The sequence below is a fragment of the Stenella coeruleoalba genome, assembly GCF_951394435.1.
Source record: "Stenella coeruleoalba genome assembly, chromosome: 7".
NCBI classification, from domain to species: Eukaryota; Metazoa; Chordata; class Mammalia; order Artiodactyla; family Delphinidae; genus Stenella; species Stenella coeruleoalba.
This window is the reverse complement of record NC_137153.1, coordinates 41,049,389-41,185,412: the sequence shown is the minus strand read 5'-3', so window position 1 is coordinate 41,185,412 and position 136,024 is coordinate 41,049,389. Positions and strand designations below refer to the sequence as shown.

General features: G+C 38.4%; 2 protein-coding genes and 1 pseudogene across 9 annotated transcripts; 1 reads left to right on the top strand and 2 right to left on the bottom strand.

Annotated features, from left to right (window-relative positions):
• Window positions 1–18,093: 18,093 nt before the first annotated feature.
• Window positions 18,094–106,260, bottom strand: KIF27 (kinesin family member 27). Of its 4 annotated transcripts, none has more exons than XM_079926654.1 (18): window positions 106,109–106,260; window positions 101,631–102,015; window positions 95,083–95,310; window positions 91,062–92,005; window positions 86,365–86,508; window positions 79,805–80,011; window positions 72,016–72,185; window positions 71,418–71,521; window positions 69,649–69,804; window positions 66,449–66,654; window positions 59,849–60,046; window positions 52,160–52,273; window positions 49,374–49,550; window positions 44,442–44,657; window positions 35,887–36,093; window positions 34,211–34,409; window positions 32,083–32,247; window positions 18,094–18,782 (listed from the first exon to the last, which is right to left on the bottom strand). In XM_079926654.1, the coding sequence occupies exons 2-18, from the start codon at window positions 101,926–101,928 to the stop codon at window positions 18,298–18,300; spliced, it is 4,218 nt and encodes a 1,405-aa protein (XP_079782780.1). In that variant the 5' UTR covers window positions 101,929–102,015; window positions 106,109–106,260; the 3' UTR covers window positions 18,094–18,297. The 4 variants fall into 4 exon arrangements, with proteins under 4 accessions (XP_079782780.1, XP_079782781.1, XP_079782782.1 ...); XM_079926655.1 differs by having other exon boundaries at window positions 95,083–95,283; XM_079926656.1 differs by lacking the exon at window positions 106,109–106,260 and adding an exon at window positions 98,729–98,870 and having other exon boundaries at window positions 95,083–95,283; window positions 101,631–101,757.
• On the top strand, window positions 61,195–64,582 carry LOC307189551 (heterogeneous nuclear ribonucleoprotein A1-like; annotated as a pseudogene). Its single transcript has 2 exons — window positions 61,195–61,223; window positions 63,632–64,582. The product of its transcript is annotated as a heterogeneous nuclear ribonucleoprotein A1-like (transcript).
• An 11,484-nt stretch (window positions 106,261–117,744) lies between the features above and the next one.
• Window positions 117,745–130,863, bottom strand: QNG1 (Q-nucleotide N-glycosylase 1). Of its 4 annotated transcripts, none has more exons than XM_079926478.1 (4): window positions 130,713–130,863; window positions 129,369–129,628; window positions 123,485–123,680; window positions 117,745–118,621 (listed from the first exon to the last, which is right to left on the bottom strand). In XM_079926478.1, exons 2-4 carry the CDS (start codon window positions 129,540–129,542, stop codon window positions 118,389–118,391), a joined length of 603 nt encoding a protein of 200 aa, XP_079782604.1. In that variant the 5' UTR covers window positions 129,543–129,628; window positions 130,713–130,863; the 3' UTR covers window positions 117,745–118,388. The 4 variants fall into 4 exon arrangements, with proteins under 4 accessions (XP_079782604.1, XP_079782605.1, XP_079782602.1 ...); XM_079926479.1 differs by having other exon boundaries at window positions 130,691–130,728; XM_079926476.1 differs by lacking the exon at window positions 130,713–130,863 and adding an exon at window positions 130,150–130,683.
• Window positions 130,864–136,024: the final 5,161 nt, after the last annotated feature.

The following is a 136,024-nucleotide window of genomic DNA, read 5'->3' as shown; positions in this document are numbered from 1 at the left end:
GTAGGATTCTCATTTTGCAAGCCAAGTTAAGTGACTTACCCAAAGCCTCACATCTAATAAACGGCACAGCCGGAACACAGCTGTCCTGACTTCAAATTCTGTGCTGCTTACCGTTGTGTCACATTATCTTCCTAAATCACTTTGTTTCAACTAATAGTAGACGCCCCCATAGGTAAGACGCTGCAGGGTTACAGAGGGGAGTTAAAGCTGTTATCCTTGCCTTCAAAATAAGAAATAATACAAGGATAAAACAGTTAAAAGACAAACCATGACAGATGCCATGTGAAAAATACAGAGTACTGCAGAATATCAGAGAACTGCTCACACCTGTCTGGGGAATCAGGAAAGAAAGGCAGTAAGGAGGAGAAGGCATTTGGGATTGACCTTGAAGGAGATGGGGATGGTTTTACAGCAAGAAGAGACAGCATGAGAACATATATGAAAGTGAATCAATGGAAGTTGTGTTCAGGAAAAGCAAACGGTAAGGCTCTAGGGCATGTTGAGAAGTGGCAGACACAGAGGAGAATGGGGCCTGGGATGCCAAGTGGAAGAATTTGTATTCAAATCATTACTTAGTTTTTGTGGTTTAAAAGTTTGGGGGTTTAAAAACCTTGCTTTTCTTTGATCTCTCTGTGAATGGATACAGAAATGAGAGGTGGGAAAATGGTCAGATAGACTTGCCATAGGCCAGGTAAAAGGTAATGATAAATCTGAACTAAAGGTAAGGCAGGAGGAATTTAAAAGAACTTGGCTAAAAGATGATGTGGAAGCAGAATCTACAGAATTTGGCATTTGATTAATTGGTTTTCCAGTAAGAGGGGATTGCTTGAGAACATACATGAAGGAGGAAGAGAAAAATTAAAGGTAATGGAGGTTTTGAGTTTGGAGATAATTATAGAAGATAGAAAAAAGACAATTAGAGATAGGAATAGGAACTTCTTGAGAGATCAATTTAGACTTGGACATTTTAAGGGTTTGAAAGATTGTTGAGACAGCCAGATAGAGGTGGACACTGAGAAGTTAGATGTAAAGGTTTTGAAGTAAGGGTAAGAGGGTTGAACTAGAAAATAGATTGGGAAGTTATCAGCCTAGCAGTGATACCACTGTGAGAGAAAAAAAGAAAACAAAGGGCAGAATCTTGGAGAACATCTTCTTTAGAACCTTGCTACTCAAAGCATGGTCAGTGGCCCAGCCACACTGGCCCAGCATCACCAGGGGGTTTGTTGGAAAGGTGGAATCTCAGCCCTCCCCACCCCAGACCTGCTGAATCAGGTCTTCAGTTTAACAAGAACCCCAAGTGATTTGTATCACATTAAAGTTTAAGAAGCTCAGACCTGGATGAGAAAAGCCAACAAATAAAGAAGGGATCTAACCTAGATAGAGAAGCCAGCAAAGAAAGAGAGGAGGAAGTGGGAGGAGAACCAGAGAAACACAGAATCACCAAAGCAAGATACATTGGAGTTTCACAAAGACAGGGGCAGGAAGGAGAGTTGATCACAATATCCAAAACCACAGAGGTCAAAAAGTGCAAGGAAAGAAGGTATGTTTGAACTTTGTGATTAAGTGGTGTGGTCATTATGACCATGTTGTTCTAACTGAAAGCTTGGAAACTGCCCCTTTGTGATTGGGGACAGCCTAGAAATATAATCCCTCCAGTCCCCACATATATGGGACATATTAAAGTAGGCTTGTGGATTTCATAGTGGGACAAAGTAGAAGTTCTTTTCTAGTTGCTTCTATCTTCTCAGTGAAATAAGAAACAAGATCATTTTGGGAGACTGCTAATTGTCCATCACAATGTATTCTCTCTTTCTTCCTGACCACAGAGACTATTTTTCTCAGCCTTTCTTTCAGTTGGGTATGGTCAAATGTGAAGTTATTGCTACTGGAATGTGAGCAGAGATGATGTCGGCCACTGCCAGGCTAGTGTGCCTCCTTCATGCATTTTTCCTTCCTGCCAGCTGGATTATGCAGATGACTACAAGTCCCTGGAGTTGGCAGAACCACAGAAAGAACGTGCAGGGGTGAAGGAGAGCTGCCCATTGACCTGGAACACCCACTCTGGATTATTTTGTGAGCAAGGTATAAATTTCTATTGAGTGGGAGCCATAACATTTTTGTTTGTTATAACAGTTTAGCCTACTGTGGCTCATGTAGTTATTAACTGAAAGTAATGAGGGGGGAGTTAGCAGGGGAGGGAGAGAAGAAGAGAGATGAAATACTAGTCTGTCAGTGTGGGAGAGGGAATTGATGAGGGAAACATGGTAAGGTTTCCAGGCACTAATAACGCCCACCTGAGTGAGTGGCCATGAATTTATAGTGAGGCCAGTCATTATGATTGTGCATTTTTCTCCAGCCAGATTTAGTTGCTCATGCGATGTGCAAGCACTGAGTAGGCAGTTTTGGATTACCCAGGACTGAGATTTGGCTGGGCAAGTAGGATGGGGAGAGATTGGCAAAGGGTAGTTGAGGGTAGATGCAAAGGAGGCATTATAATTTCAGATGTGGTAAGAAATAAGGCTTTGAGAGGGGTGGGGAACTGTGAAAAGATGGGAGGGTGAATGGAATGGTGTTTCTGATCAGGTTGAAGAATTGCTGGAGTTTAGGTACCATAGAGAATGACCTGAAAAGAGAAGAGAGGGGTTGGAGAGTAGTAGGCTTGAAATTAAAATTAGAAGTAATGTCAAGGTGTAGGGAATGACCATAAGAGTGGGTAGATGCGATAGCAGAGGGAAAGATCATTCCAAGAGAGATGGTCAAGGAACTGAGAGGCAGTAAGAATTTGAAAGATATCTATGTCTATATCTATATCTATATCTTGCAAAGAATTATCTGCAGATGTGACACTGGTGTTGGAGTAGTGAGTAGCTTTGAAGAGAGTGATAATGAGCCTGGTCCTAAAATCTTCAAAGAATGAGGGGCTGAATGCTCTGAATTAAGGTGTTCAAGGCCATCAGTGATTTAAGATGTTAAACTCTTGCATGTTTCAGGCACTTTAAAGTTTTGTTGCTAATGTGAGATTTCTAATTGCTTCTCTTTGACCTCTCAGATTACAGATGGTGACTGCTTTCTTTAAGAGGAAATGCCCATCTGTCTGTATTATAAAACAAACACATGCTAGGGTTCCCAGTTTAAATGACTATGCTTTAAAATTGGTCATAAACTACTCCTTCTACCTCCAACATGTATCTTCAAATAGACACATCAAAAGTGATGCTAGCCTTGCCACATCAAATAATGTGCTGTAAATGTTAAAATTCTATGTGAAAAACCTCAGCTATAGCTTAAGCTCACAATAAATAGGAATTGATTAGAGGCCTGACAAGTTGAAAATAACAAGATTACCTGTAGTTTAAAACATGAAGTACCCCATTATATAGCATAGGTGGTCTGGAGTCAGACTGCTAGGTGTTGAATCACAGCATCCATCTCATGGGATTATTGTGAGGATAAAATATTAATATATATAATACATATAAGCATTTAAAAGACTTTTTAGCACATATAAGCACTCAATAAAATTTAGGTATATTATTGTACTAATCTATATCTAATTCTTATAGAATTGCCTATAACTATAGTTGGACTTTTCCCACTTAGAAAACATGTTCGTTACATCTATTCGTGTTCATGGTAAGGAGACTTCTGGTTAAACACGGTGCATTGATCACATGTTTTTCCCTACTCACTCCAGATACCTCATTAAAATGAGAGGGAAGGGATAAAAAAGGTATAAACCCATAAAGACAATGCAAACAGGAAAAAAGATCCCTGCTGATGAAGGATGTCAACAAACTTAGGAACATGGAAGGAGATGGATGAGTGACAACTAACTTACCCAAACTAAAAAATTTAATATCTAAGCTTCTGGGAGGAGGTTGACCCAGCCAGAGTGAACCTTTTCACATCCTAGACCCTGGAAAGGGTCTGAAGCTAGAGCTGCTGCACCTCTGAAAGCAGAAGTAGAGTGGGACTGAGAATGAGAATTTATTATGAAGACTTTATGATGAACAGTGGGATCCTTCCTTCCCCCAGTCCCTAACCCATTCCCTCCTGCCTTAACTCAGCAGACAGGAAGTTTACTTTCTGGACAGTTTGATGCAGAGCTCCTCTGGACCCCAGGCAGAGCTAAGGACAGGGATGACTCACTCCATAGAAAAGCAGAATTAAATGAAGTTATGCATGTTGAGTTATGAGACATATCCCCCCCACCCCAGCTTCATTCCCGAATTCAGATTCTAGAATGCTGGGATCATGTCAGGGAACTAGAAGCTTCCTCTGGGTGGAAAACCAGCTGGTCCAAGAGTAAAGGCCTACAAATATTGACAATTGGGGGTTCTGTAATGGAGAATGTGGCTTGTCACCTATCTCTTTACAATGAAGACCAACAATAGACAAGTCCTGTTCCTACCAACAGAAGCTCTCATCCACTGTTAGTCAATAGTGAATAGTCCAGGATCTCCAGATATTTGAAGAAACCTCCTTACATGAAAGAGCCTGAAATGAACAAACAGGGTAAAGAAAGAAAAAAAGAAAAAGTCAGAGAGAGAGGGAGGGAAAGAAGGAAGGAAGGAAAGAAAGAAGAAGAAGAAGAGAAAAAGAAAAGAGGGGCTTCCCTGGTGGCGCAGTGGTTGAGAGTCCGCCTGCCGATGCAGGGGACACGGGTTCGTGCTCCCGTCTGGGAAGATCCCACATGCCGCGGAGCAGCTAGGCCCGTGAGCCATGGCCGCTGAGCCTGTGCATCCGGAGCCTGCGCTCCGCAATGGGAGAGGCCACAGCAGTGAGAGGCCCGCGTACGGCGAAAAAAAAAAGAAGAAAAGAAACAGAGACAATGGAGGGAGCAGAAAAAGATGTCAAAGTAAAAAATTTTAACTCACATATGCTCAGGAATCTACTAGAGGGAGATGCCTCATCAAAATAAGGGTGTAAACCAAGAAACAGAAACACATAGGACCTACCTGGTAAACAGGAGCTCCAACAAAAGAGAAAATAGGGAGAATTCCTGAGATAAAGGTGAAGGGAAGTTCCAGGATGACGACTGTGTAGCAGGCCTGGAGAGCAGTCTACTCTGACACAGGAGGATGGAGGGCTCCAGAAGGGATGTCTCCAAGGAAAAAACAAAACAACAACTATAAAAGCCACAGAATTGATCGATTACCTACTGTGTTTGAACCTTATGAGAGAAATTTCACAGCTCTGGTGGAACATAAAGAGATGAAATGGTGATAGGATATAGAGAAAACTAAGCAACCCAAGGAAGAGGGGGCTATAAATTCCAGGGAAAACAAAATAATTGTGGTGGACTATATGATTGTTTAGTACTTGATGTTACCTTCCTGGAGGAGAATTATACTTCCCTGCCCCATTGATGTCAGACCCGGCAGGGTGAATTACGGTGGCCAGGGAAATAGAGGCACAGGCAGAAGCTTTAGAGCCATGTCTCTGAGCCTGCCACAAGATGGGCACTTGTTAGAGGCTGCCTCTGGCCATCTGAGTCCTGAATGCAGACACGGTAGAGCGAACTGCAGCTGGCCTGCCGCCAACATGCTGTGTAAATGAGAAATAACCCTTTATTGTTGTAGGCCACTGAGGTTTTTGTGGTAATTTGTTAATGCAGCATAATTAACCTCTCCTGACTGATATAACATGGGATGCTGTGGACAATATATAAAATAGAGATTAAAATATATAAACACTGAACAATGGGATATAAGCATATTGGGAAATTAGTAAATGGCATAAAATGGCTAAAACGGAATAACTAAGCCATGGCAATAGAAATGTGCTCTTTAGGGCTTCCCTGGTGGCACAGTAGTTGAGAATCTGCCTGCTAATGCAGGGGACACGGGTTCGAGCCCTGGTCTGGGAAGACCCCATATGCCGCGGAGCAACTAGGCCCGTGAGCCACAATTACTGAGCCTGCACGTCTGGAGCCTGTGCTCCGCAGCAAGAGAGACCGCGGTAGTGAAGAGGCCCACACACCGCAATGAAGAGTGGGACCCCACTTGCCACAACTAGAGAAAGCCCTCGCACAGAAACAAAGACCCAATACAGCCAAAAATATAAATAAATAAATAAATAAAAGATTACTGTTAATTAAAAAAAAAAGAAAAAAGAAATGTGCTTTTTAGAAACGTGGAGTTAAATAGTAGAACAGCAGTTTTCCTCTGAGAAGCAGGCATCAGAGTGACGACCAATGGAGCAGGGCCTTCTGTTTATTGTTACGAGCCTTGTAATTATTTGACTCAAACCATATATGCTGTCACTTTGAAAAAAATGACAAGAAAAAATGTAAGAAAAAATTTTTTTCTTACACTTAAGAAAAAATTAATGCCAAGTGAGAAGAGGGAAATGTTGTAGTATTATTGTTTTCTTGTTTTTTATAAATTTATTTTATTTATTTATTTATTTATTTGGCTGCGTTGGGTCTTCGTTTCTGTGCGAGGGCTTTCTCTAGTTGCAGCGAGCGGGGGCCACTCTTCATCGCGGTGCGCAGGCCTCTTACTGTTGCGGCCTCTCCTGTTGCAGAGCACAGGCTCCAGACGCGCAGGCTCAGTAGTTGTGGCTCTCGGGCCCCAGTTGCTCCGCGGCATGTGGGATCTTCTCAGACCAGGGCTCAAACCCGTGTCCCCTGCACTGGCAGGCAGATTCTCAACCACTGCGCCACCAGGGAAGCCCAGTATTATTGTTCTCAATTCAGTCAATTTAATAGACTGATCATTAATCATCCCACAGTAATATTAAGATTGTAAGTAAAACTATTCCTGATTAATAATTAATTTTAAAATATCTTTTTCAAGAGAATTGGATGAATCAAATAAGCTAAACTTTTTCATTCTACCTTCACACTGTCCACTACAAAATAGAAATGTCAATATGGCTTTGCTAGTATTTTGACTCAGCTACCTCCTTCCCTTGCCCTTACTATGGTGTTATTTATAGTGTACTATTTATATGAAGTCAAACATCACTAACTTGAATTTGAAAAATGACCTACGTGAATATGGAATTGTTTTATGAAAGGCTACTTTGTACTTTCAAAAATAATTAATTTTTAAAATACCCTCTCACACTAGACCCCCCCCAAAAAAAAAAGGATTTTCCTCAGGAGCCTTGCAGTGATTAAAATCGATGTTATGCATAGATATAGACACAGATATCACCTATAAATTATTTGTAAATAATTAGTTCTACTTAATGGGTTTTAAATTCTCTTCTGGTATTTTGTACATCATTTGTACTATGTCTAAAGAGAAAGGATTTCGGGCAGCAAAAGTAAACCAGTCCAATTGCTGTGTAAACTGTACAGAATAAATGCAGCAGGCTTTCCATAGCCTTTCGATTCTTTAGTGTGGTCCTTTTGTGATCTAAGCTACCTTCCTATCCTCAACTTCAGCCATCCCTTACACCCAGCACTAATTCAGTCACTCAGCAGATCCTTATTTGGAGTCCCCAATGTACTAGGACCATTACTAAACTGCTTGCTGTTCCCTGAGTATATGGTGTTGTCTCCCCTTTCTTAGCCTTTGCAATGGGGTTTCCTGATCTAAAATGCTATTCCTCTTATTCTTATACCTTCTAAAACCCAACTTATCCATTAAGACACAAGGGGCACCTTCCCTTACCCTTGAACGTTAAAAGCCCTTCCTCCATACTCCCATAGTGCCCTCTATATTTTTACCAGAGCCATTATATTCTCCTTTATATTGTGAGTCCCATTAAAACAGAAACCTGGCCTTTTACTCACTTGTATGTCACTAGAGTGCCAGGCTCCTTGTATGCGTTCAAATGGTCAAAATGTTACTGTCTGTCTTTATTCAACAGAGTGTGTGCTTCTTGGTGGATGGGTCTGTGATTTATTAAACTATGTTTTTTTTTTTAGCATAACACCTAGCACATAGAAATTGGTTGAATAAATTAGCTTTCTCTGCATCACCATTAATCTTTAAAATATATAGCATTGAGGAATATGCAGAAAGTATCCTCATGATACAGAGAGACAGGGTGCTGAGGATTGTTCCATTTGTGTTTTACTTAAATAGGAAAAATACATGTGAAAGACCTGAGACTATAGACTACAAAGGCCAAATTACCTAGTGGTGCTCTATGCTCTTACCATCCTTCACCTAGCAATAAGAAAAACAGAAATAATTCTTGAAGGAATAATCTTAAAATAATCAGCTAAAAAGTTATGATCATCATCAACAAAAAAAAGTTGGATTTCTGGGAATTCTTTAGCAGTCCAGTGGTTAGAACTCCGAGCTCCCACTGCAGGGGGGCACAGGTTCAATCTCTGGTTAGGGAACTAAGATCCTGCAAGCCGTGCAGCGCGGCCAATTTAAGAAAAAAAAAAAAAAGGTGGATTTCTGCTCGTTCAGTCAGTTTGTATGGGTAAACATTACCTAAGTTCCTTGATTCATGGTGTGGTGTGTTTCTAACCCAAATTTACTATTCATCACAAATTGTGATCAATATACAAAAATTAGTTGTATTTCTATACACTAGCAATGAACAATCTGAAAATGAAATTAATAGAACAAGTCCATTTACAATAGCATCAAAAGAAAAGAAATATTCAGGAATAAATTTAGCCAAAGAAGCATAAGACTTGTACACTGAAAACTACAAAAGATGGTTAAAAGAAATTAAAGATATAAATAAATAAAAGACAGCCCATGTTTATGGACTGGAAAACTTAATATTATTAAGATGGCAATACTCCCCAAATATAGATATATATTCAATGTAATTCCTATCAAAATTCCAACAGACTTTTTTGCAGAAATGGGTAAGCTGTTCCTAACATTCATAATCAAACTCAAGGGACCCCAAATAGCCAAAACAATATTGAAAAAAGATAAAGCTGGTAAACTGACACTTCCCAACTTGAAAATTTACTACATAGCTACAGTAATCAATTGTGGCACTAGCATAAGATATAAGCCAATGGAGTAGAATCAAGAGTCCATAAACAAACTCAAACATCTATGGTCAATTAGCTTTCAACAAGGGTGCCAAGACACCTCAGTAAGGAAAAGATAGTTTTTTTCAGTAAATGGTGCTGAGACAACTTGATATACACACGCAAAAGAATGAAGTTGAACCTCTACCTCACACCGCATACAAAAATTAATTCAAAATGGACCCTAGACATAAATGAAAGAACTAAAATAATAAAACTCTTTTTATTTATTTATTTAATTTTGGCTGCTTTGGTCTTTGTTGCTATGCACAGGCTTTCTCTAGTTGCGGCAAGTGGGGCCTACTCTTCGTTGTGGTGCGTGGGCTTCTCATTGTGGTGGCTTCTCTTGTTGTGGAGCATGGGCTCTAGGCACATGGGCTTCAGTAGTTGCAGCATGCAGGCCCAGTAGTGTGGCTCACAGGCTCTAGAATGCAGGCTCAGTAGTTCTGGCGCATGGGCTTAGTTGCTCCGCTGCATGTAGGATCTTCCCGGACCAGGGCTCGAACCCATGTTCCCTGCATTGGCAGGTGGATTCTTAACCACTGTGCCACCAGGGAAGTCCCAACAATAAAACTCTTAGAAGGAAAGACAGGTGTAAATCTGTATGATATTGGAGTAGGCAATGGTTTCTTAGATATGACAACTAAAGCAAAAACAACCAAAAGAAAAAAAGATAAACTGGATTTCATCAAAAGCAAAAACTTCTACAATGCAAAGGACACCATCAAAAAAGTAAAAAGACAACACAGAATGGGAGAAAATATTTGCAAATCATATCTGATAAGGGACTTGTATCTAGCAAATATAAAGAACTCTTACAATTCAACATTGAAAACACAAATAGCTCAATTTTAAAGGGGCAAAGGATTTGAACAGACATTTCTCCAGAGAAGATAAACAAGTGGCCAATAAACACATGAAAAAAATATTCAGTATCATTAGTCATTAGGAAAATGTAACTCAAAACACAGTGATATACCACTTCACATCGACTAGGATGGGTATAATAAAAAAGACAGACAATAACAAGCGTTGGCAAGGATGTAAAGTAATTGGAACCCTCATACACTGCTGGTGGGAATGTAAAATGGTGCAGCTGCTATGGAAAACAGTTCAGCAATCTCTCCAAAAGTTAAACGTAGATTTACCATATGAATCAGAAATTCCACTCTTAGGCGTATACCCAAGAGAACTGAAAACATATTCACACAAAAGCTTGTACACAGATGTTTATAGCATTCTATAGCATGGTTATTCATAAGAGCCAAATTATAGAAATAATCCAAATGTCCATCAACTCATGAAAGGATAAACAAAATGTGGTATATCCACATAATGGATTATTATTCAGTCATACAAAGGAATGAAATACTCTTACAGGCTACATGAATGAATCTTGGAAACATTATCCTAAGGAAAAAAGCCATACACTAAAGGATGTATGAAATGTCAAAAACAGGCAATTCCACAGAGACAGAGAGATTAGTGGTTGCCAGGGGATGGGAGAAAATGAAAATTGGGACTGATTACTAATTAAAACAGAGGTTTTTTTGGCATGATGAAAATGTTCTGGAATTAGTGAGATTGCACAACACAGTGAATATACTAAAAACTACTGAACTGTGCACTTTAAGATGGTAAATTTTTTGTTATGTGAATTATATCTCAAAAAATTTTTAAGTGGAATGTGATCCTAAACTTAAAATAAGTTCTAAGCAACTGTATAGATCAAAACAGTAGATCTAGAGCAGTTTCCAATGGCTCAGCAAAATTAGTCAGTGCTCTTCCCCTCCCATAAAAACTGGCTGGATGGGATTTCTGTGTTCAGATGCAATTTATGATAATTGCCCCTTTTAAGCATGCATGCACTGGGTCAATTGAAAAGCAATTTTTAAGTTGGTGAGCTTACATCTGTTTTTTACAGCTTTGTGTGTTTGCCTAACTCAGAAACCATTTCTAACTAAAAAAAAGCATCCTTGATTCTCTATTCCCTTACCCTGCTTTATTTTCTCCATAGTACTCATCACTGCGATCAATGTAAGTTCCTTGAGTGATAGGGCTTTTAGTTCTCAGCTCTAGCCTCAATGATAAAAGGTTAATAGAAAACATAAAGCAGAAAAATGCCTACGAATATCTAAAGAAAATTTCCATCAGTTGTCTATAGATGCCATTTTTGTGATATCTTCAGAATACAGGTAACTTTAATTATCAGCTCACCCTTTGAAAGAGGTACAGATTTTTCCCGTACAAGAACTAAACCCCGGGGTACTGGCCTGGTTCTGAAGGGTGTTTTGGTTTGCTGTAGCCTGGCCAATTAAACTCACATAATCAGGTCCTTACATCTAGTTTCCCTTCTCAGTGATTAGTGAGATAGTGAACTTTGTAATAAACCTTATAAGAGGACCAATGAAAGTAACTCTCCCAGGAAAAGTGTATGTTAGTATTCTTCCTCTCTATTTGTTCACAATCCACTAGAATACTTCTGATTATAGGTTCCATTACACTTAAAGTCTTGGCCTTCTCTTTGATTACTTGGCTGCACAGGTCATGGGTGCTTTGATCTAAATAGAGACAAAGTATTCCTTAACATTGGCAGATACTTGTGAACTAAGGGAAATGAGCTTCCCTCAGAATACTTACAAAGGAGACTGCCATGGTAATGTTAGATTTAATTCTAATATACTTCTTGTATATAGTAGCTAAGAGTATGAAAGGCCAAAGACTGACTTTGCTGTTAATTTGATCACATACCTATACATGTACCAAAAAATTAACTTTTACAGTTTCCCTAAGGGAAAAATTGAGCTTAAAATATTTACCAAATAGAAACTAGACTTTTCAGTTTTAAGGAAAGTTATTTTCTTTCTTTTTTTTTTCTTTTTAATTTTTGGCTGCGTTGGGTTTTTGTTGCTGCACTCAGGCTTTCTCTAGTTGTGGCGAGCGGGGGCCACTCTTCATTGCGGTGCGCAGGCTTCTCATTGCGGTGGCTTCTCTTGTTGCGGAGCACGGGCTCTAGGCGTGCCAGCTTCAGTAGTTGCGGTGCGTGAGCTCAGCAGTTGTGCCGCACGGGATCAGTAGTTGTGGCGCACGGGCTCAGTTGCTCTGTGGCATGTGGGATTTTTCCGGACCAGGGCTTGAACCCGTGTCCCCTGCATTGGCAGGCAGATTCTTAACCACTCCACCACCAGGGAAGTCCCAGAAAAGTTATTTTCTAGCCAGAATTCATCAATAACAAAAAAATGTAATTGTTACTAAAGAAATAAGTAATAAATGGCCAAAAACTGGTGGTTAAAAACCCAGTAAAAACATATTTTTTTGTTTGTAAATCAAAGAAATAGTAATGAAGCACTTCTGAGGCCTATAAAAATAGACTCAGCCAAGTCTTTAAAATATTTTCTTGTGAGAATTGAATTCACATGAAACTTCCCAGAGACTAGTTATTTCTACTGTTGCTAACATATATAATTAAAACTCTGAGAATTTGTTTTAAAATGTTTTTTGATATATATAAAATAAGCAACCACATTTGTGCTAAAAAGTTATCACATTTTGACAACCAACTCCATGGAAAACCTACTTGTAATTCTATCATAAACATGTATGATCCTTTAGTTTTCAAAGTGCTTTTATATATTTATTTGATAAAGCAACAAACTATTTACATGTAGTAAAAACAGTAGTTTCACTACCAAATAATTTATTAAATAATTAGAGTTGCATTTGAAAAATAAGGTTTTGATTTTAAATGCAAGGGAGTGATTCATACATTGCTTTCTTTTAAAAGAAATGGCTGTTTGGTGTTTTAGAAAATATAATTATTTAAGGTACTCCATTAATAAGATTATAACCTGGGTCATTCTGATCATGTTCTGGTTGTCTTACAGCCAGTGACACCTAGGGAAAATGTCCAGTGAAACAGACAGGCTTACTTCCAGGCTTTGAATGGAACAATTTAAATGCTGCCCAACCCCCAGGTGATGGGTATGAATTTCAAAAGAAGACTGGCACCTCAGTATACAAATACCTTGCCCTTTTCCCGATCTAGAAAAAAATAATCACGCTAGAAAGTGACAACAAAACTTTGATAATACTTATAAATTATCAAAATTATAAATTCAGATTCACTCCTTACTCCTTTTCATGGTGGACAATGAAATACCACTGAAGGCCACAAACAAAAATGAATAACATCAGTTCAGCCTCTCAAGGCAGTCTAAGAGCTGCTGGTTTGTAATTATGAATGGAAGTCTTTTAGCCAAAGATTTTTCAGGAGAAAAATTCAGGGATATTTTAGCAGAGAGAAAAATTAAGCAAAATGGTTAAGTATTGTTTTATAAAGATAAATCCTGTCAATTCTGCCTACAGTGTTTGTTTTTGCATATTCTTGATGGTTCTTCAACGGTAAAATCACTTAAGTCCTTCACTTAAATTCTTCAGTTTATGTTACAACTGATGAAATTTATCTAAAACTAATGTTTCTTGTAATTCTCTACTGAATGGCTCCACAATTTCCATTCAAATTCTGTCTAGGGTGGCTTTTTTTCATACAATCCTGAATTAATAGTAATCATAGGAAGAGAGATCAGTATTAAAAACTGGGATGTATATTTTCAAATGGCAAATTCAGTACTAACTAGGAGTATTCTTTAGGGTATAGAGATAGCCAAAGAGTGAAGTTAAATTTATGTTGCTTCAAGAGAAATAAAATATATTCTCTTAAAACATTTTTGAAAATTCCTTGCTGGCCTATGGAATGCTTTAAAATAAACCTCTTTTTCTTCTCTTTTTATCAGAGCTATTTGAATCCTGGAACACTGTGAGGAGTGAGGGGAGCTATAATCTGCCTATAATTTGTTGTTACTTGGGGCAGGGTTCAAGAAGTGGTTCTTTTAAGAGACCCCTCAGATCAAATAAATTCTAACAATATTTACAACTTTGGACTTGAAAAATCATACCTTGCTTTGTATATACTGTAATAAGCTTGAAAACACAATAATACAGTATGCAAATATTGTTTCAAGATGCATTTCTTTTGTTCTACTTTAATTACATAAGTATTTACTAATAAATGGAGTTTTAAATTTCCAAAAATCCTAAGTATACAAGTTTTTAGATGTTTAGTTTTCTACTCTTCTGTTGTGAATGGTTCTGTTCCCTGGGCATATAAGGATCTTGCTCATTATAACAAAGTCTGTGAGATTGTTCTATTTTTCTCTTTGAGTACTGTAGAGATCACTCAGTGGAGTTTTGTGTAATAATTTACCAATAGAACCTAATACCTAAATCTAAGTCAATATATTTGGGTTCAGTTAAATTACAATAGTGACAATTCTGTTGATTCATTGTGGACATTCCTAGGAAAGAAGATATAAAAATGGACAAAAAGAACTATGCAAAATATCAAAAGCCAACATTATAACATCAAGTTTTTCTGAGCTTTCTTTTTATAATTTCTCTTGTTCTAACTACCACCACATTGAGGTATTTTTGGTGTCAACATGAAGGCCATCATAAAAATCAAACACCACTCTAGTATTCGCTGCCACGTATGCACTGCATTCCAAAAGCAAGGAATGGAAGCAGTCACCCCTAATGCAGGCATTAAGGGGTGCATTGTTTGTAGAGAATTTTAAAACAATGAAACTTATGAAAAGTCAGTCTACTTCTTATTATTAGCATCAAGGTAAACAATGACAGTGATAAAATACTCCTCGCCATAAGAAAGATGCTCCTATATCCACCCTTTGAGTATTACTGCCCAGATGAGCTCAAAATACCCAATGCATGAGATATTTATTGTGGCAAGATCTCACTCTCAACTTTATTTTCTATTTTTGAAAATATAAACATAGAAGATATATGTGTTATCAATCTAATCAAGGCAGCCTGCAGCCCGTTATATCTTTAAATGTAAAATATACATAATGAATATTTTAAAAAATTCCAGTGAAGTTGAGAGAGGAATTGTAGACATGAGTGGACACTGAGCTTTCATTATTCATACTCCAGGTGCTTTATAAAATCACAAATATGTCTCTAAGGAAATAAATGAAAGAGCAGAACATGTCACACTTGCTTTTAATGCATGAGAATTTGTGTTGACTATAGAACCGAACTCCCACTAAGGACTTCACTTCTTAGCAATTCATTCTAAAACTTAGTATGACACTTTGTTTTAAAATATAAGACACCCATTCTTAAATAAGCATTTATCACTTTATTGACCTGGACTATTACAAACAAGCCAATGGCAATAAAGTCCACATTACTGAAGATCATATGTATATTTTTGCTGACTCCTTGGACACTGAATTCATGAAGATATGAAGAACTAAGGGGGGGAAAAACATTAGCGAAGGAAAACAAACATTAAAGCACAAAAGCACCTTCACTGATGTTCTTGCCACCCATAGTTCTCAGACTCATAGAATTCTCCAACTCTGTTATCTACAACACTCTGGAGTTAGGGAAAGAACTAGTACTTTATGGAGGCAAATATGTTTCTTTCCAAATGCTCTGTTATAGGTGGAAAAAAAATAATGAACAAAAAAACCCCCACAAACATATTTCATATACACGCAAAAAGGCAAAGACAAAATGTTTAGACTAAGGAGAGCATATGAAACAGAGGGTAAATTTATTACTAGTTAATGTAAAAAAAATTGTACTTGCCTTGGGGGAGATGACAATTTTTCTTTCCTTTGTGACTGCACTGACTAAACAAGAAAGACAAGAGGTTCACTCCCAGAATATATTATCCAGGACATGATTTATATGTTTGTTTATTTATATGAAATCTATCATAGCATATAAAGGATGTATGTTTAACCAAAAGGAAGAAAAAAAAATTGTACCTTTGTTATTTAGATGTCAGTTCACATTTGCATTATCAAATCTACTCGTTGGTTTAATATAAATTTTCTTGCTTTGTTAGTGAGCTGGCTTTTAGAAAATGTGTTTATATTTCCACAGGTAAAGCAAATATGTGTCAATTTCTTGGGCAAGCAGAATTCCAATGTCAAAATACATTCTTATATGAATTATTTCTAAATTATTACTTAATTTTATAAGGAACTTAAAATTAGGGGCTTCATTAATATGTACATATTAATAAATATATGATTGCTGTGCTTTGCTAAGGCACTGGCCTTTTGCCATTGTCTATCTATCTATCTAAAACACACATTATATACAATATATATATTAAATACATATCATACAAACCAAAGGTAAAAAGAGAAAACTAGCTGAAAACAGGAATCTGACTTCAAATAGTCCCTGTTAAAAAAATAAAATCTCTAAGTTGGTTTGTAAATTTGTTGGTTGAAACAGTTTCTCATTGGGCCGAAGTTATAACTTGTGGTTCCGTTTCCAGGTTAAGTCCACAGAAGTCTATTTAACCCATAATTCAAATGAGTTTTAATACCATACTTAAGAGATCTAGAAACTATTCACCAATTTAGAAGTTTGTTTTGGCTTGGTTTTCTTCTCCTATAGGAACTGTTTTTTACCGGTAAGACCAAGGAACCCTACTTCCTAGGGGCTAGAAAATAGAAAAGGAAAACAGTCTTTGAGCACAGGGCAACAGTCTGGGTCTTAGGTAAGATGGTCAGGGTCAATAGCAACAAAGGAAAGAACAAAAAAAACTTAGTATCAGGTAGGAAAAGTTGGAGTCAGTAATAAAGTGGGTTACTCTCATGGAGTAAGCTTCCATAAATCAGGGTGATTTTGCTACTGCCCCCCAAACAAACATTAATTGGTTTAAGAAAAAACTTTATTTTACAAGCAAAAGTTTGGAAAAGTAACAAAAATAACAATATAAGTAACAAAATCATACCTCTGGTCATTATAATGAAATGTTTTCTGTGATTGAAAACTACGATGAAAAATTTGTTGGGCAAAGCAATGTTTAGTTCTTAATTCCAAACTGAGGTTTACATTATATAAGATTTAGACCAAAAATATCTTGAAGAAAAAATTTCATTTACATATTTACAACCCCCGTGCAATCTGGGCGGCCTGTGTACAGGCCTGACTAACCAGGTTGTAGAGGAAAAAAATCTCAGATTAAGCCCATCAACTTATTAGCTAAAGATCCTCTGGCTAGATGTCAAGCTTTATAGGTGTACTCCATATGACTAGATACCTTTTCCTTGATATGTTAGAATACTTCAGTGTTATTCTGTCCTTGTTTCCCTATTCCATGGAACTGTATTCATTTCTCCCAATTTTAGTAGCATAATGAGAGATATGCTGAATAGATAGGGCAAGAGAGAGATGATAAACCTATATTCCAAAATATTAGCAAACCAATAATATAATACTCTAAAAACAATTCCAGAAAAAAGAGCAGAGACCATGTTTAAAAAGTCAAGAATGATCACTCAGCCTCTGAGGAGCATAAATTAACCTTAATCCCTAAACCTAGCCAGTTGCCTTAGCCCATAGAGTGCATTCTGGCACAAATTTTCAGCTGTTTCAGCCAAAACATATGCAGCAGGTGACTCTCTCTCTGATATAAGCAATATTTAATTGTTTCTTTTTTTTTTAAATAAGATGTTGGGGGTAGGAGTTTTAGTAATTTATTTATTTATTTTTGCTGTGTTGGGTCTTCGTTTCTGTGCGAGGGCATTCTCTAGTTGTGGCAAGTGGGGGCCACTCTTCATCGTGGTGCACGGGCCTCTCACTATAGCAGCCTCTCTTGTTGTGGAGCACAGGCTCCAGACGCGCAGGCTCAGTAGTTGTGGCTCACGGGCCTAGTTGCTCCGCGGCATGTGGGATCCTCCCAGACCTGGGCTCAAACCCGTGTCCCCTGCATTAGCAGGCAGATTCCCAACCACTGCTCCACCAGGGAAGCCCCCTGATTTTTAAAAAAATAACAAAATATACTTGTATTTGAGAATAACAATATAAATTTATATTATAATTATTGTATTATAACATACTCTTATAATATTACAATATACTTAATAATATACTTTTATATTATATAATAATATACATTTAATGGATATTTTAGTTTATTATTCTACTCTTAGTTTTGTTCTTCAAATATGCCTGGAAAAAATTTTAAGCAAATTTAGAAGTGGAAACATTTAAATGTTCCATTACTTGATAAAGTATGTGTTTGGTTATTATGGAAATACAAATTAAAACTCCTCAAATATACTATAGAAGATATACATATCCATGGTATACAAAAGGATTAGGGATTACTTCCTCCCCTTCTTCTTTTATCCTGAGGGAACAGCTAGTGAGCTTAAGCTTTAATTTTTAACAGATTAGAAAAAGGAATCTTACCCACCTACTAAATTAAAATTTTTCTTATTAAATGCCTAAGTTTTTAAGTCACTCATTTTCCTAGCTACTTCAATGGAATCAGCAGTCATAGACCCAACCCCAACTCCAAGACTGGAACTTCGTAACAACAGTTCCAAGGCAGAAATCTGACGTAACTCTTTGCGACACAACTTTACACGTGTGACACTATGCAACTGTGCCACATTTCCTACTGGCTGAATTTGGGGTGTTGGTCGACTGTGAGATTTTGTAAACTGATTGCCATCCCTTTCTGTTTTGGCCTCATTGCTTAACAAATGCCCACTAGTGGGTGCTAAAGAGCTATAAATTGGTGGTAATTCTGCGCCTTCTTCCCAGAGCTTCTGAGGATTTGGTTGTGTTCTTGAACTGCTTGCGGAACTGTCCAATTGTCTTTCCCTTCCACTTAATTTTATACTTTCAGTTCTGGATGCCCGTTTTAATTCTTCTGAAACCATGCCTGCTTCTTCTGGGTTCTGTACTCCATTTCCAGCATCATGATCTAAAAATAATCCAAAAAGCAGAAAAAAAAATTAAGAGGTTTCCTCCAAAACAGGTATTTTAATCATGATATCTTAACATAACTACATTATTATCATGCAATATAAATTGTCTTCCAGCTTTTTTTGTTAAGTGACTTCTTTGAGAGGAACAGAAGTGTGAACATTAATTATTCTTATTTCACTTAGAGGCATCTTCCATGTGAATAACTGAGAACTTTCAATTAATAGAACAAAACTGAGAAGTAGTCTTCTAGAGATTTTGGTACCCCTGGAAACACAGAGGTGCTTTAGGCCTCTCTGGTGCCCTTCCACACCTGCCTCTGCTGGGCTTGCCACTGGTGAATCACATTTCAAATCCTGGTCATATCTCCAGGGAATGTTCTGGGACTTGGCATTATATGTGTGAAAAATCTAGTCTTTTTTTAAAAATTTTTTTTTTTTGCGGTACACGGGCCTCTCACTGTTGTGGCCTCTCCTGCCGCGGAGCACAGGCTCCAGACGCGCAGGCTAAGCGGCCATGGCTCACGGGCCCAGCCGCTCCGCGGCATGTGGGATCCTCCTGGACTGGGGCACGAACCTGTGTCCCCTGCATCGGCAGGCGGACTCTCAAGAACTGCGCCACCAGGGAAGCCCAAAAATCTAGTCTTGATTGAACTCCAAGCATGAGAGCAGGGTTCTTCCGTCTGAATGTACTCTGGGGTACATGCCACTGCTTTCACCATCAAAATGGAAATGACAGCATACCCCTCAGTGGGGACTACCTTGCTGGAATGAGTGATAGGAGTGAGTGAAATTATCAAAGCTTGAGGCCCTCAAATCATAGAATAATCTAATATCAAAGACAAAACTTACTTAAGGGAAGTCCATATAGGTACTAGACCTAATGCAAAGAAACAATGCCAACTTTAAAATATGTTGATGATGCAATTAGGACACTTCTGGTCCTGCGAGAACCAAGTTTAAAAACAGAAGTTGCACACTGGCAGCTCCCAAGCCAAATCTGCCCACAGACATGTTTTACTTAGCCTATAAAATAATATGTGATACAAAATTTAAAAAGTGGAAAGTTTCATATAAAAATATAGATTTCCGGATTTTAAAGAAAATGAGAAAAACTGACAATTTCTGCCTGGCAACAGCAGCTGGAGCAGAGCTGCCCCTGCCAATTTAGACAACTGCTGCAGTCCCACCGCTCACTTTGGCTTCCTGGCTCCTGCAGGCATTTTAGTTTGTGACCCTGGTTTAAAACATAATTGATTTTCTATATAACCTTTAAAAATTGTGAATAACTCTTTTGGGGCTTCCCTGGTGGCGCAGCGGTTGAGAGTCTGCCTGCCGATGCAGGGGACACGGGTTCGTGCCCCGGTCCGGGAAGATCCCACATGCCGCGGAGCGGCTGGGCCCGTGAGCCATGGCCGCTGAGCCTGCGCGTCCGGAGCCTGTGCTCCGCAACGGGAGAGGCCACAACAGTAAGAGGCCCGCGTACCGCAAAAAAAAAAAAAAAAAAAAAATTGTGAATAACTCTTTTGTACACCTGAAATTTATATAATATCATACATCAACTCTACTCAATAAAAAAAGAAAAAAAGGATTGATTTTCTAGTTTTTAAAATTCTTCTCACAAACAAAAAACTTGAACTAGCAAATGACATAAATCCTCATGTGGAATTAGCAGGTACAAACTTGATCATAGTGCTCACAGTGGCTTCCCAACTTTGCTGCACATTAGTGTCACCTGGAAGCTTTTAAAAATCCTTTGGCCTAATAACCTATAATGGAAAAGAACCTGAAAAAGAGCGTGTGTGTATATATATATCTGAATCACTTTGCTGTACACCTGAAACTAACAGAATATTGTAAATCAACTATATTTCAATGAAAAAAAAAATCCTGATGCCCAGGTCACAGAGTCTCGGGGAGGGAGCCAGGCATCTTAATTTTTTTTTTTTTTGCGGTACGCCAGCCTCTCGCCGCTGTGGCCTCTCCCGCCGCGGAGCACAGGCTCCGGACGCGCAGGCCCAGCGGCCATGGCTCATGGGCCCAGCTGCTCCGCAGCATGTGGGATCCTCCCAGACCGGGGCACGAACCGTGTCCCCTGCATCGGCAGGCGGACTCCCAACCACTGTCCCACCAGGGAAGCCCCTTAATTTTTAAAGATCATATGAGAAAGAGCAGAGATGGGCTCATTGGAAAGGCTCACTCCCAAGCCCACTTAGATTCCTCACAATATAAAGTTTCCCTCTTCCAGAATTTCAACACCAAAGGAACAAACTAAAGAAAGATTTATTCACCCATAGTCACACAGCCAGTAAAAGAAATTAGGATCCCAACCAGATCTTCTGACTCTAGTATCCTGACATGTAGAGTTTTATAGTGGTTTAAATTGATACAAGAATAGAGTTTTGGGGGAGACCTTCAAGATGGCGGAGGCGTAAGACACGGAGATCACCTTCCTCAGCACAAATACATCTGAAATACATCTACATGTGGAACAACTCCTACAGAAAACCTACTGAACACTGGCAGAAGACCTCAGACCTCCCAAAAGACAAGAAACTCCCCACATACCTGGGTAGGGCAAAAGAAAAAAAAAAACAGAGACAAAAGAATAGGGACAGGACCTGCACCTCGGGGAGGGAGCTGTGAAAGAGGAAAAGTTTCCACACACTAGGAAGCCTCTTCACTGGCGTAGACAGGGGTTGGGCGGGGGGGAAGCTTCAGAGCCACGGAGGAGACTGCAGCAATAGGGGTGCAGAGGGCAAAGCGGAGAGATTCCCGCACAGAGGATCGGTGCCGACCAGCACTCACCAGCCCGAGAGGCTTGTCTGCTCATCCGCTGGGGCGGGCGGGGGCTGGGAGCTGAGGCTCGGGCTTCGGAGGGAGGTCGGATCCCAGGGAGAGGACTGGGGTTGGCTGCATGAACACAGCCTGAAGGGGCTAGTGCTCGAGGAGAGGGGATTCAGAGCACCACCTAAACGAGCTCCTGAGACGGGCAAGAGCCGCGGCTATCAGCACGGACCGCAGAGACGGGCTTGAAACGCTAAGGCTGCTCCTGCAGCCACCAAGAAGCCTGTGTGCAAGCACAGGGCACTGTCCACACCTCCCCTCCAAGGAGCCTGTGCAGCCCACCACTGCCAGGGTCCTGTGATCCAGGGACAACTAGCCCGGGAGAACACACGGCACGCCTCAGGCTGGTGCAACATCATGCTGGCCTCTGCCGCTGCAGGCTCGCCCCACATTCCGTACACCTCCCTCCCCCCGGCCTGTGTGAGCCAGAGCCCCCTAATCAGCTGCTACTTTAACCCCGTCCTGTCTGGGCGAAGAACAGACGCCCTCAGGCGACCTACATGCAGAGGCAGGGCCAAATCCAAAGCTGAACCCCGGGAGCTGTTTGAACAAAGAAGAGAAAGGGAAATCTCTCCCAGCAGCCTCAGGCGCAGCAGATTAAATCTCCACGATCAACTTGATGTACCCTGCATCTCTGGAATACCTGAATAGACAACGAATCATCCCAAATTGAGGAGGTGGACTTTGGGAGCAACTGTTGACTTGGGGTTGCTTTCTGCATCTAATTTGTTCCTGGCTTTATGTTTATCTTAGTTTAGTATTTAGAGTTTATTATCATTGGTAGATTTGTTTATTGATTTAGTTGCTCTCTTCCTTTTTTTTTTATATATATAGATATGTATATATTTTTCCTCTTTCTATTTCTGTGAGTGTGTATGTGTATGCTTCTTTGTGTGATTTTGTCTGTATAGCTTTGCTTTTACCATTTGTCCTAGGGTTCTGTCAGTCTGGCTTTTTTTTTTTTTTAACTATAGTTTTTAGTACTTGTTATCATTGGTGAATTTGTTTTTTGGTTTGGTTGCTCTCTTCTTTGTTTCTTTCTTTTTTCTATTACTTTTTAACTTTTTTATTTTTAATAATTATTTTTTTAAATAACTTTATTTTTCTTTCTTTTTTTCTCTTCTTCTCCCTTTTCTTCTGAGCCTTGTGACTGACAGGGTCTTGGTGCTCCGGCCGGGTGTGAGGCCAGTGCCTCTGAGGTGGGAGAGCTGAGTTCAGGATATTAGTCCACCAGAAACCTCCCAGCTCCATGTAATATCAAACGGCGAAAGCTCTCCCAGAGATCTCCATCTCAACGCTAAGACCCAGCTTCATTCAATGACCAGCAAGCTACAGTGCTGGACACCCTATGCCAAACAACTAGCAAGACAGGAACACAACCCCACCCATTAGCAGAGAGGCTGCCTAAAATCATAATAAGGCCACAGACACTCCAAAACACACCACCAGATGCAGTCCTGCCCACCAGAAAGACAAGATCCAGCCTCATCCAGCAGAACACAGGCACTAGTCCCCTCCACCAGGAAGCCTACACAACCCACTGTACCAACCTTAGACACTGGGGGAAGACACCAAAAACAACAAGAACTACAAACCTGCAACCTGCGGAAAGGAGACCTCAAACACAGTAAGTTAAGCAAAATGAGAAGACAGAGAAACACAGCAGATGAAGGACCAAGGTAAAAACCCACGAGACCAAACAAATGAAGAGGAAATAGGCAGTCAACCTGAAAAAGAATTGAGAGTAATGATAGTAAACATGATCCAAAATCTTGGAAACAGAATGGAGAAAATACAAGAAACGTTTAACAAGGACCTAGAAGAATTAAAGAGCAAACAAACAATGAAGAACAACACAATAAATGAAATTTAAAATTCTCTAGAAGGAATCAATAGCAGAATAACTGAGGCAGAAGAACGGATAAGTGACCAGGAGGATAAAATAGTGGAAGTAACTACTGCACAACAGAATAAAGAAAAAAGAATGAAAAGAATTGAGGACAGTCTTGGAGACCTCTGGGGCAACATCAAACGCACAAACATTTGAATTATAGGGGTCCCAGAAGACGAAGAGAAAAAGAAAGGGACTGAGAAAATATTTGAAGAGATTATAGTTGAAAACTTCATAATATGGGAAAGGAAATAGTCAATCAAGTCCAGGAAGTGCAGAGAGTCCCATACAGGATAAAACCAAGAAGAAGCACGCCAAGACACATATTAACCAAACTATCAAAAATTAAATACAAAGAAAAAACATTAAAAGCAGCAAGGGAAAAACAACAAGTTACACACAAGGGAATCCCCATAAGGTTAACAGCTGATCTTTCAGCAGAAAGTGCAAGCCAGAGGGAGTGGCAGGACATATTGAAAGTGATGAAAGGGAAAAACCTACAACTAAGATTACTCTACCCAGCAAGGATCTTATTCAGATTTGAAAGAGAAATTAAAACCTTTACAGACAAGCAAAAGCTAGAGAATTCAGCACCACCAAACCAGCTTTAAAACAAATGCTAAAGAACTTCTCTAGGCAGGAAACACAAGACAAGGAAAAGACCTACAAAAACAAACCCAAAATAATTAAGAAAATGGTAATAAGAACATACATATCGATAATTACCTTAAATGTAAATGGATTAAATACTCTAACCAAAAGACACAGACTGGATGAATGGATACAAAAACAAGACCCATATATATGCTGTCTACAAGAGACCCACTTCAGACCTAGAGACACATACAGACTGAAAGTGAGGGGATGGATAAAGATATTCCATGTAAATGGAGATCAGAAGAAAGCTGGAGTAGCAATTCTCATATCAGAAAAAATAGATTTTAAAATAAAGGCTATTACAAGAGACAAAGAAGGACACTACATAATGATCAAGGGATCAATCCAAGAAGAAGATATAACAACTATAAATATTTATGCACGCCACATAGGAGCACCTCAATACAAAAGGCAAATGCTAAGAGCCATAAAAGGGAAATCGACAGTAACACAATCATAGTAGGGGACTTTAACACTCCACTTTCACCAATTGACAGATCATCCAAAATGAAAATAAGTAAGAAAACACAAGCTTTAAATGATACATAAAACAAGGTGGACTTAATTGATATTTATAGGACATTCCATCCAAAATCAACAGAATACACTTTCTTCTCAAGTGCTCATGGAACATTCTCCAGGATAGATCATATCTTGGGTCACAAATCAAGCCTTGGTAAATTTAAGAAAATTGAAATCGTATCTAGTATGTTTTCCGACCACAACGCCATGAGACTAGATATCAATTACAGGAAAAAGTCTGTAAAAAACACAAACACATGGAGGCTAAACAATACACTACTTAACAACCAAGAGATCACAGAAGAAATCAACAAGGAAATAAAAAAATACCTAGGAACAAATGACAATGAAAACACGATGACCCAAAACCTACAGGATGCAGCAAAAGCAGTTCTAAGAGGGAAGTTTATAGCAATACAATTCCACCACACGAAACAAGAAACATCTCAAATAAACAGTATAACCTTACACCTAAAGCAATTAGAGAAAGAACAAAAGAAGCCTAAAGTTAGCAGAAGGAAAGAAATCATAAAGATCAGTTTAGAAATAAATGAAAAAGAAATGAAGGAAACAATAGCAAAGATCAATAAAACTAAAACCTAGTTCTTTGAGAAGATAAACAAAATTGATAAACCATTAGCCACATTCATCAAGAAAAAAAGGGAGAAGGTTCAAATCAATAGAATTAGAAATGGAAAAGAAGTAACAACTGACACTGCAGAAATACAAAGGATCATGAGAGATTACTAAAAGCAACTCTATGCCAATAAAATGGACAACCTGGAAGAAATGGACAAATTCTTAGAAAAGCACAAACTTCCCAGACTGAACCAGGAAGAAAAAGAAAATATAAACAGACCAATCACAAGCACTGAAATTGAAACTGTGATTAAAACTCTTCCAACAAACAGAAGTCCAGGACCAGATTCCTTCACAGGCGAATTCTATCAAACATTTACAGAAGAGCTAACACCTATCCTTCTCAAACTCTTCCAAAATATAGCAGAGGGAGGAACACTCCCCAACTCCTTCTAGGAGGCCACCATCACCCTGATACCAAAAGCAGACAAAGATGTCACAAAGAGGGCTTCCCTGGTGGCACAGTGGTTGAGGGTTCACCTGCCAATGCAGGGGACACGGGTTCGTGCCCCAGTCTGGGAGGCTCCCACATGCTGTGGAGTGGCTGGGCCCGTGGGCCGTGGCCGCTGAGCCTGCACGTCCAGAGCCTGTGCTCCGCAACGGGAGAGGCCACAGCAGTGAGAGGCCCGTGTACCACAAAAAAAAGATGTCACAAAGAAAGAAAACTACAGGCCAATACCACTGATGAACATAGATGCAAAAATCCTCAACAAAATACTAGCAAGCAGAATCCAACAGCACATGAAAGGATCATACACTATGACCAACTGTGGTTTATCCCAGGGCTGCAAGGATTCTACAATATACATAAATCAATCAATGTGATAAACCATATTAACAAATTGAAGAAGAAAAACCATATGATCATCTCAATAGATGCAGAAAAAGCTTTCGACACAATTCAACATCCATTTATGATAAAAACCCTCCAGAAAGTAAGTATACAGGGCACTTACCTCAACATAATAAAGACCATATATGACAAACCCACAGCCAACTTCGTTCTCAATGGTGAAAAACTGAAAGCATTTCCGCTAAAATCAGAAACAAGACAAGGATGTCCACTCTCACCACTATTATTCAACATAGTTTTGGAAATTTTAGCCACAGCAATCAGAGAAGAAGAAATAAAAGGAATCCAAATCAGAAAAGAAGAAGTAAAGCTGTCACTGTTTGCAGATGACATGATACTATACATAGAGAATCCTAAAGATGCTACCAGAAAACTACTAGAGCTAATCAACGAATTTGGTAAAGTAGCAGGATACAAAATTAATGCACAGAAATCTCTTGCATTCCTATACACTAATGATGAAAAATCTGAAAGAGAAATTAAGGAAACACTCCCATTTATCACTGCAACAAAAAGAATAAAATATCTAGGAATAAACCTACTTAAGGAGACAAAAGACCTGTATGCAGAAAACTGTAAGACACTGATGAAAGAAATTAAAGATGATACAAAGAGATGGAGAGATAGACCATGTTCTTGGATTGGAAGAATCAACATCGTGAAAATGACTCTACTACCCAAAGCAATCTACAGATTCAATGCAATCCCTATCAAATGACCAATGGCATTTTTCACAGAAATAGATCAAAAACTTTCACGATTTGTATGGAAACACAAAAGACCCCGAATAGCCAAAGCAATCTTGAGAAAGAAAAATGGAGCTGGAGGAATCAGGCTCCTGCACTTCAGACTATAGTACAAAGCTATAGTCATCAAGACAGTATGGTACTGGCACGAAAACAGAAATATAGATCAATGATACAGGATAGAAAGCCCAGAGATAAACGCACGCACATATGGTCACCTTATTTTTGACAAAGGAGGCAAGAAGATACAATGAAGAAAAGACAGCCTCTTCAATAAGTGGTGCTGGGAAAACTGGACACCTACATGTAAAAGAATGAAATTAGAACACTCCCTAACACCATACACAAAAATAAACTCAGACTGGATTAAAGACCTAAATGTAAGGCCAGACACTATAAAACTCTTAAGAGGAAAACATAGGCAGAACACTCTATGACATAAATCACAGCAAGATCCTTTTTGACCCACCTCCTAGAGAAATGAAAATAAAAACAAAAATAAACAAATGGGACCTAATGAAACTTAAAAGCTTTTGCACAGCAAAGGAAAACATAAACAAGATGAAAAGACAACCCTCAGAATCAGAGAAAATATTTGCTAATGGAGCAATTGACAAAGGATCAACCTCCAAAATTTACAAGCAGCTCATGCAACTCAATATCAAGAAAACAAACAACCCAATCCAAAAATGGGCAGAAGACCTAAATAGACATTTCTCCAAAGAAGGTATACAGATTGCCAACAAACACATGAAAGTACCCTCAACATCACTATTCATTAGAGAAAGGCAAATCAAAACTACAATGAGGTATCACCTCACACCAGTCAGAATGGCCATCATCCAAAAATCTACAAACAATAAATGCTGGAGAGGATGTGGAGAAAAGGGAACCCTCTTGCACTCTTGGTTGGAATGTAAATTGATACAGTCACGATGGAGAACAGTATGGAGATGCTTTAAAAAACTAAAAATAGAACTACCATACGACCCAGCAATCCCACTACTGGGCATATACCCTAAGAAAACCATAATTCAAAAAGAGTCATGTACCACAATGTTCACTGCAGCTCTATTTACAATAGCCAGGACATGGAAGCAACCTAAGTGTCCATCGACAGATGAATGGATAAAGAAGATGTGGCACATATATGCAATGGAATATTACTCAGCCATAAAAAGAAACGAAACTGAGTTATTTGTAGTGAGGTGGATGGGCCTAGAGACTGTCATATGGAGTGAAGGAAGTCAGAAAGAGAAAAACAAATACCCTATGCTAACACATATATGTGGAATCCAAAATAAAAAAGGTTCTGAAGAACTTAGGGGCAGGACAGGAATAAAGATGCAGATGTAGAGAATGGACTTGAGGACACGGGGAGGGGGAAGGGTAAGCTGGGACAAAGTGAGATAGTGGCATGGACATATGTGCACTACCACATGTAAAACAGATAGTGCGAAGCAGCTGCATGGCATAGGGGGATCAGCTTGATGCTTTGCGACCACCAGAGGGGTGGGATATAGAGGGTGGATAGAGGGATCTAGGGACCACCTAGAGGGATAGAGAGGGAGACGCCAGAGGGAGGAGACATTGGGATATATGTATATGTATAGCTGATTCACTTTGTATAAAGCAGAAACGAACACACCATTGTAAAGCAATTACACTCCAATAAAGATGTTAAAATAAAAGGTAGAAAAAAAAAAGATGAATGGTTTTACTAATGTAATTGACCACATTGTAAATTATATATTTACAAATGTATGGTATAACACACAAATCTAATTAATGCATTTAGTATCATATACATTCATCAAATTTTTATTGTGTCATAAACTTGTACCTCCAGTGTAACGTCTTCAAAATATTATATATTTTATAATTAAGTTCATAACTTTTGCTAAAAAAGAATTTTCTTTCTCAGTGAAATTCAATGTAATCTCTGAAATGAATGATATGTAAGTATTTTTATATTCAAACAACAATCCTCTCCAAAGAAAAGAAACAATAATTAAATTCTTCTAATTATGGCTAAAGCTGAATTTAAAGAGTTGCTTGGATTTAACGAAATAAGAATTTATGTCTTAAATTGTGTATCTTTCAAGACTTTTATGTTTTGTTTTGGGATAAAATACAATATTATTCAATTAAAAAAAGTATAGAGTTTTAAATACTTAAACAAGTACACAGACTGCATGTCCATATATACTGATTTTATCCTCACAAAATGTTAGAAAATAGATGCACTGTGACAGAAGCATGACCAAGTGCTTTTAGTCTTTTTGGTCACTTTTTAGAAGTGACCAAGATATTTTAGTCAAAAGATTAATTCTTTTGCTATTTGAAAATGCTAAAAATATTCAAAGCAGATAAAGTCTGGTAGGCAGACAATGAAAAGACTACTAACAAAACCCAGTCAACTGAATACCAAGACAGTTATATATTAATTAGGATACTGATTATTAAGCATATAATACAGGTTAGGGAACTCAAAATTTGATATATTTAAACTGCTATATTTTATAATTCAAACAAGTCTTATTTAATGTCATTTTATTGGAGCTGCATTTTGAGGTAGGATACAGTACAAGCTATATCACCAATATGATTCCAAATGAATTTTTTTAAAACATAAGGAAAACAGTGAAAAGAATTATGCTGAAATGTTAATAGTTGTGGGTAGGATTATGGGTGGTCTTTTTCTGATTTTTTTCTATATTTTCAAAGTTTTCTATAATGACTATGTATTACTTTTTATAGCCAAAAAATAAACATATTTAAGATGGTTCTAGGGGATATAGCAAATTAGCTGAGATAACATCTTCAACATTATTTTTAAGACTAGACTTCCAGGAATTCCCTGGCGGTCCAGTGGTTAGGACTCTGAGCTTCCAATGCTGGGGGCCGGGGTTTGATCCCTGGTCGGGGAACTAGGATCCTGCAAGTCATGTGGTGCAGCCGAAAAAAGAAAGAAAAAGACTAGACTTCCCAGGTCAGTTGGTAAAACAGGAGTTATCCTCACTTTACACATCTCCAAGATTATTTAGCTTTTTTAAAGCTTTTTATATTTGTTTCATTCAAGAGCATGATTAGGATCCAGGTTTCTTTCTTTCTTTCTTTTTTAATATTTATTTATTTACTTATTTTATTTTGGCCGTGCCGGGTCTTAGTTGTGGCACATGGGATCTTCGTTGCTGCGTGCAGGATCTTTAGTTGCGGCAGGCTGGATCTAGTTGAACCCTGGCCTTCTGCATTGGGAACGTGGAGTCTTATCCACTGGCCCACCAGGGAAGTCCCAGATCTAGGTTTCTTAAACCTGTTTACCACCGTATACCACACTGTCATTTTAAGAGATGTCTAGTAGACTCAGCAGTATAAACATGGGCCATTTAAACAGTAAACATCTAATTTCAGATATCTCAAATTTGAAAGTGAATTTTTTTAAAGCAAAAATGGTTTTGTGCTAATTGCTCTGTGTCCTACTTAATACCTGTTTACATTTTAATTTTTTGCAGATAGTGTTTCAAGTAAAAGGTTCAGCTACATGTTGCAGGCTGTATTTCAAGTAAATATTTTAATTATATGAGTAAATACCTCTGCATTACTACATTGAAAATCAGAAAGGTTAGTCTCTTTGGCAGAATTCATATGTTTGTATCACATCTCTATCCTAAAATGACTTTTATACTAGAACACAGAACCAGGAATCAGAAGACCAGGGACCTTAGACCATGCTCTAATTACTGGTCAGCTCGTGAGTCACTGGACCGCTCTAAGCTTTAATTTCCTCATCTAAAAATGAGGTTAGCATATACCGGCCTACCCTGAGTTTGAGGGCTAAACTGAACTATTTGGGAAAATGCCTGTAAATGATAAATACAATAAATATAAGGTAGTATTAGAACTACTTTTCTAAAATATTACTAAGTTTTAAGATTTAAAACTATGTTAATTCTGCTTATATTATATATTCAGTATATATCTTTTCATTGTGCATATATATCATTTTCCATTGGTTTCTATATTTTTATGGTTTCATTTTTATAATTATATTTTTAAGTTGAGATATAATTGATATATAACATTATATTAGTTTCAGGTGTACTCTTTATACCTTGTTGTACCCATCTTTAGTTTTCTTTACAGGTACAAAATAGTTGTGTTCCTAAAAAGAGCTGTAAAGTCAACTTTCAAAAGCCATTCTTAACTTATTAGAAGAATACTTTCTCTAAAGGAAGGCTAATTCTTTTATAAAATGAGTATACATTATTTTAGAGATATTGATTCCTCTCTATTGGTGGCTTAAAGACAATATGTTTTTTCTTTTTTCTTTTTATTGGAGTATAATCGCTTTACAATGTTGTGTTAGTTTCTGCTGTAGAACAAAGTGAATCAGCTATACGTATACCTGTATCCCCTCCCTCTTGAGCCTCCCTGCCACCCCACCCCCATACCACCCCTCTAGGTTATCACAGAGTACTGAGCTGAGCTCCCTATTCTATACAGCAGCTTCCCACTAGCTATCTCTTTTACACATGGTAGTAAGACAATATGTTTTAATCATAACAGTGTATCACCTTCATGGCACTTCTTGCTTTTGCAAAGTTCTTTGTCATGTTTTATCATTTCATTGAGGAAGATGGTTATTTCTACATATCTACATATAATTATGCAAGAAAACTTCCTTGTCTCAATGATGGGTTTTATTATATGTTTGAATTTCTAGAGGTCATGATATGAAAAAACATGACTGATCTTAGAAATACATAAATATTATTTTACTTTTATTATTCTCTATTTTACTTTTTTATGATAATTAGAAGGCTTAATTTACTATAAAACAGGAAAACAACAGCTATCCTATATTTAGGGTTATTTTAAGAATTAAGTGAGTTAGAGAACACAAGAGCCCCTGGTACATGGCAGGCAATCGAATAAATGATCATTTCCTTCACACATATACATTTGTTCATTTATTCTTTTCTCCAGTGGTTCTGTGTTACACATAGACTAGACAACTATTTTTGTCTACAGAGACAAAGAGAAGTTAAATATCTAATCCTAAATAATCCAATCAATTGGGAAAGGCTCCACTACAAACCATGCTATGGTGTTGGCGTGACAAGTAACACTAAATCTCTTACTTTCTGATGGTACTAGTTGTCGCCGAATTGCTTCCCCTACCAATTCCTTAAGTTTCTTCTTAAGATCTCTGCTGGTTTTCTTATAGAAATAAAGCTCTCTTTCCAGCTGCTGGATTTTATCTCCATAATTTTTTAAAGTTTCCACAGTGCCTTCTCCATCTTGCTCTATAAAACAGAAATTTACATTTAAAATCAGTTTAAAGTAAATGATTGAAAATTCTAACAGAACTCCCAGACTGTATTGTAGGGTCAGAAGTATGTTACATGTATCTATTACTTGGCTGGATTTGTTTTCAGCTACAATTTGGAGTCTTCTGCCTGTAAAATTTTTCGAAGTAGGATGAGCCCTTCTCCACCCTAATCCCTACCAGCTACCGCATTTTTCATGATTCATAAGCACTTTTTGAATAGCTACTAACTAAATTTATCCTCAGAAGAGCAGAAGTAAGGTTCACATTTGGAACTCTGTCCAGCTGCATCAATGTCTTGAAGTTTATATCAGGAACCACGGATATATGGAAAGTTATAAGCCTAAAGTTTATAGGCCCAAGAAATATAGAACCAAAAAAACGCTCAAAAACTGGAAACCTGTCAAAAGAGGCTAGAAAGATTAAATTACAAAGGAAAACACCACCAAAAAAGGAGAAGGGGGGGGGAAAGTATAAGTAAAGTTCTAGTTTATGACACAATATAATTTTAAAGCTTCTAATTAATATTTAGGAATGTCTAAAACTGTCCCCTTTGGGTTAGGTTCTAGAACCAGTAAAACGCAGTTTACTGACCTTCAGAAATACACACTTTCAGACCTACTCTTTCCTATTGGTAAATCTACAAAATGGTCCTACTGGTTTGTAATTTTCTTTTGTTATAATTGGTTGTTTTGTAAAAATTGATCTAAGTATATCTGTAATTTTATATTAACCCATCATCTTATTTAAAAAACATTTTAAATTAATAACATTACAAATCAGAATCCCCATGAAGGATATCATAAAAATGAACTTAATTTTATGGCCTATATTCAGTTGAAATTAGAAAATTCGTAAGTTGTTAACATTTTCAGTTATAACCTTGCTATGAAAAACTTGTCCCAGCTATAGAAATGAATGATTTTTTAAATGTTCTCATTTGGCTAAAGCATGAACTTTTGCGGTAAAATGCCAACCACTTGAAAAACATATTAAAAATTCTATTAAAATATCACTTTTAGAGACTTAAGACAGAATTAACATAAGGTAAGGAAAGCATGTTTGAATGAAATAACATATGGAATCCAGTCAAGGAAATCCCGTCATCAGGCAACTGGTTGCTAATTAACTTGTTATAGAATTAACTTAGAGGCAAACTGCCTCAACACTCAAATGCATATATTTTCCAATTTTCTGCTTACTCAGGTTGCTTCTTCCAGATCCTTTTTAGCACATTTCCAGCTATAGATTCATAAGAATCAAGACTAAACAGCCAAGCCACCTGGACTGAAGCATTCCAGGTGTTGAAGTTATCGCCAGGCAGTGATTTTGTTGCCATAGGAACTGTGTGTACCAGCCATAAGCCCAGGTATTGAAGACCAATTGCTATGACAACTCCATACCACAGTTGACGGTTGAACTACTGTGCACTGATAACACTATGTGCCCATCAATGGTAGACTAATTTTGACCTAAGCTATAACTTAATGCATAAAATTTATAATTTACTGAAAACTGTAACAAGAAATATAACCAGAAACCTGACAGAACCTATCAGTTTAATTTTATGAAGGGAAAGTGATTTAAATATCAAGGTTCTATATCCTAGAGATGGGGAACTTTTCAACTGTACACCACCAAGCCAGAAGTCATCCCACATTCCTACATAAAAAGTAGACCACAACAAAGTAACAGGATTGCAGCAGTTCTCTGTGTGGCACTGGGGACAGGCAGAGGAGATGGCATTTCAAGCATGAATAGCCCTGCAACAAAGTCAACTATCCCAACATGTGGACCAAAACATGTAAAGCACAAAACACATATAAGTAGTAACTATTTATACATGTTGGACTTTAAGTGATCCAATTCTGTCCTACCTTCCTTTCCCAATCCCCCTCCTACACATCCCCATTACACAACTGATGTGAAGGGGCAGTTACCTTTGAAATGATGTAGCAGAAGCTGCATTTTTTGCTCGTGTTCCTTTTGCTGAAGGGTCAGTCTCCGGTCACACTGCAATTTCAGATGTTCCAGTGTAGATTCCAACTCACGAACCACATTATCCCGTTCCAGAACTTTCATTTTAATTTCTTCATTCTGTAACTGTAGTTTCCGTTCAGCTTCTCGCAGATTAACCACCTAGCAAAGACATTTTTTTGATCTTTTAAGTGTGTTTTAGACAGCCTAATAGACAATTTACTTCTCTTAGACTTCATAAAGATGAACTCCCTTAATCCCCATGGTATAACTAGGCAAATGCTTTGTAATATACCCACAAGATAACCTAACAGCCTTTTTAATTCGTTGAGATTCTGAATTGGTAACAACTTCATTTTAAATACAATGTTGCTCTACTCTAACAATCACCTCTCCATCATTTCTTAGACATGATCTTTGTAGTTTACATTTATAATCCTACAACTCCATTTCTCCAGTCTAAAAAGATATCAAGAATCTAAAGACTTCTGTAACATCTAGATAATTCTCATCTTTAACTCCAAAGTGAATGTTATAAATAAGTGACAGAATTTTTAAGCTATAGAGTTCGGTCTCAGATTGTACATTTAGTCCAGTGGGTTCCTCTCTGCACTGATATAAAGTAAAAACACTTCAGACAATATCTGTGTCACAGAACTTGTTAATAATGTAATGACATTCTCTCCAGAAAAATACTCATTTCTACAAAGAGTTCTTAAGACCAGAAAATCCACTGACCTTCACCTGGGTGCTTTGGGTTAAGAACCCTTGCTCTAAGAACACCACAGAAGAGTTATCTGTATCAAAGCCTCAGACAACATGCACCATATTTCTGCCCTCCACACACCCAGTGATGGGATGCACTTGCATCAATAATAGAAGCTTACTACTGACGGTAATTATCCAAGAGAAGGCCTGTGTATCACATTTCCATTAATTTAGTCATCTTTATTTCAATTGTCTAACAGAATTAGAACTTTATTTTAAAACTTCTGTGTTTCATTTTTCATCAACTGTCTGCTATTCCCTTAAACTGAATATATTTTTCAGAGAAAAGAGTTATCTACTTGTTTAACACTTCATAATATATATCTTAAGAGAAGACATTAGAGAAAAGACAAATACAGTTTTCAATGCTGCGAAACATCTCTATCAGTAAGCTGTCAAATCTGTATAAAATATTTTAATTTATATTAAGCCCATCCACGTTAATGCTAAAATCTATTACTATCTTTGTCACTGATGCACCATTTCACCTCCATTTCAATTCATAGGGTATAATGAGAAGGTACAGGTTACCCCTACCCTACAGCAATGAAGGAAAGGGAACCCAAACCTGGAGGGCCCTTGATTTTTCACGAATGCTGAGTAAGAACAATCAAATCTAGAAAACATACAACCAAGATATAGTGACTGAGGAATATAACTTAAATTCTTTGGTTTTTAAAACTATTCCCAAAAGCCCTCTTTCAAAAGGCCCTTCAACTTTAAGAACCTCACAAAGTTAGGCCTACATACGTGGATAAGTGCAAAGATTTCAGATGACAACATTCAGTGCTGTAAATTCTACATAAATGTGAGCTGTATAAGCATCTCAACCCCTCTTTATAAGAAAATCCTCTGTCCCTGAAGAACAAACCTTATTGAAATATCTGAAAAGAATAGCTCTAATCTCAACAGGACTCAGGCAGATTAGTTTTTCTAAGACATTTTCTTCACTATGAGAGAGATTTTGAAGTGAAGCTCTGAGTGAGTTCTGGCGACTCTGGATATGTTCGTTCTTGTATTCAATTGCAGCTTCCAAAGCTTCAATCCCTTCTTCAAGTTGGAAAAGAACATGTTCTTCCTAGATATAATACAAAAGAAATCACTCATTTTAAATGAAACAGTATAACTTGGACTTTGTCATATACTAAGATCTTATTATGCTATTTGAGTCTAACGGACAGTACCATTCTTCTACTAAATTAAAAAAATGTTTATTGAGTGCTTACTATGCTACACAATGCACTGTGTGTACACACACACACACACAAACACACACACATATATATAACAAATAATCATTGAATCTTTGTAGTAAACCTTGGGTAGCAAAATGGAAGAGGAAGAAGGTTAGGTGAGTTATGAAACATCCCAAGGTCATAAGCAAATGCTGACCACGAAGGAATACACTTGAACAAAGCCTCAGCCCACAGGTTTGACAGTGTCATCATGTTATCTCCCTCCATGGCTCCTAAAGTGCATATTATGTGTCACTGAGATCTGGAGACCTCGGGGGTCCCTTCAAGGATCTATCAAAACAATATATTGCTAGGAAGGAAAGAGGAAATATATTAAAATAAGTTATTAAGAACTAGTAATCAGAGGAGAGTCTCCAGGGAAAAACACTGTGTAACATAAGAAAAAGTAGTGAGGATTTAAGGACATGAAACATTTTATAAGATTCCTAGGAGATGTCATTAGAGGGAAAGTGGAGGCACTAAAAATGGTGGCAGCAAAACCTTTTTTTCATATGCCAAAGAAGATTCTCTCTGTAGGAAAAAAAAAATCTGATGAATTGCTGTCAGAAAACCTAGCCGTTCTCTGAATTATCCAAATAACATCTTATTTGGGGGATCTAAATCTCTGGTAAGAAATTATTTTGGACGTGGTAAGACCTGGATATATATTTTTGTATCCCCATACTTGTGGTGGAGGCCACTTCAACTTTAAGTTCCCTGAGGGCAGATGGTCTTGTCCATACTCACATCCTTATTGCCCAGCACAGTACATATTACATAGTTTAAACTCAGTACGTATCTGCTGAACAACTTAATGAAGAGAGAGGAGCAAAAAACATTTTCATATGTCTTGGGTATATGACCCAAGTATTTCTCTCCTCTCCTCCCCATAGCATTTCAAAGAAAAATAATGTTACTATTTCTGATCTCCCCAACGAACAGTTAGAATGACTTCTGGAACTCCTTTTCTGGAATTCAGGGAAAAGGTAGGTTAATAACCTATTCCAATGGGAGGTTGAATAATACTTATTTTTTTTAAAGCCATTTTATAAAATCTCCTGAAAGAGCCATTTTGGAAAAAAAAAAGTTCAGCAGCCATTTTATTTCTTTGTGCAATTACTGAATTTGAAGATTTGATAATCACTCCATAAGGAAGAAAATAATATTCACCTTTTTAAGAAAAACAAACTTAAATCCTGAAAGGTACTTAGGTGAATAAGAAGAACCAGAAAATAAAAGTGAATAACCCAAAAAAATATTTGACTTTTGAATGCATACTATGATTATATTCTACCAAAAACAAATGTGGATAGTTTTCTGCATACAGGTCTTTTGTCTCCCTAGGTAGGTTTATTCCTAGGTATTTTATTCTTTTTGTTGCAGTGGTAAATGGGAGTGTTTCCTTAACTTCTCTTTCAGATTTTTCATCATTAGTGTATAGGAATGCAAGAAATTTCTGTGCATTAATTTTGTATCCTGCAACTTTACCAAATTCATTGATTAGCTCTAGTAGTTTTCTGGTGGCATCTTTAGGATTCTCTATGTATAGTATCATGTCATCTGCAAACAGTGACAGTTTTACTTCTTCTTTTCCAATTTGTATTCCTTTTATTTCTTTTTCTTCTCTGATTGCCGTGGCTAGGACTTCCAAAACTATGTTGAATAACAGTGGTGAGAGGGGACATCCTTGTCTTGTTCCTGATCTTAGAGGAACGGTTTCAGTTTTTCACCATTGAGAATGATGTTTGCTGTGGGTTTGTCATATATGGCCTTTATTACGTTGAGGTAGGTTCTCTCTATGCCCACTTTCTGGAGGGTTTTTATCATAAATTGGTGTTGAATTTTGTCAAAAGCTTTTTCTGCATCTATTGAGATGATCATATGGTTTTTATTCTTCAATTTGTTGATATGAAGAAAACTATAAGACACTGATGAAAGAAATTAAAGATGATACAAACAGATGGAGAGATATACCATGTTCTTGGATTGGAAGAATCAACATTGTGAGAATGACTATACTACCCAAAGCAATCTACAGATTCAATGCAATCCCTATCAAATTACCAATGGCATTTTTTACAGAACTAGAACAAAAAATCTTAAAATTTGTATGGAGACACAAAAGACCCCGAATAGCCAAAGCAGTCTTGAGGGAAATAAACAGAGCTGGAGGAATCAGACTCCCTGACTTCAGACTATACTACAAAGCTACAGTAATCAAGACAGTATGGTACTGGCACGAAAACAGAAATACAGATCAATGGAACGGGATAGAAAGCCCAGAGATAAACCCATGCACCTATGGTCAACTAATCTCTGACAAAGGAGACAAGGATATACAATGGAGAAAAGACAGTCTCTTCAATAAGTGGTGCTGGGAAAACTGGACACCTACATGTAAAAGAATGAAATTAGAACACTCCCTAACACCATACACAAAAATAAACTCAAAGTGGATTAGACACCTAAATGTAAGACCGGACACTATAAAACTCTTAGAGGAAAATATAGAAAGAACACCCTTTGACATAAATCACAGCAGGATCTTTTTTGATCCACCTCCTAGAGTAATGGAAATAAAAACAAAAATAAACAAATGGGACCTAATGAAACTTAAAAGCTTTTGCAAAGCAAAGGAAACTACAAACAAGACAAAAAGACAACCCTCAGAATGGGAGAAAATATTTGCAAATGAATCAACGGACAAAGGATTAATCTCCAAAATATATAAACAGCTCATGCAGTTCAATATTAAAAAAACAAACAACGCAATCTAAAAATGGGCAGAAGACCTAAATAGACATTTCTCCAAAGAAGACATATAGATGGCCAAGAAGCATACGAAAAGCTACTCAACATCACTATTTATTAGAGAAATGCAAATCAAAACTGCAATGAGGTATCACCTCACACCAGTTAGAATGGGCAGCATCAGAAAATCTACAAACAAATGCTGGAGAGACTGTGGAGAAAAGGGAACTCTCTTGCACTGTTGGTTGGAATGTAAATTGATACAGCCACTATGGAGAACAGTATGGAGGTTCATTAAAAAACTAAAAATAGAATTACCATATGACCCAGTAATCCCACTACTGGGCATATACCCAGAGAAAACCATAATTCAAAAAGACATGTGCACCCCAGTGTTCATTGCAGCACTATTTACAGTAGCCAGGTCATGGAAGCAACCTAAATGTCCATCGACAGACGAATGGATAAAGAAGATGTGGTACGTATATACAATGGAATATTACTCACCCATTAAAAGGAACAAAATTGGGTTATTTGTAGAGATGTGGATGAATCTAGAGCCTGTTATACAGAGTGAAGTAAGTCAGAAAGAGAAAAGCAAATATCGTATATTAATGCATATATGTGGAACCTAGAAAAATGGTACAGATGAACCAGTTTGCAGGGCAGAAATTGAGACACAGATGTAGAGAACAAATGTATGGACACCAATGGGGGGAAGCAGCAGGGGGTGGTGGTGGTGTGATGAATTGGGAGATTGGGATTGATATATATACACTAATATGTATAAAATGGATAACTAATAAGAACCTGCTGCATAAAAAAATAAATAAAATAAAAATTAAAAAAAAAAGAAAGGATTACCTAGTACACCTGAGCACAGTGAGCCCCATTATTTGTGAAAAAGACATAGTTCTGCTGATAACTCTTTCTCCTGCAAAGTAGTAAGTTCATGTTTTCTGCAAGCACAGGAGCTAATATTTATTGCCATAAAACTGACATTTTATAAGGCCTGTAAGTTAAAACAGTTTAGAAAGGTCACAAAAAAAAACAAAAAAAATAAATGTGGAAAGAGTTTGCCTTTATGTAATGGCTGAGAACAATTTGGTACAAATTTAGTTTCTATAGTTTTGGATCTATGTTAGCGAAGCACTGAGATAATGTAAGGCAGCAAATCTATAGAACCCTGAGGATAGCCTGCTCTAGTGAGGCTCCAGCATATAAATATTTGTGTTTCCATCTAACCCAGCAAAAAGTTATAGGTTGAGAAGATGAGGGGCAATGGGAAGCTGTCCCAGGATGAAGAATTTGCCACAACTCAAACCTTAGATTATCAAGAGTTGACTATGCTTTGTCACAGAGCACTGCTTTCCAAACATGCACCAGGGAGCTTGTAAAAATGCAGACTTCTAATTCAGCAGGTCTTGGTGGTGCCTGAGGCTCTGCATTTCTAACAGGCTCCCAGGTGATACTATTGCTGCTGGTACAGAGATCACACTGAGAGTAACAAGGATCTAAAGCAGTGATCTCCAAACATCTTAGATCACAAATTTCCCATTAGTAAAAAACAAACATGACAAACAAAACCTTTTGAGCAAGCACTGCATGTATTTCTCTATAAACTATATGCATTTTCTAATGATAAAACATGAAATTTAAAAAAAACCGAAAAAACATGAAATTGAAAATGTAAAAGATGAAATAAACATAGATATTCATATGTATTCTTCCTATACTCCACTTACTAGGTAACTGCTCTGCATTATTAGAAAAACAGAGTTCAAATATTTTATTTTTTCTAAATTTTAGTTTCTGGATTTTACCCCTCAAAAAAGGAGGTGATTTGTCTATATTAAATTGTTGGGTAATCCTGTACTAGTATAGTGATCTAAAATCTTTCTATCATTTCCCATGAAGTAATACAATTAGAAAAAATATTCTGATTTATTGTGGAAAGAAAAAATAATTCTGAGCAAGTTTAAAGACATCAAAACAGCAAACCATTCCACCTAGATTTTACTGATGTCTTATGTCACAGCAGAATCTCATGTTCCTGATCATCTGCTACTGGAGATCTATTTAGTACTACCAATCTTGGCGTGAAAACAGTGGTGAGAGCAGAGCCCATTTCAGAGCTATGCTAAGAAGAACCAACCATGTGGAAGCAGGGTGCACAGACGCTCACAGGACTAAATGGAACCCCACCGATTGTAGGCGGCTCACCCTTCCCTCAAACAAATCCAGGGTGGCTGCCAAACAAGTACCATGCATTGTGCTGCATTTTCACCACAAAACACTACATAATGTTTTTAGTTACAGAATTCCGCATGAAATAGAAACTTAAATGTTTCTTGAAGATAAGAATTGACCCTCTAGAAATGCAGATGGCCAACAGGCAAATGAGAAGATACTCAACATTGCTAATCATCAGGGAAATGCAAATCAAAACCACAATGTGATACCACCTCACACCTGTCAGAATGGCTATCATCAAAAAGAACACAAATAACAAATGTTGGTGAGGATGTGGAGAAAAGGGAATCCTCATACACTGTTGGTGGGAATGTAAATTGGTGCACAGTGGAAAACAGTATGGAGGTTTCCCAAAAAACTAAAAATAGAACTACTATATGACCCAGCAATTCCACTCCTGGGTACATATCCAGAAAAAAAAAAACACCCACTAATTAGAAAAGACACATGCACCCCATTGTTCACAGCAGCATTATTTACAACTGCCAAGACACAGAAGCAACCTAAGTGTCCATCAACAGACGAATGGATAAAGAAGAATTGGTATATATACACAATGGAATACTACTCAGCCATAAAAAAGAACAAAATTTTGCCATTTGCAGCAACATGGATGGACTTGGAGGGCAATATGCTAAGTGAAATAAGTCAGAGAAAGACAAATGCTATATCAGTTATAGGCAGAATCTAAAAATTACAACAAACTAGTGAATATAACAAAAAAGAAGCAGACTCACAGATATAGAGAACAAAATAGTGGTTACCAGTGTGGGGGGAGGGGCATTATAGGGGTGGGAGTATGGGAGGTACAAACTATTGGGAGTAAGACAGGCTACAAGGATGTATTGTACAACACAGGGAATATAGACAATATTTTGTAATAATTCTAAATGGAGTGTAACCTTAAAAATTGTACAAAAAGGGCTTCCCTGGTGGCGCAGTGGTTGAGAGTCCGCCTGTCAATGCAGGGGACACGGGTTCGTGCCCCGGTCCGGGAAGATCCCACGTGCCACAGAGCGACTGGGCCCGTGAGCCATGGCCGCTGAGCCTGCGCGTCCGGAGCCTGTGCTCCGCAATGGGAGAGGCCACAACAGTGAGAGGCCCGCGTACCGCAAAAAAAAAAAAAAAAAAAAAAAATTGTACAAAAAGATTAAAATTAAAAAAGAATGGCCACTCTACCCCTCTGCAAACATAATTTGCTCATTCCCATCTCTATGCCTTATTTAACAGTGTTCTATCTAAAATGGCCGCCTTTCTTATATCTATCAATATATACCATGTTTTTCATAATCCAGCTCAAGATTCTGATCTAACAAGGCTGCCTTAATTGAATCTTCCCCCAAATGATCACTGCATTGTTTTGTATAAATAATGTAATAAGTATAGCTTTATTACATTATCTATAACTTGCTTTTTTATGTTCTTCAGGGTTTAGAGTTTTCTCATCTTTCTATCTGTCTCCTCAGATGTAGTATGAATTCCTCAAGAGAAGCATAATGTTTTCTCCTTCTTTTTTTTTCTCCCATAGGGCCCAGTAACTGTCCTGGGCAGCCAAGAATTCCTTAAATCCTATGTTTTGCTGAATCTAAGGCTCTCAGACCTTCACATCTGTAGGCTTGGGGCTCTAATTTAACAGCCTCAGGAGGACAACCTCATTCTGTGATCCTTGACAAAGCTACCCCAATTAAGTTATAAAATAGGGCAGTAGAAGCTTATAATGTCACATAGCCCCCAGTCAAGGTTGTCTTCAATTTCTTTCATCAACTCAATGAACAATAATGTCATGAAATCCTTTCCCCTGTTCCTTCTTAACCAGCCCCTTTCACTTCTTGTCACACTTGCTCCAATCTAAAACACCACAAGATACATGATTCCCAGCCACTTACTTTCTCTCAGCAGCTTTCCCTTACTTTGGACATCAACTATAAATATTTGCAGAGAAAATCCAGGCTCAAAAGTTCATCTTTGGGGCTTCCCTGGTGGCGCAGTGGTTAAGAATCCACTTGCCAATGCAGGGGACACGGGTTTGAGCCCTGGTCCAGGAAGATCCCACATGCCGCGGAGCAGCTGAGCCCGTGCACCACAACTACTGAGCCCGCAAACCTAGAGCCCGTGCTCCACAACAAGAGAAGCCACTGCAATGAGAAGCCCAAGCACTGCAATGAAGAGGAGCCCCCGCTTGCTGCAACTAGAGAAAGGCTGCACACAGCAACAAAGACCCAGTGTAGCCAAAAATAAATTAAAAAAAAAAAAGTTCATCTTTGTCTGATAAAGTAATAAGGTATAGATACCACTGCCAACTGAAGTAAAATTTTGAAAAGACAAAGTCTGGGACAGTTTGCTAGCCAACAAATGAAACATCTTTTACATAGTTAAAAAAAATAAAGGTGAGAGAAGTCATATCCTCCCCTAAATGAAAAATCCTAAAAGGTGTTTTTTTTTGTTTTTTGGTTTTTTTTTTTGCGGTACGCGGGCCTCTCACTGTTGTGGCCTCTCCCGTTGCGGAGCACAGGCTCTGGACGCGCAGGCTCAGCGGCCATGGCTCACGGGCCCAGCCGCTCTGCGGCATGTGGGATCCCCCTGGACCGGGGCACGAACCCATGTCCCCTGCATCAGCAGGCGGACTCTCAACCACTGCGCCACTAGGGAAGCCCCTAAAAGGTGTTTTTATTGGGGTATGAGTTTTATGCATCTACTTGGCTAGGACTTAGAGTGGAACATGCTCCCATACTTTCTGAAAGAATTAAGCATTAATGCCCTAGACATCAGTTATATGTGATGAATTACCAAGTATCATTCAAGAAAGGTACATAGAGAGAAGACAGGTGCCCTCTTTGGAAGAAATGAAGAAAAGTGTCCCTCAAATCTTTTTCTGTGTTCTGTGATTTCAGATGAGAAACCCCAGCTAAGAAAGACCATACTCAAAAGAAACGTTAGTCTCCCAGTCCCTGGCAATGCCTGGAAGGGACCACGTTCATGGACCTCTACGAGAGGACATCACAGTTTCTAGTCAAGCATGCCTCATGGCGCCAAACAGGTGACAGGCAGACTCATTACATCTGACAAAAGTCTCAAGGAAACAAAGTTGACCAGATTTGTCATTTTTATGTTTAAGTAACAAAAATGGAGGAAATCATCCAAGTGATCCATCATACAGTACTTCTAGTTTCAAAGCATACCGACTTACTTCAGGTGATAACACACTACCATTTTTAAGTTTCTCATCCACGCTGTTTCTTCGTCTCTGTAGCTGATCCTTTTCTTTCTGGAGGGCTTGAACTTGTTCTGAAATCTTTATTTTCTCCTCAGCTGTGCTGTTCTGGAGCTGCACATTCTTTTCAGACAACTCTTGGTCCAACAAGCTCAGGCGAGTTGATATTTTCAAACTATCTGTGTTTAAAGCCTAAAAAGACAATCAACCAGACACCCCAAGATCAGTTATTAGAAATCCAGACTGTAAATAAATTAGGAAAAACACAGAGAAAATTACTAAGTGAACATATTTTTAGCTTTTACATTATTGTTTTCTCCCATGGAGTTTTTTGGGGGACTGGGGAGCTTCATTTTCTAAAATCTTAAGTTGAATGCCTTTTTTTAAAAAGTGGAGATTTTTCAAACAATGAATTTATTACTAAGTATTGCTTGGCCAAACCAGACTATACAACACAGGTTTGAGAGGCAGTATTTTTCTTTTGTATTATTTTCCAAATTAAACTTTTCTTTCTTGGCCTGTTACATAGTAGAATTAAGTATGCTAACGTTTCCTAGAGGTTGACATTTGGTTTGTTGTTATTTAAACATACAATTTGTTTCTACTCTTATTTCATTCCGGTCAAAATTATGGCCAGTTAGATTTACGGTGATCTTCATTATGACCAATTTAAGATAATCTTAAAAAGAGTTTTTCGTCAAAGTAATTATATGTATATACTGCCATAAGGTTTAATAATGTTTTTAAAAAGAGTCCCCTACCTGACCCTTTCCCCTGAGTCCTGCTCCCTAGAAACAACCATCTTTAACCTTTTAAGCTATTTCTTTTGGTGATTATGTCCATGTTTCTAAATAACATTACCAATTTTAGATACTGTCTGCTGATTATCTATTACGGAAGACAAGGATTTAGCACTCCTATGCCTCCTCTTCTGTACTTCCCCTCCCTCTATTCTCCCAACATAAGTTGTATTATAGTTTTTAGATAAACCAATGGTCAGTTTACATGATTTTGTGAATACATGAACATTTTGCCTGGAGCCTCCATCCTCCTGCTCCAAACTGGACTAGTTGTTCCTGGACTTCCTTTGGTACTATCCTGAAAATTTCCAGTTAGATCACATTTGCAGGATCCTGAGTCTTCCTTTATCATAGCTTGCACCCTCATTTTTAAGGAGCACATCCTCTAGTAGTTTCCTGAGACAGGCTAGGTAGTAGGTAATTTTTTCACCGGAAAATGTCCTTATTCTACCTTCCCATTTGATTGATAGTTAGGCTAAAAAGAGAATCCTTGTTTGGAAACCATTTTCCTTATGAATTTTAAGACTGCTTCAGGTCTTTTAACTTCTAATGAAGAAGGTTGAGAAGTCTAATGCCATTCTGACTCTCAAGATTTTCAAGTGACTAGTCTTCTATCTGGAAGCTTTCAGGATACATTTTTTCCCCTAGTGTACTCAAAACTTCACAATGATATGCTTTTAGTACTCTTTGCTGTGCCTTTGATAAGCTATTTCAACCCAGTCTTATATCTTCAGTGCTGACAAATTTTTTTGTATTATGTCTTTGATAATTTCCTCTTCTCCTGTTTTCTCTGTTGTATCTTTCTGGAATTCCTGTTACTTGGATGATGGACTTTGTGGGTTTACCTGCCAATTAAATTTTATTCCTCCTAATTTCTATTTATCTTTTTATTTATTTTCTGAGATACTTCCTTAACCTTATCCTCCAATCCTTTTAATTTCCGAAAGTTCTTTCATGTTTTTTATAGGCTGCAATTCTTGCTTTATGGATAGAGTATCATCTTTTACCACCTTGAAGATATTAAGGTTTTTTAAGAAGTTTTTTCAGCTCCTTGCTCTATCTCTATAATTTATCTGAGCTTCTTTTTTTTTTTTTCCTTTTGTTTTGGCCTCTGTCTTTAATGTTAGTAGCATTCCTGAAATATACATCATACTTAAGAGTCAGGTATTAAAATCCTGATAAACTGCTGTGGGCAAGATGTGTCACAATAGGATATATCTGGGATCTGGCCACTTAGTTGGGGGCTCCCAAATGTAAATTTTTTAAGGTCTTTTTTTCTGGAACTGTTTGAGAAAGATCCACCAATCTCCTGCTGGGAAGTGTCTAAGTCTGGCTGCCAGCATTTTGGGATCCAAGTAGGGGTTAGGAAATGGATATCTCAGGATTCAGACTTTCATTCATTCCCTGTTTATTTTGACTTAACCCGGCCCTCTGCTGTATCTGGTTCAATCTTCAGAAAATAAATCATCTAGTCCCAGAATCAGAAAAGGATGCTTTCCTGACTATGCCCTGTTTTCATCCTTAGGCCTCACTCCCGCCGTCTAAAAATCAGGGTCCCTTCATTTCTGAGTCTTTTTCATGTTTATGTGAATTATATCTCATAAAGCTGTTATTTAAAAAAAAAAAAAAAAGCTAAAGTTAAAGGCTTGGCTCTCATTGATGTCCCTCTTCTAGACATTTGGATTTCAGCTTCTTCTGTTCTGCTAAGTCAGTAACCACTTATCTATCTGCTTTCCATCTTACATTTTTTGGTAACATTTTGTCCTCTGTTGTCTCCCCTACTGTTTTTTCCCTTTATGGGTTTATAGTTTTTTTGAGTAATAGCTTTACTAAAATATAGCTCACGTACCATACAATTCACCTAAAGTGTATAATTAGATGGTTTTAGTATATTCTCAAAGTTGTGCAACCATCACCAGAATCAATATTAGAACATTTCATCAGCCCCAAAAAAGAAACCCCATGCCCACTAGCAGTCATTCCATTTCCTCACCAAGCCCCCACCCAGTCCTAAGTAACCAGTATTCTACTTTCTGTCTCTATGGAACTGCCTACTGTGACTGGCTTCTTTCACTTAACATAACATTTTCAGGGTTCATCCATGTTGTAGAATGTATCAGTGCTTCATTCCTTTCTATTGCTGAATAATATCCCATTATTTCATTTATATATTATCAGTTGAAGGACATTTGGGTTGTTTTCATATTTTGACTATTATGAATAATGCTGTTATGAACATTCATGTACAAGTTTTTCTGTGCACGTATGTCTTCACTTGTCTTGGATATACACCTAGGAGTGGAATTGCTAGGTCATTTGGTAATTCTATGTTTAACCTTTTGAGGAACTACAAGATAGTTATCCAAAGCAACTGCACCATTTTACAATCCCACCAGCAGTGTATGAGAGTTCCAATTCCTTCATATCCTCACCAACACTTATTATCTATTTTTCTGATTATAGCCATCCTAGTGGGTGTGAAGCAGTATCTCATTTAAATTTTAGTTTGCATTTACCTGACGGCTAATGATGTTGAGCATCTTTTTACGTGCTTATTGGACATTTGTATATCTTCTTTGAAGAAATTTCTATTATATCCTTTGCCCATTTTTTAATTGGGTTGTCTTTTTATTATTGAGTTGTTAGAGTTTTTTATCTATTCTAGATACAAGTCCTTTATCAGACATATGATTTGCAAATATCTTCTCCCATTCTGTTGGTTATCTTTTCACTTTCTGGATAATGTCCTTTGCATCACAAACATTTTTAATTTTGATGAAGTCCAATTTATCTAATGTTTCTTTTGTTGCTTGTGCTTTAGGTGAAATATCCAAGAAACCATTGCTTAACCCAAGGTCACAAAGAGTTATACCTATGTTTTCTTCTAAGACTTTTATAGTTTTAGCACTTACATCTAGGTCTTTCATTCATTTGAGTTAAATCTCTATATGTTATGAATATAGGCTTTTTTATATCATGTTTCTTGTCTGAAATGCATATGATCGCATCTTATGGTATTTCTTAAATACTGAAAAAATATGTAATATTCTTATGACTTTTGTTTTAAAAGAAACCCAGAAATATGTCTCAAGTTTCTCTTCTGTTTTATTAAAACAACCTTCAAAGAATCAATTTTGCTATGATTTCCTGTGGGTTTCCTTTATTTGCACTCTCTGCTTACCTCAGTATGTTCTGACTTCCTAAATATCACATCTTGTTGAAACTAGAAAACTAGAAGTCTCCCTTGTCTTTTTAATTAGAAAAATAAACAAATCTTCACTATACAAAATCTTCTTTCTTTTACACGAAACCTGCAAACCCCTAACTATGAGTAGTAAATGACAGATCGTTTTCAAGTCTATTCTTCCAAATTATCAATGTTCACTCTACAGCATCAAATGGTACAATTAATTTTTAAAATATCCAATAAGGGGGCTTCCCTGGTGGCGCAGTGGTTGAGAGTCCGCCTGCTGATGCAGGGGACATGGGTTCGTGCCCCGGTCCGGGAAGATCCCACATGCCGCAGAGCAGCTAGGCCCGTGAGCCATGGCCGCTGAGCCTGCGCGTCTGGAGCCTGTGCTCCACAACGGGAGACGCCACAACAGTGAGAGGCCCGCGTACCGCAAAATAAATAAATAAATTAATTAATTAAATATCCACTAAGGTTAATAATAGAGGCTGCCAGGGGAAATGGTGAATTATTGCTTAATGGTTACAGAGTTTCTGTTTGAGGCAATAGAAAGTTTGGAAATAGACAACAGTGATGGTTGTGCCACACTGTAAATGTAATTAATGCCGCTGAATTGTACACTTTAAAATGGTCAAAACGGTAAATTTTATGTTATGTATAATATACTACAATTTTTAAAATACCCCCCAAAAGTTAATAATAAGTAAATCATACTTGGTAGAACATTGAACATTTTACTTCAAAATAGATTTTAGTGATAGACATTAAGTAAGCACTAATAAGCGAAATACACTGAAAACCAGAAAAGTTTTCTTTTGGTTTCTAACTTTACAGTGGTATGATTTACTTCATAGAGAAAAATAAATCCTAGTTTATAAGGCTTACAACCAGAATCAAAGAGCATATTAAATAGAATACCTGACTAGATCGTAACTTCTTATTTTCCAGATGGCTCTTCTCCTGTAACAGGGCCTCCTTCCTACAAACTATGGCCTCCCGTTTCTTTAAGTCTTCTTCCAGCTCCTCTAATTCTTGGCGTTGGTTCAGAACTTTCTCTACTTCTTCATCTAACCATTTCTTTTGCTCATCCAATTTCTACATTAAAATTCCAAAGAAATGTTATAATTTTTCTTCACCATAAAATTTATATGGTAATAATATAGCTTCAGATTGACTAAAACACCTTAAATGAACATTTAAAAACTATCTGGAATACCTTAAATGAACAGTGAGAATAATAAAATGTGTCTGTCCAAAACTGTCAAGAAATAAGTGGTTCTAAGCTAACATCTTTCTGTGTTGTTTTACAAGGAATTAAAATTTATTCCACAAATATGTTTTGAGTCTGAGATTTTTCAGGCTGACAGTTTTCTTTACTGTTTATTGAGAGTTAGTTCTGAGAACATGCTGGAAATCTTCTCTGTTACAGAGGTGCACACCTCTCTCACAGCACTAATACTACTGATTGTTCTACAGTCTTTCTCCCCTACTTGAGCTCCTTGACTGATTGCAGCGACAGTGCTTTTTGCCTCTGTAGCCTCAGTGCCTGCTCTACTGCCTGGCCCATGATTGGCTTTCAATAAAATGTTAAATGAATTCTTGATTCAGTCAATCAACTAATGAGGTGAATAAATGAATACGCATTGTGGAAGACATAGATGATGGAGCATGGAAATCCACTCTGCATTGTAGCCTGTCAACATCAAATAATTACAAAATAAAATAAATTGAGCTGTAAAGATTTCCAAAACAAACATCTCAGTATTCTCTTCAGTTAAGGATACCCAGAAATAAGTACAAACAAAAATGTGAATGGAATGACTGTCCAAGATGAACTCTACCAAGTGTCCATCTGCACTGGGACATAGTAATGAAGCAATGCCACCTAAATAACAAATAATAAGAAAACAAATCAATATAGAACTATTTTCCAGTTCTTCTCAAACTTGATAAAAACTGTCCCTAGAAATCTATATTAAGACAATAAGACAGTGAATATGCATGAGAAAAAGAGAGCAAAGTAGCCAAGGCAAAGCAGGTCCAGAGCTATGTAGTTTTCCATCCAGACCTAGATAGTATGGTCCTATAAGCAACAGCACATCCAAATAATATTGAGGCCTAAAATAGCAGCTCTACAATTATTAGGAACAGGAAGCATATCCCAGAGCAGCTACAGAAATACTTTAGTTTTGTTATATCCAGCTATACCTTAGAAACTCCATATATGAGACCCTATGAAGACTAGCAATTAACTTAAAACATATTCTACAAACATTTCTTGACTGTGAGTGGGGTCTGAAAGATGAATAACATATTCTGTAAGCTCCATTCCAACAGGAAAGAAACCAAAAAATTATGACGGTTGATAATAAATGTTGTATACAGCAAACTCCTAGGTACTATGTATGCAAAAATGGAAGGAGGGATCGGTTCTGTCTGAGAAATGGAAGAAATGTCAGTGCCAGCCTCACAGAGTAGGCAATATTTTAGCTGTGCTTTGAAGAATGGGTAGGAGTCTGCTAACATAATACAGGTTTTTTTAGGGAAATAATAATAAATGAATGGATTTTTCTGCATTTGATATAATAAAGGGTATGATTTGTGCAATTCACTGTATCTTAGTAACTTTTCTGAAAATTTCTTATTTTGTCTTTTCTTATAATAAATATTCCTACCACACAGTTCCAATTTTAAATACTCTCTTCTTATAAGAGAGCTTCATATCAAATCAATGTCCTATTAAAAGGTCTTTGGATAGTCATATTGATTAATGTATAATCTTGTTCTTGTTTAGAGTCAAATTCTGGAAAATGTTGTTTTACAACATTAAAAAGCATGAAGGTCTCTGTTTGTTTGTTTGTTTTATTATTATTTTTAACCCAACATAATCAGTGCAAGCTGTGGGAATCTATTATTGTATTCATTTAAAATTTAGATCCTTAACATTTTGAAAAGCAGGTCTAACTATTCTATGCATTCCTACCTCACCTACTCCCCCACATACCCTTCCACCCAGAAATATTACCAAGCACGTCAGAGAGAGAGCTCTTCAACTAATTTCTAAAATACACTAGTAAAATAACTGAGAATACATTCATGTCCTAAATTTTACTATTAAAATATATAAGGTTTAAGAAGAGAGAGCAAATAAATTTTTCAGAATTTAGGTGATGTATTTGCATTTGAGGGTAATTACAGTTTTAAGCACATTAATCTTCAAGACTTTTAGAACTGCCATTTCTAATTTACATAAAATTAAAACTTTGTTTCTTTGAACTTTGATATTAATCTATGGATTTCATTTTTTAAATGTGGCACTAAAACAATAGCTTTTTAATATATTATATATGGTGCATATACAATTTGGTTGTGCTTGAGTAGAGATCTCTTATCTTTAGAAATATATGTTTCCAGGTGAATAAACCAGTCTTGACATGGGAATAAATACAATCTAGTTTTCATGTTTACATTCCTCAACATTCAGATAAACCCATTTCTACTGAAATAAGAATACAGCACATTTCCGGATGGGAAATTAATTTTTTAATAACACAAAAAATTCAGAAGAAATATTAGAAATTTTGTACTTGAGTGGCAAAATCTAGTGTTTGAAGATTTTATTCAGAGTCCACCACTTTTTACCCCTACTTAGACAATCATCAAATTGAAGTGAAACCAGGAAACACTAAATAGAATCGACAAACCTGGAGTTGGTCTATACTTCCAAACGAACCTTTTCTCCTTTTCATCTTAAATGCATCAAGGTCCTCAGCTTTCAGTTTTAGACCTTCTCCCTGTTCTGTTTTTAACTGTAGTTCCTATAAATAACAGGAATTGAAAACACCTTATTGCTTTTACTACATGGTCATCATTAAATATTTATGCAGATAATCATTTTAACATTTACTTTCTTAGTTGCAAAAAGAAAGAAAACGAGTAGATGAAGGTTGGGACCATTTAAGAAGAAAATAATGTTAGCCCCTCATTCAAGCAATAAAATCTCACAGTAAAAATCAGGATTTACTAGAAAAACTAGGTATTTTTTTTCATTCTTTGCCAGTGTTACAAATTTGCATAACAGGGATAAGAGTATGAAAATTATAAATTTGCTCTTTTCTTCTGCCTTTCTGAGTTCATTACCTTCAGTTAGTCCACCCAAGGCACCCATCTGCAATGGGGATATTAGAATTTATCACAGGAGAAATGTAAAAAGAAAAGTTATATTCAGTTTCCAGCATTCAAAAATCAGATTCTGCAGCATGAAAATAGTCTTTCAAGATTGATCATGGTCCTCTGAAGAGTATTTTCCAAATTCCTTTAGTTTCCATTCACATCTTAAGAGTCATGTCAAGAGGGCCCTTGTGTTCTACTGGGGTTTAGAGACGATGTTGCCATCCACCACCAAAGCTTAGCAGGAATCAGGAAGGAGGCCATGAACTCAAAGTGAACTGGTCCACACTGCTATTCCTTACTGGTCCACGATGGATAAGTACAGAAATTAAAAGTAAGTGTTTAGAACCTTTTACAAAAATTTAACAGAATAATTTTATGTCTGTTGAATCTAATAATTAAAAGATAGACTTGTATATTTTAGTTTTTATTTCATTTTTCTACTAGTTCTTGTTTTACAAAGGTATTGGGCTGTGACAAATTAATAATAAAATGAAACTTGTATCTTTTCCATAGGTAATTTCAGAAGTACTGATAAAAAGGAAGTAAAAGGGAAGTCTACCATTTTCCAGCCCTGGAAATGGCAGAAAGGAGAAAAGAGACAGTAAAAAAGATGTGTGTCCCAATTTTCTTCTCTCTGAGTTTTGGCCCAGAAAGGGGATGATAAATAAAGGTATCACTGGGAGCAGACGGAGAAAATGAGGACTGCAGCGCAGAGGCCTCACACACACATGGATCTGCCCAGTCTTGCTGAAAGAACAGAGAAGTATGATCAGGAAACAGAGACTGATTGGACTTCTTGGGCTCAGATGATGAGGATCCTGAGTTGAGAACAAATAGGGGTCAGTTATTGTGGGGAATTGACCCCAAAACTGAAGGTGAGGACAGGCCACTGGGCTAGCAAGCTAGATGGAAGATCTAATAATCTCAACAGGGATTTATAATGCCATTAGGAGATGAGATGAAGCCAAAGCACCTCCAGGCTCTAAGCTGAAAGTGAGACCAATCTATGAACTATACTGGCTTCATATCAAGTGCCAGCAGGGAAAGGTGAACAAGAGAGAGCAGATTCCAGCCAGTCACATCCAAGGACCAAATGAAACTCAGAAAGTCCCTTCCCCTTCAACACCATGTGATGCAATAAAGCTACACACCAGAACACCACATATACCAGACTCTATCTTTGAGAATCATGGGGAGGAAGAGGCCAAGAGACTGAATATTCTTATTCAAGAGAACTGAGAATTATTTGAAGGAAATGTTTAAACTATCAGAATAAGGTTTGGACAGACTGGTAATGTGGTTAGTTCCCATGATATTTCCAGAAATTCTCGTGACATGGTTTGGGCAGGGCAGGGTGGGAGGGGTGTCATAAGGAACACAGGTCTGCTATAGACTAGATAAATTTTCTATGCCCACTTGAGTTGAATTATGAGTGCATTTGGACCCTGTTATATTTACTACCCATTAATTTTTCATGCTTCCCTAGCTCTAGTTCACAGTTATAAGTTAGCCCCTGTCACAGTCACAGCAACTTCAGGATGCTGAAATAAAGGCACCTTATACTGGAGCTGACTGCCTACTATTCCTATTCTTCTACAAATGCTTTGAAAGTGTACTGCAGGTGGTCTAATCCCCTCTTTTGCATGTTGCTCTAGACATAATTACCTTTACCTTATATTGTAATCTCTATTATAATAGTAAAATAACTGTCTACCAGGTACTGTGCTATGCTTTTTACATCTATTTAATTATCCCATTTAATCCTCACAATAATCCTATGAAACAGATACCATTATAAATCCCATTTTATAGATGAGGAAATTGGTGCTTAGAGAAGTAAAAATCCCAGGTCACATTTCAGGGGTTCCTATACCTTTCCTTTATAGCTCATCCATAGTCTTCAGTTAAGAACTGAAGAACCTATGCAGAAGAACATGCAGAAGAACATGGAGAACCTATGCAGAAGTCATAGTATTCTCTGGAAATGGTTTAGTCAAGTGAAAAATGGAATGTTAGACAGTTAGCTCCAAACAGAAGACAAGATATCCCTTAGGACTCTGAGTAGGTTTTGCTTTTGCATTAAGTAGTAGAAACTTCAATATATCTTCGGGGCAGACTGTTCCTTTCTCTGGAATACTCATTCTCCCCTTAAATGGGTCACATTTCCCTAGAATGAGAGAAGGAACAAAATTACCCTAGATAAGAATGTAAAAAGTTTAAGTTACAGGCAGAGTTGCATTTCAGCAGACTATGCATTCTGCTCAAAAGTATTTTTCTTTTCCCTAAACATAGATTTAGAGAGTGCTATGTCTTGTTGCTTTAAGCCAGGGTTCATGAGAGATGAGAAGCTGAGACCCAAAGACCACAGGACTGACAGGCAGGCCTGATCCTCACACTGGAGGAAGGACAGGAACGAACAGACTAGGCTGTTGTCAGCGAAATGAGAATTGAACAGATTCAAGATATTTAGAAGACTCAATTTATAGGACTTTGTGATTCATTGGATATGCGTAATGAGGAAGAGGACAGAGTCAAGGATGACTGCTAAATTTCTAGCTTACCCATCTGAATGCATTGAAATGTCATGTAAAGTACACTGGAAAACTATATTTTCTCTCCCATGAAGGGAGCAGGGAGGAGGAATAGTGGCGAGGTAAGTAAGGGAATTCACCTATAAGACAACCTAATAAAGATGTCAATGGTTGGATATATGAATCCAGAGCTCAAATGGCAAATCTGGTATTAAGGATTAAATCTGGGAGTTGTCAGAGTTAAACTGCAGTCATGGAAGAAGACAAGGTGAGAGGTCACCCAGGACAGAGTATGGAAGATACGAGGGCATAGGCTAGAGCCCTGAGTAATTTCCATAGGTAGGAAACGATAGTGTAGGATAAGCTAGCAAAGACAAAGAACAAGCAATCAGAGAAGAAAAAACAAGGTGAGTATAATTTCACAAAGGCAAAGGGGGAAATATTTCAAGATGGAGGGAGTGGTGAACTATGGTGGATGCAGCTGAGGTGTGACAGAGAGAGCACTAGTGAACTTCTCAAGAGCTTTGAAGTGAACGGTACAGCCAAGACCCAGAAACCAGACTGGAGAGGAGAAGAGAACAAATGAAAGGAAAGGAAACAGAATCAAATATAGTAAACTTTTCCAAGAAGTTTGGTTATAAAGGGGAGAAGTGAGAGAGAGAAGTATAAAGTTGAAGGAGAATAATTTTAGGATGAGAAAAGTCTAAGATGTTTAAAGAAAGAATCTAGGAGAAAAGGAAAAGATGAAAATACAGGAAGAGAAAAAGACAAATGAGATAAAGCACATAAGTGCTTAGCACAGTACTGACTGAAGACAAATAATAAATATTATTTACTGCTATAATAATGATTATTACCATTATTATTTAGAATGAGTAACTCAAGGAAATTAAGAAAGCAATTCCATTTATAATAACATCTAAAATAATAAAATATCTGGGAATAAATTTAACCAAGGAGGTAAAAGACTAGTACACTAAAAATTATAAAACATTCTGAAAGAAATTAAAGAAGATTTAAATAAATGAAAAGATGCCCCATCCTCATGGATAGGAAAACTTAATATTGTCATGATGCCAATACTACACTAAGAGATCTACATAGTCAACACAATCCATATCAAAATTCCAATGGCCGCAGGCTTCCCTGGTGGCACAGTGGTTGAGAGTCCGCCTGCCAATGCAGGGGACACGGGTTCGTGCCCCAGTCTGGGTGGATCCCACATACCATGGAGCAGCTGGGCCTGTGAGCCACGGCCACTGAGCCTGCGCATCCGGAGCCTGTGCTCCGCAACGGGAGAGGCCACAACAGTGAAAGGCCTGTGTACTGCAAAAAAAAAAAAAAAAAAAAAAAAAATCCAATGGCTGGGACTTCCCTGGTGGTCCAGTGGTAAAGAATCCACTTTCCAATGCAGGGGACTTGCATTCAATCCCTGGTCAGGGAACTAAGATCCCACATGCCGCAGGGCAACTAAGCCCACGCGCCACAACTACTGAGCTTGTGCGCCTCAATGAGAGAGCCTGTGTGCTGCATACTACAGAGTCCACGCACCCTGGAGCCCACGCACCACAACTAGAGAGAAAACCTGCATGCCACAACTAGAGAGAAGCCCACATACCACAACTAGAGAGAAGCCATTGTGCCACAACAAAGAGCCTGCACCACAACGAAAGATCCTGCATGCCTCAACTAAGACCAGATGCAGCCAAAAAAATAAAGAAAATAAATAAATTTTTAAAAAGTGGATCTACAGAGAAAAACCCAAGAACAGATCGTCGTAAAAGGAATAATTTGAAAATAAAAATTTGTTGAGTGCTGCTGTAAAAAAAAAAGAACCATGCATTAAACACAATTAAAGCATTAAAAAAAAAATTCCAATGGCCTTTTTTGCAGAAATGGAAAAGCTGACCCTTAAATTCATGTGGAATTTCAAGAGTCCTCAAATAGCCAAAACAATCCTGAAAAAGTACAAAGTTGGAGGACTTACTTCCCAAAATCTACTGCAAAGCTACTGTAATCAAAACAGTGTGTACTTGCACAAGGATAGACATATAGACAAATGGAATAGAACTGAAAGTTTAGAAATAAATCCATAAATCTACAGCCAATTGATTTTTGACAAGGGTACCAAGTCCATTAAACAGGGAAAGAATAGTCTTTTCAATAGATGGTGCTGGAACAACTGGATTTCCACATGCAAAAGAATGAAGATGGACCCCTACCTCACACCATATACAAAAATTAACTCAAAATGGACCAGGAACCTAAATATAAGAGCTAAAACCATAAGATTCCAGAAGAAAACATAGGGGTAAATCCTTATGACCTTAGATTTGGCAACGGATTCTTAGATATGATACTAAAAGCACAAGCAACAAAAGGAAAAATAGATAAACTGGAACTTCATAAAAAATGTAAAACTTTGGTGCATCAAAGAATATTATCAAGAAAATGTAAAGGGCTTCTCTGGTTGAGAATCTGCCTGCCAATGCAGGGGACACGGGTTCGAGCCCTGGTCTGGGAAGATCCCACATGCCACAGAGCAACTGGGCCCGTGAGCCACAACTACTGAGCCTGTGCGTCTGGAGCCTGTGCTCCGCAACAGGAGAGGCCATGAGAATGAGAGGTCCGTGCACCACGATGAAGAGTGGCCCCCGCTCACCACAACTAGAGAAAGCCCTTGCACAGAAATGAAGATCTAACACAGCCAAAAATAAATAAATAAATAAAATTTAAAAAAAAGAGAAAATGTAAAGATAATCTACAGAATGGAAAAAAATATTTGGAAGTCATGTATCTGATAAAGTTTAATGTCCAGAATACATAATGAATTCCCACAACTCAACAACAAAGAGACGACCCAATTAAAAAGTAGACAAAGAACTTGAAAAGACATTTCTCCAAAGAAGATATACAAACGGGCAATAAGCACATGAAAAGGTGTTCAATACCATTAGTCATTATGGAAATGAAAATCAAAACCACAACGAGATTCCACTTCACATGTACTTGGATGACTATAATAAAAAAGAAACAGAAAATGACAAGTGTTGATGAACATGCAGAGAAATCAGACCCCTCATACATTGCTGGTGGGAATGTAAAATGGTGCTGCCACTATCAGAAACAGTTGGTGGTTCCTCAAAAAGCTAAGCATAGAATTAGCATATGACCCAGCAATTCCACACCTAGGTATTTCAATTCCAAATTGAAAGCAGGCACTTGAACAGTTACTTCTATGCCAATGTTTATCACAGCATTATTCGATAGCCAAAACGTGGAAACAACCCAAGTGCCTATCAGATAAATGCAGAAATAAAATGTGTATGCAACGGAATATTACCCAGCCATAAGAAGGAATGAAGTTCTGATATATACTACAACATGGCTGAACCTTGAAAACATGATGCTAAATGAAAAAATCCAGATACAGGACAAATATTGTATGATTTCACTTTTATGAAATATCTAGAATAGGCAAATTCATAAAGAGAGAAGTAGATTAGGGTTACCAGGGGCTTGGGGGGAAGAGGGGAAAGGGAATTATTGCTAATGGTTACCAAGTGTCTATTAAGGGTGATGAAAAAGTTTTGGAAAAAGACAGTGGTGATGGTTGCACAACACCGAATGTAATTAATGGCACTGAGCTATATGCTTAAACAAAGTTAAAATGGTCAATTTCATGTTATATTATTTTATAAAAATCAATAATGTAATATACCAAAACTCACTGTACGCTTTACATGGGTGAACTGTATGATATGTGAAGTATATCTCAATAAAGCTGATTAAAAAAAAAAAAGAATCAGTAATTTGGCTTAAATGCTCTTTTAAGTTCCCTTCCATCACTAAATTCTGTCAATTTTTTTTTGAAGGTCTGAGAATATATTATTTTCCAAAGTTTAAAATCTAGGAAATCTCTAATTATGTTCCAAACCTTGGGTCTGGCTTAACATTTGAACAGAACAGAGCCTGGTACACAGTGCTAGATAAGTATTTGTTGTTGTTATTATGATCATTATCATCATTCTCTTCTTCAAAAGAGCCCTACTGAGGCAAGTATGATAAGGCCATCTTAGATAAGAATAAACAGACACAGAGAGGGTAAGTGATTTTTCTCAGTAAATGATCTTATCTAGCCAGGAACTGAGAGAGTTGGGATTGAATACATGCAAGCCTGGCTCCAGAGCCCAGGCTGACACCACTAGTTCCTCCCCAGCCCAATCCATTCTATAGAACGGCTGGGCATACAGGTCTGATCACTTTTCTGCACACTATGAATGAATGGTACCATTTTACCTTGTACTTTTTTCTATGCTGCCACATGGACAATGCATGTCAAAGCACTTTGAAAATGGCAAATCCTATTCAAATGTTAGATATTTTTTTAGAAAGTCAGCTTTATAAATTTGTGTTTTTGACAGCCTCAACTGAAGTTAAGATCCTAGTTACAGAAATTATCACGGCACTTTCTTTTGGGAAGTCAAAGCCTTCAAGACAGTACTCAGAATTCAATAAATAGCTTTTACTATGTAGATCAACAAAGTTTTAAAGTGAATGAGGACAGCAGCCAAGGACAGGCCAAGGTGAGATACCTCACAAGCCAACTGAATCAAGACCTTGGTTACATTAGCTCTGAGCCATTGAACATTTCATATTATGCTTAGCAGGAAAGTATGACAATATTACTTTGATTTTTTGTTGACTCCGCTTAATTTCTGCATCCAGTTGCTTCCTTTTCTCATTTTCTTCTTGAAGTCTTTTTTGCAGCTGTACCTTTTGATGCTTCATGTGATCTACATTCTGCTCTAGTTCATTAGCACGTTTCTCATTTTGGATCGACAGTGATGCCAATTTCTTACTATTTTGTTGCTTCTTCTGTAAGACCTGGGATCATATGAATATTTCAAAATGAAAAACTGCACCTCTCATATCCCTCCACTAAACTTAAACTTTTCATTTAATGACGCAGGTAGGCATTTTTGCCTAGATTTTAATTTATTCTTGATAGTTTCACAACTGTTTTCTACATTTCTACTTTTACAGTCAAGCAAATATCATAATTTTCACCAGATATAAAGAATAATGAGACTTCCTGGTGCTGACAGCCAAACAGAACAAAATTGACATCGTTGCTTTTTTTATTGTTTTAATTTTAAAATATTTTATGTACATAATAAAAATTAAAACAATACAAAACTAAACTTATATTTAAAATGACTCTTCTCTCAGACGCCTAATCTACCTGTCCTGTTTCCTGAAACAAAATTACCAATTTCTTAAATATTCCTTGAGAAATAATTTATATGCACATAAGTAACTTTATGTTCTAGGTAGACTATTCTCCACCTCCCCTTTTTTTCTGTTTAACGTATCTTAGAGGTGTTTTCTCATAGATTTGTTCTTTCTATATGACTGCATAGTATTCCACTGTGCTCATCTTTAATATCCAGCTGCAGCCTAAATCATTAATCCCTGAGTTAAGATGATCAGAAATGATACCATTTTCCCTGAGAGTGACCAACCATTGTAATTACTATTTTAATTACCTTAAATAAGGCTTTTCCTCTCTAGGTAAAGTTATCCATAGACAGCATTAAAATTTTTTGAAGAGTTTACTAATATAAAATACCAGAGTATTTCAATTTAATCCTGATCAAACAAGCAAACATATATTAGATTTGTATGCTGTACTTTAGCGTTACACTAAGTAAGTACCTCTTATGTGACATAAAAAAGTTAAGGTGAGGTCATTTGTAAGTTATGCAGACTATGATTAATTATTTTCTTTATCTTGGCGATAAATTGTTGACATAAACACATTTTGTTTTAATTAAACTAAGTATTCACAGAGGCATTGTAGCTTAGAGCAGCGCTACTCAAAATGTGGTCTGTGGACCAGTACCACTCACAGACTGTTGTCAGCCTGCACCATGAAGCACATTATTAGATTCAGCTGATGATGTTTTCATGCAAGACTTTGTTGATGAGAGAAGCTGTGCTCCCATTTACCTTTATCTCACTGCAGACCAATAATGAACAATCTGCAGATGGACTACTTGGAGTACTACTAGCTTGGAGGCCACAGGACTCTGCAGTTTCCCATGCCTGGATTTGGACCCTGGCTTTGTCACTTTTTTTTTTTTTTGCGGTATGCGGGCCTCTCACTGTCGTGGCCTCTCCCATTGCGGAGCACAGCCTCCGGACGCGCAGGCTCAGCGGCCATGGCTCACGGGCCCAGCCGCTCCGCGGCATGTGGGATCTTCCTGGAGCGGGGCATGAACCCACGTCCCCTGCATCGGCAGGCGGACTCTCAACCACTGTGCCACCAGGGAAGCCCCTGTCACTTATATTTGACAGTATTGCAATACTGGAGTAAAAAATGTTAATACTAGAATTTTAGTGTCTTTTCCACATGATATTGAAGATATCAGTATAAGTACTGATAATCTTATTTAAAAGTGAGAGAGGTTTGTCATTTGCACTTATTCCACAGATGCTCAAACGTGCACCTCTGTTAGTATTAAACAGAGCATATAATGCAGCATATAATGCTATATATATCTAAAGACCAAGAATACAGATTTTAGATTTTTTTTAATTAAAATTTTTTAAGTTTTAAAAACTAAAATAACTTCATTATACCAATAAAACCACTAGTATTTCAATGTTAAAATGGTATGAAATGTTAGAGTACTGAAAACCATTATTATCATCACAATTATGTGACTGAGTGAGTTATTTTACCTTTGTAAACCTTAGCTTCCTCATTTGTAAGAGTGTAAAAATACCCACTTCAGGGCTTCCCTGGTGGCACAGAGGCCGGCGTACCGCAAAAAAAAAAAATAAATAAATAAATAAAAATACCCACTTCAAAGGATTAAGTAATGATTAAGTAATACATATAATACATATAAAACATCTAGTATGTATATAGCACTTGGTAGATACTTAACTATCACACTTCTCATCCCCACCACCATCCTTATCATCTTTAGCATCCCAATCCCCATCAGTTGTGCATGCATATGGCAAAGGCACAGAAATCTCTAAAACTATGTGGGACACTTCTTTCAGTCCTCCTTCTATGAGATGTTTCTTTTGAATTTAATTAAGTTCTTTCCTTTCCTCATCAGTACCCTCAGCAGAAAAAGATACACAACAAGAAACATGGAAAACAAAAAGAACATGATAATTCAAACCCTATTAATAATCTTTCATTTAATCTTTTAATCACAACCATAAAAATAATCTTTGCTAAATCCACACACAAGGCTTAAGCTATAGATTTATATGGTTAATATAATAACTTCCTTAGAAAAATAATAATTTTGGCTATTTCAAGAAAACTGGAAAAAACACAAACACATGAAGACTAAACCATGTGCTACTAAACAGCCAATGGGTCAACAAAGAAATCAAAGGAGAATCAAAAAATACCTTGAGACAAGTGAAAATGGAACCACAACTGTCCAAAATCTATGCGACACAAAAAAAGCAGTTTTAAGAGGGAAGTGTACAGTGATACAGGCCTTCCTCAAGAAACGAGAAAAATCTCAAATAAACAATCTAACATTACACCTAAAGGAACTAGAAAAAGAAGAACATGCAAAGCCCAAAGTTAGTAGAAGAAAGGAAATAATAAAGGTCAGAGAAGAAATAAATGAAATAGAGACTAAAAAAACAATAGAAAAGATCAGTGATACTAAGAGCTGGTTTTCTGAAAAGGTAAATAAAATCGACAATTTAGCCAGACTCAGAAAGAAAAAAAGAGAGGGCTCAAGTGAATAAAATCAAAAATGAAAGAGAAGTCACTACTGATACCACAGAAATACAAAGGACCCTAAAAGAGTATGATCAGGGGCTTCCCTGGTGGCGCAGTGGTTAAGAATCCGCCTGCCAATGCAGGGGACATGGATTCGAGCCCTGGTCTGGGAAGATCCCACATTCAGTTGCGGTGGAGCAACTAAACCCATGTGCCACAACTACTGAGCCTGAGCTCTAGAGCCTGCGAGCTACAACTACTGAGCCCACGTACCACACCTACTGAAGCCCGCGTGCCTAGAGCCCATGCTCTGCAACAAGAGAAGCCACCACAGTGAGAAACCTGTGCACCACAACGAAAAGTAGCCCCCACTCACCGCAACTAGAGAAAGCCCGTGCGCAGCAATGAAGACCCAACACAGCCAAAAAAAAAGACAAAAAAGAGTATGATCAACAATTATACACCAAAAAATTGGATAACCTAGAAGAAATGGATAAATCCCTAGATACACACAGTCTTCCAAGACTGAATCATGAAGAAATAGAAAATCTGAATAGACAGATGACCAGTACAAGATCGGTTCTTACTTATTAATACTGAGTATAAGAATTACAATCAGAACTGAAGGTAGGATAACCTTTCTGCCCGTGGATGCCGCCAAGTAAGCATCATTGAAGCCTCCCCCCTCTACTGCTGTCGTGTCTAAGTCAGTCTCCCAAAGAGCCCGAACAGCTGCAGAAGCTCCTCATCAGACGTCTGAGCTTTGAAACAATTGATGCGAATCTGAGGAGCCACCTGAGCAGCGGGCAGCGCTCACAGACTGTGTGGTAACGAGGGGTCCAAACACCAGGTGCTCCAGAGGCTTCGGGTTTGTCACGTATGCCATTGCAGAGGAGGTGGATGCGGCCATGGATGCGAGGCCACACGAGGTGGATGGAAGAGTTGGGGAACCAAAGAGGGCCGTCTCAAGAGAAGATTCTCAAAGACCTGGTGCCCACTTAACCGTGAAAAAAATTTTTGTTGGTGGCATTAAAGAAGACACTGAAGAACATCACCTAAGAGATTATTTTGAACAGTGTGGGAGAACTGAAGTGATTGAAATCATGACCGACTGAGGCAGTGGCAAAAACAGAGGCTTTGCTTTTGTAACCTTTGATGACCATGACGCCGCAGACAAGACTGTCATTCAGAAATATCACACAGTGAACGGCCACAACTGTGAAGTAAGGAAAGCCCTATCTAAGCAAGAGAAGGCTAGCGCTTCATCCAGCCAAAGAGGTCGAAGTGGTTCTGGAAACTTTGGTGGTGGTCGTGGAGGGGGTTTTGGTGGGAATGACAACTCTGCTCGTGGAGGGAACGTCAGTGGTTGAGATGCCTTTGGTGGCAGCCGTGGTGGGGGGGGATATGGTGGCAGTGGGGATGGCAGTAATGGATTTGGTAATGACGGAAGCCATTTTGGAGGTGGCGGAAGCTACAATGATTTTGGCAATTACAACAATCAATCTTCAAATTTTGGACCCATGAAAGGAGGAAACTTTGGAGGCAGAAGTTCTGGCCCCTATGGTGGTGGAGGCCAATACTTTGCCAAACCACGAAACCAAAGTGGCTATGGTAATTCCAGCAGCAGCAGTAGCTACGGCAGTGGCAGAAGGTTTTAATTACTGCCAGGAAACAAAGTTTAGCAGGAGAGGAGAGCCAGGAGAGTGACAGGGAAGCTACAGGTTACAAGAGATTTGTGAACTCGGCCAAGCACAGCGGTGGCAGGGTCTAGCTGCTACAAAGAAGACATGTTTTAGACAATACTCATGTGTATGGGCAAAAAAAACTCAAGGGCTGTATTTGTGCCTAGTTGTGTAACAGGTTATTTTAGTTTCTGTTCTGCGGAAAGTGTAAAGCATTCCAACAAAGGGTTTTATTTAATGTAGGTTTTTTTTTTTGCACTCATGCTGTTGATTGCTAACTGTAATAGTCTGATCACGACGCTGAATAAATGTGTCTTTAAAAAACAAAAAAGAACTGAAGGTAGGATAAAAACCTATGAAATTATAAATAAATTTCATAATAATCATAAAGGAAAGCTCTTAATTGTTTTGTTCTACTAATGTTTTGTTAAAACGAGTACGTTGTTAGATGTCGCAGCCTTAATTTAACGGTCAAGAAATTTTAAAAAATTGATCGCAAGACTCTCGGAGGTGAATTGCTAAGGGAAAAAATGTATTCTGAAGGAAAGTGCAAAGTGTCACGTCACGTTATTTTAACTTGGTGTTGACTTGAGAGGCTACTTAAGTAAAAAAAAATTTTAATGGCGATGTGCAGATGTTTGAGATGGCATTAAAAACCCTAGAAGAAGGGACTTTTTTGCTCTTTTCACTCCTGCATCCCCATCTAGAACAGGACCTGGCACACAGGAGGTGTGCGGTGAACACTTATCTTGTTGAAAGAAAATAACTGTGGCACAGTTTCAAAAATAGATAACTAATGCTCTGACTAGGTTAAGTACAATTCCATTCTATGTACAGTGGAAACAATATGAAAGCAATAGATTATGAATCAGGGACTTCCCTGGTGGTCCAGTGGTTGAGAATCCATATTGCAATGCAGGGGACGTTGGTTCGATCCCTGGTCAGGAAACTAAGAACCCACATGCCATAGGGCAACTAACCCTGCATGCCACAACTACAGAACCCATGCACTCTGGAGCCCTCACACCACAACTACTGAGCCTGCCCACACGCTACTAGAGAGCCTGCACACTGCAACTAATGAGCCCATGCGCTAGAGAGAAGCCTGCACACCACGGTGAAGAGCCCACATGCCACAACGAAAGATCCCACGTGCCGCAACTAAGACCCAACACAGCGAAAAAATAAATAAAATATTTTAAAAAAAAGATTATGAATCAAAAGAACTGGAAAAGGCACTTTAGTAAATTCATTATAAGCAAACTAACAAAGCACTCTGACTATACCAAAAGCATCTGGGAACGGCTTCATACACAAAATCTCTCTATAATGGAATACTTCTCAAAGAATAGAATTTTTAACCTGTAGCTATATTTGAGGATATAGCAAAGTACAGCATTAGGAAATTAAGAATAAGATGTGGTACTCAAAGTTATTAACCTTTCTTAAACCAATCAGTTATGATTTCAGAAAACTGTCTGAAACACTTATATTTGTTGAGTGTCAAGAAAGTGCTATATACATACCAGATGTTATATATGTATTATTTAATCATTAGTTAATCTTTTATCCTTCAGAAAAGGATACTATTTTCTGTGGTTATCTTTATTTCTCACCATGTGGTTTTTGATAAAAAGATTAAAATAATACACTTCCTGAATGAAGAAATATACTACCCAGACTAAAACTATGTAAACCCACCAGCATACTGGAAAAGAAAACTTGCCATCCAGTTCCTCCCGCTAGTAAAAACTGAATCCTACTTCTTTCCTAACTAGGTACAAGAATCCTCAAAATCAGGAAGCCTTAAATAAGTTTTCTCAATTATATTTTTTAAATTACCTGGACTCTTAGCTTCGCAGCATCCATCTTTTTACGAAATTCCTTCTGTAATTTTACCTTCAAAGCAACATCAGAAAGATCTTTGTTTTCCAGTTCCTCAAGCTGCTTTTGCGTTTCAGTTAATTCCACTTTCGCCTGTTCTGCTTCCTGTTCAAGTTTTGTTACTTTCAGAGAATACTGTTTGCTTACGGACTTGACATCATTACCTTCATAATAATAATAGTAGTAATAACAATTATAAATTATGTTTAAAAACTAAGTAAAACACCAGAAACATAAAATTTCCCTACTCTTAAAAAGCTGGGCAGTAACTATTTAAGGCATAGCATTAAAAATCCAGCTGTCCCTCCCATCCCCATCAAACACAACTTGCCACCTGTCCTTTTAATAATTAGTTCCTTAATGACTGTCCCCATCTGGTGCCATTCTATCTTCTCCCTGGTTCATCTTTTGTTCTGAATTTGCAGTTTACCTTTGCTGGCATCAAACTTCAGTTAAAAGGTATTTGGGGTGACTCACTGGCCTACTGCTTACTACACTTTGTCTTCCTACCACCCATAATCTGTCTCCGAATTCTTTTCTTTTACTATTATGAAAAATTTTTAACATATCAAAAGTAGAGAAATAATATAATGAAAGTCCATCACCCAGATTCAACAGTTATCAAGATTTTGCCACAGCTACTTCATCTATACTTTTTTTCTTCAATTTATTTAAAAACTTTAAAGCAATCCCAGATATAATGCCATCACCTATGTATACTTCAATAAGCATCTAAACAGAATATGGAAATAATCAAAAAGTTATTATCACACCTAACAATGCTAATACCCACCAGTTCCTATTCAGACTTCCCCAACTGTCTCAAAATGTCTTTTACAATTAGTCTATTTTAATCACAATCCAAACAAGGTCACAGTACATCTTACTGTTATGTTTCTTAAGAATCCTTTAATATAGAGCTAGCCCCCTCTCCTTTTTTATTTCATTTTAACTTGTTAAAGATAATTTTTTTAAAATGCTTTTCTTATGAATATTTAGAACATAGAGAAAAATAGAATATAGGTATTTCTATATCTCTTTTCATTCTAAGCCCAGCTACTGACCCTAAAAATTTAGTTCTGATTTATTCTGAATAGTCGACTGTCCTGAACCAGACTGGCAAACTAGCAGCAGTGGGAAGTAAGAGTCTAGAGGTCATGGGGTGAATAATCACCAGGACAGGTTGTTATACTGGTATACTGTAAAGCTCTTAATTTTTTAATACAGGGAGTTATTGAACTAAATGCACTGTAAGTTGTCTTCTGGCTCTACAATTCTATGCTTTCAACTAACTTCAAAATACATAGGACAACAATGTTTTAATGAATCTGTGATCCCATAAATTGTTTAACACGCTAATATTTTATGAACCACTAAGAAAAAAAATATACAGTACCAATTACACCATGACAAAATGCTAAAATGCCACTGATTTTTAAGATGCATCCTGATTTCAGAGATATTAAAATGTGAAAAAAGTGTGTATTAAAATTGATGAAATACAGTATAATTGTCATTGTTATTAATTTTGGCTGAAGTAGCTACTGTTTGGGGAAGTCTTCAGTGAGAGGACTTGGAAAAGTAAGTACACATTGACCCTTTTGCTAATCACCATTTCTAAGGGACTTTAGGAAAGCTCCAAACTACCCTTCGTTCTATGAACAAGAAGACCTTCTCTGTTTAAGTTCAGGTATCCTCTATTTTAAGGCAACCAGGATGGGTATACCAGGTTACAAAAGTGTGCTTGTTTAGTTAGATATCCCATGGTGGGATAACCTATATGAAAGAAAATCGTTTATTTCAGAGTGGTAGATAGCCTCAATTTCTACACTCACTACCCTAAAATCATGGGGATAGAGAAGCTATTTAAACCCCTAAACCATTTCCTAGATACTCCTAAGAGAGGTTTACTGGCATTGATCCTGCCTATGAGGAAGGAGAATGGTCAAAATCAAACATCTGGGATAACTGGAGCTGGGACGATGCATAGCCCATACACCACTAGGAATGAGAAAGGAAAACGCATTGGACAGCAGCTAGAGGAGAGGAAGTTGAGAAAGGAGGACCGACAGTCAGAAAGCAAGCTTGCAGGAAAGAGGAGGGAGAGGCCAGGCAGGTTTCTCTTTGCTGGCAGAGGATTTGGGAACCACAATTCGTGTAGTTTGAGTGTGATTATAGTCTTGGGCTTGAAGAAGAGGAGGATAGTATTTCCTTCAGTTTCCCCAAATGTGACCAGAGTTGTTTTGCATTGACATTGGGGAAAAGAAAAGCTAGTGTGTCTTATTCCTTCAATTCTTTACTGAATTTCAGAGTAGTCAAGGCTTACACTTGGAGTGTATTAGTGAGAGGAACCCCAAAAGCTTGAGATGTGCATTTTAAGGCAAGCCTAACGGAGTTGCAGGGTGAGGAGAGGATGTTGTACATATGCCCAACCTGGTAGATTAAGGGGAGGAGATGAAAGCCTGGCTCACTCAAGAGGACAGCTCTCAAGGACAAATCCTTATATCTTCAGAAAAACAAAAATTAGCTACATTTAAAATATAAAGTTTATAATTAAGGTTAAATATGAACTATCCAAGAAAATAAAGACTAATAATTTAAAATAAGTATTTACTAAAAATGAACTCGGAAAACATCTCAGACTTATCCCAGATGCCTAGTATAATGTTTCTAAAGAGTGGCAAAAAACATTAAGTACCATAGAGTTCCAGCACAACACAGAGTTCACACTGGTTAGAAAAATTCATAGATGAAATCAAATATAACAAAGTTCTTTTGATAATTAACCTCCACATACTGGCTCTAGAGCACACCTTGTTAGAACGAATTCCAAGCTAACGTGGATAGTCCTGAGCATCAAAAATTAAAGTAAATGTTACAACATCAGAAGCAACTTTAGAAGATTTTTTTTTTTTTTTTGCGGTACGCGGGCCTCTCACTGTTGTGGCCTCTCCCGTTGCGGAGCACAGGGTCCAGACGCGCAGGCTCAGCGGCCATGGCTCGCGGGCCCAGCCACTCCGCAGCATGTGGGATCTTCCCGGACCGGGGCACGAACCCATGTCCCCTGCATCGGCAGGCGGACTCTCAACCACTGCGCCACCAGGGAAGCCCTAGAAGCTTTTCTTTCTCATACAAGCTGGTTCACAGGATACTATTACCTGTTTTAATTAATTCTTTAATCAGATCTTCCTTCACCTTGATGTTGATAGTAAGTTCCCTCATTTTTTGTTTAGCTTCAGTAAGTATGAGGTCTGAATTCCTTAATTTTTGCAAATTCAACCCTTGACTCTCCTGGAGACATTCAATCTTTAAATCTTTAAAATAAAAGAAACAAAACTGAGAAATAAAAACTATCTGCTCAGAAATATTTGACAGAAGTAGAGTTAAAAAAAAAAAAGGCAGATACACAAGCAGTCTAGAGGAAACAGAGGAAGGGACAGACAGAAAAAAAAAGGAAAAAATACATAGCAATTGGGACTTTAGTTTCCCAGCTCACAGTGAGTTTTCCTTTTCTTAAAACATATGTATATGCTCTAGTCATATCCTGTAGGTTCTGATACAGTTTTTCATTACCCTTAGATATTCTGCAATTTGACTTTTTCTTTAACCCGAGTTATTTAAGAAAGATATAAAATCTCCAGATAGGTAGAGGTTTTAATTTTTTTCCTATTAACTCACAGTTTTACGGTAATCAGAGAATGTAGTCTCCCTCTACCCCAGGCTAATAAGAGTGTGGCCTCACACTGTTTGTTTCTGTCTTGTACTAGAACATAAATCAATTACCTCACTCTTTTAGCTCAGCTGACATTTTTTTCACAGTGAGACTTCCTCAATGAAGGAGCTGGTGCACTGATTTACATCCTGACATTAAGTTTCTTACCTGGTTGTAGACCAGTAACAAACAGTTCAAGGATGGCTACTTGGGTAGCACTTATCTACACTATTTATACATTTTAAAAATTTATCTCAATTTCATTTTTTAATATTACATGCATAAGCTCAAATTTATTTTTAATTATTTATCTTTGGTTGCACTGGGTCTTCGCTGCTGCACACAGGCTTTCTCTAGTTGCGGCAAGCAGGGGCTACTCTTCATTGAGGTGAGCAGGCTTCTCATTGCGGTGGCTTCTATTGTGGACAACGGGCTCTAGGCGTGCGGCCTTCAGTAGTTGTGGCTCACGGGCTCTAGGGCGCAGGCTCAGTAGTTGTGGTACGTGGGCTTAGTTGCTCTGCAGCATGTGGGATCTTCCCGGACCAGGGCTCGAACCCATGTCCCCTGCATTGGCAGGCAGATTCTTAACCACTGCGCCAACAGGGAAGTCCCCCATAGGCTCTTAAAAAGATGCTATTTTCACAGTGTAGGACTTATCATGTTATTTATATTCTCTGTACTCTTACTCTTGGTGTTGTGACCACACATAGGCTAAGAGAAATGAGCTAAAATCTCCGCGTATACTTTTTGCAACATAAATGTCTTTTATGCTGTTTTTTGATGCATAAATTCTCGTCAGTTGTGAACATTATAAGTACCCACTAGACTAAGTTGGCTCTAATGCCAAATATATCACTAATGGTAGGCATGGGTGCCAGTGAAGCAGTAGAGAGCTAGTAAATTACTTAAGATGCATTTTAAATAAGTCAAGAGTACAATGTATATCAACTCATGTTTGAATATAAAATCCCCATTCTGAGAGATTTAGCCTATAACTCTAGCTTGAATTGATTGGTGGAAAAACTGTTTTCATTAAGGAATAAAAACGAACAAAAATTCAGAGGTAGAGCAGAGAACACAAAGGAAAAGCCAGGAAAGCACTCCTAATCAAGTTCCCGTCTTGGAGAATTCCCAGATGCTTCTTAAATTATTGCCTGAAGAAAAAGAGAGGTGTCATAAATATTAGATCTAAAGTACTTGAGAAAGTCTGTGTACCTTCATTCTCCAATCTTGACTTTTGTGTTTGATCCTGAATATCATTCAATTCAACAAAAGAACAAACAGAGCCTAGCTTTTGAATCCACGAGCAACCTTTATGTCTAAAAAAAAAAGTATCAGGATCAAAGGTAACTTGTCTGTTAGTGGTTTCTAATATGCCCTCAAATTAGTTTCCCCCCAAATTATTCTTTAAATTGATTAATTATTCTGTAAATGATTAATACAAAACAAATGGAACTTACTAATATTCCACAAAATAAAAAGATATCCCCCACCATGTTGGACCCAGTGGAAAATTCATCATGTTTGTTGCCACTGTGGCAGCAGAATTAGGAAATCCAAAATCATTCTCTCTGAAAATTAAAATTCAACCACCATAAACGCTTTAAAGCAAAATTATTTTACAGTTGTTAGACGGATGACTTGTGTTCAAACACTGGTTTCATAACACATTAGTTGACAGTACATGTAGCAAAAACCAGTTAACTCTCCTACTAAATGGAAAAAGATATACTTTAATGAAAAAAAACCTACATCTGTATATATTAATTGCATCATGTAATTATGTTTATTAAATCAGTCTATATTAACATACCTAATTTCAGATTTCTCTTGGCCTTCTGACTCTTCATCATCACTGTTATCAGAAAACTGGCAGTGGAGGACTTCATCCTGCTCTTCTAAGTGACCCAGCAGCATCTGACTTCGTGTTCGAAATCCGGCAACTAGTCGATCCAGAGAGTATACAGGAGGACTTGTGTAGACCTTACAAGTGATTCCCCCACCCAACAACAAAAAACGTGATTTTTAGTGTCTGTTTTTATGCTATCACTCAAAATGTTTTTTAAAGAGGTTAGACAGGTACTCTTAAAATAGCCAATCACTGAAAATATACATTCCCCCCCCGCCCACAAAAAAAGTCAAAATTCATTTCATAATACTATTGTGCCTCATGGACACACACTTCTTTCAGAATCTATACACAGCTCTTCCTCTTCTAGAAAGCTCGTATAGCTTCAGGGAAAATAGCACTCAAAAATGAAACCAAAAAGAGGCATGAGTGAAAACATCACAGCTCTTTTTTTTTTAATATATTTTTTTAAAGATTTCTTTATTATTTATTTATTTATTTTTGGCTGCGTTGGGTCTTAGTCGCGGCATGCGGGATCTTCGTTGAGGCACGCGGGATCTTTCATTGCGGCATGTGTACTTCTCTCTAGTTGCGGCCTGCGGGTTTTCTCTTCTCTAGCTGTGGCGCGCAGGCTCCAGGGCGCGTGGGCTCTGTAGTTGTGGTGCGCCAGCTCTAGTTGAGACATGTGAGCTCAACAGTTGTGGCACACAGGCTTAGTTGCCCCTCGGCATGTGGGATCTTACTTCCCTGACCAGGCCCTGCACTGTAAGGCGGATTGTTTACCACTGGACCACCAGGGAAGTCCCAACATCACAGCTCTTAAACATAGCTCAGGCACTCTCCAACAAATGTGAAGCCCATACACAGTGTAATAGGAGACAACTGTTACCCACCCCACCACAATCTTCCCATTTCTGAACACTTGGAGAATTGCAGTGCTGCTAAGGGTCTGCAATTCCCCTCTAATCCAAATCCCACCACATGAAGAAATCCAGAGCCACAACCACTCCTTCTGCCAGGGAAAAATATTCCTGATTTGAAAATTTGAATGTATTTATTCAGACTTTACATGTAGTAGTCAGGGAGAGCTGAATTAATGCTCTAAGTGACACTTAATATGTATCATGGGATAAATAGATTTTCATGGACTAGCCTGGAAACTTTCTATATTATTATTCTATTGGCCTTAAGTTCTCAAAAATTCACCTTGGAAAACAATGAATTAGATATTGCCTTTATACTTTTATTCTAGTTTCTGTTACCAAATATTTCCTTTTTAACCACTTCTCTATAACCAAACCTGAGGGTAATTTCTCAAAAAAGGTAAATAATAAGATCTTAGAGGAGACATTCAATTTATTAATATAAATCATTATAAGCTATTAAAATTACTACATACAGTAGAATGTGTATATCACATGGTGTGAAGATTCAATTGACGTAGGTCCTTTACACACCACCTCCCAGGAAAGCCAACCTGATACTGGATATTCCTTGATACTTGATTTTTGTGCCTCCACTGTTGGTCACCTAATAAGACCATCCATCACATCAGCACCATGATGGATGGAGGGTAAAGTTTTCTAGGTGGCCTCCCAATTCTGGGGTATGGAGATTATTTACAGAAGAACCAACTCAAGAAGTATTTATCTAACAAGCACATTGTACCTAGCATGGCCACCTGCACCATAACCAACAGGATTCAAGGTTGTTCTTTGATGGGGGTGGGGGTGGGGGCTGGGAGGAGGGCTTTATTTCAGGAGCAAATAAAACTTTTTGTTCAGAATCAAACTTTGTTTTCTGGGATTGTAACTTGCTTTAAAATTTTCTTTTTACAAAGAAAAGCAAATGACCCAGCTTAATAATGAACACCAAATGGGTTCTGCCACAATGAGTAACATTCAGTAAATTAATTCCTTAACAGTCATTCCACCCTAAAGAATGGTTCTTAGCCCCTTCTGGCTCACCAAGCCTTCTATAATCTGGCCCCTTCCTACCTAAGTGTTGGGTCCTGCTTCTTTCAGTTGCTTCTGCACTCCCTGCTCCCAACAAAGAATATTTTTGCATTTTCAACCATACCCCAAGCAACACTGATCACAATGTAAGTACTCAATAAGCTGAGTAATAATTCAGATAACTTAAGTGTATCCAACTAGAAGGCAATTTTTTTATTCTAACCATTTTTTCCGAGAATTACATAGCAACAGGACTGGACAGAACTTTAAAGATTAGAGTTCAACTCATCCCATGTTTGACTCTCCTCTGTAATACTGCAAGTTATCATTTAACCTCTGCTTAAACAAATTCACTGTGGGGACCCGCACAAGCCCTGAGACCTCTCATATTACTTTGACAGTTCTCATTAATAAATCCCTCTTTATATTGCCTCTTATATTGCCTTATTGCTTCTTATTGGTCCTAGCTCTAGAGACAAAGTCTAACAGTAATGATAAGCCTTCAAATACTTGAAAGTAGTTATCATGTCTCCTCTGAATCAGACTAAATCTAGAGTTACTTCAGATTTTCTCCAAGGTCCTTCAGCAACTTGGTTTTCTCCAAAAATAATCTAATTTGACTTAGGTGTTGTACCCAGACCTGAGCATAATATTCTCAATCATCATACAATAAGATAATCTCTTCTCACTAGTGATGCGTTTGATTTTGTTTCATGAGATGTGTTGTAACTTATTTACCACAGATTGTGGCTTTCACATATTTAATTTTGTAGTTGAATTTGAGAGTTCCACAAAGGTTCATAAGATGTAATTTGTCATTTTGCTACTGTGAACTTGGTATGTTTTGCAGGAATGAGTGCTGGGCTGGCAAGGGAACCTGGTCAAAGCTCAGCAGACACATCTCACACAGCTCTGCTTCATCATGAGCAACAATCTATGCAAAGACGTGATTAAAAAGCAAAACTAATTAATTATTTTGTGAGAAAAAAATGGGCTTTGTGTGAAAGATAAAATCTTAATGAAAACTGAAAAGGCTGTTGACTTCAGTGTATGGGATTTAATGCATAAGAATTTTGTGACTCAATAAAAATGTAATTCATTCAGGAAAAACAGAAAAGATTTTACAGATATTTCCACTTTTGTGAGTTTGGAGATTCCAGAGGTTTTAAAAAATATATCCCTTGGGACCTCCCCGGTGATCCAGTAGCAAAGAATCCACTTTCCAATGCAGGGGATGCGGGTTCAATCCCTGGTCAGGGAACTAAGATCCCACATGCCACGGGGCAACTAAGCCCGCATGCCACAACTACTGAGCTCTCGCACCTCAACGAGAGCCCGCATGCCACAAACTACAGAGCCCACGCACCCTGGAGCCCACGCACCACAACTAGAGAGAGAAAAACCCTCATGCCACAACTAGAAAGAAGCCTGTGTGCTGCAACGAGGAGCCCACGCACCGCAATGAAAAAGAAAGATCCCGCATGCCGCAACTAAGACTCGAGGCAGCCAAAAGAAAAAGAAAGAAAGAAAGAAAAAAAATCCCTTAAGAACATTTTTGTTGGTTTTCTTACTATACAATTATGTCAAGTACTGAAAGTGATATTATTTACCTATTGCTTTTATTTCCTTTTCATAATACAATATTTTATCAAATCTAAAATGTCATCAACTGTAAGACACACCATTATTTTTATACCAGCAAAAAAGAAAAAAGCTATCATCTATGACATACCATCAATTGTAAAACATATCCTACCACCAAAGATGATAAAGTGAAAAAAAAAAATGTGAGTCTTATAATCCATGAAAAATGGTAGCATCATCAGCATATATGGTATTATTTTAAACCTAAGTAAAGACTGGTACCACTTTGTAATTTTTTTCCTTCCAAAGTGCCTTTTTGGTATGTACTGATATAACACTGGTGTTTGGCTTTAATTATATCATATTTACCACATTAAGAAAATAGAAACCTCTGTTACATTTTTTTCCTTAAATTTAAATCTAGATTCAATTTTACATGAGTTTACATTAGATGAGTTTCTGGTATCTTTTGAGACAAATGAGTTTCTTTCTCGTTTTTCCTAATAATTTGGTAAATTATAATATTTAGTTGTGAAGGGCAATTTCTTTAGGATTTCTACATAAGTAGATAAATCCTAAAATTCCATTTTGGAATTAAACTTTTTAGATTGAGAGATGGTTGCAAACAACTTAAATGTGCAACAATAGGAAAAAGTACACAATGGTATATCCTTAGGATAAAATATTATTACCTGTCAAAATCATGATATAGAATATTTAATGACTGTCAAGCATTTGTGATACATTAAGTGAGAAAAGCTAGCTACAAAAGTATATGTTTTATATATATATATATATAAAAAATACACTTTTAAAATAAATAAGATCTTTTCACTTTCCCTCCAATATGCATAAACAAACATATAAGAAATAAAATCAAACTCTTTATGCAATCAATTTAAAAACTAATTAAGCCATTGTTCCCCTTTTCCTTTGAAAGTTTTTTTTTTGTTTTGTTTTGTTTTGCGGTACGCGGGCCTCTCACCGTTGTGGCCTCTCCCGTTGCGGAGCACAGGCTCCGGACGCGCAAGCTCAGCGGCCATGGCTCACGGGCCCAGCCCCTCCGCGGCATGTGGGATCTTCCCGGACCGGGGCACGAACCCGTGTCCCCTGCATCGGCAGGCAGACTCTCAACCACTGCGCCACCAGGGAAGCCCTCTTTGAAAGTATTTTAAGTCAAGGAAATATTTCCCTTGTCAGACTATTTTTACTTCAAGAAAATATTTGAGCTAAATTCTAAAAGAAAATATTAGAGCTGGAAAATATTAGCTCAACTTCTGCCAAGGTGACAGAAATCCAGGAAAAAATGAAATGAGATTTCAGACGTCTTCTTTAGCTTAATTTAACTAGTTTTGGTATTTAATATGAAACGTTCTGCTCACTCTAGAACAATGGAACAGGAAACAGGACTTGAACAAGGCTTGGCAGGCTTTGTGTCTTTCCATGCAAGTCTTCATGTCTGCTGCAGTAACCAGTCCAAGCAAGAGTGGGGGCCAGGATTCCTGGACACACAATAGGAGCAAGAGAACTCTCAAAACTGCTGATCATTGCATTTTCTCCCTTTTCCCCTTCTTTTAGTGGCTAGAAGGGTTCTTTTGGGGTAGAAGGAAAATTTTAAAAACAAAACTAAGAATTTGCTAATTTGAATACATGTCCATCCATGATGAAGGAAACAGCACTGGGAGTAAGTGTTGCCATTCCTCAACATAATGCAGAGTCTCTCTGGTCGGGTCTTTTCCTTCCATGTCACAGCAATCTTTTGGCAAACTCACTGGTTCTTTCTTTCTGTTACATCTTAATCCCACTTGGTCATAAGGGAACTTTGAGATTACCTGTAACCACAAAGGAGCTACAAGTCTTATAGTGTATCTGCCCTCTCCTAAGCTATGGTAACCACACTTATGTTTTCCAAACCAAAACCCTTGAAAGTGAAAGGGGGCAACGAAACTAATTAAAATTTTAAAAATAATAATTTGCTAATTTGAAACAATAACTGTGGAAGTCTTTATTCCAGTCATGGCTGTTCAGGTCTAATCAAACAACTAGAGATAAGAACAGAGGGGCCTAGGGACCTCCCTAGTGGCACAATGGTTAAGAATCCACCTGCCAGTGCAGGGAACATGGGTTCGAGCCCTGGTCCGGGAAGATCTCACATGCCACAGAGCAACTAAACCTGTGTGCCACAACTGCTCTAGAGCCCAGGAGCCACAGCTACTGAGCCCATGTGCCACAGCTACGAAAGCCTGCACGCCTAGAGCCCGTGTTCTGCAACAAGAGAAGCCACCGCAATGAGAAGCCCGTGCACTGCAACGAACAGTAGCCCCTGCTCACTGCAACTAGAGAAAGCCCGTGCACAGCAACGAAGACCCAACACAGCCATAAATAAATTTATTATTTTTTTTTAATCTTAAAAAAATAAAGGAACAGAGGGGCCTAACCCCTTCTCAAGAGTCCATGGAGCTCTGTCTCCTCAAAGAATGTGTGTGTGTTTGTGTGTGTGTGCGTGCACGCATGTGTGTGAACATCTAGTAAAAAGAGAAAGAAACAGAGACTGAGATAATAAATATGTCTAACTTTTATAATCAGAAAAATATGTTGTTATTATTATAAAATAAAAGAATGAACAGAGGGACTTCCCTGGTGGCGCAGTAGTTAAGAATCTGCCTGTCAATGCAGGGAACACAGGTTTGAGCCCTAGTCAGGGAAGATCCCACATGCCGCGGAGCAACTAAGCCCGTGCGCCACAACTACAGAGCCTGCACTCGAGAGCTCGCAAGCCACAACTACTGAGCCCACGTGCCACAACTACTGAAGCCTGCGCGCCTGGAGCCCATGCTCCGCAACAAGAGAAGCCACTGCAATGAGAAGCCCGCGCACTGCAACGAAGAGTAGCCCCCACTCACCTCAACTAGAGAAAGCCCACATGCAGCAATGAAGACCCAACGCAGCCAAAAAAAAATTTAAAAAGAAAAACAAAGAATGAACAGAAACAGGAAATTCTTTCACATTACTAGCCAATAGTAAAAAAAATTCTTTTTAATATAGAAGACTTGATATATAATTAAGTTGAATTAATAGATATCCAATTTGAATCCTACGAAGACCTTATCTTTCTTCTCAAATGTTCTATGCAAATTTACCATGTATTCAACCAAGAAAAAAATGTCAATAACTCTAAAAAGTTTAACTGAAATTAATAGTAACGATGGTTTAAATTTTAAATCCAACCACTCAAAATTGAAAACTGTAGAGGTAACAGCAGCATCTGTCCCACTCATTCTGAGGCATGGAGCCTGGGACATAGTAGAAGCACCCCATGAACATGTGTTAGGATGCAGTGTGCCAGGCACTTTTGGAGTCAACATCTCATGTAAATCCTCCATACACCCCCGCAGGTCCCCCATTCTGACAGATAAGGAGCCTGGGGTTCATACGGTTTTAGTCATCCATCCAGGCCTACACCATAGAGATGGTATCCACACCCAAGCCAGCCTGACTGCAAAGTCTATGACACCTCTCATATTTCTTATCCCTTTGACTGTAACCAATGTATAGATCTCAAACAAATCATTTCCAGTCCTAAAATTAATAAATGGAAACCAAAATTCATGAATCTGCTAATTAGTCTTTTCCATGGTGGAGATTCCTTGATTTTTCAAGAGAAATCAGTGTGTGCACATATTTACCACCCACACACATATTTTTTATAAATAAATAAAAATTAAGATGAAACTTCACACTCATTTTTATATAGTCTTGATTATGTCAAACTTGGCAAGACTGAATAACACATAAATGTCATTTTGAAAATAATCAGACAGACAAAGTAAGTCAAAATAAATACCTCCAACCTCATCAACTTGGGTTGGGTAATTAAAGATAGAAAAAATTCATGAAGATATCAGACTTAGTCATGTCTGAAAATACAATAGCAAAGAGCAGCTTTTTTCTCCTTGATAAATGTAAGCATTATCTTCAACTATTCCTTCCAAATGTATCTATACATTCTCCTACCTATTAATTTTTTTATTAAAAAGAAGCATGATTTAAAAAAGAGTATACATAACAAACAAAAAAGAAGAGTATAAACAAAAGTGTATGAAACCAAATGGAAAAAAAACCTGCTAAGACTATACAAATACACTGTGATATTATATTATATACAATATTTTTAAAATCTCATAATAAGAAAGAAATTAATGCTTAGACTTTACCTTCCTGGAATCTGATCTTGCTGGAATATAAATATAATGCTCCAAACGGGTATCAAATGGTACAGTACATGGTCTCTTTTCAGGTATCCTGGCATCTGGCCCATTACCACAAGTTTCCTTAACTGACGAAGTCATTGACAGGTTAAGTTTTGTTAGTTCTTCACTCAGTTGATCCACAAGAAGTTGTTGTTCTATTATTTTTTCATTCTTTGTAGAAGAGAGATAAGAATTTTAAAAACAGAGAACCTCAGTATGTGTATAATGATTAAAAATAACTGTACATCGACCAAAATTACAACTACCTTAACAAAACAGTAAAACCTCATTTATCCAAAGACTAGCCTTCTGGGATTTCCCTGGCGGTCCAGTGGTTAAGACTCCACACTGCCACAGCAGTGGGCGCAGGTTCCATCCCTGGTCACGGAACTAAGATCCTGCAGGGTGTGTGGCGCAGCCAAAAAAAAAAAAAAATTTTTTTTTCTAAAAAAAAAAACCCAAAAAACAAAGACTAGCTTTCTGGTGTTCACAAGAATTTAGGATTGTCCTGAGTGGTAAAAACTTTCGAATAGTAAGCCGATAAATACAGCCTAAAGAGTGTGCAAGACAGTGCCCCACACACTGTGACTGGTTAGCTTGCCAACCTGAAGCACTGTGATTAGCTGATCTTTATAAAAGTTTGAAACTTCAGAGTGAAATCCAAGAAGTAACAAGAGACCAGAAAGTTAAAAAGTGTAGAAAATTGCAAAGAGCTGAGGTGACAGCAAAGGGGACAGAAAGTGGTAACAGGTGCAGTGAAGTGAAAGCCTTTACTCAGCAAAAAAGAAAGCCAGAAACACAAAGAGATAGAAGATAGGCAATTGAGAGTCGTGGGAGAAAGAACTTGGAAATCAAAGGCAGAACAAATTATATGGGGGGGGGGGGGGGACACCGTGTGTGGTTTAGCTTCTTACATATCCTCTAAAGAAAAATTTTGAAGTATATCCAATCTATAAAGCTCTAACATCAATCTTTGTTTTATAAGCACAAAATTATGTAAATAAGAAATGTCATTCATCTTAATATTTCACATGTATTATAATGTTTAAATAGGAGAAAAAAAACCCTAAACTTTCACTGTGTTAATGCTGAGCTATAAAATGTAACTTTATTTTAAAAGTCATGTATTCAGATAATTAAAATATAAAACATCAATAGCATATAAGTTGACGGGGGATATTAAATGGAGTCCTTATACTCTCTAGGAAAAGGGTAAAAATACCAATTAATATTAGACTGTATTAAGTCAAGGGTGCATGGTATACTCTCCAGAATAACCACTAAAAAAAGTGAAAGTACAACTTCTAAGGTAATGAAGTAAATTTAAAAATACACAATTAATCCAAAAGAAGGTAAGAAGGAGAGAAGAAGAAACATAGAGCAGATAGGATAAGTAAAAATCACAATGGTGGGATTATAACCAGAATGTAATAGTAATTATGTTAAATTCAGAAATGAACTAAGTAATCCAATTGAAGGATAAGGACTGTCAGAAAGAAATGTAAAATTATCTAACCTGCTAATTACAAGAAACACAACTAAAATAGACACAGAAGGATTAAAAAGAAGCTGGAAAAAGAGATACCATGTAAACATTAATCAAAAGAAAGCTGGTATAGCTATATTAATATAAAATAGACTTTAAGGCAAAAACCATTAGAAGAGATAAAATGAGGGAAAAAGTGATTTAAAAAAAAGGTCAATTTACCAGGATGATGTAACAATTCTACATTTCTATGTACTTAATAACCGAGCTTAAATATATATAATGCAAAAATGGTCACTATTCTCAAGACAAATCCAAAATTATAGTGGGTGATTTTAACATCACTCTAAATCACTGATATGACAAAAAGACCCCCAAAAAGTGAGTAAAAATATAGATTTGAATAACAGGATAAACAGGATTAAGAGTACCCAATGATTGCAGAATACACATTCTTTTCAAACACTTCTGTAGTATCTACAAAAACTGGCCTTATGCTAAGCCATAAAGCAATTTTCAACACAAAGAACTGAAATGATACAATTAAGCTAAAAATTGATAAATCCAACTAAGCTAAAAGTTAATAAAAAGAAATCTTCCATGTGTTGGAAATAAAATAACTATATAACCCATAGGTCAAAGAAAAAAGTCACAATAAAAATTAGTAAATATTTTGAGGCAAATGTGAAATGCAGGTAAAAATAAGCTTAGGAGGAAACATATAAATTTAAATACATATATTATAGAAGGCTAAAAATATATAGAAAGGCTAAAAATCAATGAACTAAGCATCCATCTAAAGAATTTAGAAAGATAGCATAGGATGCTATCCCCAAAAAAGCAGAAAAAATTAAATAATAAAGATAAGGGTAGAAATTAATTAAATAATAAATAAACATATACTAGAGAAGATCAACAAAGTCAAGAATTTCTTCTCTGAAGAGACTAATAAAATTGATAAATCCCTGGTGAAGTTGATCAAGGAAAAAAAAAAAAGAGAGAAGGCACAAATAACCAGGAATGAAAAGGGGGATATCATCACACGTCTAAAAACATTAAACAGATAAGAGACTATTACAAACTTATGCCAATAAATATGAAAACTTAGACACAGTTGTTAGATTCTTAGACAAATAAACCTTATCAAAAGGGGGGCAAAAAGAAAATATGATTGAATTCATAATAAAACATTCCACAAAGAAATGTTCCAGTCCCAAATGTTTTTCAGGTGAATTCAACCAAACATTTAAGGAAGAAATAACACTAATTTTTCACACACTCTTCTAAAGTATAGAAAGAGAAGGAATGCTACCTAACCTATATTATTAGGCTAACCTAATTTGTTACAATATCTAACAAGAATATTTTGAGAAAGGAAAATATAGGCTAATCTCACACATGAATAGAGATGCTAAAATCCTTAACAAAATAATCACAAACCAAATCAAGGACACTTGTAGAAAACAGTTAACACAGCAGACCTGACTGCTATCCTTTGAAAGACCTGCTTAAGAGGTTGTCCATTGGCTGGTGTCTGGGAACTTGGATCCTAAGAGGGTTCCCAACACCCTAACTGGTAAGAGTGGCTCACTGTGCTCAAAGTGTTTGTACAGACAAGGTGGTTTATGTTGAACACCTGCTTTCCTTCTGGTAGTCTGGAATTTTGGTACATGGTGGGCAGAGAATGCCTTCATTACCAACCCTCAATAAAACCTGAGTCTCTACTGAGTTTCCTTGGTAGACAACATTTCACGTGAGTTGTCACAGGCTTTGCTGGGGGAATTAAGCACATGTGGATGACTCCACCGGGAGACAACTCTTGGAAGCCTGTGCCTGGTTTCTCCTGGACTTCACTCTATGTCCCCGTTCCCTTTGCTCTCCTTTCACAGTAATAAATCTTAGCCACGAGCACAACTATATGCTGAGTCTTCCTGGTTCATCATCCAACCTGAGGGTGGTCTTGGGGACCCCCAACACAATACATCATGACCCAAAGAAAGGTTTATTCCAGGAATATAAGATTGGTTTAAAAATTAGAAAAATCAATATAATTCACCACATTAACGGGATAAAGGGAGGAAATCATGATAAAGAAAAATCATTTGATAAAATTTAATATCCATTCATAATAAAAATTCTCAGCAAAGAAATTTTCCTTGGTTTGATAAAGGATAAATTAAAAATATATATATATTGGGACTTCCCTGGTGGTCCAGCAGTTAAGACTCCACACTTCCACCGCAGGAGGCACAGGTTGATCCTAGTCGGGGAAGTTCCGCATACTGCACAATGCAGCCAAAAAGTTAAAAAAAAAAAAAAAAAAATCTACAGCAAACATGATACTTAATAGTGAAACAGTGAAAGCTTTTCTTCAGCAGTTGGAAACAAGACAAGGATGTTTGGTATCAACACTTGTATTCAACACTGTATTAAAGATGTCAGTCAATGAAGTAAGGTTAAAAAAAAAAACAGAAGGTATAAGGATCATAAAGGAAGAAATAAAAATGTCTTCATTTGCAGATGACATAATTATAAATGAAAATCCTAAAGAATTTACATAAAATATCAGAATTAAAAAATGAATTTAATCAGGTTGCTGGGTATAAGCTATCAACATACACAAATCAATACAGTTACACATACCAACAAAAAATGAAAATCTGAAAAGATTCCATTTACAGTCACATAAAAAAATAAAGTACCTGGGAATGAATCTAACAAAAGATGTGCAATACTTCTACATACACACAAAAAAGTCATTATTGAGAAAAACCAAAGAAAACATGAGTAAATGGAGGAATATACCATGTTCATGGGTTAGTGAAAAGACTCATGATCAAAAGATGTTAACTCTTTCCAAATGTATCTTATAGATTTAATGCAATCCCAACCAAAATCACAAAAGTTTTTGTTTTTTTTTTTTGTGGTCCTTGAAAAGCTGATTCTAAAATTTATATGGAGCAACCAAGACTTTCTTGGGGAGGAGGAAAACAGAGCAGAGGCCTTGCTCTATAGAATATCTAGACTTATTAGGAACCTGCAATAAATAAGAAATGTGACATTGGTCCAAAGACAGAAAAACCAATGAGATACAACAGAAGTCCCAGAAATATACAATAGATGCATGCATGAATGAACCTTGACTTATGACAAAGACAGTGGTGAAAAGATGGCCTTTTCAAAAAGTGACGCTGGAACAAATGGATAGCTATATGGAAAAAAAATGAAATTTGACCTTTACTTTACCCCATACGCAAAAATCAATTTCAGGAGAACTGTACAGCAAAATGTAAAAGGCAAAACAATAAAGCTCCTAGAAGATAATATAGAAAGACTCAGTCCAATAGGAAAGCAAGCAAGAAACTTGAATGAGCATTTCACAAAAGAAGGTATCCAAATAGCAAAAAAACATGAAGAAGTGCTCAACTTCACTAGTCATCGGGGAAGTGAAAATTAAAACCACAATAAAATAATATTATATACCTACCAGATTGCCTAAGATTTAAAACTTTACAATAACAAATGCTGGCAAGCAAGTGGAGCAGCAGGAATGCTCATACAGTGCTGGTGCAAGTTTAAACTGGAAAACAAGTTTGGTATCATTTACTAAGGTTGAAGATTCGCCTACCCTATGACCTAGCAATTCAACTCCTAGGCACAAATCCAAAAGAAACGTGTGTGCGTGTGCACCAGGAGACATGTTTAAGAAAATTCATAGAAAAAAATGTCTATCAACAGTAGAACAGAAAAATAAATTGTGGTATATTCATACAATGAAATCCTGTACAGCTATAAACTAATCAAGCTACAGCTACACACAACGTGGATGAATCAGAACAGATAAAATGTTCAATAAAAGCAACCAGATACTAAAGAATATATATTGAATGATTAAATTTATAAAAATTCCAAAAACTAAACTGTAGTGTTCAAGGATACATAGTAAAACCACAAAGCAAAGCAAGGAAATTATCATTATGAAAATTAGGAGAGCAGCTCTCTCCGAGGAGGAGAGACTAAGGGCTTCCGAGGGGCTGGCAGTGTGCTATTTCTTGAACTGGTGGTGGCTACCCAGCTGTTCTCTTTGTGATAAATCACTGAACAACACATATTATTTTATATATGTTTTATGTTTTTAAATTATTACAGAATTAGAAGGGTTAAAAAAGAAAACAAAAATAATGTCAAAATCAAAGTCTAATTTGTCTGAATCAGATTATTACTCAGAGCAGTAGTTACTCCTTGATAGGAAGCTAAAGTCTTTAAATGAAATTAACTGTTTGGGGGGGGTGGTAGGGTTCATAGCCAGGGAGTATAATATTTAGGGACATACCATGTTACTCTGCAGGCACATCCATGTTAATACAGAAAAGCTAAGATAGAGAAATTGAAATATTTAGCCAAAATTAAAGAGCAAATCACTGATGGAGTATAAAACGATAATCTAACAAATCAAAAAGTTTAAATTATGTGTTTACCTTCCAACACTTGACAATATCATATTGCCTATTACTTTGGCAAACAACGGAAGGGAAAGTATAAAGAAAGGATAACCATAATATGATTTGCAAATTAAGTTCCTGGGTATAAGGTTTTGTTTTTTTGTTTGTTTGTTTATTTGCGGTACGCGGGCCTCTCACTGTTGTGGCCTCTCCCGCTGAGGAGCACAGGCTCTGGATGCGCAGGCCCAGCAGCCATGGCCCACAGGCCCAGCCACTCTGCGGCATGTGGGATCTTCCCGGACCGGGGCACGAACCCGCGTCCCCTGCATCGGCACTTGGACCCCCAACCACTGCGCCACCAGGGAAGCCCCAGGTTTTGTATTTTTGAAATATAAGTCAAGCTAACTATAAAAATGTTTTCCCTTCACACCAATTTAGGAGGAAAACTGTAATAACTCTTTCAGGTGCTTGTGTCCAGAACTCCATCTGAAACCTATTTTTGCAAACATTCCCACTTATCATTTACAATGCTATTTTATTTAGTCATGTACTATTCCAATGAAATATACAGAGCAAGGTACATTAAAAAACTCTACCTGCAACCTATTCACTTTTTGCGCTTCTTTCAAAGATATAACATGTCCTTTGTTTTCCTGCATCATCATTTGCATTTGATTCTTTAGTTCCTTCACTTCCAGGTCCTTCTGATTAAATACTACTTCAGCAGCAGCAAGAGCACACTGCGGGGAGGGAAAGAAAGCACAAGAGAGATTCAATATGGAAAGTACTCGAGAGCGAGCCCACATAATACCACAAAAACTGTGGTTTAATGACACCTTGAAGATGTCTCTTAAAATTGTCTTATCCTTTGTTTCTGGTTTCTTTATAAGAAAGGCAGAAACAGCTGAGAGGACCTATTACTGCTATAATGTAAGAATTAATCACCACAAAGACAGGAAGATTTTCCTTACTTTTATTTCCTGCATTTTAACATTGAAGCCAGTTATTCAAGTTCTAGAGTACATTCAATGAGATTTTTATAAGTTTTCTAGAATTGCCATGAGATTTTAATGTGGGTTTTTAAAAATCAAAGAGGTCACATTTCCCAAACTGACCTATAGAGTATAACAGTGCATTTGGATGTTTAAATAAAGAACATTTGCTAATTTTGCACCCTTTCACTAAAAAGAGATATATTTTGAAGATGTCTGGAAATATGGTTAAACGTATAGTTTTCTTAGTTTGCCTGTCTCCAAATAAACTCGGGATATGCAAATAATACTTTTAAAACAAATTTTGAACTAAATAAACAGAAAATTAACATTGATCAAGGGTCTACTTTATGCTAGATTGTAACTTGGCATTTTAAAAATATCTCACTGAATTGACATGATTCCTTTTTCATGAAGAAACTAAAGCTCAGTGAGTTAACACCTCTTCCCAGGACAACACACTGGATAAAACCAAATTCCTGACAGTCAACTCCAGGGCCTTTCTAGATCCGAAGCCTATGCTCTTTCCGCTAAGCCACAGGAAAAGAGAAGAAAGAGTAGCTATTTACAAAATGGTGCTCTCTTTACAAACAAGATTTAATTCACAAAACCAGAGCATGTGCGTGACCTCTCAGGCGGTGGTGTGGAGGTGGATGGGCCTCTGCACTGGGAACCCACGGACTAAGGCCAGCCTTGAATTTGCTACAGCCTTCCCTTGGGACTTTGGGCAAGTCCCTTCTTTTCTCTGCTTGGGATCTTTGAATGACCAAATAAGGAGAGGACGCATGACCCTGATGGTCCTTATAACCCTATATATTTATATGACCTTTATGACTTTTCTGTTTTTAAAATAAAATATAACTATAATTCTCATTAGTTAATACCCTCTGCTATGGGCAATTAATTGCCCATCCGAGAAGCTTAAAATGTAACTGCTCTCCCAGTGCTGCATATTTAAATATTTTTACATATACTTTATAAACTACAGTTTTATTGTTTATTATTTATTTAAAAGTATTTATCTGTTGAGTATATTCATGTTCACATACTGTCCCTGTGTTCAAATTATGGAGTACAAAAGTAACCAAGAGACTTAAGAGGTATTTATGAGGGGATGAGCTGCCTTCACAGAACCCCTGGCACGTGGCCCTACCTACAACTACTGAGTCCAATCCCTTAGCTGCCACAGATGTATAACCTAGGCCCAGGTAGAAGAAGAATAAATGAGAGGAGATCATAATAGGCTAATGTGTATTAAGCCTTACTATAGCTCAGGCATCTTTATCATCACTTTATGGGAACTAATAATGCTCTAATAGCTTTCAAAGCAACCCTAAACGGAGCTTATTATTAGTGTTTCCATTTTACAGGTAGGGAAACTGAAGCACAGAGAGGTTAAGTACTTGTCCAAGGTCAGAGAGCTAGTAAACAGAGGAGCTGGGATTCAAACCTTTGAAGTTTGTTACCCATGTTCTTAACTACTATATTCTCTCACAGAAAAAAAGAACAGAAATGAAGTTTAAAAAACAATTTTTTAAAGAGACATATGGGGTAAGGAATGACACCAATCATTTGTCTATTTGCTGTTCAGTGGTATCCATAGATTACTAGGCCTAGAAGGTTGCAGACCAAAAAAGGGAATCCATTTTTTTAAATTGGGAAACACTGAATGCTATATCTCTCACCTGGAGACTCACAATATACATCAGTACTTTTCAAAGTTCTGGGAAGTCTTTGGATTAAGAAACCTGTTTGTTTTTTGCAACCTAGCATTTCCCAAAACTATCTGATCATGGTACCATTTTTCATCAAGACTGTTAATATCTTTGGGATATCATAATCTAGAGTACATTATCTAGAGCAAGTTTAAATTTAGAGTTTCCAACAGACGGAGAGAGAAGGTTACTACCCATCTCACCCCCAAGCAGATGGGTTTTGTGGGCTTCCAAAATCAGTCATCTTAGAAGCATGCTTTCTACCACCAACTCCTATAGTGTACCACAAAGTTCAAGCTTCCTATTACCTGTACTTAATGTTCTCCCAGTTTCTTATACCAAACAGGAAGGGCCAGGCCTGCTCTATTTAAGAAAAAGGCAGAGCAGAGTTACTGCCTTTAAAAAAAAAAAAATCCATGATTTTAAAAGCAGTACTTTATATGCTTATATTTAAAGATCAAAGCTTTGTAAAAGAGCAGCAGTTCTCGTAGTGTATTCAGTAGTGAATCTTTTAGCATGAAACTTAGATCCTTTCAGGGTATCCATGAGGTTAAAACCATTTTCCTAGTTATACTAAAATGATATTTGCCTTTTTCACCATGTTGTCATTTGTACTGATGGTGCAAAAACAATGATATGTAATACTGCTGGCTCCTAGTATGAATAAAGAAAGTGTCACCAAACTGTAGTGGTAGCCACTGTATTCTTCACTGCTGTGCCCTAACAATACAAACAAACCAACAAATGCCAGTTTCACTTAAGAATATCTTGATGAAGGAATAAACATGATTTCATTAAATCTCAACACATGAGCACTTTTTTAGTATTCTATGTGTCAAATGGGAGGTATGCATAAAGTAGTTCTGCTGTATACTGAAGGGTGATAGTTATCTGGGGCAAAAAATCTTGTGCAACTGTTTGAGTTGCAAGCTGAACTAGCCACATTTTTCATAGGGTGCTATTTTTCCTCTAAAGAACAACAGACAAACTATTCACACTTGTATGTGTGACAGAACCATCATTTCAAGGAAAACAACTAATAGTATTTGTTGCAAATGATAAAATTCAGGTTTCATGCAAAAATTAGAATTTTGGAAAACACTTCTGCTACTGTAAACTTGACAGCTTCCAGTAATTAACAACTTTGCAGGTGAGATCAGTGGTGATATTAAGGAATGTGATTTTTTTGATAGTGTATAGTGAAATGTGTCAGCATTGAAAGATCTTCATAATTTAGTAAACAAATATTTTTCAAGTGTCCAAGGCATGTTGATTCAAAATCGTGTGTGGATAAAAGATCCATTCAAAGTACAAGATAAAAATCAGTGAATGTTAATGTAACAAAATGGTTTCAAATCCCACATTGCAGGTAACCTTTAGGAAATTTCCGCTTGTTGAGTTTTGATATAATGTCAAAGAATATGCACAATTATCTGAAAAAGTCATTAAAATATTCCTCTCTTCCAGCTACAAATCTAGATGAGGCTGGATTTTCTTCATATACTTCAACTAAAACAACATATTGCAACAAACTGCATGCTGACTGATATGAAAATCCACCTGTCTTCTATTAAATCAGACATGAAAAGAGATTTGAAAAAATATAAAGCAATTCCACTGTTATTAAATTTTTTTGTTTTGGAAAATAGTTATTTTTAATGAAAAAATGTTCTTTATATTAACATGTAATTGGGTTATTATTGTTAGTTCTGAGTGAATTAATAGTTTAAATTTGTTGTTTTAATTCTAATATGGTAAATATCAATAGATAACAGCCCACACAAACAAAAGCTCTTTAGGGAACCTCAATTTGAAGAAAGTAAAGAAAACTTGTGAGCAAAAAGTTTGAGAATTGCTGTAATAGAGGTTTCTTTCTAATACATACAAATAGATATTGAGGAAAGATTTATAAATAGAAAGCCGTCTTATTACCTATATCTTTTCCTATTTTAAAAAAAATGGTGGACTATCCATTTGTCCACCAGATTGCAAACTCCACATAAGCAGAACTAGGTATGTCTATTCTCCATTATTTCCCCAGTGACACATAATCTTTAAATAACAAATGTTTTTCAAATGAAAAGTGGGAAAATGTAATTTTAACTCAATATACATATATACAATATGTATACATGTACATAGCTACATTCCTTAAATATTATCAAATATGATGATTTATTTGTTTGTCTAAAAAATCAAAACACCAAACTCAAGGAGTCAGGTAGTATTTTTTTTCTTTCAAGAAGCACTGACCTAAAGAGGGATTAAAAACTCAATAAAATTTAACCTAATTTTGTTCTGAAACTGTGTTTCTTCTCATCCTCTAAATTAATGACCAGTCCCACAAGAGCCTACTTAATAAATACAACAAATTAAAATACATTTGAAGAAGAAAGGAGGAGGAACCAAGAAAGAGATGAATTATGAGGAGAAAGCAATAGGAAAAGGGAGAAAGAAACAGAGTAAAGGCAAATGAGATTTTATATATAATCCTTTCCAAAAAAACTTCTGAAATTCCAAAATGACTCTTACTTGCCCAGATAAATTTAGTCTTTAAACAAGTTACTTACAAAAGTGTCTAAGTACCTGGCATTTCTTAAGCTCTCGCTTCAGCTGGAGAACTGTAATATGCTGTGGTCCTTCTTCCAGGTTTCCAATGCCTTGGTCTCCTCTGAATGAGGTGACCTCCTGGGTCACGTTAAACCACTCCTGCAGTTTGTGTTGCTGATTTTGGTTTAGTCTGACAGAATCTTTTAAGTCCACCAGGAAGGTAAAGGCTTCCTCTAAACAATTTTGGTAACCCAAACATTCTCCTTGTAGCTGAGCAACTTGCTCCTCAAGAGAATGGATCCTATTTTTATCAGGAGTCCCCTCCCAATGGATCTGGCTAGTTTGGTTGCTACTAGCCTGCTGGCTTTGCAAAGCTTCTCGAAGCAACTTAATCTCAAATTCCATTTCGCCCATACGGTCTGACTCGGGGCTGAAGTTTAAGGTGGGTTTGTTTCTAATGTTGCGTGCTCTGTTGGCATATTTGAGAGAATTTAAGGACTCGTCAAAATCCAAGGAGGATGGACTGACACAGGTGATCATGACGGTCTTGGCACTGCCTCCCAGGGAATCTTTCAGAAGCCGGGTAATTTTAGCATCCCTGTATGGAATATGTGAACTCTTCCTGCGTGGGTCCCCAAGAGCGCTTATTACGTTTCCTAAAGCCAGCAAGCCACTGTTGATTTGAATGGATTCTTTGAACCGTTCACCAGTATTCCCTGTTTTGGTTACTCTTTCTGATCCAGCCAAATCCACAAAGTGGAACTTTGAGACAATATGCTGATGGGAATACCACGATCCATCTTCAGCTGCCTCTTTATTTTTCGCCACTTGACGAAGGCTGATTGTGAAAATCGCGTGTGACCTACTGGAGTGCTCGTTCATTTGGGTGGTATCCGTATGCCTGGCTGCATTCCCCATCTCCAGGAGACTCATCACTTCATCTGCAGTCTCCACCTGGCATTCCTTGGCCCCAACAATCACTTAAAATAGCAACAGCAAGTTTTAATCAAAATCCAGTAGAGTTAAATTAACCATACAACAATTATCATTTGCTTATAACGCCCAGCTAAGACAGTCCCTTTAAAAAACTTCATAGCATTTCAAAATAAAAGTAACATCAGCAACATCATTAAATAATTTTAGATAATCTGCTAACAGGACTATTTTAATAGATGGCATTCATTTTGATGTTTAAATTCTAAAAGATGTCATATATATGTATGTTTTAAACAATCTGTGGGTTTTTTTGGAATCACACATCACACTCAATTCTTTAAAACACATGACAAAAGAAAAATTATTTATTCCAGTATTTTGATTTGTAGAGTCTAATATACTGATTGAAAGATAATAGATTAATTATATATATAACTCAAAAGAATTAATCAGTAGTAGATTAAAATTAAATTAAATTAGTTTCTTTTGAGTTTCGTTAATATTCAAGCCATCCTAAGGTTTAAAGTTTTTGGTAAATAACCAATGATAAATGAAAATTTCAATATAAATAAAGTTGTTTATTCTTTTTTTTTTTTTTTTTTTTTTGCGGTACTAGGGCCTCTCACTGTTGTGGCCTCTCCAGTCGCGGAGCACAGGCTCTGGACGCGTAGGCTCAGCGACCACGGCTCACGGGCCCAGCTGCTCCAAGGCATGTGGGATCTTCCCAGCCCGGGGCACGAGCCCGTGTCCCCTACATCAGCAGGCGGACTCTCAACCACTGCACCACCAGGGAAGCCCTGTTTATTCATTTTAAAAACAGTTTCCCCCTACATAATATAAGAGTGCAAGGCAATTCAAAAAAGGCAAAAAAGTTTCTATTTTAACAACAGAATAGAACCCAAAATAACCTAAGCTTACTACATGTGTTATTTGTTTATATCCAAAAATATTTCGAAAAGGAGTAGGTGGATTTGGGAATTGAATCACAGCAGTAAACCTCCCAAGTCTGTGCTTGAATTACAGCACCAAGCTTCCTCTTTAATCAGATCTTGTCAGTCACTGTTTCTTTAAAAAATATTCACTTTTCTTGCATTGTTTCCATCATGACACCTTTTTTAACAGCCCAGTTCATTTAAAGTTCTAATGTACCTGTACTACAACAGGGAGTGCTAAACTATCAGTTTATAAAATATAACAATTTAACCATAAATCATAGTATAACTTTTCTAAAAGTTTTCTAATGTTAGGCTATAGCTTAGCACTATCTATGGTCCTCAAACCCAGCTGAATCACCTGGGAGCTTTATAAAAGGGAAAGTGCCAACACCCACGCCCCATCTTTAACTAATTCATCAGAATCTGTGAAAAGTGGGGCCCAGAAATCAGTATTTCTTAAAAAGCTTCCAAGGTGATGTTAATTGTGCAGCATCTAGGTTGGATACCAACTACCACTTGATACAGAGAAACTCAATAAATATGTCAAACAAATGCATTTTGGTTGTGATTGGGACATTTTATAAGATATATGGTAATTTGTCTTAAGACTGTTACATCCTCCCAAAATTTTTGCAGGATTGCTATCAGGTGTGGAGTATTTCCATCACTAAATTTATGAGGAGTGATAGTGTATACTTCCCTACTGTCTATTTTACAATAAACATGTATTTTTTGGTAACTTTTAATAAAAGATAAACACATTCAATAATTACACTTTACAGAAGCTCAAAACATCCGTCTGGATTTCGTCCAGAAAAGATAAACTATACAAAATTATCTAATAAGGTCACAAAGTACTATGTATGCTTTCTTTCTAAAAAACAAAACAAGGGGCTTCCCTGGTGGCGCAGTGGTTGAGAGTCCGCCTGCCGATGCAGGGGACACGGGTTCATGCCCTGGTCCGGGAGGATCCCACATGTTGCAGAGCAGCTGGGCCCGTGAGCCATGGCCGCTGGGCCTGCGCGTCCAGAGCCTGTGCTCCGCAACGGGAGAGGCCATGGCAGTGAGAGGCCCGCGTACCGCAAAAAAAAAAAAAAAAAAAAAGATGCCATACAATATGTGGGGTTGTGAGTGTATTTTTTTTTTTAATCAGATGTGCATAGAGAAAGAAATCTGGAAGGAAACACACCAAAATTGGAAGTTGCTATTTCTGAGTTCTGAGATTAAAGATGATCTTTAACTTTCTTCCTTATACTTTACTATATTTTCAAAATGTTCTACGTTGAACATATTACCTTTTAAGTCAGAAAATCAGAAAGTGTTATTCTTTAAAATACTTGTATTTTGACCTTCCCATTCTAACGTTCTCCCATTTCCAAACAAATAGATGTTTAATGAGATTAACAAGTTGATAGCACAGAACGTCAGACGTTGAGAAGCACAACAAAGGACGAGTAAATGTCAATATGAAGGAGCAAACACATAAACTCTAAATTTAAAAAAAAAAAAAAAAGAGGAAGCAATAGGTGTGCTGGGACAAAAATCAGAAAGGAAGAAAGGAGAGTTCTTGGATCAACTTGGATGAACACCAAAACACCAAAGGGAGAAGCCATCCCCAACCTCAGGGTAACTCTGGGAGAAAAAAAAGTACAAAAATTAATTTAGCCTATGTCACATTTTCTTAAGATCAGCCCAGGGGCGGGGGAGGTGGCAATTATAGGAAATAAATACAGTTGATCCTTGAACAACACAGGTTTGAACTGTGCAGGTCTACTTACATGTGGATTTTTTTCAATAGTAAATACTACAGTACTACACAATCTGAGGTTAGTTGAATCCGCTGAGGCAGTGGATACAGAAGGATGACTGTAAATTATACTTGGGTTTTTGACTGCACAGAGGGTCGGCACCCCTAATCGCCATCCTCCCCACCACGTTGTTCAAGGGTCACCTGTATTTGGAATTACACCTTAATAACTTCATCTTACCAACCACTCTGAACTTCTACTTTTCACCTGGGTGCGTTAACTGCTACTGGTAATCAATAAGCTATTCAATTTAAAAGCAAAAACAAATGCATTTTGTTTCTATGTCTGTTTTTAAAGAATCCTTGGAAAATATCCAGAAACTGAATTAAATCATATTCATTTGCTAATGAAGACTATCAATTAAGTAGGCTACTTTACCTGTGTTTCCCTTTTCATCTTCTCGGATGTGAAGATCCTTCATAGATGTCTCCAATTCTAGAAGATCTCTTAGGTCTTCCTTGTATACTTCTATATAAGACACTTTTATCCTAGAGTCAATGCTAAGATTTTCAGAGATGTTTTGAAATATTTCTTGGATAGCACGAGGAATGATACCTTTTTGACCCTCCACAACTGAAGCTGAAAATTTAGAGAAAGAAAGCACATCTGAAATTTAAGATATAAGAAAAGCTACAATCAATAAATTTATTTTCTCAAATTTCTATTATAAAATTTAAAAATAGAAAAAAAACTTTTTTTTCTATAAAGTTCAGAAGTGAAAATTTTCACATGTATGCTCTTACTCAAACTTCATTCATGCATTCATTAAATATTTATATAGTACCTACTATGTGCCAGGCAGTATTCTAGGACCCTGGGAACCATCAGTGAACAAAACAAGGAAAAGATCCCTGCCCTTAAGGAACTGTACTAGGATAGACAAACAACAGCTAAAAACAATAAGTGAATTATATAGTATATTAAAAGGCATTAAGTATGCCTGGAGAAAAAAATAGGGCAAGGTAAGGGGGACTGGAAGTGTAAGTGTATTTGATGGGAGGTGCTTGTAACTTTAAATAGGAAAGTCATGATGGATGGGCATCACGGAGAAGCTGACCTTTGAGCAGAAACTTGAAAGAGGTGGCAGAGGAGCCATCTAGGTATCTGAATGTCCCAGAACAGCAAGCATAAAGGTGCTAAAATGGTGTGATCCATAAATAAGGAGGCCATTGTAGTTGGAGCAGATGGAGCAAGGGGAGAGTAGCAGGGCATGAGGTCAGAGAGGTGACAGAAACAAGACCATGTAGGTCCTTGTAGACCACGATAGATTTTAGGTCTTATTCTGGGTGAGATGAGAGCCACTGGAGCAGAGCAGTAACTTGGGATTTAAAAGAGACCACTCTGTCTGCTGCGTTTTGCCTCAGTCATAGAAGGGTAGGGGCAGAAGTGGGGAGACCACTTAGGAGACCAGTGCACTAATCCAGGAGTCTAGAGGGTTCGGGGGAGAGGTGGACATGACGGTGACATAAGCTTGGCAGCAGAGAAAGGTGAGAAGTGACCAGGTTCTGGATTTATGTTGAAGGGAGAGCCATTAAGATTCCCTGACAGATTGGATATGGAATGTGACAGAAAGTGATGAGTCAAAGATGACTCCAAGATTTTGTCTTGAGCCAGTGGAGTTGCCATCAACTGATATAGGGAAGAGTGTGTGTTGAGTTGGTTTAAGGGGAAAATGTCAGAAGTTCATTTTTTGACCTATTAAGTTTGAGGTATCTATTAGGGATACAGTTGGGAAGGTTGAATAGGCAGTTGGATATATGAGACTAGAGTACAAGACAGTCATTTGGACTGGAGATAAAAAACTGGAAGCTACATATAGATGGTATTTAATGTCGTAGGGCTGGATGAGACCAAGGGGAAAAGTTGAGAGTCAGAAGAGAAGAACACCAAAGATTGAGCCCTGGGCACTTCATCATTTGTTGGTTCACTTATCAGGAACCAGCAAGAGAGCATGAGTGACCAGTTAAGTAGGAGGAAACCAAGAACGTGGTGGCCTGGAAACCAAGTGGAGAGCATGCATCAAATTTGCTGAAAGGCCGGTTTGATGAGAATTGACCACTAAATTTAGTAAGTGAAGGTCATTTGTGATATCTCGACAATTGCAGTGTCAGTGGTAGTGGAGGTGAAAGTCTGAACGGAGTGAGTGTATGAAAGACCAAGAGGAGAACTGACACCACGAGTCACAGATAATACCTTCAAGGTTCTGCAGCAAAGAGGAGCAGTGAGAAGTGGGGTGGTTGGATGGCAGCGAGAGTGGGTAAAACAGAGGGGAAGTGAGAAATGTAATTATTTTAAGATACAATAAAGACTGAATTACCCAGCATTCTCTCAATTATTAACACTAAAATACTATTAAAAATCACATCATTGTAATTGATGAAAAAACTGTATTCACAATGTAATTGTGAACATCAATGTAATTAATGAAAAACTGTGATCACTGTTTATGACTATTCACTGTTTAAAATGTCATGTGAGCAATGATTTTTAAATTTGATAATGCCTCATTTCCTCAAGGTGAGCAAACTGGTCCTTTAGAATACTATGACAATATTAAGCAGCACAGCTTTTTTGGAGAAACATTAGTATAAATAGTATCAAAAGTTGAAACGTGATCACCCTTTGACTCAGATATAGTCCTAAAGAAATACATATACACATACCCAAAGGTGTTGTATAAGGATCAGTAACAATTTCCTGTAATTGATAAAAAATTCCAAACACTAATAAATCCATTAGTAGGAGAATGGTTAACAATGGTATACTATGCACCTATTGTTAAACAGATGTCTAAGATCCATAAAGTTAAAAAAAGCAACTGCAGGGCTTCCCTGGTGGCGCAGTGGTTGAGAGTCCGCCTGCTGGTGCAGGGAACACGGGTTCGTGCCCCGGTCCGGGAGGATCCCACATGCCGCAGAGCAGCTGGGCCCGTGAGCCATGGCCGCTGGCCTGTGCGTCCGGAGCCTGTGCTCTGCAACGGGAGAGGCCACAACAGTGAGAGGCCCGCGTACGGTAAAAAAAAAAAAAAAAAAAAAAAAAAAAAAGCAACTGGAGAGCAAATTCATTTGCATAAAAGAAAACATGCATATCTATGCAAAGAATATTTTTGAAAAAATTCACAAAAAACGGTGGTTACCTCTGGGGAGTTAGAACAGGGAGAGAAAAGAAAAGAAAACTTTTACTTTTATCTTATGGCTGTAATATCTGAATTTTTACCTTTAGAAATAAATATATATAGTCTAAAAGTTTTAAATATAAATAACTTAAAAATAAACTAAATATACTGTATAGAATTGCAAGCAGTACAAAAAAAAGCTTACAATCAAATGACATGACAATGAAAAAAACTAAATGATAGTTATATAACAGTTTAAGGCAAAAATAAAAGATTTAATAAGAAAATATTTATTGAAAACCCCAGGAATGCAATAGGCATAAGTGGCACCAGTGAAGTTCAAAATAGGTAGAGGTAGTACCTAAAATATCTAAAATATCTCTCTTTAGATCATTTATTATGGTCTGGAGAGAATCCCAATCATTGGAATGCAACTCATTTATGTTAGCAAGAACCCTTTAAAAAAAATTATTTGTGTCGTATTTCTTCAAATTTAGCCAAAAAGCATGTTTTGAGATTTCTGGGATGGAAAGGTACAGGTAGTTTGAGGGTAAACAGGCATAAGAAAGGGACAGGGGAGCAAGCCAGGGTCTAATGGCAACAAAGGACGTGTGCAGAAGAGAGGTACAGAAAGACCAGTTCTGCCCAAGCCAAGACCTCAATCCAGGAATGAGGAAGGGAACATCTCTACGCCTCTTCTCCTCCATTACTGCCTCTTCTCCTCCATCACTTGCGCAACGCAGAACACAGATTAACACAATAACATGAATGAACAGAAACGCATACAAGAGACTCAGGTATTTGTACACCAATGTTCATAGCAGCATTAGTCCCAATAGCCTAAAGGGGAATACAATTCAAGTGTCCATCAACAGATGAATGGATAAACAAAAGATGACTTATACATACAATGGAGAATCATTCAGTCATAAAAAGGAATGAAGTTCCAATACATGCTACAACATGTAGGATATCCTTAGATACATTCTGCTAAGTACAGAAGCCAGACATAGGAGGACGAACACTGTATGACTCCACTTCTATGAAATATCTAGAAGAGGCAAACTTACAGTCAAAGAAAGTAAATTGGAGGTTACCAGGGGATGGCAGGGGGAGGACAGTTATTGCTTAATGGGTACAAAGTTTCTATTTGGAGAGATGAAAAGTTTTGGAAAGAGCAGTGATGGTTACAAAACACTGTGAATATACTTAATGTCACAGAACTGTACTCTTAAAAATGGTTAAAATGGTAAATTTTGTTTTACATTTATTTATTGAACCACAATTTTTAAAATAGTAAAAATAATGTACAAGATAAAATTTAGAATAAGTACAAGAATAAATTGGACTTAAAGTTAAATAAGTTTCTGTAGGCCAACTTAGAAACCTGCCCACCATTTTTAGCATTGTTCCATGGAAAATATATTCCAAGCTACAAAAAGGTGGCTTACAAATGAACCTTAAAAACAACTTGCTTCCAAGTTGAAGATTACCAATGTTCAGATTTTTGGCAACAAACATCCTGAAAATCTGAACCTTACTAACTTGGACCGCCTTTGATTGCCATCATGTAGCAAATATGGGAAGCTGCAGGTTTTTCGAGTAAAAGAGAAAGTGAAAATTCCTTCTGGAGAGCTTCCAGGAACTAGCCAATAGTACTATCTATAAACTCCAGCATATATTGAATATATGCATTCTAGATTAGCCAGAATATGAGGCTGATCAGAATAGCTCATTCATTTCCCACTTCAACAGATTACAAAGCAGAGTAACTCAAAAGACTTAAAAAAAAAAAAAAAGCTGAATTACAAATAATATTTACAAATAAAGCTTCAAAATGTATTCTGGTAACCTAAAGATCACATTTTCACTGTCACCCTTATATTCCTGAAAGACTATTTCAGAGAGAAAAACTGTAAAGTTTTATACTTTAATAGCCATCATTTAGCTCTTATACACTATTTAAAGAGTATGCAGGGCTTTCCTGGTGGCACAGTGGTTGAGAGTCCGCCTGCCAATGCAGGGGACACGGGTTCATGCCCCGGTCCGGGAAGATCCCACATGCCGCGGAGCAGCTGGGCCCGTGAGCCATGGCCGCTGAGCCTGAGCGTCCGGAGCAACGGGAGAGGCCACAACAGTGAGAGGCCCGCGTACCGCAAAAAAAAAAAAAAAAAAAAAAAAAAGAGTATGCAAATGAAAGCTTTTAGAGAAGATTACACCTGGTAAAAGTTGGTAAATCCAAGGTTCTGAAAAACAGGGAACTGAATAGTAATTTAAATAAGCATCATATTGAAAAATAAGAGATTTCATCTACCACAGTGCCTAGCATGGTACTCTAGCCACTGCAAAAGCTCAATAAATTATTTATTGGAGAAAAAAACTACATTATTTGCACGGTCAATAATCAAACAGCAGATGACTGACCCAGAATTGGTGTCTTACAGCTAGGCTGGGAAATCAAAAATGCTATTTTCACAAATACACCAAGAAATGTAACTTCAAACAACAAAGTGCAATTTTTCACTTATCAGATAGTGAAAAAAAAATTTCGGATTTCTGATTTCCAGTAACTGGCAAGGATATGAGCAAATAAATGGCTTTCACATATTGGTGGCAGGATATAAACTGGTACACCCTTTTGGATAATTTGTCAGTATCTATCCCCATTTTAAACGTGCATACCCATTACTCAACAAATCTACTTCTAGGAATCTATTCTACAAATACTAACAAATGGATGCAAAGTTAAATGCATAAAGATATATACACTGTAACTTTTTATAACAGTAAAAATCAAAACCAACCATTAATCCTGTCCATTAATACTAGAATGGGTGAATTATGATCCATTCAAACTATGGAACATTATATGTACAGCCAAAAAAAATGAGGTGAAATTCTATGACCCAAATGGAAAGAAGTGAAATGATATTTTATATCGTTAAATGCAAAAAGAAAGTTACAGAATCACAGGTATGAAATACCTCATCAAACAATTAAACTAACAACAAAAAAACCCAAAACACTACATGTGTGAGTACTTGTAATATACCTAGAAAAATGTCTAGAGGACTCTGAATGTATACATCAAACTGTTATTTCCTGGGAATGAGAGGAGCTTTCATTAGTTTAATTAGATTTCTTAAGCATCACTTGCAATTCTTTTTACAATGAACATTAATTTTTTTAAACTAGCAGAAAAAAACATCAAAAACTCTTCCTAATGGTGATCTGTTTCTTTTGGTATGAAATATTTTAGCTAAAATATTTTAGGACAATAGATAACTTTAATAACCTTTTCCCTTAAGGAATTAAAATTGTATTCATGGGCTCTTAAAAAAAAATAATATAGCTTTAAGTATGTGACCAAGCTGTGAAAATTGTTAAGGGAGTAGAACTTAAAAGTTCTCATCACAAGAAGAAAAATGTAACTGAGGTGATTGATGTTAACTGAACTTACTGTGGTAATCATTTTGCAATATATAGATATATCAACTATTATGCTGTATACTTTGGACTAATACAATGTTGCATGTCAATTATATCTCAAAACTGGGGAAAAACAGCAAAGGGCTGAATACTGAACATTGTCTTAAACGTCTTTCCTCAAGCTAATATAATCATAAATTGTTTAATGAAACTTCACTATTTAAAGCAAATCTTTCAAAGATGATGATCTTATGAACACATCTGTTATCCTATTGATTATTTCATTCAGTTAATACGCTGAGCACCTACTATGTGTCAGGCACTGGTATTTCAGCTTCTTTCTACTGTCTGAAATAAAAGTAAAAGAGTATGAGAATCTTACCAACATGGCCTCCTCCAATGGTGTATGTCTTCCCAGATCCAGTCTGTCCATAGGCAAAAACGGTTGCGTTATAGCCCTCAATGAGTGACAACACTAGTGGCTTTATACAGGTATTATAAACTTCATCTTGAGTGGAATTTTTGCCAAAAACAAAATCAAAAGTAAAGACTCTATCTCTCCCAATGATAACTTGTTGGGTGTTTGGAATAACTCTCACACAAGCCTGATAATTATGAAGAACTTCTTTGCACAGCAGAGGTCTAATTCTTACAGCAACTTTTACTGGTATTTCTTCCATGGCAGCTTAGATTTTACTAAACAGATTTTCTACTTAATATTCAGTATCTAGCGTGAGAAACATCCATTTTACGTAAGATCTGGACTCCTGTGTATCAAAATAAAAACAAAATTTAGTTATTGACTTCTCTATCCTAATAAACTAAGCAACTTCTAAAGCAAAGTCAATTAAAGCAGGTTTTGTTCTAATATAAGATAGCTACAAAGAGTAAATCTGTCTTGAAAAAGTATACCTATAATTTATAGATGAAGTGATATGATGTCTGGATTTGCTGCAAAATAATCTAGGGGATGGGAGCCTTGAGTTGGTAAATGATGAAGCAAAGTGATAAGTGCATGGGATTCCACTATGCCATTCTTTCTATAGTGGTAATATGTTTCCCAGCTCATTAATCTAAATATTGAATAACCGGGGAATTAGAAACATAAGGCAAGGACTTCCCTGGTGGCGCAGTGGTTAAGAATCCGCCTGCCAATGCAGGGGACACGGGTTCGAGCCCTGGTCTGGGAAGACTCCACGTGCCACGGAGCAACTAAGCCTGTGCACCGCAACTACTGAGCCCACGTGTCACAACTACTGAAGCTCACGTGCCTAGAGCCCGTGCTCTGCAACAAGAGAAGCCACCACAATGTGAGGCCCACGCACCACAACGAAGAGTAGCCCCTGCTCTCAGCAACTAGAGAAAGCCCGTGTAGCAACGAAGACCCAACTCAGCCATAAATAAATTAATTAATTAAAAAGAAACATAAGGCAAGGAAATAATTGGGTAATTGTACATGTACACAGTAGTGCAAAGCAAACCCTTAGATTTTACAGCTATGTACTGAAAAATAACAACTCCTCTTTGTCGCAAATGTTAGAAATCAATCCATGAAAATAGTTTTAAGGATTTCTATAAGTCAATGTAAATTTAAAACTAAATCTTCTATTTAAAAATAACCAAAACTAACAGAAAAACTGCTGTTCCACTCCTAAATTACATGGTACTTATTTCTGAAGATCTCTGGTGGAATTAATACATTAAAAATTATATTGGGGGACTTCCCTGGTGTCCAGTGGTTAAAATCCGCCTTCTGGGCTTCCCTGGTGGCACAGCGGTTAAGAATCCACCTGCCAATGCAGGGGACACGGGTTCGAGCCCTGGTCCAGGAAGATTCCACATGCCGTGGAGTAACTAAGCCCATGTGCCACAACTACTGAGCCTGTAAGCCTAGAGCCCGTGCTCTGAAACACGAGAAGCCACTGCAATGAGAAGCCTGCGCACGGCAACAGAGTAGCCCCCACTCAACATAACTAGAGAAAGCCCGTGTGCAGTAACGAAGACCCAGCACAGCCAAAAATAAATATATAAAATAAATTATTTTTAAAAACAAACAGAAAAGAATCTGCCTTCCAATGCAGGGGATGCAGGTTCGATCCCTGGTCGGGGAATTAAGATCCCACACACCACGGGCAACTAAGCCCGTGCACCACAACTACAGAGCCTGTGCACTCTGGAGCCTGCGCGTCACAATTGCTGAACCTGTGCATCCCAACGAACAATGCCATGTGCCGCAACTAAGAACTAATGCTGCCAAAAGTAAAATAAATAAATATTTTTTAAAAACTGCAGGGACAATGTTTTAAAAAAATTAAATTGGTAGCTATACTTACAATGAACAACCTGAAAAATAAATTAAGAAAACAATTCCATTTACAATAGCATTACAAAGAATCAAATAAATTTAGGAATAAATTTAACAAAAGATGTGTAAAACTTACACTCTGAAAACTACAAAATATTGTTGAAAGTAAAGAAGATTTAAATAAATGGAAAAACATATCATGTTCATGGATTAGAAGACTTAACATATTAAAATGGCAATATTCCCCAAATTGATCTAAAGAGTCAACAGAATGCTTATCAAAATCCCAGCTGACTTCTTTGTAGAAACTGACAAGCTGATCCTAAAATTCATATGGAAATTCAAGGGACATAGAATAGCCAATACAATAATGAAAAAGAACAAAGTTAGAGGACATACTTCCCCAATTTTAAAACCAGGCAACAGTAATCAAGACAGTGTGGTACTGGCATACGACAGACTTAAAGATCAATGGAAAAGAATTGAGAATACAGAAATAAATCCTCATATTTATGGGCAACTGATTTTCAACAACAGTGTCAACACAATTCAATGGGGGAAAGATAGTTTTTTCGACAAGTGGTCATGGGACAACTGGATATCCACATGCATAAAAATGAAGTTGGACTTCTACCTCACATCGTATACAAAAGTTAATTCAGAACGGTTCATAGGACTTCCCTGGTGGCGCAGTGGTTAAGAATCCGCCTGCCAATGCAGGGGACACGGGTTTGATCCCTGGTCTGGGAAGATCCCATATGCTGCGGAGCAACTAAGCCCATGCACCACAACTACTGAGCCTGCAAGCCACAACTACAGAGCCCATGCACCACAACTACCGAAGCCCACATGCTCTAGGGCCCACATGCCGCAACTACTGAGCCTGCGTGCTGCAACTACTGAAGCCTACTCACCTAGAGCCCATGCTCCACAACAAGAGAAGCCACCACAATGAGAAGCCTTCTCACTGCAACGAAGAGTAGGCCCCCCTTGCCGCAACTAGAGAAAGGCCGCGCACAGCAACGAAGGCCCAACGCAGCCAAAAAAATAAATCTTAAAAAAAAAGAAGATACTCAAAAATGTTTAAAGAAACAAAACAAAAATAAATGGTTCTGGGCTTCCCTGGTGGCGCAGTGGTTGAGAGTCCGCCTGCCGATGCAGGGGACACGGGTTCGTGCCCCGGTCCGGGAAGATCCCACATGCCGCGGAGGGGTTGGGCCCGTGAGCCATGGCCTCTGAGCCTGCGCTCCGCAACGGGAGAGGCCACAACAGTGAGAGGCCCGCGTACCGCTAAAATAAATAAATAAATGAATGAATAAATGAATAAATTTTAAAAAGAATTTACATGGGGCTTCCCTGATGGCGCAGTGATTGAGAGTCCGCCTGCCGATGCTGGGGACACGGGTTCGTGCCCTGGTCCGGGAAGATCCCACATGCCGCAGAGCGGCTGGGCCCGTGAGCCATGGCCGCTGAGCCTGCGTGTCCGGAGCCTGTGCTCCACAACGGGAGAGGCCACAACAGTGAGAGGCCCGCGTACCACAAAAAAAAAAAAAAAAAAAAAAGAATTTACATGTCTTTTAAAAAATCCATAGCACTTATACTTCTTCAGATTCTGATCAATTACAGCCATCAGAAGCGTATGTATTAATCTCACCAATCAATGTAAAGAAAGGTGAAATCTGATTGGCTGGCATACTCAACGGAGTTTTGAAATCAGAGCAAAGGAAGGAGAAATATTCGATCACTGATGCCGTGTCGTTGATCAGAAAAGTGTCTCCAAATACCGTTGCCATCCTGTTCCCTTGGCTTTTCAGAAGTAGTGACTGCTAAAAATTGTAGTTTGTAAGTAATATTTTCTTAAGAAACTTTCTGGCAAGTGGATAGTGAATCTCATAAGGATCTCAGAAAAGGCCCCAAATGCATAAAGAACAGATGGAGAAGACAGGAAGCAAACAGGGGAAACAACAAAGATTTTTAAAGTTGGAGTGGGCGAAGTTTTATTTTAAAAGTGTTTCAAAGAAAGAATCTGGGCACCCTTTCTTTCTCAATTATCTCCTGCTCTAAGGGAGGGGTCTTTCAGACTTCCACAGAACTTATAATGCACCGAAGTTTCAACATCCGCAATGGAAAAAGGAGACCTGTGACAAAACGAAACCCCCAAGGAAGATGGGCCTTTCCATCCCTCTTCAGATACCGCAGCTGGAAGCACGAAAACAAGAAATACACAGGATCCGATTCAGTGAGGCTCGGTCCGGGGTTCCCGGGGTTCCCGCGCGTCCCTCTTCCCCAAGCCCTTCTACCTCAAGGCGCACCCAACTTCCCCGGCCGCTCGCCTGGGAGTCCCAGCATAGGCCCAGGCCCCTCGGACGCACTGCTCCGCCTTGCGGGCGCCCCGACCGCCCTCCCCGCCAGCCGAGCCGCGGAGGCTCCCAATCCCCCCGGCCGGCCCCTTCTCCTCCCAACGGCCAACCGGGAACACCGGCTCAGAGAGCCGGCCGGCGCCGCACGAGGGCCGACCCCGCCAGCCCGGCCCGACCCGCCTGCCACTCACTGACCGGTTCGAGAAACCCCAGTCTCCCGCGGCTAGCGCAGCGCAGGACTCTTCGCCTTCACTTCGCACCGCCGCACCGCAGCTACCGCCTCAGCCCGCGCCTTTTGTTGTCGCGGGTTCTCCCGGCAACCAGCAAAGCCCGCGCTGACGCGCCCCCACCCCTCAGGGCGGCCGGAAGCTCCCCAGGCCCCGCCCCAGCCCGCCAAGCCCCGCCCATGCCCCCGCCCCGTCAGGGAGGAGCCTAGAGCCGGCCACCTGGAGGCCCCGTCTCCCAGATTAGCTCCGAAGTAAATACTACCCAGGGACCCCTCTCATAGTGCTGAGCCAGAGAACTCTCCAGGAGTTTGTAAGATGAATATGAGAAAGATTCACATTGCTTTCAATATTTTAGCTACCAATTCGTTTATTTTTATTGAAGTTAAGTCCGCATAACATAACATGAACCGTTTTAAAGTGTACAATTCAATGGCGTTTTAGACATTCACAATGTTGTGCAACCATAACCTATTTCCAAAACATTTTCATCACCCCAAAAGGAAAGCCTCATACCAGTTAGCAGTCACTCCCATTCCTCTCTTCCCCAGCCACTGGCGACCACTAATCTGCTTTCTGTTTCTATGGATTTACCTGTTCTGGGCATTTCATAGTCATAGAATCATACAATTTGTGGCCTTGTGTCTGGCAAGAGCTAAACGTTTCCCAGTTTCACCCATGTTGTAGCATGTATCAGAACTTTAATTCCCTTTTATGGATGAATAGTATTACGTTATGTGGACATACCACATTTTATTTATCCATTCATCAGCCGAGGGATATGTGGGTTTTTTCCACTTTGGGAATAATATGAATAATGCTGCTATTAACATCATGTACAAGTATCTGTTTAATGTTTTGTTTTGTTTTTTTCAGTTTTTCTGGGTATAGACCTAGGAATGAAATTGCTGGGTCATATGGTAATTCTATGTTTAACTTTTCCAATTTACTTTTAAATGCCTCAATGCCTCCCATTTTTAATAGCACCATCTAAGTATCTTCAAAAAGCAGTCCTTCTCTCATAAAAATTAAAAGTGAAAGCAGGAAAAAAAGCTGCTTAAATTATTAAATTGAATTATTTTGAATTTTTAAAATCCAAAGATGTGAATTTGTTAATTATGTTGCACTTTTAGAATTTTTTTTTTTAAAGTTGCCTATCATGACTGGTCTGCTGACAAAACTGCAATGAATAACAGTAACAATTTAGGTTTGGGAATTCCCGGGAAGACTAGGCAGCAGGTTTCAGGAGGCCACATGTCTGCAGACGAGGTCAGCAAATGCCTAACAGAATTGGAACGGGACATTTCCTGTTGCCCCCAAATTGGTGTCTTGAGTCCAAAGTTGAAGAGAAGGGGTCACTTAAGTTCCCCACATTGTAGACACCAGTCATTATCACCCCCTTCACCCCCAGGATTTACAGCAGAACAAAACTAATTCCATTCCAACTCCAATCCTATCTCCTTTTATAGCCCTTATAAAGAGGGACTTGGCATGTTAAAGGAGAGTCATGGGGTCTTGGTCCTTGTGGAGTGGGGAATAGAGGGTTCACAAGTAAGAGGCATCTCTCTTAAGTCAAAGGAGGCTCTAAGAGTGACCTGGAGAGCCTGGGGGAGTGGCACCAAGGGGAAACTGGCCTTCTGGTTGGACAGGGCTAGGGCAAGAGGCTGCATGTGCCTCTCTATACTGAAGCAAAGCAATTGGATAGCAGTGCAGGGAGGGCGCTGGAGTGCAGCAGCCTGCACTCCCACCATTTGGCAGGGCAAGAACCTGTGATTTTCCTGTGTTTCCCATCTTGCCCTCACAAATCCTTCCTGCACACCTGCTATAGTGATCTATGCAGGACACAAACTTGACCACAAATCTGCCCTTTGCCTATACCATTTCTATGACATCATGGAGAATATTACTACTCAGCAGCTGGAATGAGAAATCCATGTAGAGAGAGAGACTTCTTTTGCCGAGAAGATGCTTTGCCAGCCTACACCCAGGTGGAAGTTAAGTCTCCTGGGTTTGACCTTTGGTAGGTACCCAGGCTTCAGAGAAGATGGTGTTGCGCATATGAACCAGGAGAATTATTTGACCGCTCTTGAGAAGGAATGAGAAAGATGGAGGAAGCCCAAGATGCTGGGAAGAAGCTGAATCAGAGAGAGGGAAAGGATAGCTGATAAAGGAATTCCAGGGAGAACAGAAATGGCTAATGGAGATCTTTAGGTTGCATGCTGTGAGGAAGGTGAACCTCTTCCTCTCTCTCCTCTGCAAAATCTTCAGTAAAGTCTACATTGCTAACCGAGGTATTTGTGACAGAGGATTGCTTGTAGCAACTTAAAGATCTGCCAGCCCCTAAGTCAAGTCTGGTGCTGGACAAAACCAGTCTGGCTTACATGTCAGTGATGTTTTACTTCACTAATAAACCAAAACAATGTAAATTAAAATGATAGGGACTTCCCTGGTGGTCCAGTGGTAAACAATCTGCCTTCCAATGCAGGGGATGCACGTTCAATCCCTGGTCAGGGAACTAAGATCCCACATGCTGCGGGGCAACTAAGCCCACTTGCCACAATTACTGAGCTCGTGCGCCTCAACTAGAGAACCCACATGCTGCAAACTACAAGAGCCCACACGCTCTGGAACACACGCACCACAACTACAGAGCCCATGTGTCCTGGAGCCTGCGTGCCACAACTAGAGAGAGAAAACCTGCATGCCACAACTAGAGAGAAACCCACAAGCAACAACTAGAGAGAAGGTCGTACACCACAACTAGAGAGAAACCTGCATGCCGCAGTGAAGAGCCTGCACCACAACGAAAGGTCCCGCATGCCTCAACAAAGACCCTTCATACTGCAACTAAGACCTGACGTAGCCAAAAGAAATAAATTAAAAAATAAATTAAATTAATAAATACTTTTGTTTTTGTTTTGCGGTACGCAGGCCTCCCACCGCCACAGCCTCTCCCCTTGTGGAGCACAGGCTCCGGATGCGCAGGCTCAGCGGCCATGGCTCACGGGCCCAGCTGCTCTGCGGCATGCGGGATCCTGCCGGACTGGGGCACGAAGCCGTGTCCCCTGCATCGGCAGGCGGACTCAACCACTGCACTGCCAGGGAAGCCCATAAATAAATATTTTAAAAAATTAAAATGATAAACCATTTTCCCCTATAAAGTTGGCAACATCTTTTCATAATGTAATACGGGCAAGCATTCAGTGAGGCAGACTGTATATTTGCACATTTTGCTGTATATTTTGCTGATAGGGCAAGCCCTTCCTCATTATTGTAACTTTCTTGACTATTCTTAGCATTTCTCTTCCAGAAGAACTTTTGAATCAGTTTGACATTTTCCAGAAGAAAGTTCCATTGAGATTTTTTTTATTGAATTGCAGTTAAATTTTTTAAATTTATAACACATTTTTATAAACATAGAGGACAAATTTTAAAATGTATAAACTGCATGGCTCTTTTATGAAAAAGATAAAACGGCTCTCATGATAAAGTCCAGTCTTCTTGACATGGTATACAAAGGCCTTCCTTAATCTACTTTTTGCCTACCTTTCTAGACTCATCCCTGCTATTTCTTGCCTCACATTTTATTCTCCAGCATCAGCAGAGACCATATATTATTTATTTTTATGCCCCCATTGTTGAGCAGCATTTAATACATAGTAAATACTAAGCTCGTCGCAGAGATGCAACAAATATTTATGGAAATAAAAAACTAAAAAACAGCAAGTAATTTGCTCAAGGCTACATGGTTGGTAAGTGACAGAGGCAAGACTGAAGCCTATATGTGTCAGATGACAAAGTCAACACTGCCTCCTCAAAGACTGAGCTCAGCTATAGCTTTCTACATAATGTACATCTTTCTCTCTCTCTCTCTGTCTGTTCCCCTCTCCATCTTTCTCTCTCCCTGTATTTACTCAAATCAGGATCCAAACATGGTTCACATGTAGCATTTGGTTGACAGGTCCCTTAATTCTCTTTTAGTAAGTTACCTCCACCTTTTTAAAAACTGTGGTAAAATACACATAACATAAAATTTACCATCTTGACCATTTTTAGGTATGCAGTTGAGAAGTGTTAAGTCCATTCACACTGTTGTTCAACAAATCTCCAGAACTTTCCGACTTGCAAAACTGAAACTCTATACCCAGTAAACAACAATTCCCCATTCACCCCTTTCCGCCCTGGAAACCACCATTCTTATTTCTGTCTCTATGAATTTGACTACCGTAAGTACCTCATTAAGTGGATTCATATGGTATTTGTCCTTTTGTGACTGACTTATTCTCTTAGCATAATATCCTCAAACTTCACGCATGTTGTAGTGATCTTGGGTGGCCTTGGCCTGCAGCAGCTTGAAGTGAGATTTCGGCTCCCGGCCAGTAACTGAGGTCAGGTTGTGGCGGTGAGAGCACTGAATCCTAGCCACTAGACCAGTGGTCAGTGACAAGGCCCTGGCTCTACGTCTTTGCAGAAGAAGAATTCGCACAAAGACGGAAAGTAGTGAAACAAGTAAAGTATTTATTAAGAGAAAAAAAAGTACAGTACGTGTGGATAGACACACAGGCGGGCTCAGAGAGAGAGTCGCGCCATCGTGGCAGTTTAAATCACTTATATGGGGCATTTCTTCCATGTTTCCTTTGACCAAGCATTTTGATTTGTCTGATTCAGAGTCCATATTTGGTGTACCTCAGGATTTTCCCATGTGTGCACATGCATCTCTTAGCCAAGATGGATTCTACCAACGAGGCCTACGTGTAGGTTTGGTCACTTGGCATGACTCCCCTTTTGACCTCCAAGGAGCCTTTCTGCACATGTGTAGTCGGGAAGGTCTTCTAACTTCGAGAATGAGGTCTCTTATCTTCTATCTGGGCAGGGCTGAGCCTCCTCTCTCAGTTGTCCTGTTATTCCCATCTCAGAGTATCCGTCTACAAGGAACGAACGCAAACCGTTTGCCCTGAGGGCCCATCTGTCTCTTGCCTCAGTAGCATGTGTCAGAATTTCTTTCCTTCTTAAGGCTAATATTCCACTGTATGCATATAACATTTTGTTTATCCGTTCATCTCTTGTTGGACACTTGAGTTGCTTCCAACTTTTGGCTATTGAAAATAATGCTGCTAAGCACAAAGGTGTACAACTGTCTCTTCAAGATCCTGCTTTCAGTTCTTTTGGGTATATACCCAGAATGGAATTGCTGGATTGTGTGGTAATCCTATCTTTAATTTTCTGAGGAAGCTGCTGTTTTCTACAGCAGCTTCACCATTTTACAATCCCACCAACAGTGCACAAGGGATCCAATTTCTCCACATCCTCACCAATGCTCACCACTTTTTTTTTAATCACTTATTTGTTGAAGAAACTGTGCCATTTGTCCTTTAGAACATCTCACATTCTATATTTGGCGATGGCATCTTTGTGTTGCCATTTAACTTGTTCCTCTTTTTTCCTACATTTCCTGTAAACTTGTAGATCTAGATTCTTGATTAGATTCAGGCTCAATTTTTCTGGCAAGAATACAGGGCTGTATACTTCCCTATTGCAACACACCAGGAGGTACATGATGTCTGAGTATCTCACTTCTGGTGATAAGATTATTAGTGAGTTCAGGTGCTTTCAGCCTAATCCATCCCTTTAAAATTTACCCATCAGCATTTTACTTAATGGTTTTAACAACCATTGATATTATTTTACAGAGGTATTATTTCAGTAGGAATTCCAAAATGGTAATGTCCTAATTCTAATATTCTTTTTTGCATTTATTAGCTAGAATTGTTCTATAAAGAAGAGCTTTCCCACTATCAGGTTATCCTGAAATACAGTTAGTACAGGAACCATGCTTGATTTTTTCTTTCTCTTTTAAAGATTTAATTTTTAAATTTATTTTTGGCTGCATTGGGTCTTCATTGCTGCACGTGGGCTTTCTCTAGTTGTGGCGAGCGGGGGCTACTCTTTGTTGCGGTGTGCAGGCTTCTCATTGTGGTGGCTTCTCTTGTTGCGGAGCATGGGCTCTAGGCATGTGGGCTTCAGTAGCTGTGGCGCAGGGGCTCAGTGGTTGCGGCACACAGACTCTAGAGCGCAGGCTCAGTAGTTATGGTGCACGGGCTTAGTTGCTCCGCAGCATGTGGGATCTTCCCGGACCAGGGATCAAACCCGTGTCCCCTGAGTTGGCAGACGGATTCTTAACCACTGCACGACCAGGGAAGCCCTAGTCAGCAAATTTTATACCTGAAAGGAATCTTGAAAATTACTTAGTCCCATTATATATTTATTAATTTCTTATTATATATTCGATATCCCTGAGTTAGACAAAAATTATTTTGCCATTTTATTTATTCATACCTGTATTAGGGTTCTCCAGAGAAACAGAGCCAACAGAATATATATAGAGAGATAGATACATAGATCTAACTATAGACATATAATCTATATATGTCTATCTATCCCTCCACCCATCCATTCATCTATCTAGAGAGAAAGAGATATATTTTAAGGAATTGGCTCATGTGATTGTGGGAGCTGTCAAGTCTGAAATCTGTAGGGCAGGCTAGCAAATTGGAAATTCAGATGAGAGCTGATGTTACAGTCTTGAGTCTAAAATCTTCAGGGCAGGGCAGCAAGTGGGAAACTCAGGCAGGGTTCCTACGTTTTAGCCTTGAGGCAGGGTTGTTCCTTCTTCTGGAAAGCTCAGTCTTTGCTCTTAAGGCCTTCAACTGATTGGCTGAAGCCCCCACGTTATGGAGTGTAACTGCTTTACTCGTCTATTGATTGTAACTGTTAATCACACCTGGAGAATATCTTCACAGCAACATCTAGACTAGTGTTTGACCAACTAATTGGGCACCTTGGACTAGTCAAGCTGACACAAAATTAACCACCAGGATATCATCCTACTGCAGCCTGTAAATGAGACATGCATATATTTTACAAAATGATGCAAAAAGAAAACTGGAACCAGAACTAGAAAATCAGACTCAGATTATCCTCTTGCATATGTAAATTAAATAGGCATAGGGATTTTAACTGATTTGTTCAAAAGCTGATGACAGAACCAAGGGAGTGAGCATACAGTGATTCCCCTTAGGGCAGCCCAGACCCTTGGATCTTAATTCTGGATACTTTATACTATGGAGAACTCACAATTCTGGACTTCCCTACTTTGAGGATCATTACCTCCCATGGTTTGAGAGCAAATACAAATGTTGCCTAGGCCATGGCAGCTCATCTTTTTCCCAAAAAACGCACAAGCACAAGAAAGGGTTGATGGCGACAACATTGAACTTTACCTGAGCTCTGTACTTTCAGAAAACAGTGACATTAAGAAATCCCTCCAGAGGGGCTTCCCTGGTGATCCAGTGGTTAAGAATCTGCCTGCCAATGCAGAGGACACAGGTTCAGGCCCTGGTCCGGGAAGATTCCACATGCTGCAGAGCAACTAAGCCTGTGTGCCACAACTACTGAGCCTGTGCTCTACAGCCCGCAAGCCACAACTACTGAAGCCTGTGTGCCTAGAGCCCATGCTCCACAACAAGAGAAGCCACTGCAATGAGAAGCCCGCACACGGCAACAAAGAGTAACCCCCGCTCACCACAACTAGAGAAAGCCCACGGACAGCAACGAAGACCCAACGCAGCCAAAAATAAAATTAATTAATTTTAAAAATTATAAAAAAAGAAATCCCTCCAGGGACTTCTCTGGTGGTCCAGTGGTTGGGAATCTGCCTTTCGATGGAGGGGACGCAGGTTAGATCCTTGGTCAGGGAACTAGGATCACACATGCCGCAAGGCAACTAGGCCTGCACAACGCAGCTACTGAGCCCTCACTCAGGAGCCCGCGTGCTACAACTACTGAGCCCACATGCCACAACTACTTAGTCCACATGCCACAACTACAGAGCCCATGTGCTGCGACTACTGAGCCTGCACACTCTGGAGCCTGCGTGCCACAACGAAAGATCCCACATGCCGCAATGAAGATCACGCATGCCGCAACTAAGACCTGACGTGGCCAAGTGACTAACTAAATAAATATCTTAAAAAAGAATAAAAAGAAATCCCTTCAACCTTTTAACCTTTTGTTTTCTGAAATCCCCCACCCTTTTATGTTCTGGGAAACGGTTTACCCAAAAGAACGACCCTTCTCCATGTGACTTAGATAAGACTGTCTGTCGACTCTTTCTCATGTCTCCCTGCTTGACTTGTGACTGTGACAAGACCAAACACGAATCTTTCCCCTTTCACCCAAACCTGCTGAGGAGGCCAGCCACAGACTCCCCAATTCCTCATTCTTTGTCTCGTGAATGATTAGCTGAAATCAGAACTATCTGTCTGCCTCAAACTAGCTAGACACAAAGATAAAAATTTCCTCTTCAGGGAACTGAGATGCCTTCTGATTGCAAAACAAACCCACCTGTGAATTCCCCCACCTGTAACCTGTCTACTCCTCCCTATAAAAGACTAGGGCAACACCACCCTGCCAAGAAACCCTGATCTTCGCATCTGGGGTGCTCTTCATATTGCAATTAACTGAATAAGGTCAATTTCCTTACTTGTTCGGGTATTCTCTTTGGCAATAACATCCACCAAAGGGCTGAGAATAAAAAAACAAAGTAAAAAAAGAAGAAAAAAGGAAAAAACTGATCTAAGCACACTGAGGGAGAGATGAGTCATAGAGCTACAAGGAAAAGGAAGGTGTAGTTGCCTCAAGTCACGTACTGTGGCTCATTAAACCTGCACCTCCGCAACTGGATTATTAAACCATTATCCATTCAGCTTCAGGGAAGAGGAACAGTGAAGGAATTCATTAATTGATTTCTGGACTGAATTGAATGAAATCTATTAATTTCTTTAGTGCTAATCAGGGAGAAGTTAAAGGTTGAGAAAGGAACAAAAGCAGCCCCTGACAAAAGCTGCCCTGGCACTCACAGCTATGCCATGGTATTCGCCTGTTGAACATAATCTCAGACGAGGTTACTCAGAGACCTTGATAAAGTGAGACAAAATAAGTCCACTTGATAATTTTGCCTAGGCTACTGTGCCACACACACAGAACCAAACATCCTACTATCTTGGCTGAAATGAGTGACTGATGCTTCTTTACCAATTTCTGTTTTTCCTTGCTTCAGCCTGCCCTCCTTATGGATAAGATTTGAGATAGCCAAAGGTAGAATTGCCTTTGGCTGATGGCATCCAATTTAGAGAGAACCTTGCTTCCTTAGACCCTGTCCCAAGGCATCCTCTTACTGAGACATCCCATGCTGCAACAAGTAATTAACCCAACCTGTTTACTTTGGCTGGAGGACATCGACATGGTACCACGGCTAAACCATCAGAAAATCCTAAAGAAATCAATGAAATATGTTTTTAAAAAATGCTTTTTGAGCTTGTTACAAAGCAAAAGCTATTAAAGGAAACAGTCACCAAGGAATCAGAACTAATGTTTGATCTCTGCTAGGGAACTGGTTTAATGACAGTAAACAAAGGACTCCCCTGAATGGAGGGCTGTGATGGGGAGGGCGGGGGAGGGCTCCAGGAACTGTGCACATTTACATTAATTGTCTTTGAGATTAGCATGCACAATAAATCAACATAACCAGAAACCTTTCTAGATCCTATTTCTACATTCTCATCTTCTGGAACTTCAGGAGCTGTGGCTCCAAGTTCATTATGCTCCTCAGTCTATCCTGAAATCCATCAAGAGAGAAGTTCTCTCTGTGCAAGGCTCACACAACCAAGAATATTAGAATTAGAATATTACTATTTTGCAATCCCTAATGAAACAATAGATCTGGAAAGTGAGCATCATTGGCTGTTAAAACCATTAGGTGAATTGTTATTTAAATTCTTAGTCTGTATCAGGTATGAAAACTATAAAATCCATGCATGGTGACGAAAACTTGCTGTTTCTTAATATTCATCCACACTCCTTAGTTTAGCTGGTATCCAATGCCTGGAATAGAGAATAGTTCCCTGGCCTCCCTGGCAGTAAGTTGTGGTCATGTGACTAAGTTCTAGTCAGTGAAATGAAAGCAAAACTGCACGTGGTAACTGCTAGAGGCTTCCTGTCAACCCTTGCACTCTTCAACTTCATAGCTTCTTCAACCCTGCTGCCTAGATTAGAACGCAGACACCTTGGATGGCGAGTCCAGGCTATGCTCAGTGTAAACAAGAGAAAAGACAGCTGTGTCTTGGACATCAAGGAGCACCATACAGCCCTAAACTGCCTTCCCTGTCTTTTACATGATGGAGAAGTAAATGGGGAAAGCAGGAAGCCCAGAGCTGGCTGAGCCTGGAGGGGGAAGGAGAGGGGAGGAGAGGGAGAGGTGGGGAGGAGGGAGAAGAGGGAAAAGACAGGAAGCAGGGGAAAGGGTACAGCGGTGGGCAGGACAGGGAGAGGAGCAAGAAGGGCGACAGGAGAAGGAGCTGGGCCAGCCCTGAGGTCTAAGCAACTGTTCTGCTTACGCTTCCTGGAGCCTTGTAAGAGCGGGTTAAATTGGAAACTATTAACTATGATACTTTCTACAGAAAACTAATTCAAAATTATGGCAATAATAAGGTGCTGAGCTCATTATCTCAGGAATGAAGGCCATAGCTAGGTTGGACTCAGGCAGGGCAGGTTCAGGAGGGCTCTGGCTCCACACAATCGTTACTACAGCTTGAGGTATCACATTTTAGGCAGAACATTGCTCAGAGGAAGAAGAGGGATCTTCTCCCATGGCCCCTTCTTAAAAGTGAAGAAACCTTTTCCCATAAGCCTCCCTGCAGACTTGCCCTCCAGTGTCACTGGCCAGAACTAGATTATATATCTATTATTAGAACAATCACAGGCAGAGAATAGGATTATCATGAATAATACACCATTCATATTAACTCGGGTCTATCTCCAGAACTGGGGACAAGATCACCTTCCCCTTAGTCACATAGGGGAGAGACAGATACAGGACCACTACTTCTGGCGGGGCAAGTTGTGCAGTACAGGACTCCAGGGGGCCCCACTCACATTCCCACTCATTGTCATTTGTAAAGCTATTATGACAAGTTTCCAGCAGATGGCAGTGAAGTGCTTGGAGAAAGGCCGGCTTTTTCTGATTCACACCAAGTCACAGTGAGGTGATAAGGTAGGTAACAAAAATCAAGATTACGTTAGAAGGGAGGTGGGGATGAAGGTGGGAGACGAGTGCTTGCTTGGTAGGTAATGAGAGTCCTGCAACATAAAGTAAATAGTCAAATTCATTGTAAACCTTTTAAAAATATGTGTGGTAAATTCTATTTTAATGAAATAATTCATTCCAGATTTAAGAGAAGTTTAAAAAATCTTTATTCAATAAATTCTAATATAGTTACTCCGAAGGAAAAAAAGAAAACTGGACAGATATCCTAATTGAAAATCATTATGTTTATCAATAAGAAGTTTTTAAAAATCTGTCAAGATTGATTTCTACAAGAGCAGCAGCATTCATACAGCAAAGACCCTACTTTCCCTCTCTCTTATATCAAATGATTAAGGTATATAGAAAATTATGACACCTTGAAAAAAGATACCAATAGAATGGATGAAATATTATTACCAAAGATCAATAACATTATAAGGCATGATTAATTTTAAGAAATCTGGGTAGGGAGGGTGGGAGGGAGGGAGACACAAGAGGGAAGAGATATGGGAACATATGTATATGTATAACTGATTCACTTTGTTATAAAGCAGAAACTAACACACCACTGTAAAGCAATTATACTCCAATAAAGATGTAAAAAAAAAAAGAAATCTGAGATTTAAAGAAAGCATTAAATTTCCTTTACTATTTCTGTCATGTATCCACAGAAAAGAAAAATATAGTTAGAACTAAACAAGCAAACAAAGGGAAAAGTTGGCAATACAGAGTGATATGTCAGGAAAAATATTTTAAGAGAGCCTGGGTAATCAATTTTCTTGTTGCTGTAACCTCTACCACCTTCTCTAATAACAAAGCAAAATTATACAAATAATTATGCGATATAAAAATGCAAGTTTTTGGGCTTCCCTGGCGGCACAGTAGTTGAGAGTCCGCCTGCCGATGCAGGGGACACGGGTTCGTGCCCCGGTCTGGGAAGATCTCACATGCCGCGGAGCGGCTGGGCCCGTGAGCCATGGCCGCTGAGCCTGCGCGTCCGGAGCCTGTGCCCCGCAACGGGAGAGGTCACAACAGTGAGAGGCCCACATACCACAAAGAAAAAAAAAAAAAAATGCAAGTTTTTTTTAGGATCAGTTTACACTGTGGGTCAGTAATATATGCAACGTGTGCGATGAAATGGAATTCCTTTCATATCTTCCCTGTGATCACGGGCATAGTCCCATAAGAAATAATCCAGAAGAATGGAATTGATCTCTCCACTAGTTTTTTCATCCTTTTTTTCAGTAAGCTCCAGAAGACAATCCCGGATCAGCTCAACACACCAAAGTGAACACCCTCTGATTTCCACCTCTTGCCTATTCCCATACGAAAGCACTTCTCCTGAAAGGGAAAAAAGACAGAGCAAGAAGCACTAATAGTCAATGAAATGAAATCTACTCAAAACTTTACTATAGGACAAAACACAGTATTTAAATAGTACTGATTTTAAAATTGTAAATCTCAGATTTATTTTTGGTAATTTAAACCATTTTTAAACTCAGGCATTAATTCAAAATTGCAAGTTAAGTTCCACAAGGACAAGGATCATGTCTGGCTTAGTTGTCTCAATATTCCTAGGACCTAACCTAGCACCTTGCATATACTAGCTCCCCAATAAATAAAAAGTATGGGGTGACCATACTTTTTTTTTTTTTTTGGCTATGCTGGGTCTTTGTTGCTGTGTGCAGGCTTTCTCCAGCGGCGAGCAGGGGCTACTTTTTGTTGCGGTACGTGGGCTTCTCGTTGCGGTGGCTTCTCTTTGTTGCGGAGCACAGGCTCTAGGCACGCGGGCTGCAGTAGTTGTGGCACGCAGGCTCAGTAGTTGTAGCTCGTGGGCTCTAGAGTGCAGGCTCAGTAGTTGTGGCACACAGGCTTAGGTGCTCCGCAGCATGTGGGATCTTCCCGGACCAGGGCTTGAACTCATGTCCCCTGCATTGGCAGGTGGATTCTTAACCACTGCACCACCAGGGAAGTCCCTAACCATACATTTTAAAATATGACAGCAAGATTATTAAATTACTTTTAGAGAAGATTTAAATTTTGGGTTTAATGTCAGGAAAAATAAAAACATTATTGCAAAATCTGGAGGACTCCTAGGGGGCCAAATAAACAGTACCTCCCTTCCCCACTTAACACTGTCTTGGGGACATGCCAGGTACATCAAGGAAAACTTAGGAAATCAAAGTTCTTAGCTTGAGCAAGGAAAACCATCATCATTCTTCGGATTTAGGATCCTTGAGAGCTTGTTTGGAGGTTCTAGCAGGGGAGCGAAGCTACTCGTATACCCTTGACCAAAGAACGGTCCTCCTCTATCAGGGAAGGTCGTCCTCTTCCACCGAGCGCGCAGCTTCAGGAGGGACGCACATGGAGCGGTGAGGGAGGAAGGGGACACCTGCCTAGCCAGCCAGATCAGCCGAATCAACCCTGGCCATCAATGGGGTGACAGATGTCGTAGCCAGACTGCCCTCACATCCTGGATTCAGGATCCTTTAGTCAGCTCTGCCTGAATATGGAGCCGCGAGCTCCTATAGGACCTGCAGTATATTCAGCGCCCATCTCCAGGGTATATCTGATCCTGCAGGGTGGGTGCTGGCAGTGCTTTGCCAGGGAGACTAGAGTTGGGCTCATCAACTCAACTGCCTATAAAGATAAACCAGATAGAGTAAGTGGATGCAGCTGCCAGATGCAAACTGTGGTGAGCTAGAGAGCATGTGCTGCCCCGTGTAAAGGTAAACCCAATGCACCTATATTTCTCTACTCTTACAAGAGAAGCCAGAAAGTTGATTTTCATGTGAAATCTCCTATTTGTCAAGTGCTGATAACTAATTAAAAATCACTTAAAACACTGTTCAAGCCAAACAAAACACATCTGCAAGCTAAATTTGGCCTCTGGCCACCAATCTGTACCCTTGCACAGAGCTTCACAGTACCTGAGAGGCCCTGTGATCCACTGAGACCTAGGGAAAATACCCTAGCCCCATTGAGTTCCACTCTGTCACCTAGGATCTTAAATAGTGTCCCCTCCATCCATCTCTCCCTGATCCCTGGGGCAGGTGGAAGAACAGACACTGGCTGTGTCCCTCCATTTCCTTTGCCCCAGGTGCCAGCATACAAATCCATTCTTCAGTTCTCTTGCTAATCAACTCCTTCAAACTTGACTATCAACTTGCCAGATTTGCCAAATCAACCATGACAGTGAATTTGGAGGTAGATACCACACCCAAGTGGAGCCATTAGATAAGACCACTGCCCCAGCTAACAGCTTGACTGCAACCTTGAGCCAGATGCACTCAGTTAAGCAGCACCCAAATTCCTGATCCATAGAAACTGTGAGATAATGTTTGTTACTTTAAGTCATTAAATATGAGCAAAATTTGTTACACAGTAACAAATAACTGTAGAGTTGAACTGTGTTTCCCCCCACCCTCCCCGCCCCCAAAATACATTCGAGTCCTAACTCCTGGTACCTGTGGATGTGGCCTTACTCGTAAAGAGCCTCTACAGATGTAATCAAGTTAAGATGAGATCATAACTGTGTTAGGATGGGCCTTCAATGCCATGACTGCTGTCCTCATAAAAAAAAGGAGAGGATACGAAGAGACAGAGGAGACACACAGTGAAGAAAGCCATGGTTGGAGTGATGCAGCTACAAAGCTAAGGAATGCCAAGGACTGCTGGCAGCGACCAGAAGCTAGGAAGAGGCAAAGAAAGATTCTTCCCAACACCCTTCAGAGGGATCAAGCATGGCCCTGCAAACACCTTGATTTCAGACTTCTAGCCTCCAGAGACATGAGAGAATATATTTCTGTTGTTTTAAGCCATCAAGTTTGTCATAATTTGTTATGTCAGCCATAAGGAAACAAAGTAACTAATACAGCAACTTATAGTATGGAACAGGACATGGACTTTGAAACAGAAAAAGAATGAAACCATTTGAGAGGACTGACATAGATTAGAGTCAGGGAAGGTAATTTGGCCAACATATTAGGCCTAAAAGTCAGCCTTAGAATCACAATGAAGAATCTAATTTAAGCCAAACTGCATTGTCAGTCTTTATAGCTAGCTAAAAAATATGCCTTTGGCAAAGAGATGGGCTAAAGATAAAATGAACAGAAATCTAGGTAGGTAAATGAACAGAAATCTAAGTAGGTCTTCCAAGGGCTGCCCTACCCAGAAGAGAAGAGAAGAATTATATGTGTAGCATATCCTCAAGTTTGGAAAAAGTATCACTGGATATCAGTTAACGAAGTTTCTACCTCATCTAATCAAGCCACCTGGTTCTAGATTTCACTTAAGATAATCTTTAGGGACTTCCCTGGTGGTCCAGTGGTTAAGACTCCATGCTCCCAATTCAGGGGGCCCGGGTTCAATCCCCGGTCAGGGAACTAGATTCCGCACGCTGCAACTAAGAGGTCGCATGCTGCAACTAAAAGAGCCCACATGCCGCAACTAAGACCCGGCGCAGCCAAATAAATAAATATTAAAAAAAAATTTTTTTAATCAGTGTCCTAGACTTATGTGTGCTCCTTTATATTTATAGGTTCTATCAATGTTTCTCCTCTAGTTTGCTAGTAAAGTACTTTTTTGGGAAAAAAAAAGTCCAACTTTGCTTAAATAAACTAAGAGGCAAGGGAATTTGCTCCCCCTATGACAAACTAGCGAAGGATAGTTTGAAGCTGGATGTAATATAATAAGAGGCAGTAACAGCTGCAGCTGCACATCTGGAAAAGAGCCTCTGGAGGTGAAATGGATGGAAGAAGAAAATTCAGACAACTCTGTACAACTATGCTGGGTGATCCCTTCTCACCAGAGTTTTTCTCACAGTAGCAGAGACAACTGGGTGCTCTAAAAACTCAGGAGAAGGAGACGGACAAAGCATGGAGAGTTAAGAAAAGCTATGTGGAAGAGGTAACATTTGAACTAAGCCTTTGTGGATGTGTAGGATTTGAATTGAAAAAAAGAAAATCTGGGTGAGGGAAACCAAGCAAGAGTGTGTTTAGAGATAGGAATGAACATTCTATATGTTGGCCAAAAAAAAGATCAGCTGAATATGGCTGTATGTAGAAGCCCTGACTGCTCAATGTTGTCCCTTTTAAAGGTATCCAACAATTAATGACCCCAGACATGAGCAATGTGACATAAAATAGCTTGTTATTTTTCAAATGAGGAAATGGGCAAAACAGATTGCCCAAGGCTGCATAAAAACCTGGTAGAAGCAATCATAGGAATAATGGTACTTTTATATCCTGTGCTATTCTTATTTTGGGTGATTGAAATCTATTTCACAAGAGAAAATTATTCAATCATAAAAACTACTTCTTTTAAAAATAAAGAAAAAAGTAGCTGAAAATACTGTACCTAAAAGAGAAATTAACATGAAAATTGTACAGTATAATTATTTTCCTTATACAAAGAAATGTTTAAAAAACAAAAAGCTACTTTTCATACAAACACAATTATCTATACTCACATATTATAATAAGGCTCCCACTCTTGAGAATCAATAATCAAACCCAATAACGGCAAATAAATAAGCCTAGGAAAGTGAGCAACTTGTGCAAGATAAGCCAGTGACAGACCTTGGAGCCTCCTAATGCAAAATCCAGTACATATTACCTATCTCTCTGCCCACCTTTTTTTTTTTTTTTTTTTTTGCGGTACGCGGGCCTCACTGTTGTGGCCTCTCCCGTTGTGGAGCACAGGCTCTGGACGCACAGGCTCAGCGGCCATGGCTCACGGGCCCAGCCGCTCCACGGCATGTGGGATCTTCCCGGACCGGGGCACGAACCCGTGTCCCCTGCATCAGCAGGCGGACTCTCAACCACTGCGCCACCAGGGAAGCCCTCAGCCCACCTTTTATTTCACAGTGTAGTGTGCTCTTCAGCTTAGCACGCTTTAAATACAAACCTGAACTGTCTTAGTGTTGCACACCTTCACATGACATAAATTTAGGTTTCATTTTATTATAAGACTCTGAAATGATGATGTCCAAATAGTGTGATTTCCAACAATATCAATATTCCACACTGTAAACAACAAAAAGCAATTTTCTTTGTAATTTAATTGTCTCTGCATTCTTCTTTACATGTGCTTTTAACAGTAATAGTGTTTTGTTTTGTTTTTTAAGGAAAGAAGACCTTTTGTGAAAGAAACTAGACAAAGACACAACATATAACAAAGAATGGCTTAATTAAGCTGGCAAACCTTTGAGAAGTTTCTCCAGTAGTTCGTCAGAGTATTTCAGGGCTTCCAGGTAAACAAGAACCTGAGGTAATCTATAGTCAGCAAACATGGTGATTCTGGAGATGTCCTTAAAGCAGCCGTCTCCTTTTCCCTCTAATACACTCCACGTATCTGCCACAAGGATTTGGGCCCGTTTGTAAAAAGAAATTCTTTTCCCCTGATGAATGAGGAGAATATAAATGTTACTTGGGTATGTGAAAGCTTTATGTATGCTGTTAAAAAAAAGGCACACATAGAAAACATTTTTCAAGGGTGGAATAATCTTACTCTTTGGTAAGAATTTATAGGCCTTTTACAGAAGAAAAGAAGGGGTCTAATAAATACTAAGTTATCTCTATCACTCCAAATTTACTTCCTATATTTTTCAAAGCACATAAAATACAATTTATGGAATCATGGCACTATTTAGTGTTCTTTTTCAATGACATTACTTCATATACATATTTCCGTGTCACTATAATCCACCTGCTTGCTATTGTTAAGGGCTAGATAGCATTTCTTTAGAAAGTTTCTTAAGTTAAAAAATATATGTTTTTCTGATTGCAACATAAATCACATTAATTGTATAAAATATGGAAGAGTATAAAGAAGAAAATACTCATTCCTAAATTCACCTCTGAAGAGAATTACAACATCCATTTTTTAATGTTTCCTTTCAGATAAAATGATTAACTTATTTCAGAGATAAAGACAAAACTGATCAGCAGCTATAATTTATCAAGTCTACCCTTTTTGGAAATGGTCCAAGTTAATATGTAAGTCCATATAACAAAATTAGTTACCAATTATATTTATACATGGAAGAAACAAATTTAACCAGGCATTATAAGATAATGGGTCATAATTTAACTCAAAAATTCTCTATAGGGACTTCCCTGGTGGTCCAGTGGTTAACACTCCATGCTCCCAATGCAGGGGGCCTGGGTTCAATCCCTGGTCAGGGAACTAGATCCCACATGCCGCAACTAAAGATCCCATGTGCCGCAACTAAGACCCCGGTGCAGCCAAATAAATAAATAAATTTTTTAAAACTCTCTATAAAACTACAAATGCTCATTAGCTTTCACTATGGAAAAACAGATAATTACAGTCTACTCCTAGTCCTAACACCAATGCTAATAACCTCAAATCATCTTTTATAACTGCTAGTCTGCTAAATGTGAATAATCAGTATCACTGGCTCCCAAAATATATTCTGACCACCTTGGAGAATGTTTAAATAAGTAAATGACATAAAGAAGTAAATAAAAAATGAAATTAAATTCTTCAAGGAAAGACTCCATATAAAAATTCTTTAAGATGATAATATAGATTCCTTTATTTACTAAAAAAACCTCCAATGCTACACTGTCCTAATGAGAAATAACCTAATATTCCTTAACCTTAAGGTATACCTCTTACAATCAATCCAGACTTACTTTTACTAAATAAACTAAATTTCATTTCTTTTTTTTTTTAAACTAAATTTTCTAAGGCCACCACTAAAAAAGCGGGTATCTTGTTTTCTAGGGCAAACACATACACTCATTTTTTGACATCGTGTAAAGACTGTAAATTACACTGAGTGCTGGGGGAACAAATCACCACTAAGAAATATCCCTATATCATTTGCTAATAATCTATATTCTCAAACCTATCAAAATATGACAACCTGGCAGCTGTTCCTCTATATACACTGGACTTATATATGGTAACTAGGTTTCTAATTCAAGTCTACTTTATTAAGCAGCAAGGCATAAAACTTAATTGGCAAAATAAAACTGTTTCAAACAAAATTATTACATCATAATATTTACTATGATAGAAGCTACTGTCTCCTATTTTTAACAAGATTCATAGAGCAAACTGGAAAAATCTAGGAACCAGACTTATATAACAAAATCAGTGCTGGCATCTAACAAAACACAAATTGTCACATCATGAGCACTGTTTCCATGGTAGCCAACTAGTATCACAAGGATTAGATTATAATACCCTAAAATGAAAACAAAAACAAATTCAAGCAAGGAATCTAAAAATAAACTCAAATCACCTATAAAACATTTTCTTAACAAGCTGATATGGTTTTTAGTAATGAAATAATTTTAGTAATAAAATTCTACATCTGTAAAATATTAACTGATATCACTGAAAATACAGTAAATCCCCAAATAACAATTACCCTATATTTCCATAATATTGCTTTGTGAATAAAATATTTTCAAAATAGTACCTTTATAAAGTAATTACCAGTGTAAAACTCTATAACCATGAGTTGATTTTCTGCAACAAACTTATTATGAACAAATTAGAAAGGTCAAAAATTACAAATGCTTAAGAGTAACATAAAATGTTATCAATTAAAATATCAGAAAAGTTCATGCTTTTCATGTATATTTATCAGTACATCAGCGTAAAGGAAGCCAATCTATTAATTAGGACTTTTATATAGCTACTGAATAGTCTAAATCAGAGTCACTTGAAGAGCTTAAAAAAAATAGTACTTTTACCCATAGATCAGAATCTTTGAGGATGGTGCTTTGGAAATGTATCTGAATTCTGAAGCTCCCTAACTGATTCTGGGGCACAGCCAGGTTGGGAAATCACTGATCTAAAACTGTCTCATTTAGACAAATTTTCTAATTTCATTAATTTGTTCATAATATCTAAAAATGAATGATAATCGCAGTAACTAAATAAACATTAAAAACAATTGTAACTATTTTTATGTAACTTGCTGAAGATTAAAAAATACAGCAACCAAAAAAAAAAAAAAATACAGCAACCAATACCACGACCATATTACGAAGGAGCAGGGAAAAGGGCATTCCAATATGCTGTGGCTGATCATCTTTCTGGAGAAGAGTTACCATTTTTATGTATCACAAGCCTGAAAATCCTGGCCATGCTCTGACTCAGTAATCCCATTACTAGGAATCCATCCTAAGAAAATATTATGGGTGTGAACTGTTGTCAGTATTGCTTATTATTATATAAAACTGAAAACAATAAGATACAAAATTTAATTTAAAAACTAAAACTGTGTATCACAATTATTCTGGTAAAATAGTTCGGGCAAATAATTATGGTAATGTACATCCCTATGGTGGAATACTGTATTTAAAAATAGTAGTATGGAAAAAAAAGTGTGCTGTGAAAGAATTTTTATTGACATAGATGCTCATATGTTAAATTTTAAAACAGTTTGTATAGCATAACTCTCCCCCACTCATATGTATACACATTCACACACACAGAGAAAAAGACCAAATTGTGAACAGTGGTTACCTCTTGGCAGAATAAAGACTGCTCCTCTGTACCTTCCAAATTCTGTATTAATTTGTTTTACTTTTGCAATTAGAAAATTTTAAAATATGGATTAAAAGACATTTGATTTTAGCACTTTCTGAATTCAGAAGCAGCGCCCAAACTTAATTAGAATTCCTTTAGACTTGGAATTAATTGAGCAAAGTGCTCTAACTATTTATATATCTTTTAAATGAATATGCAAAAGTAACTGTAAATTAACTAATCAAAGGGTTAAGTGAACACCCACTACATGCTCAGTGTTATGTTAGGAATCATATGGCTTTCAGAAATATAGTGCTTTTGAGTAACAATAATGATAATCTTATGAAAAAATTCATGAAAAAATATAATACTCCTTTAGGAAAGTGTTAAAAGGTTTAGGTTTGATTTTTGTTACATTTTGGGGATATTTCTGTAAGAATGTATTTTAGAAATAAATACTGATGGGAAATGGTTCAGGTACTAATTTTCATTTAAAATGTATCAGCCTTAAAATTAATCTATATCCTGGTACAGTTTTTAACTGAACTTTTCAGCATACATAACAAATCAAAAGAAAGCACTATGCTGTAAATAAAAGAGAAATTCAACAAATGCTTACTAAATCAACACCATAATCTACCAAAAAAATCACTCCTTTCTTTCACAAAGACAAAAATTCAGGACAACTTGAAAGTAAATAAACTACATGGTGTCCTGAATTCATTCCATCCTGAAGTCATGTTAGATTTAATCTCAGCCCTTCTTGTACAACAACCATGTCAATTCTGGAATACACAGAGTCTTAGCCACATTAATGGCAGTTTGATTTATTTTATACACTGTTTAATATATTTATAAATGGTCGGAATGATGGACCAAGGAACCTGATCCAAATTTCCTGAAAAACAAGGTTGAAATGACATACTTTGAAGACAAAGATAAATCTCAAAGTACCCTCTGCATTAGTAAAATGGTTCCTCAGAAGAGAATAAAGTTCAACAGTGGCCTAGGGCCTCTTTTCTAAGAACTGCCTCTGTCCGGCCCATTCAGTCCTCGCCCAGGAGTTTTAGAACCCAGAGGAAGTTTCTCCCTCTCTCCCTGATGGCTGAAGTGATAAAATGCAAAATTCATGGACCTTTTCTACTTCATGGAGAAAGCTGGTCTGCAGTAAAGGAAAAATGGAGTCAAAAGAAACAAAGAAGAGAGACTGAATCCTGATGGCATTGAGTCCCTGATCCTGGATGTTTATCCCCAGTACCTATCCCCAAATTCTTTTTGCTTAAGTTTTTCCTTGTTTTGTGTCTGTCAGTTGCAATTAAAAGAATCTTAACATACATAATCAGGCATCTCTCACTTTACAGCAGAATTGAAAAGCTAGCTATTTCTTGACTAAATGACCTAAGATACACTAGTTAACCTTTTCTTTTTTCAGACTTTGGTTCTTGGTCTGCAAACAGGACTGTAATGTTCCTTGTCCCTAGGTCCCACAGAGTTGTTCTGTGGATCAAATGAGAGTGTCTGTGCAAACACCTTGTAAATCATAAAGAATGATTTGAACAATATTACTGGTAATTTTAGTTGTAGAATTGTGATTACAAAAGGGTAGCTTCAAAATTTTAAGTTGACACAAGTATTCATTAACTTAGTCAATAGATTTACATTATATGATCCCCCTCAAGTTGCTTTCAATTCTACGTCACAGTTAAAATAAACAGTGATAACAAATTCTAAAAGAATTATACAAAAGCAAAATCCAGGTGTACACTGGGAGAGTACACAAAATGTTCACCTTTTTTTATTTTTTTCACCCTTTTAAAAGAACGCCTATTTAAACTTTTTTGTACCATAAAGCAAATAATACTGTTAAAGTACCCTGTGTATGAAAAAGAAAACACACAGTATATATACATTAGAACTCTGCAAGAAATATTTTTTATTAGAGAGAATTTAGTATACATCCTGATTTTCATCCAATGAAGTAAATTTTTTGAAGTACTAAAAGGACCTCACTATCCCTAAGTGACAACATCATGTTGAAGGTCTAGTGGTTAATTCAGGTTTGAAACATTTTTAAAGGACAGAATAAAGAGAATACACTGATTAGAAAACATTAAGAAAAGTAATATCTTTGAAACACTACTTAATAATTTTGTTATTGTTCCTTTGTTCCACATGAAAAAAAATTCCAAAATTTAAATTTTTATTCTCAAAAGGAATTCTGGAAGTAAAAGAGTTAACTATGAGAAGATAATTAAAGAACTCTAAAATGGCCAACAGGGGCTTCCCTAGTGGCACAGCGATTAAGAATCCGCCTGACAATGTAGGGGACACGGGTTTGAGCCCTGGTCCGGGAAGATCCCACATGCCACGGAGCAACTAAGCCCGTGAGCCACAGCTACTGAGCCCGTGTGCCACAACTACTGAAGCCCGCGCGCCTAGAGCCCGTGCTCCGCAACAAGAGAAGCCACTGCATTGAGAAGCCCGCGCACTGCAACGAAGACCCAATGCTGCCAAAAAATAAATAAGTATATTTTAAAAAATAAAAAAAATTAAATGGCCAACAGAAGCAACTCACCTCAAACTGAGTCACATCTCTATAAGAAGGAAAGCTTTCAACTACCAGGTGCAATAACTTCTGAGCACTTTTATCACTTTTTCGGACACAATTAAGAAAAGAGCCTTCAAATTTCTCAAGCAGAATTTTCCCGGTTTCATTGAGAATCCGATGCCTCTCTTCTATCAAAGGCATGGGGACGTCTGTATCAGAACGGAGTATATGCCGAACCTCATCCAGGGTAACTGTGGCATAGTACGAAGCACTAGTTATTGGTATCCCTTGGGGAGAAAAGAAAAGGCATTGGAATAACGTCATACATTTATATTCATTAGGCCCTTGCTATTGCAACACAATTAAAATGAAACTGCATAATTGTTACAGGAATGCAGTAAAAGTGGATGAGTAATTAAAAATCTGAAGCAGATCCCTCATTCTCTATTTGCTTGGCTGTATTTATTCATTCACTTCTAACAATTGTAATATTACATCAGATGTATTTTGACTGTGTAAAATGTGTTATAATTTCTGCCCTTTGTTCCTCAGATGCCATCAAAGTGGCATTCTTTAGAAAACTGACTTTGACTTAGCTGTGACAATGATAAATATTAGAATCATTTCCCACTGAATAAAGATTTCATGCCAGCCTCTTCTCATACTTTTAAGCAGAGGTACCGGCAGTGAAGAACTTCAATTTCGCCTTATCAACACATTATTCCATCTCCCAACCCGCTCTGTGGGACCCTCCCACTAAACTGAAACCTCAAAGCTGCTGGGTCTGACCGGGAGAAGGGGCACCAACCTTCGTCCAGGGCTCTGTTGACCGCGGCGCACAGGGACCAGTACCCACTGTATGTTTTCCCCCCGTACCCCACCAGACATCTGTGCTCGTCACTCTCCGACCAGAAGGAGAAGTTGAGCGTGTCTGTCACGAACACCCAGTTAACGGCGGCCTCGTCCGCCGCCTTGGGGTTCAGCTCATGAAGGGCCTTCCAGGCCCCAACGCGCAGCTCGGGCCCCGCGGCCTTGGCCAGCAGAAGCTCGGCCACCCTCCGCACACCTCCGCCGTCAATGAACACATCTCGACTGTTCTCCGCAATGAATTCTGCGGACTCCCTGGGAGTCAGAAGCCCGTCCATCCACCCCTCCCCTGTGGAAAGGGAACCGACGCTTTCGCCCGCAGGCCGGCCAAACTCTCTTCCCTCTCTAGCTGGGGCAAGGGCCAGGGTCCCCTACGACTCCTCCTCCCTTTCCACCGCGGGATCGCTGCCCTAAAAGACACCCGCCCTCTCAGAGAGGCTAGCAAAACCGACTGGGCCCGGCCCCGACAGCCGAAGCCGTACCAGCCTAGGGAACTGTGCATACCGCTGCGCTGCGCAGCGCGCCAGCCCGAGGCCGCAGGCACTTCCGGGGGGGCGGCCCCGCCCACTCGCGCCGGGGCGCACTCCCGGGACCCGCTTCCGCTTCTGAAGGTCTGGAAACCGCCTCGAAGCGTCCGGCGCGCCCTTGCTGGGAGTTGCCCACTCCGAGACGTGGGGCTTGGCTGTTTTGCCCGTGCTCCCCCCTCCCTCGGGCAGGTGGGCCTGCGTCCGCCGCCGTGGCCCGAGTCGCGATGATTCCGACCGGTGTACTGCGTTGCCCTCACTCGGCTCCCGCCCCTCCCCTCTCCACGGAGGGCGAAGTCTAGGCAAGATATCCGTGGCGACGCCCTGCATCCGGGTTCCTGGAACGCGAGGAGCTTTCTGGCCGCGGGTTTCGGTATGGGGGGCCGAACCACCCCTAGACTACGACACGGGTTGGCGGTCCCGCCACCCCCACCCACATGTCCCAGGCAGGCCACTTCTTCATTTTGCTGAATCCTGGCCCATTTGGAGGTTTAGGATTAGTTGGAATGTTTGGAGAAATGGATGAGGAAACAAGTGTATTAAATCGTTAAATTAATATTATGTGCCTGGATTTGTGCTTAGATACCGAATCCCATTTAGTCTACGACCGTGTCAAAAGCAGCAATCGTAATCCCTATTTGTGCAAGAGAAGCTGAGTGATTCAGTGCTTACTTCCTGGTCATGTCAGTGGTCTGGGCTGAGATTCCATCTCCAAGTCAAAGGCTCTTTCCACGAAACAAGCTCACCAGTGCCAACCATCCTGGTCAAGTAAGGGACTATGTCAGTGGCTCTAGTCAACTGAAGAGACATTATTATAAAATATAAGTATCACCTTACAGCCCCAAACTTAAAAAAGCAAAACAAAACAAACGCACACAAACCTTCTAGTAGTATAAGGAGAGAGGTTTAGGAGTCAGTTTAGCGATGATCCAAGTTTGCCTCGTGATGAAATTTTGGTATAGAGGCATGTATTTTTTTCTCCTTCAGAGACTTAAATCTCCATGGATCATATAAAACGTTCACATCTTTGAAAATCACCCATTAAAAATAATCATCAGTAGTCATCCCTAGTTATTGAATTGGGGGAGTATTTGGAACTTTAAGTCTGACAACTGTGCCTTTAGAGAAGCAGAACACCTTCATCCCTGCAGTTTCTTCATTTGGATAAGAAAAAGGAACGTTAAGAGCTTCACTACGATTTGCTCTTCCAGAAAAAGTCACTAGTACAGTAATACGGTTGTTGAATAAATGTCAACCTATTGACTACCCCAGCAGTTGTAAGTCTTGGGAGTCAAAGAAGTTGATTAGTAGGGAGTTCCCTGGCGGTCCAGTGGTTAGGACTTGGTGCTTTCACTGCCACGGCCCCAGATTCAATCCCTGGTCCGGAACTAACATACTGCAAGCCATGTGGCCAAAGGAAAAAAAAAGTTGATTGATTAACAAGAAAATTTAGCAATCTAAAGATTAAGAGGTTAATCTTTAGATTAAGGTTAAATAATTTAGGCCATTTTCTTATACTGAGGCTTGTTGACAAAAAAAAAAAGTCAAAATTCTACTATGTTCAGGCTATTGAGTGAGACATAAGAGTAGTATAAACAAAAGTAAAACATGCTTCCTTCTCTCAAGGAACTTGTTAAGATAAAGCATAAACTTTTCGTGTATAAGAGGAGTTGTTTTTTTTTAAAGTATGTTTGCAAGATGCTAGGAATAGAAAAAGTGAGTTCTTTACCTACTCAACATCCTTTCCCTCTTTCTTCCTTCCCAGCAGAATTTTTTTTTTAACATCTTTATTGGAGTATAATTGCTTTACAATGGTGTGTTAGTTTCTACTTTATAACGAAGTGAATCAGCTATACATATACATATGTCCCCATATCTCCTCCCTCTTGCGTCTCCCTCCCACCCTCCCTATCCTACCCCTCTAGGTGGTCACAAAGCACAGAGCTGATCTCCCTGTCCAGCAGAATTCTGACGTTGTTCAGGAATCTCTCTCTTACCCATAGTTTGTGTAGCACAGCATCCTCAGCTCCAGAGGTGGTCTGGACTGGTCTAAGGGTAATATTACACTCTTGCCAGGGATTGGATTAGGATCATGCATGTTCCCCAGTTCACCTCAATGAGTTGCAAGGATAGGTTTGCAGGATGCTTCCAGAAAAGCTATTCCAGGAGAACTTCCAGAAGTGATTCATGCTCCTTCTGGACATGGTTGTTCTTGGATATGAGGCTTGAAATTGCTAGTCTTTTTTTTTTTTTTTTTTTTTCCGGTACGCAGACCTCTCACTGCTGTGGCCTCTCCTGTTGTGGAGCACAGGCTCCGGACGCGCAGGCTCAGCGGCCACGGCTCACGGGCCCAGCCGCTCCACGGCATGTGGGATCTTCCCGGACCGGGGCACGAACCCGTGTCCCCTGCATTGGCAGGCAGACTCTCAACCACTGTGCCACCAGCGAAGCTCACGTCAACTCTTAAGTTTGTCTTACTTTTGGATTCCAGTTATCTGAGTTAATAAACTTCCTTATAGTTAAAGCAGTTTTGAGTTGGGTTTTCTATTATTTGCTATGAAAGCTTCCTATCTTAGGTAGCAAATACAGACATGCTATCTGACATCTTATGATCTAGTGGGGAAGGCAGACAATCAAATGTCTGGGTAGAATTATGCTTCAAGCAACAGAAAACCAGATTCTAGTGACTAAACAAAAAGGGGATTGTTATTCTCATATAATAAGAAGTCCAGAGGTAGGCACTCCAGGGCTGGTGCAACTCTTTGAGAATGCCAGCAAGGAGCCAGGCTCCTTGCTTCCTGTCTCACTATCACTAGTATGTGGCTTTATGGTTGTAAGATGGCTCTACCGTTACAAGGCATTGTGTCCACAAAAAGAAGGAGGAAAGTAAAGGGGGCAAAGGGCCAAGGAAACATGCCAACTGAGTATGTTTCTTTTGAAAACCTTTGCCAGAAGCTCTACCACATAGGCATAGGCTTTTGAAGAGATCAAGGGAGGGAGGCATGGTCAATGATGTTGTGTCCCTATCATTTTCCACCCCCCAAACAGTAATCAAGTTAGATTTTTCCAGTTATCAAGAGAGCCATCATTCTGAAGAGCTAAATTAAATGTCAAGCATTGGCAACAATCATTGCTACATCTGCTATTTTCTGTCATGATCTGCTATGGCAGATACTTAAAAAAGTGGGTTAAAATGTATTCTTGGGCAAAAGTTGGCTAGAGCAATGGACGGACAATAGACATTGCTAGAGAGCAGTAGTTTCTGATATATGCAGAAGGAGGAAATTAAAGAAGTAAAATGGATTTTGTGAAGGTAGGATATCTGTTATTTTCATTTCTCTTGACTCTCCCGAAGTGACCAACATACTAAAGCCCCAAGAAGGCTTAACAGAAAAGAGATATGGTTCACTACTATGTAGTTTTTCTGTTCATTTTCTCCTTGATTTATCCATGTATAGCATTTAAAATTGATCACTTCCTTAAATTCACTCTTGGCTTCTAGGGCATTATATTATATTATCCTAGTTTTCTTAGTACCATTGAAGGCTCCTTCTCTTCCTCCTCTCTTCTTATTGTATGTAGAACGTCCCATCTACAGGCTTTGCTTAGGGACAGAATGGACTCTTTTTAGTGAAAACTCTGACTCTTAAATACTTCAACTTCTATTTAAAAATATGCAGCTATAATGGAATAAATATATCATTTCCATTATATATCATTAACATTCTCACTACAGTTCAAAACCAATTAGAATTTTTTTGAACCATAGTTTGCTTTTAACTAGTGAAATATTAATATTAACATTTCCTACTTTGGAGGAAGAACTAAGTATTATTAAAAAAACAGTACAGAGCTTCCAGATTGGTGAGATTCAGGGAGAGTAACATGCTGGGAGAGCATGGAAGCTCCATGCCCCTTCCCACATACCTTGCCCTATGTGTCTCTTTCATCTGGCTGTTCCTGAGTTTTATCCTCTTACAGTAAACTGATAATCTATTTATTTTCCTTGCTGTCTAAAAAACACAACAAAGTTCTGGAACAAGCCAGACAGTCCTTGAGAGGTTTGCTGAGTTCCAGGAATGTTCCTTTAGCAGATTACAAACAAGACTTAAATGTCATTGAAGAAATGATTTCAATGATATTAGAGATCATCAGTTCCTGCCTGCCAAATTCTCTTCACCACCATCCAAACTTGGTGTATGCACTGCTTTGAACATGAGATCTCTTTGAACAATTTTGAACTCACCCTTCATTTCAGGATGTAACACAACGTATTGATCTGGTAATCACCTTCTTTAGCTTAAGGATGCTACAAGCTGGAGCTGAGCTGTCAGTGGAATGGGTTCTGGAAATCATCAAGCAAGGGGTTGTTGCACTGCCCAAAGACAAGCTAAAGAAATTTCCATAACTGATATTTAAATATGTGGAAGCAGGGCAGGGGAAGGGGGAATTGGATGAAGGCAGTCAAAAGATACAAACTTCCAGTTATAAGAGAAATAAGTACTAGGGATGTAATGATAACTATAATTAACACTGCTGGATGTTATATATGCAAGTTGTTAAGAGAGTAAATCCTAATAGTTCTCATCACAAGAGAAATAAATTTTTTTCCTATTTCTTTAATCTTGGACCTATATGAGATTATGGATGTTCACTGAACTTATTATGATAATCACTTCATAATAAAATTGATGTATGTAAATCAAATCATTATGCTGGGGACTTCCCTGGTGGTGCAGTGGTTAAGAATCCACCTGTCAATGCAGGGGACATGGGTTCCATCCCTGGTCCAGGAAGATCCCACATGCTGTGGAGCAACTAAGCCTGTGTGCCACAACTACTGAGCCTACGTGCCACAACTACTGAAGCCCGTGCACCTAGAGCCCATGCTCCACAACAAGAGAAGCCACCACAATGAGAAGTCCGTGCACTGCAACGAAGAGCCCCTGCTTGCCACAACTAGAGAAAACCTGTGCACAGCAATGAAGACCAAAAAACAAACAAAAAAAAGTAGCCAAAAAAAAAAATCATTATGCTGTACATCTTAAACTTATACAGTGCTGTATGTCAATTATATCTCAATAAAACTGGAAGAAAATAACACACGAACCAAAAAAAAACGCAAATGTGGGAGAGGTTCTGGGGAACAGAAGTAGACAGATTGCCTGGTGTACCTTCTAGTAAAGAGGATCACATGATCATGTTTGCAATGCACACTTTGATTTGCAGAATTGGTGCCAGTTGGCAGCAGATCACTTAGTGAAAAAAAAAGGTGTGGGTGGAGTGGGGATT

Bases quoted from the DNA above. Each gene is read 5' to 3' on its own strand.
- KIF27 (XM_079926654.1), bottom strand. From the start codon at position 101,928: ATGGAAGAAATACCAGTAAAAGTTGCTGTAAGAATTAGACCTCTGCTG. The intron at 86,509-91,061 runs GTACTTAGACAC...CCCTCCCCGCAG, and splicing joins GAGAGCTTAAGAAATGCCAG to TGTGCTCTTGCTGCTGCTGA. The intron at 49,551-52,159 runs GTTTGTCGATTC...ATTTTAATGTAG, and splicing joins GAAGTATAGACCAACTCCAG to AAATTGGATGAGCAAAAGAA.
- QNG1 (XM_079926476.1), bottom strand. From the start codon at position 130,486: ATGGACGGGCTTCTGACTCCCAGGGAGTCCGCAGAATTCATTGCGGAG. The intron at 129,629-130,149 runs GTTGGTGCCCCT...TTTCTCCCCAAG, and splicing joins CAACAGAGCCCTGGACGAAG to GGATACCAATAACTAGTGCT. The intron at 123,681-129,368 runs GTGAGTTGCTTC...CTCATTCATCAG, and splicing joins GAGATGTGACTCAGTTTGAG to GGGAAAAGAATTTCTTTTTA.